The sequence below is a fragment of the Triticum urartu genome, chromosome 2A (genome assembly GCF_056163025.1).
Source record: "Triticum urartu cultivar PI428250 chromosome 2A, HENAU_Tu73, whole genome shotgun sequence".
Taxonomy (NCBI): domain Eukaryota; kingdom Viridiplantae; phylum Streptophyta; class Magnoliopsida; order Poales; family Poaceae; genus Triticum; species Triticum urartu.
The window spans coordinates 201877876-202022054 of NC_141874.1; positions in this window are offsets into that span (position 1 = coordinate 201877876).

Below are 144179 nucleotides of genomic sequence, written 5' to 3' on the forward strand. Positions count from 1 at the left end.
TATGCCGCAAAAGTAAAGTAACATTTTTTAAATGATGGATTGTGATGATTTCATATATGCAAATTCTAAATTTTATAACTAAAAATATAAGAAACTAAAAAACATCGATCATCGTCTAACAATTTGAAATTAATCTAATTCATCTAGCTAGCTAAAACTAACATTTCCAAAATTTCTAACATTTCTATATAACTAACATTTCTATAACATTTGACATTATATATATTATAACTAACATTTCTACATACTATTTGACATTAATCTAATCTAATCAATTAATTCATCTAAAACTTTGTATGAAAAATAGAAAAACAGAAAAAACTAAAAGCTAAAAACAGAAAAATTGTGTGTGTGCGCGTCTAGTGTGTGTGTAGTGTGTGTGTGTGTGTGTGTGCATGTAGTGTGTGTGTGCGCGCGCGCGTGTGTGTGCGCTACGGTCGGCGCTGGCGCCGGCGCCGGTGTGTGCTACGATCGATTGGAGGGAGGAGAGGGGCCGGGGGAGGGGCTCACAGCGCGCGCGGGCAAGGTCGAGGCGACGGCGAGGGCGAGGGCGAGGTCGATCCAAAGGCGACGGCGACGGCGAAGCGAGGGGATCGGCGACCGGGACGGCGACGGGGGTGTCGCGGAGTCGACGGGGACGACGCGACAAGGACGGGGGCGTCGCGGAGTCGACGGGGACGGCGCGACGGGGGCGGCGACGGCGCGGGACGGGGCGGCGGCAGAGAGAAGTGGGAGATGAGAAACTGAAAATTTTCGAAGTGTTTCTTATATAGGGGACACCTTTAGTACAGGTTGGAGCCACCAACCGGTACTAAAGGCCTGTTTTGGCCAGGCCAAGCGGGGGGGGGGGGAGCACCCCCCTTTAGTACCGGTTCCTGGCTCCAACCAGTACTAAAGGCCCCCCCTTTAGTACCGGTTGGTGCCACGACCCGGTACTAAAGGGGGTGCGCTGCCAGGCGAGGGGCGCAGAAGTTTAGTCCCACCTCGCTAGCCGAAGGGCGCTCACACCTGCTTATAAGCCCCGCCGCCGCTGCTGTCTCGAGCTCCTCTCTAAAGCAGGCCTTCTGGGCCTACCTCTGCTACTCTGCCCTGTGGGGCCTATTGGGCTTGCGGGCCTGCATCCTGGCCCAACAACAGGTTGGGTTTCTAGTCGTATGCAGGCCGCTGTGGCCCGGTAGGTGGGCTTTTTTCATTTAGTTTTTTCTTTTTTGCTTTATTTATTTTGTTTTATTTATTTATAGTTGTTTTTTGCTGTATTTAGAGTTTCTTTGTGAATATTTTTGATAGTTTTTAGAAACTTTCAGTTAGTGCCGGTAGTTTTTAAATTTGAATAGTTTAAATTTTGAATTATTTGAAATTTGTGTGAATCACTAGTTTGTGAATAACTTAACTTTAAAAATACATTTTCCAGTGATTCTTTTTTATTATGTTTAATATTAGTGTGTTTTATCATTATATTCAATTTGGTAATGCTTAAGTTATTTAAAAATGAAATGCCTTTGTAACAGATGAGTTTTTGTCCGAAACCCTGATACTTCGAAACAGATTGTCCATTTTGTACACGAAGTGTATCCAGTTTTTGCGGTAACCCTCTCTACTTTTTTGCACATGCTATGTGGGTGAAATTATGATACCATGCCAACTTTCATCCTTTTCTGAGTTCATTTGAAATGCTTTTCAATTTCAGGGTCATTTAGCTGAAAAAATCAATAAATGCATGAAAGAATTTGCTTGCACATAAAATTTCTTCGCGTTTCAAATGCCAAAACACATAACTAGCTACCCTAACTATTACAGAGATTCCCTCCTGGGTGTGAAACACAGAAGAAAGTGATGATAGCTAAGCCGATCACATCCCAGATCTTTGGGTGTGAAACTTTTTCTTCGCGTGTGTCCCTTTGCGTCGTAGCCATGGAAAATCTTCATCATTTAACGGGATGCTCGGGTCAATATTCACTGTGAATGGAGCAATTTCATCAAACTTTTCATAATCTTCTGACTTGTCTGTCTTGTCATCCACTCCCACGATGTTTCTCTTCCCAGAAAGAACTATGTGCCGCTTTGACTCATCGAACGATGCATTCGCTTCCTTATCTTTTCTTTTTCTTGGCTTGGTAGACATGTCCTTCACATAGAAAACCTGTGCCACATCATTGGCTAGGACGAATGGTTCGTCTGCATACGCAAGATTGTTGAGATCCACTGTTGTCATTCCGTACTGCGGGTCTTCCGTTACCCCGCCTCGTGTCATATTGACCCATTTGCACCAAAACAAAGGGACCTTCAAACCACGTCGATAGTCAAGTTCCCATATGTCCTGTATATAACCATAATATGTTTCCTTTCCCGTCTTGGTTTCTGCATCAAAGCGGACACCACTGTTTTGGTTGGTGCTCTTCTTATCTTGGGCGATCGTGTAAAATGTATTACCATTTATCTCGTACCCTTTGAAAGTCATTATATTCGAAGATGGTAACTGGGACAGCAAGTACAGGTCATCTTCAATAGAGGTGTCATGCATGGTACGTGCTTGCAACCAGCTGGCGAAACTCCTGGTTTGTTCACGTGTAATCCAGTCATCAGACCGCTCCGGGTGTTTGGAGCGTAGCAAATTCTTGTGTTCATCCATATACGGAGCCACCAAGGCGGAATTCTGTAGAACTGTGTAGTGTGCTTCAGTGAGAGAATGTCCGTCCATACATATTGTTTGTTCCCCTCCTAGCGTGCCTTTTCCATCCAGTCTGCCCTTATGCCGCGATTCAGGAACACCAATCGGCTTAAGGTCAGGAATAAAGTCAATACAAAACTCAATGACCTCCTCATTTTGACGGCCGTTGGAGATGCTTCCTTCTGGCCCAGCACGGTTATGAACATATTTCTTTAAGACTCCCATGAACCTCTCAAAGGGGAACATATTGTGTAGAAATACAGGACCCAAAACGTTAATCTCTTCGCATAGGTGAACTAGGACGTGCGTCATGATGTTGAAGAAGGATGGTGGGAACACCAACTCGAAACTGACAAGACATTGCACCAAATCATTCTGTAACCTTGGTATGATTTCTGGATCGATTACCTTCTGAGAGATTGCATTGAGAAATGCACATAGCTTCACAATGGCTAATCGAACGTTTTCCGGTAGAAGCCCCCTCAATGCAACCGGAAGCAATTGCGTCATAATCACATGGCAGTCATGAGACTTTAGGTTCTGGAACTTTTTCTCTGCCATGTTTATTATTCCCTTTATATTTGACGAGAAGCCAGACGGTACCTTAATACTGAGCAGGCATTCAAAGAAGATTTCCTTCTCTTCTTTGGTAAGAGCGTAGCTTGCATGACCCTTATGTATGCCGTCTTTTCCGTGCATACGTTGCTGGTCCTCCCGTGCCTCAGGTGTATCTTTTGTCTTCCCATACACGCCCAAGAAGCCAAGCAGGGTCACACAAAGATTCTTCGTCACGTGCATCACGTCGATTGCAGAGCGGACCTCGAGGTCTTTCCAATAGGGCAGGTCCCAAAATATAGATTTCTTCTTCCACATGGGTGCGCGTCCGTCAGCGTCATTCGGAACAGGTTGTCCACCAGGACCCTTTCTAAAGACCACCTTCAAATCCTTGACCATATCATGTACATCAGCACCAGTACGGTGGCGAGGCTTCGTCCGGTGATCTGCCTCACCTTTGAAATGCTTGCCTTTCTTTTTTACGGGATGCCTGCTCGGAAGAAATCGACGATGTCCTAGGTACACATTCTTCTTACAATTAGCCAAATATATACTGTCGGTATCGTCCAAACAGTGCGTGCATGCGCGGTATCCCTTGTTTGTCTGTCCTGAAAGGTTACTGAGAGCAGGCCAATCATTGATGGTCATGAACAACAACGCCTTTAGGTCAAATTCTTCCCCCATGTGCTCATCCCACGCACGTACACCTGTTCCATTCCACAGTTGTAAGAGTTCTTCAACTAATGGCCTTAGGTACACATCAATGTCGTTGCCGGGTTGCTTAGGGCCTTGGATGAGCACTGGCATCATAATGAACTTCCGCTTCATGCACAACCAAGGAGGAAGGTTATACAAACATAGAGTCACAGGCCAGGTGCTATGGTTGCTGCTCTGCTCCCCAAAAGGATTAATGCCATCTGCGCTTAGACCAAACCATACGCTCCTTGCGTCATCTGCAAACTCCTTCCCGTACTTTCTTTCGATTTTTCTCCACTGCGACCCGTCAGCGGGTACTCTCAACTTTCCGTCTTTCTTACGGTCTTCTCTGTGCCATCGCATCGCCTTGGCATGCTCTTTGTTTTGGAACAAACGTTTCAACCGTGGTATTATAGGAGCATACCACATCACCTTGGCAGGAATCTTCTTCCTGGGGCGCCGGCCCTCGACATCACCAGGGTCATCGCGGCAGATCTTATAGCGCAATGCACCACATACTGGGCAAGCGTTCAAATCCTTGTACTCACCGCGGTAGAGGATGCAATCATTAGGGCATGCATGTATCTTCTGCACCTCTAACCCTAGAGGGCAGACAACCTTCTTTGCTTCGTACGTACTCTCGGGCAATTCGTTGTCCTTTGGAAGCATATCCTTTATCATTACCAGCAACTTTCCAAATCCCTTGTCAGATACACCATTCTCTGCCTTCCATTGTAGCAATTCCAGTTTGGTGCCCAGCTTTTTCTTGTCACTACGCAATTCGGGTACAACATTTTTTTGTGATCCTCTAACATGCGCTGCAACTTCTTCTTCTCCAAATCACTTGCGCAGTTTCTCTTTGCATCGGCAATGGCCCCACCTAGATCATCAACGGGCTCATCTGATGCCTCTTCTTCAGCTTCTTCCCGCATTGCCGGCTCAGCTTCTTCCCGCATTACCGGCTCAGCTTCTTCCCCCATTGTTGTATCATCGTATTCAGGGAACCCATGGCCAGGATAGCTGTCGTCGTCCTCTTCTTCTTCATTGTCTTCCATCATAACCCCTCTTTCTCCGTGCTTGGTCCAAACATTATAATGGGGCATGAAACCGGTCTTAAACAGGTGGACGTGAATGGTTCTTGACGTAGAGTAATTGTGACCATTCTTACAGCGAGCACATGGACAAGGCATAAAACCATCCGCCCGCTTGTTTGCCTCAGCCGCAAGCAGAAAAGTACGCACGCCCTCAACGAACTGGGGAGAGCATCGGTCATCGTACATCCATTGCCGGCTCATCTTCATTACACAACACCGAATAGACCAAATTAATACAAGTTCATACATAAAGTTCATACAACACTTAAATGCAACAAACAAATAACTCTCTAGCTAAAGCATTTAAATGCAACAACAAATACGATCAAGATCGCAACTAAGGTAACAATGGATCCAACAGCATAATGATACCAAGCCTCACTATCGATGGCATATTTTCTAATCTTTCTAATCTTCAAGCGCATTTTCTCCATCTTGATCTTGTGATCATCGACGACATCGGCAACATGCAACTCCAATTCCATCTTCTCCCCCTCAATTCTTTTCAATTTTTCTTTCAAGTACTCGTTTTCTCTTTCAACTAAATTTAACCTCTCGGCAATAGGGTCGGTTGGAATTTCAGGTTCAGATACCTCCTAGAAAAAATTTCTATGTCAACTTGATGGGCATAATTTGTCATAAACACGAAATGCAACTAGTTTTAAAAGAGAATATACATACCACATCCGAATCATAACAAGGACTAGGGCCGACGGGGACGGATATCAAAACCATGGCACTATATGTATAACAAACAACGTACGGGTAAGATAATTATACGAGTAACTATATATCCAAATCACACACATCAATTTTTATATAAAATTTCATGAACAAGAGGCTCACCACAAGGTGGTGCCGGCTACGGGACAGTGCGGGCGATCGACGGTGGCTACGATGGAGATTTAGAAGGCACTAAGTAAACCACACCTACATATGCAAACTAAGTGTTATTTTTGACCTCAAATTGCATATAAATCAAATACTAGCACATATATATATCCTCCCAAATTACTAAACTCACAAATTAATCACTATATAAACCAATGCAAGAGCTAATCTAGCAATGAGAGATGAAAGGACAAAGTTGCTAACCTTTGTGATCATTTGAATGGATGAGGGCCTTCAAATCTTGACAAATTTTGGGCAAATTTTGTGATGAACTCGAGAGGAAGAAGGGAAGAACAGAGGAGAGGGCCGGAGAGGGGAAAGGGGGAAGAACAGAGTGCTGGTGGACGAAGGGTTTATATAGGACGACCTTTAGTACCGGTTCGTGGCACGAACCGGTACTAAAGGTGCTGGAGGGGCCCCACTCTGACAACATCCTGCCACCACTCTCATTAGTACCGCTTCGTGGCACGAACTGGTGCTAAAGGTTCGCCACGAATCGGTACTAATGAAAGCGGCCCGGCTAGCCGTTGGAACCGGCACTAATGTATACATTAGTGCCGGCTCAAATACAAACCGGCACTAATGTGCTTCACGATTGACCCTTTTTCTACTAGTGTGTCAACCCTTCTGTTGGCGAATGTAGTAATTTTAATAAAAATCTATGATCATGCAAGATCTAACTAGGAGATACATAGCAACGAGAGGGGGAGAGTGTGTCCACGTACCCTCGTAGACCGAAAGCGGAAGCGTTAGGTTAACGCGATTGATGTAGTCGACCGTCTTCGCGATCCAACCGATCAAGTACCGTACGTACGGCACCTCCGTGTTCAGCACACATTCAGCCCGATGACGTCCCTCGAGCTCTTGATCCAGTTGAGGATGAGGGAGAGTTCCGTCAGCACGACGGCGTGGTGACGGTGATGATGAATTTATCGGTGCAGGGATTCACCTAAGCACTACGATGATATGATTGAGGTGTTGAACTATGGAGGGGGCACCGCACATGGCTAAGAGATTGTCTGTTGTGTTATTGGGGTGCCCCTGGTGTAAGGGCATTTTATCCCTTAGCTGGTTTTGGTGATTGATGACAATACTTTTGCGGACTAATCATGTGCATCGAATATTTCAGATATATATTGACTAGGCACAAGATGATTTGGTTCCCCTCAAAGGCTATGGAAGACGACGTTTCTCTATGTTTCTTTTCGGTGATATTGAGTCGTAGGGAAGCCGTACTATTAAGAGGGGGTCCGCATCGGAAAGGGTGGGTGGATTCTTCACGTACACATCTTTCTTTGTACCTCCTTTTCTTCTAGCCTTTGGAGCATCCTATGTTTTCCTTGCCTATGCAAATTTTGCTCGTGCTTGCTGAACTAGGGCGTGCAATAGTACTGCTCCTCCGAGCGGTAGTACCGCAGGCCCTTGCGGTAGTACCGTCCGCCGGTGTGGTAGTACCGCAAGCACCCACGGTAGTACCGCTTCCTGGCAAGCGGTAGTACTGTGGCCGGAGTCTAGATGTTGTCACCCTCTCCCTAGTGGGTGGCACCCAGCATGGTAGTACCACGCACTGGTCACGGTAGTACCGTGGTATCTGGCTTAGTTCCGCAAGTATGCGGCAGTAAGGGGCGGATGAAAAAAAATTCATCCGCGCCTAGCGCGGTAGTACCGCTGCTGGCTTACGGTACTACCGCGTCGGGTTTTTGCATCGACTCCAACTCTGCGGAAGTTGCCACAGATGTAATATATTATATTTGTGCCTTCCCATCTCTGAACAGTCCCTGCCTTGCGGTAGTACCGCAAGGGGGCGCGGTAGTACCGCGCCAGCAGTACTGCCGCCCTCTGCCTTGGTGCATTTTGGGCTATTCTGGTCTCTGATGCGTGGGCGGTAGTACCGCGGGGCCCTGCGGTAGTACCGCGTGCCCCTGCGGTAGTACCGCGATGCTGGTGCGGTAGTACCGCATTGCACAGGCTGAGTTGGTGGATAACAGTTGGATTTGTTCTTCTACTATATAAGGGGTGTCTTCTTCCTCTAGTTGACCACCTCTTCCACCTCCAAGCTCCATTAATGCTCTAAGCTCCATTTTCGCCCGATCTCTCTCCCTAGCCAATCAAACTTGTTGATTTGCTCGGGATTGGTTGAGAAGGCCCCGATCTACACTTCCACCAAGAGAAATTTGATTCCCCCACCAATCCCTAGCTGATCTTATTACTCTTGGGTGTTTGAGCACCCTAGATGGTTGAGGTCACCACGGAGCCATAGTCATTGTGGTGAAGCTTCATGGTGTTGTTGGGAGCCTCCGATTAAGTTGTGGAGATAGCCCCAACCTTGTTTGTAAAGGTCCGTTCGCCGCCTCCAAGGGCACCAATAGTGGAATCACTACATCTCGCATTGTGTGAGGGCGTGAGGAGAATACGGTGGCCCTAGTGGCTTCTTGAGGAGCATTGTGCCTCCACACCGCTCTAAAGGAGACGTACTTCCCCTCAAAAGGAAGGAACTTCGGTAACACATTCTCGTCTTCACCGGGTCCACTCTTGGTTATCTCTTACCTTTACTTGTGCAAGCTTATTAGTGTTACTTCTCTTGCTTGTTTGTGTGTTCGTTGTTGTTGCATCATATAGGTTGCTCACCTAGTTGCACATCTAGATAACCTACTTTTATGCAAAGTTTAATTTGATAAAGAAAAGCTAAAAATTGTTAGTTGCCTATTCACCCCCCTCTAGTCAACCATATCGATCCTTTCAATTGGTATCAGAGCCTTGTCTCTTTACTAAGGACTTTGCCATCCGAAGAGTATGGTTAACACCATAGACGGTGTGGAGGAGCACTCCGGTGTGAATCCGATCTCGTCTACGGGTGATGGGGGAACCTCGGTCTCCCATGAGGAATTCAATGTAGCCTTGGAGACATTGAAAACCTCAATGACGACCGAGGTTGAAAGCATGTTTACTAAATTCATTGAAGGGCTTAAACTATCCACCGCACCATCGAAAGTGGGTGATCCCACTGATAAGGTGACAGATGCTAACTCCTACAAGGGGGAAGCTAGTAGTGAAAAGGCTCCTTCTTCTAGTGGTAAAAATGGCACCAACATCTTTGCCCATGTGGAACCACCACTTGTTTATGGTGGACCGATTCCTTCCACTCATTTGAATCATGCCGGTCCTCCCCCTAAGATTGTGAAAAATGAGGACTTTGATTCTTGGGTTTATCGCTTTAAGCGTCATTTAAATCATGTGAATACTAATCTTTGAAGAATCATTGAAGAAGGTTTCTATCCGCATGACCCAAGCAACTTCACTCCTCGAGAAGCCACGGATAATCAATTCAATGAGAATGCTCTCTTCATCATCCAAGATGCAATCCCACCCGAAGATCTACCTCATCTTCGGTCATTCGCCTTGGCCAAAGATGCATGGCTTTGTGTTGTCTCTCTCTACCAGGGAAGTGCAAGCATTCAACGCTCAAACTATGAAGTAGTGCAAGATGAAGCCGATGAGTTAGCTACGAAAGAAGATGAAGAACCTCGTGAGCTTTATCGGAGAGTAACCAAACTCGCGGTCTCACTCCGAGATCATGGGAGCAAGGACACGGATGACAATTGGATCAAGACCAAATTCCTCAAGGCAATGATGCCTTACCACAAGGCCATGTCATCCGTTATTCGTCAAAGGCCCGACTTCCACACCTTGACCTCAAGTGAAGTGTTGGATGAGTTTGTGGCTATGAACATCTTGGACAAGACCGCCGACAATGCGGTGCTTCGCTCTCAAAGGGCAAAGAAGCCCAACCTTGCATTGAAGGCCAAGGTTTGTGTTGAAGAAGAAGAGGAGGAAGAAGAGGAAAGCAACCCCGAAGATACAAAGTATGCCTATCATGAACACATGGCACTTGCTTCAAGGCAATTTTGGAGCAAGAAGAACTCAAGGCCAAACTTCAACAAGAACAACTCAAGTGGCACGAAGAGCAAGCAACGTGTGAGGACTTGCTACAATTGTGGAAATGTGAGCCATTTTGTTGCGGAGTGTCCGTATGAGAAGAGGAAAGACAATGGTGGCAAACTCATCCGAAAGGACAAAGCCAAGTCTTTCCCCAACAAGAGCAACTTCACCAAGAAGACCCCTCACAAGGCGTTGGTGGTTCAAGAAGAGTACCATGAGGAGGATGATGATGATGCAGATGGTGAGTCGGTTGCCATGGCCTCCGTTGCCATTGCAAAAACTCCACGAGTGTCTCTCTTCGACTCACCCAATGAGAACATCACCGCCAAGTGCCTCATGGCTAAAGCCACCAACAAGGTAACCCCCAACATCAAAACTACCATCATTAATAATCCTTCCTTGACGGATTGCATTGATGAATATGAGGGATCCAATGTGGAGAAAAATGAGTTTGAGTCCTTTATGGGTAAACTCAAGGGTAAATCCAAGAAGCATTTTGTTGCTCTCTTGGAACAACTTGGTGAAGCCAATGACATGATCGAGGCTCACGAAGATGCTATCTCCAAGATGGAGGGGCATAGTCGTGACTATGCCGATGAGATTTCGGATCTTTCCAATGCTCTTGAGGAAGAGCGTGGTTTTCGTTTGGCTCTTGAGGAGTCACACAACGTTGATCACACTAAGTTAAAGAAAGATTTTGATCATGCTCTTGTTGCCTCTCGTGTGCTAAACTCCGAGAAGGCCAAGCTTGGGGTTGATCTTGCTAGACTCAAAGAGGAGTTTGACCTACTTGACAAGGCTCACAAGGTCTTGAAGGGTGCTCATGCTAGTCTCAAAGAGTCTCATGATCAACTTCAAGTAAAGCTAACCAAGGAGAAAGCCACTTTTCCTCGTATGATGTTAATTGATAATGCAAATGCTACTAACCCATGTTGTGAGCATGTGCATCTTGTTGAGGAGAACGCTAAGCTAAAGGTGCAACTTGAGAAAGGTCTCGTGTCTTGCATACAACGCGAGAAGAATCTCAATGACCTTTTGACCAACCAAAAGGGAGTTGTGGCCAAGGAAGGGATTGGGTACGTGCCCAAGTCCAAGAACAAGAAGAAGAATGACAAGGGCAAACGACCTCCTCCTCTTAAGCAAAATTTTGTGAAGGAGGGAGAGGGTGCTACTAAGGAGAAGGAGAAGAACTCCGTGAGGGGTAGTGATGCCAAGAAGGGCAACGCTTCCATTCCCAACAAAGCCGGCGACTTTAACCCTTCTTATGTATTGTGTCATGCTAGAGATGGGCATGTTTATGCCAAATTTGTTGGTTCTCCTTATGAGTACATTGAATGGTCTATTTGGGTTCCTAAGACCCTTGTTACTAACATCAAAGGACCCATTACAAAATGGGTACCTAAAACCAAGCATTGATCTCTTGTAGGTGTTTGCTTCCGATGGGGGATCATGGTTGCTCGATAGTGGAGCTACTAATCATATGACCGGAAGCAAGGACTTGGTGATGGATGTGCAAAAGATTCTATCCATGCCCACCAACATCGAGTGGGGTGACGCCTCGTCCTCTAAGGTATTGGGACTCGGCAAAGTTTTCATTTCTCATGATCTTATGATCGAGAAGGTCATGCTTGTTGAGTCCCTTGCATACAATTTACTTTCCGTTCGTCAACTAGCACTCATGGGCTTTGCCACTTTATTTGATATTGATACCGTGGCCCTCTTGTGGAGCAAGAGTCTTAAAGTAGCCTTTGTTGGGCATGTCGAGAACGGTCTCTATGTGATTAACTTTTCGGAGCGACCCACTAAGACTACGACATGCCTAATGGCTAAGGTTGACGTGGGATGGCTTTGGCATCGTCGTTTAGCTCACGTTAATATGAGATCTTTGCAAAGTCTTCTCAAGGGGGACCATGTCCGTGGACTAACAAATGTTAGTTTTGCCAAAGATCATGCTTGCAGTGCTTGTATCGAAGGACAGCTACATGAGAAGTCTCACCCTCCCACGACTATCATCTACTCGAAGAGGCCTTTGGAGCTCCTTCATTTGGATCTCTTCGGGCCTCCATCCTTTGATAGTCTTGGCGGTAGAAAGTATTGCTTGGTGATTGTGGATGACTATTCAAGATACACTTGGGTATATTTCTTCAAGAGGAAGAGCGAGACCCAACAAACTGTCATCGACTTTGCAAATGAAGCTCAACGACAAGTCGACAACACAATACAAAGATCTTGACTATAAGAAGTGACAACGGCTCTGAGTTCAAGAACTACACCTTGGATGAGTTTTTGAGTAATGAGGGAATCAAGCATCAATATTCCGCACCTTATACCCCTCAACAAAATGGTGTAGCGGAGAGGAAGAACCAGTCGTTGATTGATGCGGCAAGGACCATGATGGCGGAGTTCAAGTCTCCCTACAACTTTTGGGCCGAAGCCATCAACACCGCATGTCATGCATCTAATCGACTCTACCTCCGCAAAGGCTTGAACAAGACTCCATATGAGATACTCACCGGTAACAAGCCCAACCTCAAGTACTTTCGGGTGTTCGGGTGTAAGTATTTCATTCTCAAGAAAGGTGTCCGTTTGTCTAAAATTGAGGCTATAGCTTATGAGGGCATATTTGTTGGTTATGCTACAAACTCTGTGTGACGCCCCGAGACCGTCGCGCCAGGTGTCTTCCAGTTATTCGTGTTGTTGCCTTGTCATTTGTTTGCATGTTGCATCTTGCCATGTCATCATGTGTGCATCATCATGTTTTCAAACTTGCATTCGTCCGGGTTTCCCCAGTTCCATCCGTTGTCCGTTCTGAGCCAACCACACTTGCACGCGCCCGCGGCATGTCCGTAATAGTATTTTTATAAGTGGCCGAAAAATGTTCTTGGAATGGGATGAAAGTTGGCGTGTGGTGTTGTTATGTTGTCAGTAGACCGCCTGCCAAGTTTCATCGCATTCGGAGTCCGTTTGACGCCCCAACGATTATCTATAGCGGCAATAGTAGCTGGTCTTTCGCCGGACGTTTCGGTCTCTGAAACCGCTGAACGGGTCTCTCTCTATCTATCTCTCTCTCTCTCTCTCTCTCTCTCTTCTCAACCATTGCCTTCTGCACTACCTCTCACCACCAGCTCCAAACCTAACCTCACTCGTCAGCCCCTGGCCCTCCTCGCGCGCGCCCGAAAGCTGTCCCGGACCCGACCCGTACAGTCGTCACCGTTGGGTCCGGATCATCCCCAAACATCTACAAAACGTCTCCGTTTTGTTAATTGGACTTCCTAACATATTTTTTTCTCGACTGCCTGATTACAACAGGAGGGACGAGGTAGCCCCTACCCAAAAATCCATATGCTATATATATATCAGTCAAACCCTAGTTTTTGAGGCTTGTCACATCCATCCTTCCCTTCCGCCGCCACCCGACCTACTCCCCTCTTTCGTGGGATCTCCCTCGATCCAAATTAGCAGCCACCACTTTCCCTTCCTCGATTTTGGCACCGAACCAACCATCCACTCCTCTCGATCCACCTACCACAACGCCTGCCTCCCTCATTTTCCCCATCCAATCACCAGCACCCGATCCCCCTGCCCGAACTCCTCTTCGTGCATGCAGCTCCTCGCTGGAGCAGGCAACCGGACCACAGTCAGGCCTCTCCCTCTTCCCTCTGCTTCCCCTTCCCTCTGCTCTCCATTCCCCTCTCTGACCCCCTGCTTTTCCCCTCTTGTCAATAGGAACAACGACGCCATGGTGCCCGAAGCTCGAGCTCGTCCGACACCATCTAGACCCTTGTCCGGGGACCGGATCCACCTCCCACCGCCGGGAATCGGTTCCCCTCGACCTCGCGCCGCCTCCGGTGGTGGTCCCGCTGTCTGCCGTTGCCGGAAGCGCCAACGCCGCCACCACTCGTCTTCCTGGAAGCCGCTCCCCTGCTTCGCCTTCTCGTCCGAAGCCGAACACGCTTGACGGCCTGCATCGCGCTGTCGTGCCTCCTCCGCCGCCTGGAGCTCTAACCTCCGTCGGAGCTCTGCCGTCCCCGCGCTCCTGCCGCCCCGCCGGATCCGGCAGGTCCTCGTCGCCGCATCCGCGCCTAGCCCGCGCTGACCCCGACCTCCTGCATCACTCGCCCCTGCCTCACGTGCGTGACCTCCCGTGCCAAATCTCCAAGGCCCGCGCCGCCCATCGCCGGAGCGTCGTCCCCGTCCCTGCTGAACCTGCCGCTGACTTCTGCTTCCTCTTCATCGAGCAGGAGCGCTCGTCCCTGAGTCCCATGCTGCCTCTGTTCGAGAGGAGGAGGACGAGGTCGAACGCCCGCGTTGACTGCGCCACGTCCGCAAGTGGACCGCGCCCCTCCTCAAGGCCCAGCGACCGGCCTGCCTCTGCTCCCCCGACTGGGACTCAGCCCGAAGTGAGCAGCCCCCGCCCCTGTTGCTAGTTGGGCCGGCCTCTATTTTGGCCCATTCATGTTTTTTTCCAGATCTACGAATTTCCTAATTATTTCCAGTAAAACAGTTTTGCAGAAAACCCCCCAAGCATCATGCATTTAATAACTGTTGAACCATGCATCGGATTAAAACAAACTTAATATGAAAGTTGCTTAGAATTTTGGGTAGTTTCATAATATGTCTTTTTCATCCATGTCTAAAATGTTTAAAATGCTATTTGTTTAAATTTGCTTAAATAACTTGCTAAAATGTTTTAATTCATAACTATTTAACCGTAACTCGGTTTGTAACAAACTTTATATGTAAATGGGATGGAAAAAGCATAGATTAACATGGTGGCATTGTTTTGCATGTTTAACAACTCTAAAATATTCTTTAGGGCAGAACAGTACCAAACCTTAAAAAAATATGCACATGAGGATTTTCCGGACTTGTTGTTTGTTGTTCCGGCTTCATTTAAACGTGCCTAGATAGGTAGTTTTCATTTGCTTCACCCCTTGCCATGTTAATCAACATTTAATATTGTTGGGTACATAAACGAGATCGAACTAAATAACTTGAATGTGGTGTTCCGTCAATATGCAACTCGTTGCATATTGAGCTCCACTTAATTTGTAGGATTGTTTGTGCACTTTGCCATGCCATGTATCATTAAACCGGACATGCATCATACTTGGTTGTGCATCATGCCATGATTATGTGATGGTTGTTTACTATGTTGTTTGCTTCTTTTCGGGTTACTTCTCGCGTTAGCTTCGGTTTTGTTCCGTAGTTGTGAGGATTTGTTCATCTACGTCCGTTTGTCTTCTTCATGGACTCGTTCTTCTTCCTTGCGGGATCTCAGGCAAGATGACCATACCCTCGAAATCACTTCTATCTTTGCTTGCTAGTTGCTCGCTCTATTGCAATGCCTATGCCGCGATACCTACCACATGCTCTATCATGCCTCCCATATTGCCATGTCAAGTCTCTAACCCACCTTGTCCTAGCAAACCGTTGTTTGGCTATGTTACCGCTTTGCTCAGCCCCTCTTATAGCGTTGCTAGTTGCAGGTGAAGATGGAGTTTGTTCCATGTTGGAACATGGATATGATGGGATATCACAATATCTCTTATTTAATTAATGCATCTATATACTTGGTAAAGGGTGGAAGGCTCGGCCTTATGCCTGGTGTTTTGTTCCACTCTTGCCGCCCTAGTTTCCGTCATACCGGTGTTATGTTCCTTGATTTTGCGTTCCTTACACGGTTGGGTGTTATGGGGACCCCTTGACAGTTCGCTTTGAATAAAACTCCTCCAGCAAGGCCCAACCTTGGTTTTACCATTTGCCTCACCACCACCTACTTTCCCCTTGGGAGTCGCTCTCACGAGGGTCATCTTTATTTTAACCCCCCGGGCCAGTGCTCCTCTGAGTGTTGGTCCAAACTAGAGCCCCTTGCAGCGCCACCTCGGGGAAACTTGAGGGTTGGTTTTAGTTGTACGGATTGCTCATCCGGTGTGCCCTGAGAACGAGATATGTGCAGCTCCTATCGGGATTTGTCGGCACATTCGGGCGGCTTTGCTGGTCTTGTTTTACCATTGTCGAAATGTCTTGTAACCGGGATTCCGAGACTGATCGAGTCTTCCTGGGAGAAGGAATATCCTTCGTTGACCGTGAGAGCTTGTGATGGGCTAAGTTGGGACACCCTTGCAGGGTTTTGAACTTTCCAAAGCCGCGCCCGCGGTTATGGGCAGATGGGAATTTGTTAATGTCCGGTTGTAGAGAACTTGAAACTTAACTTAATTAAAATGCATCAACCGCGTGTGTAGCCGTGATGGTCTCTTCTCGGCGGAGTCCGGGAAGTGAACACGGCATTGGAGTTATGCTTGAACGTAAGTAGTTTCAGGATCACTTCTTGATCACTTCTAGTTCACGACCGTGCTTTGCTCCTCTTCTCGCTCTCATTTGCGTAAGTTAGCCACCATATATCCTAGTGCTTGCTGCAGCTCCACCTCACATACCTTTTTACCTACCCATAAGCTTAAATAGTCTTGATCGCGAGGGTGTGAGATTGCTGAGTCCCCGTGACTCACATATTACTTCCAAAACCAGTTTGCAGGTGCCGATGATACCGTGCAGGTGACTCAACCGAGCTTAAGGAGGAGCTCGGTGAAGATCTTGTTCATCATGTTGTTTCATTTCAGTTGCTCAGTAGTGGAGCCCAGTCGGGTCGGTCGGGGATCTTTTGCATTAGGGGTAGTCTTCTTTTATTTTGGTTCCGTAGTCGGACCTTGATTATATCTGGTTGATGTAATGCTATATTTATGTATTGTGTGAAGTGGCGATTGTAAGCCAACTTTGTACCTCTTTCTTATTCAGTACATGGGATGTGTAAAGATTACCCCTCTTGCGACATGCCTACAATGCGGTTATGCCTCTAAGTCGTGCTCCGACACGTGGGAGATATAGCCGCATCGTGGGTGTTACACTCTCATGCTTACCGTGTTCTCAATAAGTCCACGAGACTTATTGAGGAAACGTGTAACGTAGAGTTTGATGAGAATAACGGCTCCCAAGTGGAGCAAAGTGGTACTTGTGATGTAGGTGATGAAATTCCTCCCAAAGCCATAAGAAGAATGGGTGTTGGTCATATCCTACCCATTGAGGAACCCTTGTGGCCGAAGGAGAAGGACAATGTTCCACTCAAGTGGAACCTTCACCAACCCAAGACCCACACGCTTCCAAAGAACAAAGTGAAGGCCCTCAACCTCAAGAGCAAGACCAAGGGCAAGGTCAATCTCAAGATGGTGTTGTAACATCAAGTGATGCCCAAGGCCAAGTTCTCTTCTCCGAGCAAGTTCAAGATCAAGAACAAGCTCAATACGCCGCTCAAGATGATCAAGTGACCACTCCTCGTCTCACCCCCGAGGAGGAATTGGAGCGTCGTGCCGCCAAGATTGCTTCCAAGCTCTCCACCAAGGATCATCTCATGACAAATGTGCTTGGAAGCTTAAGAAAGGGGGTAAGCACTCGTAGATAATTAGCAAACTATTGTGAACATCTCGCGTTTGTCTCTTGTGTTGAACCCCAAAAGGTCTATGAGGCGCTCGAAGATCCGGATTGGCTCAATGCCATGCATGAAGAACTCAACAACTTCGAGCGCAACAAAGTGTGGAGATTGGTGCCAAGGCCAACGGAGAACCACAATGTCATTGGAACCAAGTGGATATTCAAGAACAAGCAAGATGCTCATGGGATTATCATTCGCATCAAGGCTCGTTTGGTAGCACAAGGCTACTCCCAAGTCGAGGGTATCGACTACGGTGAAACCTTTGCCCCCCTTGCTCGTCTTGAATCCATTCACATGTTGGTTGCATATGCTTCTCATCATAACTTCAAGTTACAACAAATGGATGTGAAGAGTGCTTTCCTTAATGGTCCGATTAATGAATTGGTATATGTCAAGCAACCCCCCGGGTTCGAGGATCCCTACTTTCCTAATCATGTGTGTCAACTCGATAAGGCACTCCATGGCCTTAAACAAGCCCCACGTGCGTGGTATGACCACCTTACCGAGTTGTTACAAGACCGTGGTTTTGAAGTTGGGCTAATCGACCCCACTCTTTTTACTAAGAAGGTCAAAGGGGAGTTGTTTGTGTGCCAATTATATGTTGATGATATCATCTTTGGTTCCCCTAACAAAGCTTTCAATGAGGAATTTGCCGCTCTCATGACCTCAAAGTTCAAGATGTCTTCCATGGGAGAGTTGAAGTTCTTTCTCGGGTTCGAAGTGAAGCAAAGGAGAGAAGGAACCTTCATCAACCAAGCCAAATACACTCAAGACATGCTCAAGAGATTCAAGCTAAGTGATGTCAAGCCGACTTCCACTCCCATTCCCACCAAGTGCCAACTTGACATTGATCCCAATGGTAAAGCGGTGGATCAAAAGGTATATCGCTCCATGATTGGCTCCTTGCTTTACCTTTGTGCATCTAGACCGGATATCATGTTGAGTGTGGGAATTTGTGCACGGTTTCAAGCCGCACCTAAGGAAAGTCACTTTGTGGCGGTCAAGTGAATCTTTCGATATTTGGCTCATACCCCAAACTTTGGCTTATGGTACCCAAGGGGAGCATACTTCAAGCTTGTAGGTTATTCGGACTCGGATTGGGTGGGAGACAAAGTGGATAGGAAGTCCACTTCCGGAGGGTGCTAATTTCTTGGTTGCTCTTTGGTGAGTTGGTCTTCCAAGAAGCAAAGTTGCGTATCTCTCTCGTCCACAAAAGCGGAGTATGTGGCTGCTAGTAGTTGTTGTGCACAACTCTTATGGATGAGGCAAACTTTAAAGGATTACAGTGTCATTTGTGACAAAGTGCCTCTTTGGTGTGACAATGAAAGTGCCATCAAGATTTCTCTCAACCCGGTGCAACACTTCAAGACGAAGCATATTGAGATTCGGTATCACTTCATCCGGGGGCACATTAGGCGAGGGGAGATCGAGCTCAACTACGTCAACACCCATGATAACCTTGCAAATATTTTCACGAAGCCTTTGGATGAAGCAAGATTTCGTGAGTTAAGGCATGAACTAAATATCATTGATTCGGGCAATGTTTCTTGAACCCTTGCACACCCCACCTCACTCAACTTGTTGTCCAATCTAGGTGTAGGCATGGACATAGGGGGAGTGTTGTTCTCTCAATGAACTCTCCCTCCCCCATTATTCATAAAGCGATCAACTCTTTCACATTAGCCATTTTTGATGGTACTTGTGCTTCAAAGACGAGTTTTGGTCATGGGCCCAAGGATAATTCTTCGCGGTGCCATACCAATTGACTCAAACATATGTGGCTCCGGCCACCGCCCTCTCCTTGGAGAGTTTGTGTCTCGTTTTTGGTCTGTGTTGTCTCTTGCTTCTCTTCCTTCGTGTCGAGCTTGTGCTTGTGGTGTCCTGTGTGTTAGCTCATTGGTGTGATCTTTCGCTTGAAGGTTCAGTGCTTCGGTGTTCTCTCGGTTGGTTGAAACTTCTCTTTCTTGAGCTCACGGTACTACCGCGGCCTGCCACGGTACTACCGCGAGGGGAGCGCGTGGTACTTCCGCACCCAGCGCGGCAGAATTTTTTTTCTGTCGCCTGGGGGAGCGGTACTACGGCCTCGGTGCGGTACTTCCGCCCGGGCGGCACTACCGCAATGACGTGCAGTACTACCGCGTGAGGACTGCATGGTACTTCTGCACCCAACGCGGCAGAAATTTTTTACTGCCGCCTGGGGGAGCAGTACTAAAGCCACGGTGCGGTATCCGCCTGGGGCGGTACTACCGCAATGACACTACTACCATGCGGTCGAGGGGGGTGGGGGTTAAACACGGGCAGGGGGAGTTCTAACTCCCCCATACCCATTCGTCTCTCTCCCCACTCCGTCTCTCTCTCTCTCTCTCTCTCTCTCACTCAAGAACGGCGCCAGAGGTCCTCGCTGGATCTCCGTCTCCAGCTGCTCTCCTCCGATTCTAACCGGTGGGATCATTCCCCACCACTCCCTCTTGCCATGGAACAAGGTTTCTCCCCAATCCCTTCCTTTTTCTTGTTTGTCTTGTTGTTTTTAGGTTTTGGGGAGATGCAAGTTGTTAGTGCGATTTAGGCCAAATCTTTGCAAGAGTAGGATATAGGAGAGTGGTTTTGTGTAGTGATGGTACTTGCTATAGTTGTCCCATGATGGATTTGATCGACCATAGTACCGCATGTTGACACAGTTGTGCTCAGATCTCCGTGGCCGTTACGGATCTGCAACCGTGCGGTACTACCGCTCTTCAGGTGCGGTACGACCGCTCGTCCGGTACTACTGCCCTACTAGTGCGGTACTACCGCGTCGCTGCTACTACCGCTCCTTGGAGCGGTACTACTGCACGTGGCGCAACACACGCTACTACCGCTGTCTCAAATCCCTCCTGTGGCACTTCTCACGTGTTATGTCTACTTGTTTCACCCGTTTTGTTGTGGTCTTTGCAATGATCCTTCTCGCGCTTCATGCGTGGTTGTTTTGTGGTGTGTTTAGGTGGTGGCTCAGGTGCTCCGGCTCGCCACTTCAATCCAAGCCGTAACACGGGATCCAAGCGTATGCGCAACTCAGAGGCAACAGAGGGCTCCAATGCCCCCCAACGCAGAACCAAGACCACCGCCACCAAAGAGAAGGAACCCACCATGGGTATGGATGAGATACCGCTTGCTGAGTTCATCGCTCGGAGGAAGATCAATCCATATGGAAACCCTTGTGCCAACTTTCGAGGGAATGAGCTATTCTGGACCAAGCAGCAGAATCTCATCTATCTAGATGTCATCAAGGCCAAGAAAAACACCTATGTGGAGGTGAAGTGGATCAACATGCATCACATGAAGCAAGAGAAGCACCGGGAATACTTTGGTGAGGCTTTAGACCTCGTGGAGCAATTTGGCATTGAGCATATCATCTCATTCCACAAAGACTTTGATCCTGAGATCATTGCTCAGTTCTTTGCCTCAGTGCACTTTCATTCCAATGAGGAAAGGACCATGACTTGGATGACCAATGGTCGGCAGCTGACTGCTACTTGGAAGGAATTCATGACTTTGCTTGGGGTTCCGGATGAGGGGCTCGCCACACCCCAAGGTGTTCGCCCTCATGCCAATTCCGAGTCTGCAAACAAGAACAGGCTTTTGCCCTTCTATGTGGAGAAAAAGCTCTCCAATGGCAAGTCAACTTGGGTACTCAACTCCTTTCTTGACATCATGCACCAGATCTTCCGCAACACTCTCTTCCCACGCATTAGGGACAAGGACAAGGTGCATGCATATCTTGTGGATATGATGCTCCTGTGTGAAGACGCTCGCAACTCTCAGACACTACCACTTGATGTCTCACATATCATGTGGAATGAGCTTCGGTTTGCGGTCTACAACCGCAAGGTCGCCATCTATGGACCTTATCTATTTCAGTTGATCTCAGCAACTTGGGAGCAGCTCTACCCTCAGGATGATTTTGAGGCCCCTAGTTGGATCTGGCATGAGCCCATCAACCTCCGTATCAAGACTCAGTGGGCCAACACTACCTCTCGTGCCGATGCCGCGACTGACATGGACGTGGGTGCAGATGAGCATGAGGAGGAGGCAGCAGACGAGGACAGCTCCAAGGGTTACACCCCTCCCACTTCTGAGCCATCTTGGGCTAAGCGACTGAAGAACAAGATGAAGATGTTGTTCTGTATGCAGGCAAAGGGGCAGTACAAGACCCATGTGGCTTCCAAGGAGACTCGCCGCCGCGACAAGCGGATTTTCAGGACCTTTGGCGAGAACATCTCCAGCGGGTCAGAGGAGGACATCAACCCCGAGGCAGAATGGATCGCCAAGCAGGGTTATCACTGGACCGAGTCTGAGGAAGAGTCCGTCCCAGCTGCCAAGTCTGACGGGGAGCGTGCAAGTGACCACTTAGCTTGAGCCACCACTATTGTTGTAGGTGTCCTCTCTGCCTTTTTGGCGTCTCGATGCCAAAGGGGGAGATAATGTAGGATTTGCGACTTGTGCCGTGTGTGGGTCAGTTGAACTTCGTTTATGTCGTTTGCTTTGGTTTGCTTTGGTTTGTGCTTGTGAGACCTTCTTTCATATGGTGTAAGACATATGCACTCTATCATACCGTAGTGAGCTTATTCTATCTTGTGCTTATTTCATTATGCTCTTTCCTATCTTGCTTAGTTTTAGCCTTATTGCAAGATATGCCATGTCTATAAAATATAGGGGGAGTGTTGATCCTAGTATGTGTGCCGTGCAGTCCAAAGCACTCATCGAGATAGCACACATCTAGGTGGAGCCCATCTATATTTTAGAGACTTGGGGTTTGCCCTTGCTCTTTGCATTATACTCTTGTGCAAATCCGGTGTTGTCATCAATCCACCAAAAAGGGGGAGATTGTAAGGGCATTTTATCCCTTAGTTGGTTTTGGTTATTGATGACAATACTTCTGCGGACTAATCATGTGCATCGAATATTTCAGATATATATTGACTAGGCACAAGATGATTTGGTTCCCCTCGAAGGCTATGGAAGATGGCGTTTCTCTATGTTTCTTTTCGGTGGTATTGAGTCGTAGGGAAGCCGTACTATTAAGAGGGGGTCCGCATCGGAAAGGGTGGGTGGATTCTTCACGTACACATCTTCCTTTGTACCTCCTTTTCTTCTAGCCTTTGGAGCATCCTATGTTTTCCTTGTCTATGCAAATTTTGCTCGTGCTTGCTGAACTAGGGCGTGCGGTAGTACTGCTCCTCCGAGCGATAGTACCACAGGCCCTTGCGGTAGTACCGTTTGCCGGTGCGGTAGTACCGCAAGCGCCCACGGTAGTACCGCTTCCTGGCAAGCGGTAGTACTGTGGCCGGAGTCCAGATGTTGTCACCCTCTCTCTAGTGGGTGGCACCCAGCACGGTAGTACCACGCACTGGGCACGGTAGTACCGTGGTATCTGGCTTAGTTACCGCAAGGGGGCGCAGTAGTACCGCGCCAGCAGTACTGCCGCCCTCTGCCTTAGTGCATTTTGGGCTGTTCTGGTCTCTGCTGCGTGGGTGGTAGTACCGCAGGGCCCTGCGGTAGTACCGCGTGCCCCTGCGGTAGTACTGCACCGCTGGTACGGTAGTACTGCGTTGCGTAGGCTGAGTTGGTGGATAACGGTTGGATTTGTTCTTCTACTATATAAGGGGTGTATTCTTCCTCTAGTTGACCACCTCTTCCACCTCCAAGCTCCATTAATGCTCTAAGCTCCATTTTCGCCCGATCTCTCTCCCTAGCCAATCAAACTTGTTGATTTGCTCGGGATTGGTTGAGAAAGCCCCGATCTACACTTCCACCAAGAGAAATTTGATTCCCCCACCAATCCCTAGTGGATCTTGTTACTCTTGGGTGTTTGAGAACCCTAGACGGTTGAGGTCACCACGGAGCCATAGTCCATTGTGGTGAAGCTTTGTGGTGTTGTTGGGAGCCTCCAATTAAGTTGTGGAGATAGCCCCAACCTTGTTTGTAAAGGTCCGGTCACCGCCTCCAAGGGCACCAATAGTGGAATCACGGCATCTCACATTGTGTGAGGGCGTGAAGAGAATACAGTGGCCCTAGTGGCTTCTTGGGGAGCATTGTGCCTCCACACCGCTCTAATGGAGACGTACTTCCCCTCAAAAGGAAGGAACTTCGGTAACACATCCTCGTCTTCACTGGGTCCACTCTTGGTTATCTCTTACCTTTACTTGTGCAAGCTTATTAGTGTTACTTCTCTTGCTTGCTTGTGTGTTCGTTGTTGTTGCATCATATAGGTTGCTCACCTAGTTGCACATCTAGACAACCTACTTTGATGCAAAGTTTAATTTGGTAAAGAAAAGCTAAAAATTGTTAGTTGCCTATTCACCCCCCTCTAGTCAACCATATCGATCCTTTCACCTAGCCACGTATATAAATGAGGGAGGGAGAAAGGAGGCCGGCCAGGAGGGGCGCGCCATGGGGGGAGTCCTACTTGGACTCCTAGTCCAAGTAGGATTTGCCCCCCCTTTCCTTTCTTCCACCGAAGGGAAATGAAGGAGGGGAGAAGGAGAAGGAAGGAGGGGGCCGCGCCCCCACCCCTTGTCAAATTCGGTTTGGGCATGGGGGGGGGGGCGTGCCACCTCATGGTCCTTCTTCTCTCTCTCCACTAAAGCCCACTAAGGCCCAATACTTCCCCGGGGGGTTCCGATAACCTTCCAGTACTCCAAAAAATACCCGAATCATTTTGGAACCATTCCGGTGTGCGAATATAATCTTCCAATATATCAATCTTTACCTCTCGACCATTTCGAGACTCCTCTTCATGTCTGTGATCTCATCCGGGAGTCTGAAAAAACTTCGGTCATCAAATCACATAACTCATAATACAAATCGTCATCGAACGTTAAGCGTGCGGACCCTACGGGTTCAAGAACTATGTAGACATGACCGAGACATATCTCCGGTCAATAAACAATAACGGAACCTGGATGCTCATATTGGTTCCTACATATTCTACGAAGATCTTTATCGGTCAAACCGCATAACAACATACGTCATTCCCTTTGTCATCGGTATGTTACTTACCCGAAATTCGATTGTCGGTATCATCATACCTAATTCAATCTCATTACCGGCAAGTCTCTTTACTCGTTTCGTAGTGCATCATCCCGTAACTAACTCATTAGTCACATTGCTTGCAAGGCTTATATTGATGTGCATTACCGAGAGGGCCCAGAGATACCTCTCCGATACACGGAGTGACAAATCCTAATCTCGATCTATGCCAACTCAACAAACACCATCGGAGACACCTATAGAGCATCTTTGTAATCACCCAGTTACGTTGTGACGTTTGATAGCACACAAAGTGTTCCTTCGGTATTCGGGAGTTGCATAATCTCATAGTCAGAGCAATATGTATAAGTCATGAAGAAAGCAATAACAACTAAACTAAATGATCATAATGCTAAGCTAACGGATGAGTCTTGTCCATCACATCATTCTCTAATGATGTGATCCCGTTCATCAAATGACAACACATGTCTATGGTCGGGAAACTTAACCATCGTTGATTAACGAGCTAGTCAAGTAGAGGCATACTAGGGACACTCTATTTGTCTATGTATTCACACATGTACTAAGTTTCCGGTTAATACAATTCTAGCATGAATAATAAACATTTATCATGATATAAGGAAATATAAACAACAACTTTATTATTGCCTCTAGGGCATATTTTCTTCAGTCTTCCACTTGCACTAGAGTCAATAATCTAGATTACATAGTAATGATTCTAACACCCATGGAGTCTTGGTGCTGATCATGTTTTGCTCATGAGAGAGGCTTAGTCAACGAGTTTGCAACATTCAGATCCGTATGTATCTTGCAAATCTCTATGTCTCCCTCCTTGACTTGATCGCAGATGGAATTGAAGCGTCTCTTGATGTGTTTGGTTCTCTTGTGAAATCTGGATTCCTTCGCCAAGGCAATTGCTCCAGTATTGTCACAAAAGATTTTCATTGGACCCAATGCACTAGGTATTACACCTAGATCGGATATGAACTCCTTCATCCAGAATCCTTCATTTGCTGCTTCTGAAGCAGCTATGCACTCTGCTTCACACGTAGATCCTGCCACGACGCTCTGCTTGGAACTGCACCAACTGACAGCTCCACCATTCAATAGAAATACGTATCCGGTTTGTGACTTAGAGTCATCCGGATCAGTGTCAAAGCTTGCATCAACGTAACCATTTACGATAAGCTCTTTGTCTCCTCCATAAATGAGAAACATATCCTTAGTCCTTTTCAGGTATTTCAGGACGTTCTTAACCGCTATCCAGTGATCAACTCCTGGATTACTTTGGTACCTCCCTGCTAAACTTATAGCAAGGCACACATCAGGTCTGGTACACAACATTGCATACATGATAGAACCTATGGCTGAGGCATAGGGAATGACTTTCATTTTCTCTCTATCTTCTGCAGTGGTCGGGCATTGAGTCTGACTCAACTTCACACCTTGTAACACAGGCAATAACCCTTTCTTTGACTGATCCATTTTGAACTTCTTCAAAACTTTATCAGGGTATGTGCTTTGTGAAAGTCCAATTGAGCGTCTTGATCTATCTCTATAGATCTTGATGCCCGATATATAAGCAGCTTTACCGAAGTCTTTCATTGAAAAATTCTTATTCAAGTACCCTTTTATACTATCTAGAAATTATGTATTATTTCCAATCAACAATATGTCATCCACATATAATATTAGAAATTCTACAGAGCTCCCACTCACTTTATTGTAAATACAGGCTTCTCCAAATTTATGTATAAAACCATATGCTTTGATCACATTATCAAAGCGTATATTCCAACTCCGAGAGGCTTGCACCAGTCCATAAATGTATCGCTGGAGATTGCACACTTTGTTAGCACCTTTTGGATCGACAAAACCTTCTGGTTGCATCATATACAACTCTTCTTTAAGATATCCATTAAGGAATGCAGTTTTGACATCCATTTGCCAAATTTCATAATCATAAAATGCGGCAATTGCTAACATGATTCGGACAAACTTAAGCATAGGTACGGTGAGAAGGTCTCATCATAGTCAACTCCTTGAACTTGTTGAAAACCTTTCGCAACAAGTCGAGCTTTGTAGATAGTAACATTACCGTCAGCGTCAGTCTTCTTCTTGAAGATCCATTTATTCTCTATCGCTTGCCGATCATCGGGCAAGTCAACCAAAGTCCACACTTTGTTCTCATACATGGATCTCATCTCAGATTTCATGGCCTCAAGCCATTTTGAGGAATCTGGGCTCATCATCGCTTCCTCATAGTTCGTAGGTTCGTCATGATCAAGTAACATGATCTCTAGAACACGATTACCGTACCACTCTGGTGTGGATCGTACTCTGGTTGACCTACGAGGTTCGGTAGTAACTTGATCAGAAGTTTCATGATCATCATCATTAGCTTCCTCACTAATTGGTGTAGGAATCACTGGAACTGATTTCTGTGATGAACTACTTTCCAATTCGGGAGAAGGTACAATTAACTAATCAAGTTCTACTTTCCTCCCACTCACTTCTTTCGAGAGAAACTCCTTCTCTAGAAAGAATCCATTCTTAGCAAAGAATATATTGCCTTCGGATATGTGATAGAAGGTGTACCCAACAGTCTCCTTTGGGTATCCTATGAAGACACATTTCTCCGATATGGGTTCAAGCTTATCAGGTTGAAGCTTTTTCACATAAGCATCGCAACCCCAAACTTTAAGAAACGACAGCTTAGGTTTCTCGCCAAACCACAATTCATATGGTTTCATCTCAACGGATTTAGATGGTGTCATATTTAACGTGAATGCAGCTGTCTCTAAAGCATAACCCCAAAACGATAGCGGTAAATCAGTAAGAGACATCATAGATCGCACCATATCTAATAAAGTGCGGTTACGGCGTTTGGACACACCATTACGCTGTGGTGTTCTAGGTGGCGTGAGTTGCGAAACTATTCCACATTGTTTCAAATGAAGACCAAACTCATAACTCAAATATTCACCTCCACGATTAGATCGTAGAAACTTTATTTTCTTGTTACGATGATTTTCCACTTCACTCTGAAATTCTTTGAACTTTTCAAATGTTTCAGACTTATGTTTCATCAAGTAGATATACCCATATCTGCTCAAATCATCTGTGAAGGTCAGAAAATAACGATACCCGCCGCGAGCCTCAACACTCATCGGACCGCATACATCAGTATGTATTATTTCCAATAAGTCAGTTGCTCACTCCATTGTTCCAGAGAACGGAGTCTTAGTCATCTTGCCCACGAGGCATGGTTCGCAAGCATCAAGTGATTCCAAAAGCCCATCAACATGAAGTTTCTTCATGCGCTTTACACCAATATGACCTAAACAGCAGTGCCACAAATAAGTTGCACTATCATTATTAACTTTGCATCTTTTGGCTTCAATATTATGAATATGTGTATCACTACAATCGAGATTCAACAAGAATAGACCAGTCACCAAGGGTGCATGACCATAAAAGATATTACTCATATAAATAGAACAACCATTATTCTCAGATTTAAATGAATAATCGTCTCGCATTAAACAAGATCCAGATATAATGTTCATGCTCAATGCTAGCACCAAATAACAATTATTTAGGTCTAAAACTAATCCCGATGATAGATGTAGAGGCAGCGTGCCGATGGCGATCACATCGACTTTGGAACCATTTCCCACGCGCATTGTCACCTCATCCTTAGCCAATCTTCGTTTAATCCATAGCCCCTGTTCCGAGTTGCAAATATGAGCAACAGAACCAGTATCAAATACCCAGGCGCTACTACAAGCATTAGTAAGGTACACATCAATAACATGTATGTCAAATATACCTTTCACTTTGCCATCCTTCTTATCCGCCAAATACTTGGGGCAGTTCCGCTTCGAGTGACCAGTCCCTTTGTAGTAGAAGCACTCAGTCTTAGGCTTAGGTCCAAACTTGGGCTTCTTCCCTTGAGCAGCAACTGGCTTGTTGTTCTTCTTGAAGTTCCCCTTCTTCCCTTTGCCCTTTTTCTTGAAACTAGTGGTCTTGTTCACCATCAACACTTGATGTTCCTTCTTGATTTCTACCTCTGCAGCCTTTAGCATTGCGAAGAGCTCGGGGATTGTCTTTTCCATCCCTTGCATATTATAGTTCATCACGAAGCCTTTATAGGTTGGTGGCAGTGATTGAAGAACTCTGTCAATGACACTATCATCAGGAAGATTAACTCCCAGCTGAGTCAAGTGGTTGTGGTACCCAGACATTCTGAGTATGTGTTCACTGACAGAACTATTCTCCTCCATTTTGCAGCTGTAGAACTTGTTAGAGACTTCATATCTCTCAACTCAGGCATTTGCTTGAAATATTAACTTCAACTCCTGGAACATCTCATATGCTCCATGACGTTCAAAACGTCTTTGAAGTCCCGATTCTAAGCCATAAAGCATGGCACACTAAACTATCGAGTAGTCATCAGCTTTGCTCTGCCAGACTTTCATAACGTCCGGAGTTGCTCCTGCAGCAGGTCTTGCACCTAGCAGTGCTTCTAGGACGTAATTCTTCTGTGCAGCAATGAGGATAATCCTGAAGTTACGGACCTAGTCCGTGTAATTGCTACCATCATCTTTCAACTTAGCTTTCTCTAGGAACGTATTAAAATTCAAGGGAACGGTAGCACGGGCCGTTGATCTACAACAACATAGACATGCAAATACTATCAGGTACTAAGTTCATAATAAATTGAAGTTCAATTAATCATATTACTTAAGAACTCCCACTTAGATAGACATCTCTCTAGTCATCTAAATGATCACGTTATCCATATCAAATAAACCATGTCCGATCATCATGTGAGATGGAGTAGTTTTCAATGGTGAACATCTCTATGTTGATCATATCTACTATATGCACGTTCGACCTTTCGGTCTTAAGTGTTCCGAGGCCATATCTGCATATGCTAGGCTCATCAAGTTTAACCCGAGTATTCTGCATGTGCAAAACTGGCTTGCACCCTTTGTATGTGAATGTAGAGATTATCACACCCGACCATCACATGGTGTCTCGGCATGATGAACTGTAGCAACGGTGCATACTCAGGGAGAACACTTATACCTTGAAATTTAGTGAGAGATCATCTTATAATGCTACCGCCGTACTAAGCAAAATAAGGTGCATAAAGGATAAACATCACATGCAATCAAAATATGTGACATGATATGGCCATCATCATCTTGTGCCTTTGATCTCCCTCTCCAAAGCACCGTCATGATCTCCATCATCACCGGCTTGACACCTTGATCTCCATCATAGCATCGTTGTCGTCTCGCCAACATTGCTTATACGACTATCGCTACCGCTTACTGATAAAGTAAAGCAATTACATGGCGATTGCATTTCATACAATAAAGCGACAACCATAAGGCCCCTGCCAGTTGCCGACAACCTTTACAAAACATGATCATCTCATACAACAATTTATATCTTATCACGTCTTGACCATATCATATCACAACATGCCGTGCAAAACAAGTTAGACGTCCTCTACTTTTTTGTTGCAAGTTTTACGTGGCTGCTACGGCTTCTAGCAAGAACCGTTCTTACCTACGCATCAAAACCACAATGATTTTTCGTCAAGTGTGTTGTTTTAACCTTCTATAAGGACTGGCCATAGTCAAACTCGATTCAACTAAAGTTGGAGAAACAGACACCCGCTAGCCACCTGTGTGCGAAGCACGTCGGTAGAACCAGTCTCATGAACACGGTCATGTAATGTTGGTCCGGGCCGCTTCATCCAACAATACCGCCGAATCAAAGTAACACGTTGGTGGTAAGCAGTATGACTATTATCGCCCACAACTCTTTGTGTTCTACTCGTGCATATAACATCTACGCATAGACCTGGCTCGGATGCCACTTTTGGGGAATGTAGTATTTCAAAAAAATTCCTACGATCATGCAAGATCTAACTAGGAGATGCATAGCAATGAGAGGGGGAGAGTGTGTCCACGTACCCTCGTGGACCGAAAGCGGAAGCGTTAGGTTAACGCGGTTGATGTAGTCGAACGTCTTCACAATCGAACCGATCAAGTACCGAACGTACGGCACCTCCGTGTTCAGCCCACGTTCAGCACAATGACGTCCCTCAAGCTCTTGATCCAATTGAGTACGAGGGAGAGTTTCGTCAGCAGGACGGTCTGGCGTCGATGATGATGAAGTTACTGACGTAGGGCTTCACCTAAGAACTACGATGATATGACCGAGGTGTTGAACTGTGGAGGGGGCACCGCACACGGCTAAGAGATTGTCTGTTGCGTTATTGGGGTGCCCCTGGCCACATATATGTAACGCCCTCGATGTGGCTATATCTCCCACATGTCGAAGCACGACTTAGAGGCATAACCGCATTGAAAGCAATGTCGCAAGTGAGGTAATCTTCACACAACCCATGTAATACATAAGGGAAAAAGATACATGGTTGGCTTACAATCGCCACTTCACACAATTACATGAATAAAGCATTACATCAATCAGATACAATCAAGGTCCAACTATGGAACCCAAAATAAAAGAAGATTACCCCAAATGCTACACAGATCCCCGATCGTCCCGACTGGGCTCCACTACTGATCAACTAGCACGAAAACAACACAAAGGACAAGATCTTCATCGAGCTCCTCCTTGAGCTTGGTTGCATCACCTGCTCGGTTCAACGGCACCTGCAAGCTGGTTTTGGAAGTATCTGTGAGTCACGGGGACTCAGCAATCTCACACCCTCGCGATCAAGACTATTTAAGCTTATGGGTAAGGTAAATGTATGATGTGGAGCTGCAGCAAGCGACTAGCATATATGGTGGCTAACCTATTCGCAAAAAAAAGCGAGAAGAGAAGGCAAAGCACGATCGAGAAACTATGATCAAGAAGTGATCCTAGAACAACCTACGTCAAGCATAACTCCAACACCGTGTTCACTTCCCGGACTCCGCCGGAAAGTGACCATCACGGTTACACACGCGGTTGATGTATTTTAATTAAGGTCAACTTCAGGTTTTCTACAACCGGACGTTAACAAATTCCCATCTGCCCATAACCGCGGGCACGGCTTTCGAAAGTTCAAATCCCTGCAAGGGTGTCCCAACTTAGCCCATAACAAGCTCTCACGGTCAACGAAGGATATTCCTTCTAGCGGGAAGACCCGATCAGACTCAGAATCCCGGTTACAAGACATTTCGACAAGGTAAAACTAAACTAGCAACACCACCCGAATGTGCCGACAAATCTCGATAGGAGTTGCACATATCTCTTTCTCAGGGCACACTCAGATTGTCTTAGGTACGAGTAGGCCAGCCCAGAGTTGCCCCTGGTGGCCACCGGCAGCTGACAGGTTGGACCAACACTCAGAGGAGCACTGGCCCAGGGGGTTAAAATAAAGATGACCCTTGAGTCCACGAAACCCAAGGGAAAACGAGGCTAGGTGGCGAATGGTAAAACCAAAGTTGGGCATTACTGGAAGAGTTTTATTCAAGGCGAACTGTCAAGGGGTTCCCATTATTACCCAACCGCGTAAGGAATGCAAAATCCGGGAACATAACACCGATATGACGAAAACTAGGGCGGCAAGAGTGGAACAAAACACTAGGCAAAAGGCTGAGCCTTCCACCCTTTACCAAGTATATAGATGCATTAATTAAATAAGAGATATTGTGATATCCCAACAAGTAAACATGTTCCAGCAAGGAACAACATCTCCATGTTCCAACAAGGAACAAACTTCAATCTTCACCTGCAACTAACAACGCTATAAGAGGGGCTGAGCAAAGCGGTAACATAACCAGACAACGGTTTGCTAGGACAAGGTGGGTTAGAGGCTTGGTTCAACAATATGGGAGGCATGATAAGCAAGTGGCAGGTATCGCAGCATAGGCATAGCAAAAGAGCGAGCAACTAGCAAGCAAAGATAGAAGTGATTTCGAGGGTATGGTCATCTTGCCTGAAATCCCGCAAGGAAGAACGAGTCCATGAAGAAGACAAACAGACGTAGATGAACGGGTCCTCACAAACGCGACGTTATCAGAACTAACCCGAAGAAGCAACACCAGAAAGAAGCAAACAACATAGTAAACAACCATCACATCAACATGGCATGATGCACAACCAAGTATGATGCATGTTCGGTTTAAAGAAGCATGGCATGGCAAAGGGCACAAACAAAACTACAAGTTAAGTGGAGCTCAATATGCAACGGGTTGTGTTGGGAATATTACTACTGGGCGTAAACCGGCCTATCTGGGCCGGGTTAACTTCATCAGTAGTTAATTATGTTAAAGCCCAAGAAGGCAGATGAGAGCTCAAGGCCCATGGTTGGTTTAAGGCCTGTAGCCGTAAACCGGCGTTGGTATGTAACTTGTATTGTAAGTTAGGAATAAGTAGAGACCAAACCGGACACATCTATGAGCCGGTATTGGGAATCTGTGAACCGACGGGCGTCACCCGTGTATATAAGGGGATGACCCGGCGGCGGTTCAGAGGACAGACAACAACTCGAGACATAGGCGAAGCTTGTTTGCTCCCTAGTCATCGAAACCCCATCAATTCCATCACAACTAGACGTAGGCTTTTACCTTCATCGAAGGGGCTGAACTAGTATAAACTCTCTTGCGTCCTTGTGTCCGCTTTAACCCCTTCAAGCTAACCCGTCGCGATGGCTCCACGACTAAGTCCTTTCTCTAGGACATCTGCCATGACAATTCCACGACAGATGGCGCCCACCGTGGGGCTATCGCATGATGGTTTCCAGTTCTTGGAGGGCCGCTTTGAAGGACTCGAGGGCTACGCTGTAGGCTGGATGACTAAGAGTCGTCGCGGCAAGCTCTACATCGACGATGCAGGCTGGGGCCCCGAGGCCGGCTCAATTGAGTACGGGTACCGGGTCCCCTTTGGTAGCATTCATGTTTTCATTGGCAAGATCGGTGAACCGGGCCCTGAGCCGGACATCTGCACCGACCTCGTCGAAACGGCTCAGCGTGCGCAATCCGCCCGGGTTAAACCGGCCATGAAGCGTGCCTTTGTGGAAGTCATCCATGGAGGAAGTTATGAGGATGGATTGGAGTTTCGCGGGGCGACTGTCGTTGGTTCCAGTGATGAATCTTCGACCGGAGAAACCGAATCTCTTTATCAGCTACAAGATGGCCGGATTGGGAGCTTGAAAGTGCAACTATCCCTAGGTGGTTTTGGTAATTCATAACAACATATAGCTCATTGAGCTAATGCTATTCCAAGATGATTATTTCAGGAAAGCTCAATGATTGGCATGGCATGGATGTGAAAGTGGAACCCTCAAAATGCTAATGACAAAGGATTGGCTCAAGCTCAAAAGCTCAAGACTCTTCATTTTATATTTTAGTGATCCAAGATCACATTGAGTCTTTAGGAAAAGCCAATACTATTAAGGAGGGATGAGGTGTTGCTTAATGAGCTTCTTGCTTCATGTGCTTAGTGATATGCTCCAAAACCCTCAACTACTTTCCATATCCACATATGACCTAAACCCTAAGCCAAACTCGGTCCTACCGATTCTTCCTATCCGGCGCCACCGAGTTTCACTTGTCATTAGCCACTGCCAAACCCTAGCAATTCGGTCCTACCGATAAGGATCTCGGTCTCACCGAGATGGGGTTGCAAACTCTCTGTTTCCCTTTCGTAACTTTTTGGTCTTACCAAAAGAGCGAATCGGTCCCACCGAGATTGCAATGTAAACTCGGTGTTTCCCCTTTGTAACTTTTCAGTCTCACCGAGTTCCACTCGGTCTCACCGAAAGAGCAAATCGGTCCCACCGAGTTTGCCTGACCAACTCTCTGGTTAGCTAATTACCAAATTCGGTCTCACCGAGTTTGTGTAATCGGTCTCACTGAGATTACGTTATGCCCAAACCCTAACTGAATCGGTCCTACCGAGTTGCATGTCAGTCCCACCGAAATTCCTAACGGTCACTAGGTTTACTACTTCGGTCAGACCGAGTTTTCTGATTCGGTCCCACCGAGATTGGAAAACTGTGTAACGGTTGGATTTTGTGTGGAGGCTATATATACCCCTCCACCTTCTTCTCATTCGAAGTGAGAACCATCAGAACACACACACCATTCCAACTCATATGTTCTGAGAGAGAACCACCTACTCATGTGTTGAGACCAAGACATTCCATTCCTGCCATATGAATCTTGATCTCTAGCCTTCCCAAGTTGCTTTCCACTCAAATCTTCTTTCCACCAAATCCAAATCCTATGAGAGAGAGTTGAGTGTTGGGGAGACTATCATTTGAAGCACAAGAGCAAGGAGTTCATTACCTACACACCATTTGTTACTTCTTGGAGAGTGGTGTCTCCTAGATTGGCTAGGTGTCACTTGGGAGCCTCCGACAAGATTGTGGAGTTGAACCAAGGAGTTTGTAAGGGCAAGGAGATCGCCTACTTCGTGAAGATCTACCGCTAGTGAGGCAAGTCCTTCGTGGGCGATGGCAATGGTGGGATAGACAAGGTTGCTTCTTCGTGGACCCTTTGTGGGTGGTTGCTTCTTCGTGGACCCTTCGTGGGTGGAGCCCTGTGTGGACTCGCGCAACCGTTACCCTTGGGTGGAGCCCTGTGTGGACTCGCGCAACCGTTACCCTTCGTGGGTTGAAGTCTCCATCAATGTGGATGTAGGATAGCACCACCTATCCGAACCACGGGAAAAACATCCGTGTCTCCAATTACGTTTGAAATCTCCAAACCCTTCCCTTTACATTCTTGCAAGTTGCATGCTTTACTTTCCGCTGCCTATATACTCTTTGCATGCTTGCTTGAATTATGTGATGATTGCTTGACTTGTCCTAAATTAGCTAAAATCTGCCAAGAACTAAAATTGGGAAAAGGTTAAGTTTTTATTTGGTCAAGTAGTCTAATCACCCCCCTCTAGACATACTTTCGATCCTACAAGTGGTATCAGAGCCTTGGTCTCCATTTGCTTGATCTCCATAGCTTTTGGTGGTCATAGCCTTGGTTTCACAACCTAGGAGAGTATGGCGTCTAGCGAGGGAAATTATCACCGTAGAGGTCCTTACTTTGATGGTACTAATTTTGCTAGTTGGAAGCATAAAATGAAAATGCATATTCTTGGACAGAACCCCGCTGTTTGGGCTATTGTGTGTGTTGGTTTGCAAGGTGACTTCTTTGACGGGAAAGAACCAAACCGTGAAGCTACCGCGGATGAGTTGAAGATGTTGCAATACAATGCTCAAGCTTGTGATATTCTCTTCAACGGATTGTGCCCCGAAGAATTCAACAAAATCAGCCGCCTTGAGAATGCAAAGGAAATTTGGGACACTTTGATTGATATGCACGGAAGTACCGACTCCGTCAAGGAATCCAAGTTGGATGTGCTTCAAAGCCAACTTGACAAGTTCAAGATGAAGGATGGTGAAGGTGTCGCTGAAATGTACTCTAGGCTTGCTCTCATCACAAATGAGATTGCCGGCTTAGGAAGTGAAGAGATGACCGATAGATTCATCATCAAGAAGATCCTAAGAGCCTTGGATGGAAAATATGATACCGTGTGCACATTGATCCAAATGATGCCCAATTACAAAGATCTCAAGCCAACGGAGGTGATTGGAAGAATTGTTGCTCATGAGATGTCACTTAAGGATAAAGAGGAACTTCACAACAAATCAAGTGGTGCCTATAAAGCCTCATGTGAAGCCCCTACATCATCAAGTGAGAGACAAGACTTCAATGAAGAATTGAGCTTAATGGTGAAGAACTTCAACAAGTTCTACAAGAGTAGAAGCAAAGATAGAAGCTCCAAGTCAAGGTCCTACAATGACAAAAGATCTTCTAGTAGAGAGCGAAACTGTTACAATTGTGGAAGACCCGGACACTATTCCAATGAGTGTACGGCTCCCTACAAGAGAAGAGAAGATTCTCCAAAAAGAAGAAGCAAAGGATCACCACCAAGGGAAAGAAGGAGTAGAGATGATCGTTATGAACGAAGATACTCATGGAGAAGCAAGGATTCAGAAAGGAAGGAAAAATCATCAAGGAGCTACACAAGACGAAGACATCAAGCTCATGTTGGTGAATGGGTATCCGGCTCCGACAGCCACTCCGAGAGAAGTTATCACTCCGACTCCGAAGATACTCAAGATGAAGGTGTTGCCGGTCTAGCACTTGTGTCAACCAACTCCTACGACATATTTGACTCACCAAATGAAGGAATTGGAAGATGCTTCATGGACAAAGGTCCTAAGGTAACACACCCCGAGTATGTTGATTTCAATAGTGATGAAGATGACTTGTTAGGTGATGATTTGCTTGGTGACAACTCTAGTGATGAATACTATGATGAAAGACCAATTAATCATGCTAATCAAGATAAAACGAATGACAATGATAAGGAGAAGATTGAGGCTCTAACTAAAGAACTAAAAACTCTTAAGTTAGCTCATGACACTATCTTCGAAGATCATCGAGAACTTTTAAGAGCTCATGAGAAACTACGCTTTGAAAAGCTCAATCTTGAGCAAGAGCATGAGTTCTTAAAGGCAATCAATGATGATCTCCGCAAGAAAAGTTCTTCTTACATTGCCAAGCGTTTACTCTTATCCACTTACATGCCTCAAGTCAAGTCTAGTAACAAGAAAGATTCTTCCTCTAGTAGTAACAATGATCATGCTAAATCCAATATTGTTGCTTCTAGTAGTTCTCTTGATTCCACTAATGATTCTCTTAGCCAAGTTACACTTGAGCAAGAAAATAGCTTATTGAAGGGAATTATAGAGAAAGGAGTGTACAAAAGCCTTGCCGAGAGTAAGCAATTCGAGGAAATTGTGCGCAAGCAAGGAATGCACCGGAAGAATCAAGGTGTTGGTTTTGAACGAAACTTCTATGCCAATGGAGTTGAATGGGAAGAAGATCAATACCCCAAGACAAAGTTTGTCCCTCAACAAGAGAAGTATACTTCTTTCAAGGGGACACAAGCTCAAGATGATCTTCCACCACAAGACTACGAGCAAAAAGGCAAGGACAAGCTTCAAGAGGAAATTGATGCATTTGAAGAAGCTCCCAAGACCTTAGTCAAGTGGATTCCCAAGACTACTTCAAGTTCCACTTCATCAAGTACAACTACAACTCCAAGGATTCCCATCAAGATGATGTGGATCCAAAAGAAGAAGAACTAGAGAGTTCTTGAGGGTGACTCCGCCAACATACTTCACTCTTATCATTTTGGCAAGAACAAGTGCAATCAACTTCCACATATTGCACTAGTTCAAGGAGTCACAAACCCTCTTGTTGGTAAGACAAGGGACAAGGTAACCTAAAAGTTTTCATGGACATCATCTTTTGTGTGCATCACTCTATGTCTATGGGTATCCTTGTTTGTTCCTTGTGGGACTAACCCATGTAGGTATTGAAAGTGCAATTCACTCATATGGATAGCTCCAAGAGATCTACATCAACATTGAGCATCCACATCTTCAATATCTACATGAAGTCATCATCGACAAAACCCAAGGTCAGTTCATCCCTCTTAGGGGGGATATCACATCTAGGGGGAGCTTTACTCTAAGACTTGAGCTAAAGCAACTCTAAAGATGTGAACACAACAATGCCTTATGTAAAAGTGGTAACCCCACTTGAGCTTAAACGATGAGTATGACCTATGATCAAGTGTTCTCACTTGACTCCTAAGTCAATATACTCATATATAGATGACCTAGTCATTGCAAATTGCTTGATAGATGCTAGAATTGGTTGTGCATGCCTTGCCACATATTTCATTTGCCATCTTATTGTGTGAGCATGCTGGTTGCATAATTTACTCATTCGAGGACATCCACTTGTTGTTTTGATTGTTTGGTTTTATCTTCTTTTGCCAAGTGGATGGACAAGAATGCCTAAGAACCTCCTCTAGCTATCTATGCTTTTCTCATCTCAAACTCTATTCATGCTGCATCACAAAATTTGATCAAGTCAGATTCGAACCACTCTGTGTGAGGAGCGCTCGGAGTCCCCGATTCGTCATAGACTTAAACTTCCAAAACCTCTTTATGATTCTCGGTCTGACCGATACTCCACTTTCGGTCCTACCGAGATCATTAAGTTGATCTAGGTTTTCGATCTTGGTGCAACTGATTTGAACCTTTCGGTCACACCGAGTTTCAGTAACTGCACGCAGTTATGAATCTCGGTGCCACCGAGTTGTTCCACTCGGTCACACCGACAGGGTCGGGCTATATATAGTCACGGGCAAAATTTGGAAATTTCTCCGAACCCCTTCGCCCGCGCGATAGCCTGCTCTGCCCTCGAGGTCTCCGGATCGTCTTCTCACCGCCAGCAGCTTCCAGTCGCTGGTCTCCATCGCCGTCAACGGGAATTCTGCCCCGCCGTTGCCGCCGTAGCAAGTCCCCGCCGAACTAGGGTATGGACTTGATCTTTGTGCTATTCCTCAATCTGATTCCTAGCACATTGTGATCATATTGTTTCTAGCCACGTTTGATAAACTTCTATCCAGTTAAAACGCTCATAGATTAGGTTTGATTCGAAAATTCTAGGTTTAGGTTTCCGCCGAAACTATCTCTGACCCACCGAGTTGAAAAACTCGGTCCCACCGATTTGGCTTATGCCATTGCACAAGTGAGACTCGGTCTGACTGAGAATTACTTATCGGTGTGACCGATTTTTGAACTCAGTGAAACCCTAGCAGTCTCGGTGCCACCGAACTGTGACTCAGTCCTACCGAGTTCACTAGTTTAGGTTCCAAAACTGCTTCGGTATCACCGAGTTTGAAAATCGGTAGATCCGAGATGATTTCAGTGGGAAACTAAAACTAAGTTTTTGGATCATTCTTTTTGCAAAAATCTCTGCATTTTGTGATGCTCATCCACTCTATCTCCTCTATAATCTATTCATAGGGTCAGCAGTCAGTTTGCAGCATGTCAGAACAGAGTGATAGCCAGAATCTGTCAGAGCAGCAAGTGGTGATGAGTGAGGGCACTAGTCCCTCCAGTTCATCTGATGAAGGCAGCAGGAGCACTCCTAGCAATTTGCCAAAGGCTGCCACGAGACAAAGGAAGAAGAAAACTTCAGACTCTGAAGATGAGGACTATGTGGCAGAGGAAGAGGCCACTTCCAAGAGAATTGAACCAGCTCAAGGCACTAAGCCAGGTATGAAAATCAAAAGGCCAGCAGGCAGGCAGCCCATGTCAAAGGCAAGAGCCTCAACTGAGAAGCCCACTCCCCAAGAGCCAGTTGCTGCAGAAGGCAAGAAAAGGAAGGAGAGGGTGAAGAAGACTGTGGCTAGAGTACTTGGCAAAGCTTCCATCATGGAAGAGGAAGAAGAAGAAGAGGCAGCTGCACCAGTGCCCAAGGCACCCAAGCTAATGGGAGATGCCATAAAATCAGGGGGAGCTGCTTCCAAGGCCAAGCCAGCTCCAAAGCCAAAGCCCAAGAGGAACACACGGAGCATTCCTGCAGCTGAGAAGAACAAGGCCCCAGTGCCTGAGACTGTTGCTTAGGATGAGGAAGAAAATGTCCTAAGGAAGCTAAAGCCCAAGATCCCAGACCACAACGATGCTCATCCTGTGGCTGAGGATATGAAGCTCAGGAGAGACTCAAGGCTCAGGAAGTGGAGAGAAGCAGACCCATATGCTTCAAGGAGAAGGACTGCCGTGGACTACAGGTTTCACACCAAGGAGCAGCAGGATTTTTATGAGACAGTGCTGCTAGATAAGAAGCCCATTGTCTGTGATATGCGATGGGTTGATTGGACATACATCAAGGACAATGAGGAGCACTATCCTGGAGTGCAAGACAGCTTCATAGCTTGTGGAGTAGCTGACTTTGTTGGGCAGAAGCTCACAAAGTGGAACGAGGAACTTATCATGCAGTTCTACTCCACGGCACACTTTTATCCAGATGGGAGGATCACATGGATGTCTGAGGGTACAAGGTACCAATCTACAGTGGCTGAGTGGGCACAGATCATTAATGCCCCAGAGGAGCAAGATGAGGACTTGGATATCTATGCCAAGAAGAAGATGGACCATAACTCCATGTCCAACATGTACAAGGAGATTCCCAATGAAGCTCTTGACACCTTCAAGTTTGGCTCTGTGCATTACCTTCTGTCAGGGCTCCCGACGATCAATTGGATACTAAGGCACACCTTATTGCCTAAGTCTGGAGATCACAAGATGATCAAAGGCCATGCTATCAACTTGCTGCATGCGTTTGATGTGCCTCAGAAGTTTAAGGTGATGAGCCTCATAGTGGAAACAATTAAGAGGACTGCAGCAGATCAGAAGAGGAGCTGTGGATATGCCCCTCAGATTCAGGAGCTCATCAACTCCAAGATGGGCACGGGCGTATATTTGTTGGATAAGGAACACCTGCTCATCCGTCCAGATTTCGAGGACAATGAAGTTGTTATGACTGAGAACGAGCCATCATCTGCTCAAGCATTTGCAAAGAAGGAGAAGGCGAGGAAGGAGAAAGCTGCCAAGATGCCTACTCAAGAGGAGGCATCTGAGTACTTCTTGAAGACCAAACAAGAGCAGCTTGGTTACTTGATTGCATCCACGCTGAGGATTGAGCAAAGTCTGGCCACCCTCACTAAGAATCAGCAGAGCCTAGAGAGGATTATGGAATAGAAGTTCTATGACTTGGATGTCAAAGTAACAGAAGTTCAGTCTGCAGTGGAGCAGCTCCAGGAGGACATGAATGAGAGGAGAGGCAGGACCATGACTCATGCCTTTTCTAGAGTGCCACGAGCTCCGAGGTCGTCTGCACTGCCAATTGCTGACTCAAGAGCCACCACTTTAGCACCAGCTACAGCCTCAGCTCCAGCACCTACTTCAGCTCCAACTCCAGCGACTACTTCAACATCTACAGAAGCCTTCGTCCTTGGAGTGATCCGGACTCCACCACCACCTGAAGATCAAGCCTGAGCGTCGATCTAGTGCTATGCATTTTCTAGGAACTTTTTGGTAACTTGTTGCCAAAGGGGGAGAAGATGTATAGATCATAGGCTTCGAGAGAGAGAGTGTTGCTTTTCTCTCTTGCTTTATTTGGTGGTTTTCGAACTTTTCTGCTTTTGAGTGCTTGATACTACGTCATTATTTGTGAGACATTGATGATCATGTGCTTGATCATAAGCTACACTTAATGCTTGCTTAATGCCATTATCCTATCTATCTTGTGTGATCATTCATTATTTTTGGTGATGAGTGCATGTATTTCATTCTTATCATTTTGAGCGCTCCACCAAGATGTATGTGACATGGAAGAGTAACCCATGACTCTAACTCTTTGTGCATTTGCAGTCCAAAGCAAATTTTAAATATGCACAAATTTAGGGGGAACTCTTACTTATCACATACTTCTCAAAGCGACGATATATTTCATGCTTATTATCATTTGTCGAAGCTTTGATCTATATGTTGTCATCAATTACCAAAAAAGGGGAGATTGAAAGTGCAACTATCCCTAGGTGGTTTTGGTAATTCATAACAACATATAGCTCATTGAGCTAATGCTATTCCAAGATGATTATTTCAGGAAAGCTCAATGATTGGCATGGCATGGATGTGAAAGTGGAACCCTCAAAATGCTAAGGACAAAGGATTGGATCAAGCTCAAAAGCTCAAGACTCTTCATTTTATATTTTAGTGATCCAAGATCACATTGAGTCTTTAGGAAAAGCCAATACTATTAAGGAGGGATGAGGTGTTGCTTAATGAGCCTCTTGCTTCATGTGCTTAGTGATATGCTCCAAAACTCTCAACTACTTTCCCATATCCACATATGACCTAAACCCTAAGCCAAACTCGGTCCTACCGATTCTTCCTATCCGGCGCCACCGAGTTTCACTTGTCATTAGCCACTGCCAAACCCTAGCAATTCGGTCCTACCGATAAGGATCTCGGTCTCACCGAGATGGGGTTGCAAACTCTCTGTTTCCCTTTCGTAACTTTTCGGTCTTACCGAAAGAGCGAATCGGTCCCACCGAGATTGCAATGTAAACTCAGTGTTTCCCCTTTGTAACTTTTCGGTCTCACCGAGTTCCACTCGGTCTCATCGAAAGAGCAAATCGGTCCCACCGAGTTTGCCTGACCAACTCTCTGGTTAGCTAATTACCAAATTCGGTCTCACCGAGTTTGTGTAATCGGTCTCACCGAGATTACGTTATGCCCAAACCCTAACCGAATCGGTCCTACCGAGTTGCATGTCAGTCCCACCGAAATTCCTAACGGTCACTAGGTTTACTACTTCGGTCAGACCGAGTTTTCTGATTCGGTCCCTCCAAGATTGGAAAACTGTGTAATGGTTGGATTTTTTGTGGAGGCTATATATACCCCTCCACCTTCTTCTCATTCGAAGTGAGAGCCATCAGAACACACACACCATTCCAACTCATATGTTCTGAGAGAGAACCACCTACTCATGTGTTGAGACCAAGACATTCCATTCCTACCATATGAATCTTGATCTCTAGCCTTCCCAAGTTGCTTTCCACTCAAATCTTCTTTCCACCAAATCCAAATCCTATGAGAGAGAGTTGAGTGTTGGGGAGACTATCATTTGAAGCACAAGAGCAAGGAGTTCATTACCTACACACCATTTGTTACTTCTTGGAGAGTGGTGTCTCCTAGATTGGCTAGGTGTCACTTGGGAGCCTCCGACAAGATTGTGGAGTTGAACCAAGGAGTTTGTAAGGGCAAGGAGATCGCCTACTTCGTGAAGATCTACCGCTAGTGAGGCAAGTCCTTCGTGGGCGATGGCAATGGTGGGATAGACAAGGTTGCTTCTTCGTGGACCCTTTGTGGGTGGTTGCTTCTTCGTGGACCCTTCGTGGGTGGAGCCCTGTGTGGACTCGCGCAACCATTACCCTTGGGTGGAGCCCTGTGTGGACTTGCGCAACCGTTACCCTTCGTGGGTTGAAGTCTCCATCAACGTGGATGTAGGATAGCACCACCTATCCGAACCACGGGAAAAACATCCGTGTCTCCAATTGCGTTTGAAATCTCCAAACCCTTCCCTTTACATTCTTGCAAGTTGCATGCTTTACTTTCCGCTGCCTATATACTCTTTGCATGCTTGCTTGAATTATGTGATGATTGCTTGACTTGTCCTAAATTAGCTAAAATCTGCCAAGAACTAAAATTGGGAAAATGTTAAGTTTTTATTTGGTCAAGTAGTCTAATCACCCCCCTCTAGACATACTTTCGATCCTACAGAGCTGTTCCGATGGCGACAGTATTCCGGACCCCTCTGATCTGCCCAACCGGGTTGGAATATTCATGACCAGAACACAAGCAGCGCTTCATTCTTCGACAGCCGCGACAACGATCTCCGGTTCAGCAGCGGCGACGGCTGCCGGGGCAGGAGGCCCTGTGCGCCCGCTGGCTCAGGTTCTATCAGAACTATTTGATGCGTTGGCTGTGCTTATGGCGGAAGTTAATCCGCCAGATCAGGACGTTCACAACACGGAGATTGCAAAGGTAAAGGAACAGATCACCCAGGCCAAGGCGGATCTGGCGGCTGAGGACACCAGGATGGCCGCAGAGCGGGCCGCTTTAGACGCACAGGCCTACAGGCTTATGTTGGACCAGAGCGCGTCGCATGAAGTCATGAGGAGGAAGCACCGATCCCGCTTACCTCCGGTTTTCGAGGCCAGAGACCTTTTCAACACTCCAGGACCAAGAGCCGGCAATCCACTGGGGGGAACCGGGCAGAAGCCCCTGGGACCGGTGCACCGGTTCAGCCTCGTCAGATGGACCCACCTCGTCAAAATACCGTCATACCTCAGGATGCTTTAACACCTCGTCACTACTCTAACCCAATGGACAATCTTGTTGCCGCTGCTGCATGGCTGGAGGCCATTCCAATTAAAGGTGACTTGCCGCAGGCAGTAGAGACGCGACGGGTCAAGGAACTTCTGAGGACAGCTTTGGCCCAACAGGAAGCGTACTCATACAGCCGCGACCGGATCCACTCGACCCCCCATCCAAGCCGGAGTTATAGCAGACATATGGATGAACCAGGAGTGTCGAGTAATGAACGACGTGGAGCACCCCGTGGCAACAACCCGACGGGTGGTGCTGATGACGCTCAGGAAGTGGTGAACTGGGCCCGAGCGTGCAGGGAGGCCGAGTTAGCCGCACAGTATCAGGCTTGGCAGCTCACGCCGGTTCGTCCAACCATCTCGATCGAACCTAGTGTTACTTCTAGTTCTTTGGGGGTGCCTTGCCTTATCCTTGCTTTACGCAACGTGCGCCTGCCCAAGGATTTCAAAGGCCCACGCAAGGTACCAAATTACACGACGGATCAACCTCCAGAGACATGGGTGGAGAGCTATGAGATGGCCATGGAGATGCTTGATGTGGATGACACGGCGTGTGCGAAATACTTCACCATGATGCTTGAAGGAACGGCCCGTACTTGGTTAAAAAGCTTGCCAGCTAATTCTATCAGTTCATGGGCCCAATTACGAGCCCGGTTTATCAGCAATTTCAAGGATACCTGTAAACAGTCTATGTCGATAGTGGACTTAGCTGCATGCGTCTAGGAGGAAGGAGAATCAACGACTCATTGGGTGCGCCGGGTTTCACAAGTGTTGCACTCCTCAGATCGCATCAACGCTGACACCACAGTATTAACCCTAGAAGGCAACTGCCGGTTTGGGCCTCTGAAGTTGAAATTGGGACGGATGAAGCGTCATTGCACCGACATGGGGACCCTCATGGCCGCTTTGGTGAAATATGCTGATTCTGATAGTACCAAGGATCCCGAATCTGATGATGACAAGACAGGGAAAGGGAAGAAGAACAACAGCTCCAAAGGTCAGCAGCATCATTGGGTAGGCAATGGCGGAGGAGGCAAGCGTAAAGCGGATGGTAACATGGACTTTGTGGCTAATACCAACACACAGGACAATGGCCAGCGATGCAAGGGTAGGCCGAAAAATCGTAATGGAGCACCCAACCCTAACCCAAACCGCCTAAACTATCTGCTAAGCCAGCCCTGTCCAAGACATGGGACGAAGGAGGAGCCAGCAAACCACCTTTGGAAGGATTGCTTTATTATGCAGGAGTTCAAGAATTCTAATAATTTCCGGTATGATCACGAATCTGGCGGTGGCTCAGGGTCCGGGCCGGGTTATGGTGGAGGAAGTTCCGGTTTAGGATTTAATGGTAATCCGGGCAGACATAATAGTCAAAATAGTCAGAACAACCAGGGTGCTTACAACCAACAGCAGCAACAGTCAGGTTACCAGAGCAACCCAAAGCAGTTGAGTAGTGGGCAGTACCATGTCTTTACCACTAGCTTGGACAAGCGAGATCGGAAGGTTCAGAGGCGGGCAGTCAACTCTGTTGAACCGGCCATACCCCGTTATCTACGTTGGTCTGAACAGCCAATCATATGGAGCAGAGAGGATCACCCACCCCAGGTCAATAATCCGGGTCAGTTGGCTCTGGTGGTGGCGCCTTAGGTGGGAGGTTATAAGTTCACCAAGGTGCTCATGGATGGAGGGAGCAGCATTAACATCCTGTACTATGAGACCTTCCGTCGTATGGGACTAACAGATAAGAATCTCAAACCATCTAATACAGTATTCCACGGTGTAGTGCCTGGCAGATCAGCATATCCCGTTGGTAAGATAGCTCTGGAAGTGGCCTTTGGGGATGATCATGATTCCAGGTCGGAGACATTGACGTTTGAAGTGGTGAAAATCCAAAGTCCATATCATGCCCTGTTTGGGCGACCGGCATATGCCAAGTTTATGGCTCGGCCCTATTATGTGTACTTGCAGCTCAAGATGCCGGGTCACAAGGGGACAATAACGGTTCACGGAAGCCGCAAAATCGCTTTGGAATGCGAGGAAGGAGATGCGGCTTATGCAGAGTCGGTTTGTGCCACCGAGGAGTTGAAGTACTATAAAGACAATGTTGATCCGGCGGACATGACTCTGTTGAAGAAGCCAACTACGGAGCATGATCCGGCCCTGAAGTTCAAATCGGCAGCAGAAACTAAGCTTGTTGACTTCGTACCTGGCAATTCGTCCAAGCAGTTCAGCATCAGTGCCAACTTGGATCCGAAATAGGAAAGCGCGCTCATCGAGTTCATCCGTGAGAATCGGGACATTTTTGCATGGAAGCCCTCCGACATGCCAGGTGTACGGAGGCAACTCGCTGAGCACACACTTAATGTGGATCATAAATATAAACCGGTGAAACAGTTCCTCCGCCGGTTTAACGAAGAAAGGCGCAAGGCGATTGGAGAAGAGGTAGCCAGGCTCTTAGCAGCTGGCTTTATTGTTGAAGCTTTTCACCCCGAGTGGCTTGCCAATCCGGTGCTGGTCCTCAAGAAAAACGGCACCTGGCGCATGTGTGTGGATTACACAGATCTTAATAAAGCTTGTCCAGCGGATCCTTTTGCCCTCCCTCGTATTGATCAAATTATTGATGCTACGGCGGGTTGTGAGCGTTTAAGTTTTTTGGATGCGTATTCTGGCTATCATCAGATCAAAATGGCAGTTAAGGACCAGGAGAAGACATCATTTATAACTCCCTTTGGAGCCTTCTGCTATGTGTCTATGCCCTTCGGGCTCAAGAGTGCCCAGGCAACTTACCAACGGTGTGTACAAAATTGTCTTCACAAGCAGATTGGCCGTAATGTACATGCTTACGTGGATGATATCGTAGTTAAATCTAGGGAGAAGGAGACTCTGATTGATGATTTGAAGGAAACCTTTGATAACCTGAGAACATACAAGATGATGCTTAACCCGGACAAGTGTGTCTTTGGTGTACCGGCGGGCAAGCTATTGGGTTTTCTAGTGTCCAACAGGGGAATTGAGGCTAATCCGGAGAAGATCACGGCTATCACCTCCCTGGCTAAACCGAAGTGTATCAACGATGTTCAATGCCTGGCAGGCCGGATTGCTGCGCTAAGCCGGTTTATCAATCGCCTGGGTGAGAAGGCAATCCCTTTGTATCAGATGTTGAAAAATACGAATCAGTTTGTCTGGAGTTCTGCTGCTGATGAAGCATTTGAGGACTTAAAGCGGCAATTGGCCAATCCGCCTGTGCTCGCCGCTCCCGTTGACAAGGAGCCGTTACTGCTATATGTTGCTGCTAATGTTCGGGCGGTCAACGTAGCTATTGTGGTGGAGCGAAAGGAGGCATGTAAGGAGCATCCGGTTCAACGTCCGGTCTATTATATCAGCGAGGTGCTCGTTGAGTCCAAGAAAAGGTATCCGCATTGGCAGAAGCTGGTGTATGGAGTTTTTATGGCAAGCCGGAAGCTTAAACAATATTTCCAAGGGCACTCAATTACGGTGGTCAGTTCTGCTCCTTTGGGAGATATCATCCAGAACCGGGAAGCAACTGGCCGAATTGCAAAGTGGGCCATAGAGCTGGGGCCGTACGGTTTGAAGTATGTGCCTCGGACAGCGGTTAAGTCTCAAGCACTTGTTGATTTCATCAATGATTGGACGGAAATGCAAGCACCTAAAGAAAAGCCGGATCATACGTATTGGACCATCCATTTTGACGGATCCAGGTAGTTGGAAGGCTCGGGGGCTGGAGTCGTATTAACTTCCCCATGAGGTGATAGGTTTTGTTATGTTCTCCATTTAATGTTCCCTTGTACTAACAATGCAGCTGAGTATGAAGCCTTGCTCCTTGGTCTCCGAATGGCTAAGGAGATGAATCTAAGTCGAGTTAAGTGCTTCGGTGACTCGGACCTTGTGGCTCAGCAAGTGTCTGGCACTTGGGACTCCAAGGACCCACTCATGGCAGCATATCGTCGTGAGGTGGATACTGTCGCGGGTTATTTCAAAGGCTATCAGGTGGACCACGTGGACCGGCGGAAAAATGAAGCGGCAGACGCTTTAAGCCGGCTGGGCTCTCAGCGTAAACCGGTCCCACCCAATGTTTTTCTGGATGTGCTGCACAACCCGTCGGTCAAGATCCCTGGTGAAGAGGATTTCGCTATTCCGGATCCGGAGGCTCAATTGGTGGCGGTTCTTCATGTTATTCCAGATTGGACGCTTCCTTACCTGGTGTACAAGAACCGGGGTGAGTTGCCAGAGGATGAGATTCTAGCCCGACAGATAATCCAGCGATCCAAGTCCATGGCTATCATCAACGGCGAGTTGCATCATTGCAGTATATCAGGAGCTTTTCAACGCTGCATGTCTCTTGAAGAAGGCCGTGAAATTTTGCGTGAGATCCACGAAGGATATTGTGGTCACCACGCCGGTTCAAAGTCTCTGGTGGCTAAGGCGTTTCGCCATGGTTTTTATTGGTTAACTACTCATGCTGATGCGGAGGATCTGGTCAGACGATGTGATGGTTGCCAAAGGTTTTCAAGGCGTGCTCATGTACCGGCTCAAGAATTGAGAATGATTCCAATTACTTGGCCGTTTGCGACTTGGGGGCTGGATATGGTTGGGCCTTTCAAAAGGTCCAAAGATAAGAAGACCCACCTCCTGGTGGCGGTTGACAAGTTTACAAAGTGGGTGGAGGCAGAACCTGTTAGCAAGTGTGATGCGGCCACGGCGGTTCAGTTCATCAAAAAGGTGATTTTCCGGTTTGGCTTTCCGCACAGTATTATCAACCAAGATCTTGGCGCCAAGATCTTCGACGTACTGCATGAAGGTGCGGCTCGTGAATTGTGCACCGTTGTCGGTGATTATCCTGTTAGGGATCCCGAAGCGGCAAACAATCGACCTGAAGAACTTGACTGCTGACTGTGCTGTCACCTTCCTCACTGGTTCCACTTCCGGCCACTTTGTGAACTTGTCGATTGCAACGTACAAGTACTCAAAGCCCCCGATTGCTCGGGGAAAGGGGCCGAGGATATCGAGCCCCCAGACCGAAAATGGCCAGGATAAAGGGATCGTCTGGAGAGCTTGAGCTGGTTGGTGTATCTGCTTGGAATGGAACTGGCACGCTTCACACTTGGTTACTTGTGCAGTTGCATCCTGGAGGGCTGTCGGCCAAAAGAAACCTTGCCGAAATGCTTTGCCGACAAGTGCTCTTGCGCCAATGTGGTGTCCACATATGCCTCCATGTATCTCTGCCAACAGCTTTTGTCCGTCTTCCCGGTGAATACACTTCAATTTCACACCGTTGAGTCTTCTTCTGTACAGTGTCTTGTCGACAAACTGGTACATACTTGACTGCCGGGCTACTCTTTCCGCTTCTTCTTGCTCTTCGGGAAGTTCTCCTGTCTGAAGGAAACGGACAATCTGCTGCGCCCATGCTGGAGCTTGTGGCTCGACAACAAGGACTAAGGGCAAATCTGCTGCTGCGGGAACATCCGCTTCTACGGCGAGAACCTGCGGCTCTGCCGGAGCTTGACGTTCCCCGGCAAGCTTGCCGGAGCAAAACTTGTCGGGAGCTTCTGCTTCAACGGAACAAACCCTAGGGCTTGCCGGAGCATATTGCTCCTCAGCATTCTTGGTGTTGATCTTGGGGACCTTCTTGGTGGCGGCTTCGGGAAGCTCTGCTAGAAAATAGTCACCAGAAATCAACTTCCTCTTCTTGCTCTGTCCAGTTGATGGCGTTACGGACGGTTGAGTCAGCTTGAGCACAAAGATCCCTGGTTCCACAGGTAACTTAAGTGCGGCGCACTTTGACAGGCCATCGGCAATGGCGTTCTGAGCTCTTGGAACATGCTCCATCTGTAGGCCGTCAAAGTGCTCTTCTAGCTTTCTCACTTCGTCAACGTAGGCTTCCATCAACGGACTTTGATAGCTCTTGTTCACTTGGCGGACGACAAGCTGTGAGTCACCCCTGACAATGAGCTTCTTAATCCCAAGGTCTGCCGCAATCCTGAGACCGGCAAGCAAGCCTTCATACTCTGCAGTATTGTTTGTTGCTTGCTCCTTGGGAAAGTGCATCTGGACTACGTACTTGAGGTGCTCTCCGGTGGGTGCGACAAGCAGCACGCCAGCGCCGGCGCCTTGCAGCGAAAAGGCACCATCAAAGTACATCAACCACTCTTTGCTTGCTTCCTTGATGGGGATGCTCGTTTCTGGAATTTCTTCATCTGGTGTTGGTGTCCATTCTGCTATGAATTCTGCCAATGCTCTACTTTGGATAGTTGAAGTACTCTCAAACTTGAGGCCAAAGCTTGACAGCTCCAGTGCCCACTCAACAATCCTGCCTGTCGCTTCTGGATTCTGTAGTATCCTCTTCAGCGGAAAGCGAGTGACAACTGTGACCTCATGTGCTTGGAAGTAATGGCGCAGCTTTCTCGAGGCCATGAGAAGGCCGAAAAGCAATTTCTGCACGCCAGAGTACCTTGACCTAGCCCCCTGCAGAAGGGAACTGACAAAGTAAACTGGGCGCTGCACCATTCTCTTCTGTATCTCCTCGCGCGCCTGCGCAGACCCATCCTTGTCGGGACCAGAGCTTGTCGGGGAAGCCCCCTGCTTGTCGCTGGATGTGCCTGCCGTGGTTGTTGGCTTGTCATTTGCCTCCCTCTCCGCTACTAACGCAGCACTAACCACTTGATTGGTTGCTGCTATATACAGCAGCAACTTCTCTTGTGGTTTAGGTGTGACAAGTATCGGAGGAGAGTACAGGTATCTCTTCAAGTCTTGCAGCGCATCCTCCGCTTCCGGAGTCCATTTCATTGGACCTGCCTTTTTCAATAATTTGAAAAATGGCAGGGCGCGCTCAGCAGACGTAGAGATAAACCTGCTGAGAGCAGCCACGCAACCGGCAAGTCTTTGTACATCCTTGACGCGCTTTGGTGCTTCAATCTGCTCAATGGCCTTGATCTTGTCGGGATTGGCTTCAATTCCCCGCTGAGACACGAAGAACCCGAGAAGGTTGCCGGAGGGGACTCCAAACACACACTTCTCGGGGTTGAGCTTGAGGCTGATCTTGCGCAGATTTGCAAAGGTCTCGTCTAAATCTTGGATCAGAGTTGCCTTGTCCTTGCTCTTGACCACTATATCGTCCATGTAGGCTTCCACATTCCTGTGTATTTGTGGCTCAAGAGCGACATGGACTACTCTTGCAAATGTTGAAGCAGCATTTTTTAAACCGAAAGGCATCCGTATGAAACAGTACGTGCCACATGGAGTAATAAATGCGGTCTTCTCTTCATCCTCTTCTGCCACGAAGATCTGATGGTATCCTGAGTATGCGTCAAGAAATGAAAGCAAATCACATCCGGCTGTGGAGTCAACAATCCGGTCAATGCGCAGCAAAGGAAATGGGTCTTTGGGACAAGCTTTGTTAACATCGGTAAAATCGATACAAAGTCTCCATTTCCCGTTCGCCTTGCGCACGACTACAGGATTGGCCAACCACGTAGGGTGGAGCACTCCTCTGACAAGGCCTGCTGCTTCCAACTTCTTGATCTCTTCTGCAATGAATTCTTGGCGCTCCACTGCTTGCTTCCTGACCTTCTGCTTGACGGGCCGCGCATGAGGACAAACGGCAAGGTGATGCTCAATTACTTTCCTGGGAACACCGGGGATGTCATACGGTTGCCACGCAAACACGTCGACATTCGCCCGCAGGAAAGCAATGAGCACGCTTTCCTATTTGGGGTCGAGAGTGGCACTGATGGTGAAGGTACCACCAGTGCCGTCCTCCTTGGCGGACACCTTCTTCGTCTCTGGCGGAGCCGCCATTGTCTTCTTACACTTGCCGGTGGAGCTCGATGGTGCTTCCTCGACGGCAGCGCAGCACTCCGAAGAGGTGCGCTTGCCGGAGTGGGCATCAGAACTCTTGCCGGACTTGGTCTTCTTCTTCCCCCCGGGAGCTTCAACGGCAAGTGACTTGCGGTCTGTTGCGGCTGCCGCTTCCCGGTAGATCTTGTCGGCGTAGATAAGAGCATCCTTCTTGTCGCCGGGGACAGAGATGACGCTTATCGGGCCTGGCATCTTCAGCATGTTGTATGCGTAGTGAGAGGCTGCCATGAACTTGGCGAGTGCTGGACGGCCAAGTATCCCATTGTAAGGCAATGGAATATCGGCAACGTCAAAAGTGACCCTCTCAGTCCTGAAGTTCAGCTCGCTGCCAAATGTTACTGGCAATGTGACCTTCCCCTTCAGCTTGCTCCTTCCCGGGTTAATTCCTTGGAATGTGCCGGTCTCTTCAAGCTCGCTGTCAGGGATCTGAAGTTTCTGGAGTACAGCGGAGGAGATCAGGTTCAAGCCGGCCCTGCCGTCAACTAACATCTTAGTGACCTTGAGGTTGCGGATAGTTGGTGAAACCAACATCGGCAAGCACCCGACCACAGTTGTGCGGTCAGGGTGGTCCTCAATATCAAAGATGATAGGCGTGCTGGACCATTTCAGAAGCTTGCGTGACTCGACAGGTGGTTCTGCCGCATTGACTTCCCGCACCCACTGCTTGAGTTGGCGGTGCGAAGTATGCAGAGAAGCACCGCCGTCAACGCACAAGACCTCTGTGGCTTTCTGGAACTCCTGTTCGCTGGTCTCAACATCATCCATGTCTTCGTCGTCGTCGTCTTCATCCTTGTCGCGGCCGCGGGGAGGTCTGTCTCCTTGCCGCTGCTTGGCCTTGCCGCCGCGTCCTCCTCGGCCGGCGCGCTTCTTGCCAGATTCTCCAGCGCCTTCTTGGGCCCTCTCCTTGTATCGTCGCTCGTACTCAGCCTTTTGTTGCTGGACAAGCTGCTCGACCTTCTTGCAGCTCTGGAGGTCATGGCCCTTGGTGCGGTGAATCTTGCAGTACTGCTTGTCGGTGCCGTCCTGCTTGTCAGCGACCGCCACAGCCTGGCAGTTGGTGAATGCGGCAATCTCCTTGCCGGAGCTACCAACTTTGGCTTTCTTGGCGCCACCTTCGTTGCCGGACTGCTCAACGACTAGCACATCTTTGCCTTTCTTCTTCCTGTTCCGCCGCCGGTTTTTCTTTGCCGGGGCAGCATCCTCACTGTCAGATCCTCCTGCTCCTATATTCTCTCCGGGGAGTTTCCTTCCTTCTTCAGCACGTGGACACTTGTCGGCCAGGGCATACAGCTCATTGACGTCTCTAATCTTGCACATCGCCATCTCCTCCCGCATCCTGCGGTTACGCACATGGAACGCGCTGATGACCGCGGCAGGGTGGACATCTGGGATGTTGTGCTGTACACGGCTGAATCTCTGAATGTACTTGCGCAGGGGCTCTCCTTCCTTCTGGGCGAGCAGATGAAGGTCACTCTCTTGGCCATGAGGTTTGTGGCCGCCTGTAAAGGCGCCGACAAACTGATGGCACAGGTCTGCCCAGGAGGATATGGAGTTGTCCGGCAAGTGCATGAGCCAGGACCTGACGTTGGGTTTGAGCACCAGCGGGAAGTAGTTGACAAGGATCTTGTCGTCCCGTCCCCCTGCAGCATGCACCGCGATGGTGTAGATGCTGAGGAACTCCGATGGATGCGACTTGCCGTCGTACTTCTCTGGTACGTCTGGCTTGAAATTCTTCATGCTGGGCCACTGGACTTGCCGCAGCTCACGAGTGAACGCAGGGCAACCTACCGCGTACGACAAGTCGCCTGGTTCCCCTGGCGCATGCATGTCGACAGAGGGGCCAGCGCACTGGTCTGATTGACGTCGCGCTTCTCTTCGACGCTCGATGCGAGTACGAGCGTCTTCTTGCTGTCGTTCGTGAAGAACTTGGCGCTGATCGCGACGAGCTCGTGGATCTGATGACGCGGTGGAGTCGCTGTCGAGGTGGATCCGGTGAGTCGGCGATCTTGGCCTTCGGGGCGGAGAGTGCACAGTAGTTGCACCCCCACCGGTCTTGTCATCACCGGCTCGTGCCTGGCTGACTTGCCGCGGCTGCGACGTGCTCGGCTGCCGCTGAGTGCCGCCGTTGGCGAAACTGATGAGATTCTGAATGGTGGCCCTCCAGTCGTCGATCTTGTCTGCTGTTGGAGGGTAGTCTAGGAGCAGTTGAGCTCGCGCCAAAGCTTCTGCTGCAGTGGCGGGTGGTGGTGGCGAACGGTGTGAGGAGCGGGATATGCTCGGACTTCTAACTATGTTAGAAGGAGCAGTATCCCGTCCAGGCGACCGCGCCTCGCTCATGCCAGCATGTTGGTGTGCATGCTGGTCTGGAGCACTCCGAGACCCACCAGCTCGATCTTGGTCCAGCAAACGCATGGTACCGTGAGTACCATGACGCTGCCGGTCCCGCACCTCCTGAGGTGGGCGCGGTGCATGTACGGACGCCGAGGTCTTGGAGTGCGCCCGGTCGTTGTGGGAGCCGGCTACGCCGCCGATGTGTGGCGCAGCCTTGTCCTTGGACCTGGCAGCACCGTGAGCCCCCTCGTCGACGCCCGTTCTTCCGCCGGCGCCCGCCCCGTCAGCCGTTTGCTCCGGTGGTAGCGGGGCGGACGGAGCAGCCGCCTCCGGAGCCTTCTTCTTCGGCAGCATGTCGATGAAGATGATGGAGATCTAGCTCGTGTGAACGCCGGATCTGGTTCACACAACCTCGACGCCCCTACCTAGCGCGCCAAAGATGTCGGGGGGCTAATCCACGAACACCTATGGGACCGGCGGACCGAGTCCCTTTCGGTTCGGCGGGGGCGGAGGTCGTGCAAAGAGCGGATCGAGGCGAAACACACGAGCAGTTTACCCAGGTTCGGGCTGCATGGATGCGTAAAACCCTACTCCTGCTTTGTGGTTTGTATTGAGTTCTTGCTCGGGAGCGCCGAGTGCTACCGTACACACCAGCAGCTAACGAGACCGAGCGTGAGTGTTCTGCTTTTCCGAACCCCCCTCTACGTTGCGCATTGGCCTCCTTTTATATGCTCAAGGGGTCACCGACAGGTGGCAACGGAGACGAAGGGTAAAAATGAAAAAGGTGATGCGGTAGGTACAGCTACCTGCTACAGTGTATCATACCTAACCCTGACGGCAGGGGACAAGGGCCTTAAATGCCCGTCTGCGTCACCTAAACAGTGTAAAAGGGACCGTCAGGGACGCCACCGCTCGCCACGATGGCAATCTTGTCAGCGCCGCTTGCCACCGCTCGCCGCTGGCTGCACAGCCGCCCGCCACGCACGCCTGGAAGGGTCCCAGAGCGACACGTTGGTGGATGTGCTGGAGCGCGGGCACAGAGTGGTGGCTTGCCGCGGCAAGCGCCTTGCCGCGGTCGTTGTCTTGTCGCGTCCGGGAGCTTGTCGCTCACCGGGCCTTGTCGCGACGTGTGGCGCGCCGCGGCAAGTTCCTTGAGATGCCTTGGGTGGCCTTCCCGGCAAGCTCCTCTTGCCGGGGTCTTGAGGTGCCTTGGTTGGCCTTCCCGGCAAGCTCCTCTTGCCGGGGTCTTGACTTGGATACTTTGCTCTTGAATGGCTCCAAAGGAACCACGGAGGACCTTGGCGGTCACCCGGCAAGCCTTGCCGCGGGATGCTGCGACTGCCCGTATACAAGTTCGGGATACTAGGGTACCCCTACTCTAGTACACCGACATCCTGCGGCAGTTTTTTGCTCCAAAATGGATCATCGCCCTGATTATGAAGACACTGATATTAAAAACAATGACCAGACATATCAATAACAGATTCAGCAAAGAGAAAAATCAAAGTCTTACAGCTGGCGGTTTGTTGGTGGCACAGAAAGGAAGCAGGCCGGTTCTAGCGCAAACGTGTTCTGATTCATTCAGTATCTTATGCATAGCCTCTGTGATTTCTTCACCGGAGAGCTGGAGTTTTGAATGTCGCAGTGGGTCATCAACACTGTCAGTATACTCGCACATCAAACCAGAGCGCTGACTAAGGGGCAGTATGCTCCATGATATCCAACAGCGAGCAAGATCAACCCCTGTTAAACCGTTGGCCATAAAGGCTCTGAGCTTTGATAGCTGAGGAGCATATTTACTTCTCTCCTGTGCAGTCAATCTTTGTGGAAAAGGGTGTGTGTTGCTGAGCCACTCCGGTCGAAAGCCAGGCAAGGGATTCTCACCAGCAGGGGAGGTGTCTTTGCAGTAGAACCATGTCTGATTCCATTCTTTGGGGTGGCTATGCAGTTTGGCGTGAGGGTATGTGACCTCTTTCCTTTTCTGAATCGCCACGCCACCCAACTCCATATTGGAGCCGTCAGTAAACTCAGTACGACGGTTTAGATGGAAAAGGTCTCTGAACAATTCCACTGTGGGCTCCTCTTGAAAGAACGCTTCACAGAGCACTTGGAAGTGACACATATTTGTAACAGAGTTGGGGCCAGTATCTTGTGGATGGAGCTGGAAATCGGCTAAAACATCCCGGTAAAATTTAGAACCGGGCGGTTTAAAGCCCCGGGCTAAGTGATCTACGAAAACAACAACCTCTCCTTCTCGAGGTGTGGGAGGGCATTCTTTGCCAGGAGCCCTCCAATGGATGGTATCTTTGCTGCCTAAAGCGACAATCAGGACTAAATCGTCCAGTCCAGCCTCTGTGACGCGAGAAGGAACCCAATTGCACTCATACACTTGCTTGGCCATGATGGAATCTACAAGGTAGAAGATCCCGGTTCAAAAATGCATTGATTAAAGTGCACTGGTATGTACAATGTTAAACCGGAGACAGCTCTATCTAAACCGGAGTTTTATGAAGCAACAGCAGCAGGCGGTTCAACAAGGGGACTAATGGTATATACCGGTCTGGCAATTTTTCTATAAAGTTAAACCGCCGGATCTAAGCATTGAAACAGTTGAGATTGCAGATAGATAAGTGTACAGAAACAGATTTCACAAGATTTCTCTACAGCAATGGATCTGAAGCAAGTTCAGAAAAGAAGGAAAATATTCAAGGTTCAAAAAAGAACAGTATCGAATCAATGGGCAGAGATACAGGCAGAGCTACGGTCTTGAGGCATATGAGTAAAGGCGGATGCTAAGAACTACCGCTACACAGAGCATAGGTTCACAGGTTCATCTAGGATCTATCATATGATTACGAAGCAGACGATGAACTCTGAAGAACTTGGAAACCCTAGAACGGATCTACGGAGGAAAAGGTGAAGAACTCACCGGAGCCGAGGAAGAAACAGAAGGTCGCCACGATGCTCTGGTACAGTCAGGGTGACGCAGCGGCCAAGGTTGGAGCAGAGGTCGTCGACGGCGGCGGAGCTCCGAAGCTGGACGACGCGAGGAAGACGAAGCAGAAGGGCATGAAGGGGAAAAAGAAATGACCCTTCGGTCCTATTTATAAGGCAAGGGACAGGAGTCAGGCGCGAAAATAAAGGAACCGTGGGTTTGGAAATGAAGTTGTCGCCTTAATTGTCGGAGACCTATTAAACAAAAAACAAAAAGGGGGTATCATGGATAAGGTTCTTTACAACAGGTGATGTCACGCCGGTTTACAACAACCAGAGAAGATGACATCACGGCGGTTCAACAAATTACAAGAAGATGTTGAAGGTGAAGATTTTTGCTAAGGATTGACATGAACCTGTTCAAATCAATCTGGGGCCTAATGTTGGGGATATTACTACTGGGCGTAAACCGGCCTATCTGGGCCGGGTTAACTTCATCAGTAGTTTATTATGTTAAAGCCCAAGAAGGCAGATGAGAGCTCAAGGCCCATGGTCGGTTTAAGTCCTGTAGCCGTAAACCGGCGTTGGTATGTAACTTGTATTGTAAGTTAGGAATAAGTAGAGACCAAACCGGACACATCTATGAGCCGGTATTGGGAATCTGTGAACCGACGGGCGTCACCCGTGTATATAAGGGGACGACCCGGCGGCGGTTCAGAGGACAGACAACAACTCGAGACATAGGCGAAGCTTGTTTGCTTCGTAGTCATCGAAACCCCATCAATTCCATCACAACTAGACGTAGGCTTTTACCTTCATCGAAGGGGCTGAACTAGTATAAACTCTCTTGCGTCCTTGTGTCTGCTTTAACCCCTTCAAGCTAACCCGTCGTGATGGCTCCACGACTAAGTCCTTTCTCTAGGACATCTGCCGTGACAATTCCACGACAGGTTGCATATTGACGGAACACCACATCAATTATTTGGTTCTCTCTCGTTTAGGTACCCAACAATATTAAATGTTGTTAAACATGGCAAGAGGTGAGGCATAACAAAACTACACCATTTAAACAATTTAAATGAGGCCGGATATAACAAATAACGAATCCGGTAAATCCCCATATGCCTTAGCAATTAATGCAAACAACAGTTTTAAACATTTTAATTGTTGTTATCATGATGCGGATGACATGTGCAAGTTTTATGTAATATTTATGAAAAAGTTGATAAGAGCATTTTATGAAGCATTTGTCACCGTGGTAGAAAGAAAGGGGTGCCACGACGACGAAACAGAAATGGTGCCATGGCAACATTCCGGTTCCGGTAACTCGATTGAGATGCCGGTGAAAAGAAAGTGTGACGGGAGCGAGTCACGCAAGGATGGTGGGGTGATCCCGGATACCAGGTTCCCACGGGTCGACGGTATGGCAAACGAGGGGAGACGTGTAATGACAACTCGGACACGGCGCACACGCGGACATCACATACAACATGCATTTGTCCACGGTGGTTGGTCCGGCAGTTATACCTTCCAAGGGTGCATTTCGAGGCGGAATGAGTCGGTGCAAAGTAGAGGAAGTAGACGTTCTCGCGACGGTAGAGGAAGTAGTGGTACACGTCTCGGAGAAGGACTTGACGCATTCGATGTTTCCGAGGGCGACAGTAGGGGAACTTGGCGTTAGTGCTACACGGGTCTTCGGTGACGGTCGATGGACATGGAAAACGTAGAGGTACTATGCTTTGGTCGTCGTGGTACTTAACGATAGTAGTGGTACAAGGGTTGTAGCCAGCCTTGTCGGTTCATCGTGTAGTCGTAAACGTTCCGTAGATGTTCATGTCGTCGAAACCGTTCGGATCTTGGAGCGATGGTAGTTGTTCACTTGGCGGTCTCGACGGATTCGAAAGGGTACTTGGCGGTCTGTCGTGGTACTTGGCGATGTTCCCTGTTCAATGGTCATTGGACTTGGCGTCCCAGCCCGTAGTCGTTCGGTCATCGTGGAAGAGCTTGACGCTCACGGGGTCTCGGTCTCGACAAGAGAAGGCAGCGGGGCAACGTCCTTGACGGACGCAGCTTGTGCAGGGGAACCATGGCGAGGCCGAAGGTGGGGTCTCGAGCAGGAGGTGTCCACACTTGGAGCAGAGGAGGTGGTCGACGTCGTGCACGAGGCGAGGTCGATGAAGGTCGTAGGTTGAGGGTGCTGCAGGCGGGAGCGGTTGAAGATGGTGGGGGAGCCACACAGCTCGACGGAAGCAGGGGCAGCGGAGCTCGCGCATCGGGCGGTGACACTGGACGAGGAGGAGGCTTGGCAGCCGTTCTGGAGCAGGGAAGCAGAGGGGGCGACTGGCATCGGTGAGATGGTGCAGGGCAGGTCGGGTCGCCGGCGCGGGCGCCATGGCCGGAGGCGACGTGGCTCCGGTGGCACGGTGTCTGGCAGGGCCCCGTCGGCAGCCTCCGGCGAAGGAGCCGAATGGTGGTGGGGCGACGGCGGCACTGGAGGGACGGGGGAAGGGAGCGAGGCGGCATAGTGGGGGGTGCTGGCGCAGGAGCTCCTCTCCCTGTGCGAAGCATGTGGCGGCGCTAGGAGAACGAGAGGGGGAGGGTTGTGGGAATCGTGCAGGAGAGACGAGGGAGATGGGAATCGGACTGTGTGCGTTGCACTCTCCTGGCGGCTAGGGTTAGAGAAAAGGGGTGCGGCTGGCCTTGGTGGTCTACGCTGGAAGAATGGGCCGGCCTGGGAAAGGATGGCCTCGGGTGGGCCGGCGTGAGAGGTTGGGAGGCCCAGGAGGCCGGCGGCGCAAACTCTCTCTCCCTCCTTTATTAACTTCTATTTGTTGCAAAAACAAAAATAGAGAGAAAAGTACAGAGGGTTAGGTGATGAAGTAGGGATGGAGGAACATATTTCTGGAAAACATGAAATATGTCCGATTTAATCAAATTAGTTTGGGAATTTTTACAGACTATAAATTTAAACATGTTCGAATTTAATTCAAACTTGCATGAATTTATAACCTAACCAAACTGAAGCCAAATGGGCTTAAATTTTATAGGATGACCCTACATAATAAATATGATTTATGGGCAAAAGATGAACATTTATTTGAGCAAATCTATTTGCAACTCAAATAAATAGAGAAAAGGAAAAAAAGGAAGTGGCATAGGGATTTGAAACTTGGGTGAAACCAAGTTGGAAGTGAGCATGGGGTTGATGGAAGGATCAAGAGAAGAACAGAAGTTGCAGTGCACACGAGCAACTAAATTAAACAAACACAACAATGGTATGGAGAAGATGCATGATGCAAAATAAAACAAACATCACAAGCGAGCAAGCACGCATGAATATGATGGATGCAAAAGCACATGGCAACATACATGAAGATGGAATGCCAAGGTGAAAATAAAAGATAACACAAGCATGATGATGCAACAATTTAAGATAACACACGGCGACAAGGAGAAACATGGACGGCGTCTGGAGCATCGGTCTTGGGGCGTTACAACACTCCACCACTATGAGAGGATCTCGTCCCGAGATCTAGAATGGCAACGGAGGGAAAACGGAAGAGAAAGAGAAGAGGTAAGACTAAGTTGCTTCTTTGACCAATGAGTGAAAACAAAGAACCTTAAAAATGTTAAGCCATATCGAGAAAAGAATACAACAGAGATAAATGAAGTTTAAAGCACTCCGGTAGGGAAGAGGAACAAGGAATTACAAATTCGGACAACACTTCGGTTGAAAAGAGATGAAAGACTTGATAAAATGAAAGAGCTTGAGCAAAGGGGCACAACACTCCGGTTAAAAGGATAAGCATGAAAAGGACAAGAAGAAGGTTTGAAGAGAGCAGCAACACAATTCCTCCAGGAGGGAGAGAAATAGAAGATAGATGATTAAAATAAAAGAATGGAGAAGAAAATGCCAACTTCTGCCACAAAAGAGTTTGAAAAGGCATCTTTAGGAGAAGGGTCGAATGGAGTTGTTGGAACATCAACAATGAAAGGAATACGCTTGATATGGTCTTATGGAATACATCTCAAATTATGAGGTGACAACCAGCCACTCACGGGAAGAAGAATTGGATTGATATGAACAAGGAGACGAGAAAACTATTTCACCGGGAGAATAAAAGAAGAACTTGGGTCACTTATGAGCACCATAGATAGCAACAATCCTTAGGGAAGGCTTTTGGTGAAAAATAACCCAAAATACATCCAACGAAGAGGTTGATGGATTTAAAATATCTCATACTTGATAACTTGTGAATCATGAAAACATGAACTCAAATTATCAAGAATGACATAATACCACCCCCAATGATATGGAAGAAAGAATTGCACTCCGAGTTGCAAAATGAAGAATGCTTGAGCTCCTTAAAAGAATCTCGATGAAAACTTTGAGAAGGAATTAAATCCTTGATGAACCATCATGTAGAACCTTCATGAAGAACTCCGGTAATAAAAGAATGATCCAAAATAATTGAATGATGAAAAGAATAAGATTGAAGCCTTGCAATGATTTAGATAGAGATCTCCGTGATAATATAATTGAAAGAGGTTGGAACTCCGGGAAAAAGAGAAGATGAAACAATTGAAGCCGAGAATTTGATGAGCATCCGGAATAAGGAACTGAATATACTCGATGAAACAAGAATAAGAATTACATTATGCGTATCCTTCACCAATTAAATTGATGACGAGCAAACGGATTTGGCATAGTACTTATTCTCGAAAAAAAGATTAGAATAGATATAGCACAACTTGAGAATGTCTTCGATGATCCCCCGGTAGGATGACATAACGGATGAATTGATACAAAAATAAAGGAAGCGAAATCTTGAACGAACCACCATAAGAATTGAAAAAGAGTGAAGTAAAGGGATGAATCACCGGGTAAGAATTGTGAAATGAATGACGATACTTGAGACAATCTAGATACATGAGAACGAAGGGATCATGATTGATTAGAGATCACTTGAACGATGCACCGGTAAGATTGGAGAATGATGACTGAAAGCTGAGAATGAATAAATCTGAGATGATGGACTCCGGAGGAAGGAAAAGAATTTTCGCGATCAAAACAATTATGAGAGGATGGCCTTGAACTAGAACCACGAATCTCTGAGAGAACGGATAAGATATGGAGGTAAAACTCTTCTTCGGTCTTCAAATCTCCGAGAATGACGACGAGAAACACCACCATGAATTATTTAGAAACTCCGGAAGAATCAAAACGAAGAGGTTGAGCCAATGATGAAAAGAATTTGACAGATCTTGGAGAAGTACATCTGACTGATGAAAATTCATTCTTACGTCAAACTTTGAAAAGAATTTGGGAGTAACTCCGGGAAAAATTAGAAGAGCCAGGTAAGATCCTGGGAGAAGACCTGTGGGTTAGGGCCCACTGAAAAGAAACACCGTTGAAATGATTACTTGAAAAAGGAGAATGCACCGGTTGAATTAAATGGTTTGAATAAGATAACATTCTCGAAAGATCTTGAACGTATTGAGAAGGAAACGAATCATCCAAGATATTTTCAGCACTCCGGAACAACAGAATAACGCGAGGTGAATGATAAAGAGGTGCACCGGTAAGAAAAGGTATTTGAAACGAGGAAAAAGGATATGATCCACAAAGCTTGACTTGGTTCCACCGGAGAAGAAAAAGAATGAATAATGGTGAACTAGAAGCTCCGTTAGAATCTTCATGAGAAACACCGGATAAGAATGGAGAGACTTCCATCGATAAAATGGATACTTGAATAAGAAATCTGAGTCCTTGAAGAAAAAGGGTGGGTGGGTGGGAAAAACACAAAAGCAACTTGGAGACGGATGAAACAAACACCGTTGAGAAGAACTAATACTTGATCTTGCGGATGTTGAAATGATCGGATCCACTTGAAGAGAAGCACACCCGTGAAAAGGATTGACATGACAAACTCGATGATCGAGAAGGATTAGTATTCACATAGGAATATGAGAACACCGTTTAGGAAAGGTATGGAATCACACTTGACATTGAAGCAACTCGAATACCACAACTCAAACAAAACAAAGGTTTGGCTTGCGAAATAAGCCGAACAAACTTATGATAGAGATTTCGTCTGAAGTTTTCGTGGTGGGGCCTACACGGGCTCGATCGTACAGCACCATCATGTACAAGGCAGTGCACATGACATACGAAGCGTCCCCGAGTCGGCATAGCCAAGGACTCTTTAAGACACAACGAGACCACTGTAAAACCAACCGTGAATAGGCGGACCACTAGACGTCGAACCCCAATTTCGTATCATACATCTGTCGGAAAGATATCCTAAGAGCTACTTGAATTCCCACTTATAAACTCCCAAAATTTTCCGGTTATGCAATCAGGTGTTGGGGATACAGGGGAAGCATAATATCTCACCCAAAACTAGCAAATCCTACATCCAGCTATATCCATCCTTCAACACATAACCAAGAAACTTTCGGAAATCATCTACCTCAACCTTCGAAAAGCATCCGTTATACGAGTTATGGCAATACCCCCGAACTCCCGCCCCAGTACTGGGTGGCGTCGAGGTTATCTCACCAACAACTGCATAAAAGAGATTTTCGATGTCGGCGAACTAAGCTCAGGTATTCCAGAACTGCAACAATAAAATTGTGACGACAACACCTCGGAGCTCAACTCCCCGGGACACTGCCACAACCCCTAAAGACAGGAGGCACCAAGAACAATGTTCTCGTCACAACACCATCGAAACGATTCCAAGATACCCGCGTGATCCTAAATTTTTTTTTAGTGAAATTTGAGAAGAGAATAGTCAAAACTCTACGTCAGGATGCCTTACCAGAGCGATGAAGGGACTGGGGAGTAAAAAGAATTCCTAAACTCTCCGATATATAATTCCTAAATGACTCAAAACATTTTTTCTAGACTCAATAACGGCTGCTAATAATGATCAAACAATGGGGGCTCCTAAGGTCGGGGAAGGCTCTGATTACCAACTTGTAACACCCTCGATGCGGCTATATCTCCCATGTGTCGAAGCATGACTTAGAGGCATAACCGCATTGAAAGCAATGTCGCAAGTGAGGTAATCTTCACACAACCCATGTAATACATAAGGGAAAAAGATACATGGTTGGCTTACAATCGCCACTTCACACAATTACATGAATAAAGCATTACATCAATCAGATACAATCAAGGTCCGACTACGGAACCCAAAATAAAAGAAGATTACCCCAAATGCTACACAGATCCCCGATCGTCCCGACTGGGCTCCACTACTGATCAACTAGCACGAAAACAACACAAAGGACAAGATCTTCATCGAGCTCCTCCTTGAGCTTGGTTGCGTCACCTGCTCGGTTCAACGGCACCTGCAAGCTGGTTTTGGAAGTATCTGTGAGTCACGGGGACTCAGCAATCTCACACCCTCGCGATCAAGACTATTTAAGCTTATGGGTAAGGTAAATGTATGATGTGGAGCTGCAGCAAGCGACTAGCATATATGGTGGCTAACCTATTCGCAAAAGAGAGCGAGAAGAGAAGGCAAAGCACGATCGAGAAACTATGATCAAGAAGTGATCCTAGAACAACCTACGTCAAGCATAACTCCAACACCGTGTTCACTTCCCGGACTCCGCCGGAAAGAGACCATCACGATTACACACGCGGTTGATGTATTTTAATTAAGGTCAACTTCAGGTTTTCTACAACCGGACGTTAACAAATTCCCATCTGCCCATAACCGCGGGCACGGCTTTCGAAAGTTCAAATCCCTACAGGGGTGTCCCAACTTAGCCCATAACAAGCTCTCACGGTCAACGAAGGATATTCCTTCTAGCGGGAAGACCCGATCAGACTCGGAATCCCGGTTACAAGACATTTCGACAAGGTAAAACTAAACCAACAACACCGCCCGAATGTGCTGACAAATCCCAATAGGAGCTGCACATATCTCTTTCTCAGGGCACACTCAGATTGTCTTAGGTACGGGTAGGCCAGCCCAGAGTTGCCCCTGGTGGCCACCGACAGCTGACAGGTTGGACCAACACTCAGAGGAGCACTGGCCCGGGGGGTTAAAATAAAGATGACCCTTGAGTCCACGAAACCCAAGGGAAAAAGAGGTTAGGTGGCGAATGGTAAAACCAAAGTTGGGCATTGCTGGAAGAGTTTTATTCAAGGCGAACTATCAAGGGGTTCCCATTATTACCCAACCGCGTAAGGAACGCAAAATCCTGGAACATAACACCGATATGACGAAAACTAGGGCGGCAAGAGTGGAACAAAACACTAGGCAAAAGACCGAGCCTTCCAACCTTTACCAAGTATATAGATGCATTAATTAAATAAGAGATATTGTGATATCCCAACAAGTAAACATGTTCCAGCAAGGAACAACATCTCCATGTTCCAACAAGGAACAAACTTCAATCTTCACCTGCAACTAACAACGCTATAAGAGGGGCTGAGCAAAGCGGTAACATAGCCAAACAACGGTTTGCTAGGACAAGGTGGGTTAGAGGCTTGGTTCAACAATATGGGAGGCATTATAAGCAAGTGGTAGGTATCGCAGCATAGGCATAGCAAAAGAGCGAGCAACTAGCAAGCAAAGATAGAAGTGATTTCGAGGGTATGGTCATCTTGCCTGAAATCCCGCAAGGAAGAACGAGTCCATGAAGAAGACAAACAGACGTAGACGAACGGGTCCTCACAAACGCGACGTTATCGGAACTAACCCGAAGAAGCAACACCGGAAAGAAGCAAACAACATAGTAAACAACCATCACATCAACATGGCATGATGCACAACCAAGTATGATGCATGTCCGGTTTAAAGAAGCATGGCATGGCAAAGGGCACAAACAAAATTACAAGTTAAGTGGAGCTCAATATGCAACGGGTTGCATATTGACGGAACACCACATCAATTATTTGGTTCTCTCTCGTTTAGGTACCCAACAATATTAAATGTTGTTAAACATGGCAAGAGGTGAGGCATAACAAAACTACACCATCTAAACAATTTAAATGGGGCCGGATATAACAAATAATGAATCCGGTAAATCCCCATATGCCTTAGTAATTAATGCAAACAACAGTTTTAAACATTTTCATTGTTGTTATCATGATGCGGATGACATGTGCAAGTTTTATGCAATATATATGAAAAAGTTGATAAGAGCATTTTATGAAGCATTTGTCACCGTGGTAGAAAGAAAGGGGTGCCACGACGACGAAACAGAAATGGTGCCATGGCAACATTCCGGTTCCGGTAACTCGATTGAGATGCCGGTGAAAAGAAAGTGTGACGGGAGCGAGTCACGCAAGGATGGTGGGGTGATCCCGGATACCAGGTTCCCACGGGTCGACGGTATGGCAAACGAGGGGAGACGTGTAATGACAACTCGGACACAGTGCAAACGCGGACATCACATACAACATGCATTTGTCCACGGTGGTTGGTCCGGCAGTTATACCTTCCAAGGGTGCATTTCGAGGCGGAATGAGTCGGTGCAAAGTAGAGGAAGTAGACGTTCTCGCGACGGTAGAGGAAGTAGTGGTACACGTCTCGGAGAAGGACTTGACGCATTCGATGTTTCCGAGGGCGACGGTAGAGGAACTTGGCGTTAGTGCTAGACGGGTCTTCGGTGACGGTCGATGGACATGGCAAACGTAGAGGTACTATGCTTCGGTCGTCGTGGTACTTGACGATAGTAGTGGTACAAGGGTTGTAGCCGGCCTTGTCGGTTCACCGTGTAGTCGTAAACGTTCCGTAGATGTTCATGTCGTCGAAACCGTTCGGATCTTGGAGCGATGGTAGTCGTTCACTTGGCGGTCTCGACGGATTCAAAAGGGTACTTGGCGGTCTGTCGTGGTACTTGGCGATGTTCCCTGTTCAATGGTCGTTGGACTTGGCGTCCCAGCCCGTAGTCGTTCGGGCATCGTGGAAGAGCTTGACGCTCACGGGGTCTCGGTCTCGACAAGAGAAGGCAGCGGGGCAACGTCCTTGACTGACGCAGCTTGTGCAGGGGAACCATGGCGAGGCCGAAGGTGGGGTCTCGAGCAGGAGGTGTCCACACCTGGAGCAGAGGAGGTGGTCGACGTCGTGCACGAGGCGAGGTCGATGAAGGTCGCAGGTTGAGGGTGCTGTAGGCGGGAGCGGCTGAAGATGGTGGGGGAGCCACACAGCTCGACGGAAGCAGGGGCAGCGGAGCTCGCACATCGGGCGGTGACACTGGACGAGGAGGAGGCTTGGCAGCCGTTCTGGAGCAGGGAAGCAGAGGGGGCGACTGGCGTCGGTGAGATGGTGCAGGGCAGGTCGGGTCGCCGGCGCGGGCGCCATGGCCGGAGGCGACGTGGCTCCGGTGGCACAGTGTTTGGCAGGGCCCCTTCGGCAGCATCCGACGAAGGAGCCGAATGGTGGTGGGGCGACGGCGGCACTGGAGGGACGGGGGAAGGGAGCAAGGCGGCAAAGTGGGGGGTGCTGGCGCAGGAGCTCCTCTCCCTGTGCGAAGCATGTGGCGGCGCTAGGAGAACGAGAGGGGGAGGGTCGTGGGAATCGTGCAGGAGAGACGAGGGAGATGGGGATCGGACTATGTGCGTTGCACTCTCCTGGCGGCTAGGGTTAGAGAAAAGGGGTGCGGCTGGCCTTGGTGGTCTACGCTGGAAGAATGGGCCGGCTTGGGAAAGGATGGCCTCGGGTGGGCCGGCATGAGAGGTTGGGAGGCCCAGGAGGCCGGCGGCGCAAACTCTCTCTCCCTCCCTTATTAACTTCTATTTGTTGCAAAAACAGAAATAGAGAGAAAAGTACAGAGGGTTAGGTGATGAAGTAGGGATGGAGGAACATATTTCTAGAAAACATGAAATATGTCCGATTTAATCAAATTAGTTTGGGAATTTTTACAGACTATAAATTTAAACATGTTCGAATTTAATTCAAACTTGCATGAATTTATAACCTAACCAAACTGAAGCCAAATGGGCTTAAATTTTATAGGATGACCCTACATAATAAATATGATTTATGGGCAAAAGATGAACATTTATTTGAGCAAATCTATTTGCAACTCAAATAAATAGAGAAAAGGAAAAAAGGAAGTGGCATAGGGATTTGAAACTTGGGTGAAACCAAGTTGGAAGTGAGCATGGGGTTGATGGAAGGATCAAGAGAAGAACAGAAGTTGCAGTGCACACGAGGAACTAAATTAAACAAACACAACAATGGTATGGAAAAGATGCATGATGCAAAATAAAACAAACATCACAAGCGAGCAAGCACGCATGAACATGATGGATGCAAAAGCACATGGCAACATACATGAAGATGGAATGCCAAGGTGAAAATAAAAGATAACACAAGCATGATGATGCAACAATTTAAGATAACACACGGCGACAAGGAGAAACATGGACGGCGTCTGGAGCATCGGTCTTGGGGCGTTACAATATATAAAGGAGGGAGGGAGAAAGGAGGCCGGCCAGGAGGGGCGCGCCATGGGGGAGTCCTACTTGGACTCCCCCATGGCGCGCGTCCTAGTAGGATTCGCCCCCCTCCTTTTCCTTTCTTCCACCAGAGGGAAAGGAAGGAGGGGAGAAGGAGAAGGAAGGAGGGGGCTATGCCCCCACCCCTTGTCCAATTCGGTTTGAGCAGGGGAGGCGTGCTCCACCTCATGGCCATTCTTCTCTCTCTCCACTAAATCCCAGTAAGGCCCAATACTTCCCCGGGGGGTTCCGGTATCCTCCCAGTAGTCCAAAAAATACCCGAATCACTTCAGAACCATTCCTATGTCTGAATATAATATTCCAATATATCAATCTTTACCTCTCGACCATTTCGAGACTCCTCGTCATGTCCGTGATCTCATTCGGGACTCCGAACAAACTTCGTTCATCAAATCACATAAATCATAATACAAATCGTCATCGAACGTTAAGCGTGCGGGCCCTGCGGGTTCGAGAACTATGTAGACATGACCAAGACATATCTCTGGTCAACAACCACTAGCGGAACCTGGATGCTCATATTGTCGCCTACAAATTCTACAAAGACCTTTATCGGTCAAACCGCATAACAACATACGTCATTCCCTTTGTCATCGGTATGTTACTTGCCCGAGATTCGATCGTCAGTATCATCATACCTAGTTCAATCTCGTTACTGCAAGTCTCTTTACTCGTTCTGTAATGCATCATCCCGTAACTAACTCATTAGTCATGTTGCTTGCAAGTCCTATAGTGATGTGCATTACCGAGAGGGCCCAGAGATACCTCTCCGATACACGGAGTTACAAATCCTAATCTCGATCTATGCCAACTCAACAAACACCACCGGAGACACCTGTAGAGCATCTTTATAATCACCCAGTTATGTTGTGACTTTTTATAGCACACAAAGTGTTCCTCCGGTATTCGGGAGTTGCATAATCTCATAGTCAGAGGAATATGTATAAGTCATGCAGAAAGCAATAGCAACAAAACTAAATGATCATAATGCTAAGCTAACGGATGGGTCTTGTCCATCACATCATTCTCTAATGATGTGATCCCATTCATCAAATGACAACACAATTCTATGGTTAGGAAACTTAACCATCTTTGATTAACGAGCTAGTCTGGTAGAGGCTTACTAGGGACATGGTGTTTTGTCTATGTATCCACACATGTATCAAGTTTCTAGTTAATACAATTCTAGCCTGAATAATAAACATTTATCATGATATAAGGAAATATAAAATAACAACTTAATTATTGCCTCTAGGGCATATTTCCTTCACCTTCATGTTACGAAAATGCTCAGTGACTACAATGTTGCGCGTATGTTGTTGCAATCTATGGTTGCGGACGCCTCCAAGCATGGCTTGCCGCCAAGCTCGAGCACTGATAACCCACAAGTGTAGGGTATCACAACAGTTTTTGAGGGTAGAGTATTCAACCCAAATTTATAGATTCGACACAAGGGGAGCCAAATAATATTTGAAGGTATTAGCAGCTAAGTTGTCAATTCAACCACACCTGGATTATCTGTAGCAAGTAATCAATAGCAAAGTAATATGATAGTTTTGATAATAGTAGCAGTAGCAATGGTAACGGTAACAGTGATAGCAGTAGTTTTGTAGCAAGTGTAACAGTGATGATAGCAACAGTAACTTAGCAAGAACAATATAGGATAAATTCGTTGGCATTGGATTGGTGACTTGTTGGATGATATTCATCATGAGACAGTTATAACCTAGGGCGATTCGGCACTAGCGCTAGTTCATCGATATAATGTAGGCATGTATTCCGTAAATAGTCATACATGCTTGTGAAAAGAACTTGCATGACATCTTTTGTCCTACCCTCCCGTGGCAGCGGGGTCCTATTGGAAACTAAGGGATATTAAGGCCTCCTTTTAATAGAGAACCGGAACAAAGCATTGGCACACGGTGAATACATGAACTCCTCAAACTACGGTCATCACCGGGAGTGGGCCCGGCTATTGTCACTGCGGAGTTGCCAGATCATAACACGTAGTAGGTGACTATAACTTGCAAGATCGGATCTAGAACATGGATATAATGGTGATAAAATAAACGGTTCATATCTGAAATCATGGCACCCGGGCCCAAAGTGACAAGCATTAAGCATGGCAAAGTCATGGCAACATCAATCTAAGAACATAGTGGATACTAGGGATCAAGCCCTAACAAAACTAACTTGATTACATGATGAATCTCATCCAACTCCTCACTGACCAATGAGCCTACGAAGGAATTACTCACTCCCGGTGGGGAGCATCATGGAATTGGCGATGGAGAAGGGTTGGTGATGACGAAGAACAAAGATCCCCCTCTCCGGAGCCCCAAACGGACTCCAGATCTGCCCTCCCGGGGAAGAACAAGGCTTGGCGGCGGCTCCATCTTGTGGATCGCGATAATTATTTCTCCCTGATTTTTTCTGGAAAAATAAGATTTTATAGCGTCGGTTTCAGGCTCTGCGGGGCCACCAGGTGGGGACAACCCACCTGGGCGCGCCAGGAGAAGGGGCGCACCCTGGTGGGTTGTGCCCACGCAGGTGCCCCTCTCCGGTAGGTCTTGTCTCCAGAAATTCTTATATATCATATAAAAATTCATCACAAAGTTTCGTTCTATTCCGAGAACTTTTATTTCTACACAAAAACAACACCACGGTAGTTCTGCTGAAAACAGCGTCAGTCCGGGGTTAGTTTCATTCAAATCATGCAAATTAGAGTCCAAAACAATAGGAAAAGCGTTAGGAAAAGTAGATACGTTGGAGACGTATCAACTCCCCCAAGCTTAAATCTTTGCATAAATAAGGTTAAACAACACCCAAATTTTCAGCCAACATTATAACTAACCATGCTGACAATAACTCTTAAAGATTATATTAACTCATATCAATGACACAATCAGCTAGCGAGCAATAATAAGACATCTCAAACTGCAACACCTTGTCAAAACAACCATGATATAATATGACAATAGTGGTATCTCGCTAGCCCTTTCTGAGACCGCAAAACATAAATGCAGAGCACCTCCAAAGTGCAAGCAACGACTAAACATTGTAATTCATGGTAGAAAAGATCCAGTCATGATGCACCCAACATTAGCTACACACAATGCATAAGTCATGACAGCTGTGCTCTCAGGTTCTAGCACTTGTTTTAGAAGGTGATGACACAACATAAAAGTAAATAGATAGTCCCTTCACAGAGGGAAGCAGATTTGCAGAGGTGCCAGAGCTCAAGTTTTTTAAAACAGAGATAAATGATATTTTGAGACATGCACCCTTCTCATTTACTTCACGACTATTAGTTATCAATATCTCTCATGCTAAACAAGGTAGTGGCAGTTCCCAAGCGATAAAAAGTAAAGGTTTTGACTCCATTGGGAGTTTTTGTTTGATTATTCGAGCGATTAACTCTTTTTGTATTTTGCAGTTTGGGACTGGGCATCCCTATTACCGCCCTTTTCTCGTGCGATGGCGAGTGAATAAACACTCGACCTGAGAACAACCCGCTTAGCATGGAAGATACCGACTACCTCTTGTCATTCCATGAACGATCCCGGCACACAAAAAGGATATTTTTTAGAAGTTTTTAGAGGTGGCACATGCAAATTTACTTAGGACGGCATGGTAATACCGCATATAGGTAGGTATGGTGGACTCATCTGGAATAACTCTGGGTTCAAGGTTTTTGATGTACAAGCAGAATCCCCACTTAGTACAGGCGAAGGCTAGCAATTAGATTGAGAAGCGGCCAGCTAGAGAGCAACAACGATCATGATCATGCATTATGCATAAGTAACATTGGACACTAGCATGACTAGGATATGAACACCATGAACATAAAATATCATAGAGGCTATGTTGGTTTTGATTCAACTACATGCATGAACATGTGCCAAGTCAAGCCACTCGAACATTCAGAGGAGGATACCATATCATCATACTACATCACAATCATTTTAATGCAATGTTGATATCCAAGATAAATCATTATCCACTCCCACCTACTTATTCATGGCATGAGAAACTATAATCTCTAATTTTCATTGCAAACATGTTTAATCATAAAGGGCTGAATCATGGATACTAGGTTAAACATATTTACACAAAAAGAACAAGTCGAGTTCATACCAGTTTCTCTCTGCCATGACCAGTTCATCGAATATCGTCATTATTGCCTTTCACTTGCATGACCGAACGATGTGAAAACAATAATAGTGCAAGAGTGCCATGGACTAAGCTGGAATCTGCAAAACATTTTATTCAACAGGAGAAGACAAGGTAAAATGGGCTCTTTATTAGTTCAACAATTATTCATATGGGAGCCACTCAACATTTTCATCATGGTCTTCTCCTTGGTACAACTCGAATAAAAGGAAAATAAATTCAGAGAAACACACTGAAATATTTTTGGAGTTTTTGGTTTTCTTGAACAAGAAATTAAAAGGGAAAAGCAAAAACGAGAAAACTATTTACACAGGAAAGCTCCCAACAAGCAAAATAAGAACAAGGAAATATTTTTGGGTTTTCTTTTTAATACTACAGCTAAGCATGCATGGAAAATAAACTAACTACAACTATTTTTTTGGGTTTTTCTAAAGTTTTTCAAACACACAAGAAGAAAGCAAAAAAATAAAATTTAAACATGGATGATACAATGAAAAAGTGTGAACACCAACAAGATGAATAAGCGGACATGAATATAATGTCGGTGAGAAACACGTACTGCCCCAAGCTTAGGCTTTTGGCCTAACTTGGTAGTCGATCAGTAGTCTGGATAGTAGTTGGGGTACTGAGGAGCGGCCATCCACTGATCCCACTGCGGAGGCTCCTCCTCTGCCTCTATAGCAGCTTGAGCATTTCGGTAGGTGATGATGTCCGCGAGCATGATCTTATATCCACTCCTGGCAACAGAATCAAACAAAGCGGGAGCAGGCAAAGGAATAATATCACAAGTTTCAATGCTAAAAACCAGGTTATAAGGAATAGGAATATCAGGATAATCTTGTGCAAGAAAACGATGGTGTTCCATGGTTGCACGGTCTAGATAAACCTTGGTCAGAGGGTAATCATGAGGGAGTATCCCAACATTAAAGTAAGCCGCCAAGTGAGTATCATAAATCCCACCATGGATTTTACCCTGAGATTTATTAAGATGGAGGCGACGAGCCATAATAGCTCCCAAGCTATAAGTGTTGTCGCCCTCTAGTGCACGACGCAAGACAACAAGGTCTGGTGAGCTGAGCGCTCCCACCTTCTCCCTAGCAAGCAAGTGATGACCCACAAGTATAGGGGATCTATCGTAGTCCTTTCGATAAGTAAGAGTGTCGAACCCAACAAGGATCAGAAGGAAACGATAAGCAGTTTTCAACAAGGTAATCTCTGCAAGTACTAAAATAAGTGGTAACAGATAGTTTTGTGATAGGATAAATTGTAACGAGCAACAAGTAACAAAAGTAAATAAAGTGCAGCAAGGTGGCCCAATCCTTTTGTAGAAAAGGATAAGCCGGAACAAACTCTTATAATAGGAAAAGCGCTCCCGAGGACACATGGGAATATCGTCAAGCTAGTTTTCATCACGTTCATTTGATTCACATTCGATACTTTAATAATTTAATATGTGGGTGGACCAGTGCTTGGGTGCTATTCTTACTTGAACAAGCATCCCACTTATGATTAACCTCTATTGCAAGCATCCGCAACTACAACAAAAGTATTAAGGTAAACCTAACCATAGCATGAAACATATGGATCCAAATCAGCCCCTTACGAAGCAACGCATAAACTAGGGTTTAAGCTTCTATCACTCTAGCAACTCATCATCTACTTATTACTTCCCAATGCCTTCCTCTAGGCCCAAATAATGGTGAAGTGTTATGTAGTCGGCGTTCACATAACACCACTAGAGGCTAGACAACATACATCTTATCAAAATATCAAACGAATACCAAATTCACATGACTACTCATAGCAAGACTTCTCCCTTGTCCTCAGGAACGAACGTAATTACTCACAAAGCATATTCATGTTCATAATCAGAGGGGTAATAATATGCATATAGGATCTGAACATATGATCTTCCACCAATTAAACCAACTAGCATCAACTACAAGGAGTAATCAACAATACTAGCAACCTACTAGCACCAATCCCGGACTTTGAGACAAGAATTGGATACAAGAGATGAACTAGGGTTTGGAGATGAGATGGTGCTGGTGAAGATGTTGATGGAGATTGCCCTCTCCCGATGAGAGGAGCGTTGGTGATGACGATGGTGATGATTTCCCCCTCCGGGAGGGAAGTATCCCCGGCAGAATAGCTCTGCCGGAGCTCTAGATTGGATCCGCCAAGGTTCTGCCTCGTGGCGGCGGAGTCTCGTCCCGAAAAGTTCCTCCCTATTTTTTTCTCATCGAAAGACCTCATGTAGGAGAAGATGGGCATCGAAGAGCCACCAGGGACCCACGAGGTAGGGGGCGCGCCCTAGGGGGGGGGCGCCGACCCTCGTGAGCAGGGTGTGGGCCCCCTGGCCTTCATCTTTGGCGTGGATTTTTCTTTATTTCTTTTAAGACGTTCTGTGGAGTTTCAGGACTTTTGGAGTTGCGCAGAATAGGTCTCTAATATTTTCTCCTTATCCAGACCAGAATTCCAGCTGACGACATTCTCCCTCTTTATGTAAACCTTGTAAAATAAGAGAGAATAGCCATAAGTATTGTGACATAAAGTGAAATAACAGTCCATAATGCAATAAATATCGATATAAAAGCATGATGCAAAATGGACGTATCAACTCTCCCAAGCTTAGACCTCGCTTGTCCTCAAGCGAAAAGCCGATAACAATAAATATGTCCTCATGTTTAGAGGTAGAGGCGTCGATAAAAATAAAATACGGACATGAAGGCATCATGATTATTCTTATAACAACAACATATATAGATTTTGTCATATGATCACTTATGTTCAAGTGATGATCTATTCACAATGCAAAAGTATAAATCATAAACTTTATTGGGCTCCAACAAACTATAAGCTCAGTCACTGAAGCAATTGCAATTTATCATAACATCGGAAAGAGTCTATGTCAGAGCTAAAAAGCAAGTCCACATACTCAACTATCATTTAGTGCTCCATAATTGCTGACACTCACGCAATACTTGTGGTTACAGAGTTTTAATCAGACACAGAGAAAGATAGGGGCTTATAGTTTTGCCCCACAACCTTTTACCTCAAGGGTAATGTCAACAATAATGGTTCATGCTCCCCTACGTCCAATTAGATATATATATATATATATATATATATATATATATATCATGTTCTTTCCAACATGCTGAGCTTGCCAAAGGATAAAATGAAAAAGGAAAGGTGAAGATCACCGTGAGTCTTGCATAAGGTAGAAGATAATAATAAAGGATAGGCCCTTCGCAGAGGGAAGCAGAGGTTGCCATGCGCTTTTATGGTTGGATATATAAAATCTCAATGCGAAAGAACGTCACTTTATATTGCCACTTGTGATATGAACCTTTATTATGCAGTCCGTCGCTTTTATTACTTCCACATCACAAGATCTTATAAAGCTTATTTCTCCCACACCAATCAATCATACATATTTAGAGCAATTTTTATTGCTTTGCACCGATGACAACTTACTTGAAGGATCTTACTCAATCCATAGGTAGATATGGTGGACTCTCATGGCAAAACTGGTTTAGGGATATTTGGAAGCACAAGTAGTATTTCTACCTGGTGCTGAGAATTTGGCTAGCATGAGGGGGAAAGGCAAGCTCAACAAGTTAGAGGAACCATGACAACATACTTTATCTCAGATATAAGAAAGACATAACTCATTACGTTGTCTTCCTTGTCCAACATCATCTCTTTAGCATGTCATATTTTAATGAGTGCTCCCAATCATAAAAGATGTCAATGATAATATATCTATATGTGAAAACATATCTTTCCTTATTACTTCCTATTAATTGCAACAATGACCAAAGCTATGTCTGCCAATTCCCAACAACTTTTAATCATCATACTCTTTCTATGTGAAGTCATTACTCTCAATAAGATCAATATGAACTTTCTGTTTCTTTTTATTCTTTTTCTCTTTTCTTTTATTCACCCAAGATCATGGCAAAATAATCAAGCCCTTGACTCAACACTAATCTTTATTATATATAACTCACGGACTCGATTACATAGAGAGATCATAAAGCAAAACTCAAAACTAGATCATGCCATAAACTTTATTCTACTAGATCAAGATACTACTAATAGGATCGAACTAAGAAAAACGGTAAAGGTAGGAGTTGTGATGGTGATACGATACCGGGGCACCTCCCCCAATCTTGGCAGTTGCCAAGGGGAGTGCCCATACCCATGTGATTATGTCTCCTTGGTTGGTGAAGAAGGTGGCGGTGACGGATAATCGCACATCGAGCGTAAGAGGTCCTCCAGCTTGCGAATAATGCCCTTGAGTGCAATAATATGCTCCTTCAACAAAATATTTTCTTGCGTGAGATACTTGTTTTGAACACGAGCTAACTCAATCATCTTGAAAGCTTCGATCTCAGTTGGGGTAAGAAGGTTATGATCAATTTGAAGGGTGTCTTTTGCCGCTGGAGCTTGATCCTCCGTGGCCTTATTGATCCTTTCATCCTTGTTGACCCTCGTGGGTTCTTCCCTCTTTAGATCTATCTTCATTAGCCAAGCATCGTTGTCACCATTTTTGGAGGAGGGAGACGACATGATGCTTAGACTGGAAAACCCTGACAGAAAACAGCTCGAAACAAGAACAGATGAGGTTTGCGTGATACGGGAGTCAAAACCTTCGGGAGAATATATAATGAATTTTTACCGACCAAAATACATATTGTGCAATAAAACGGGGTCCAGAAGGCACACGAGGTGCTCACGAGGTAGGGGGGCGCGCCCAGGGGGTAGGGTGCGCCCACCACCCTCGTGGGGCCCTCGTGTCCTTCCCGGACTGATACTTAGTTTTCTATTTTTCTAAATATTCCAAAACGGAGAAATATTGCCTTAAAAATTGTTTTGGAGTCGGTTTACTTACCGTACCACATACCTATTCCTTTTCGGAGTCTGAAACGTTCCGGAAAGTGTCCCTTATGTATTCCTTCGGGGTTATGGTTTCAATAATATTGGTTTCAACATTTATGGGATTACCTGAGATATAATGTTTAATTCTTTGACCATTTACCACCTTCGGATTTGTGCCCTCGAAGTTGTTGATTTTTATGGCACCGGAACGATAGACCTCTTCGATAACATAGGGGCCTTCCCATTTAGAGAGAAGTTTTCCTGCAAAAAATCTTAAACGAGAGTTGTATAGCAATACATAATCACCCACATTAAACTCATGCTTTTGTATCCTTTTGTCATGCCATCTTTTAACTTTTTCTTTAAACAACTTGGCATTTTCATAAGCTTGGGTTCTCCATTCATCAAGTGAGCTAATATCAAATAATCTCTTCTCACCGGCAAGTTTAAAATCATAGTTGAGTTCTTTAATAGCCCAGTATGCCTTATGTTCTAGTTCGAGAGGTAAGTGAGATGCTTTTCCATAAACCATTTTATACAGAGACATACCCATAGGATTTTTATATGCAGTTCTATAAGCCCATAATGCATCATCAAGTTTCTTAGACCAATTCTTTCTAGACCTATTAACAGTCTGTTGCAAAATTAATTTGAGCTCTCTATTGCTCAACTCTACTTGACCACTAGACTGTGGGTGATAAGGGGATGCAATTCTATGATTAACATCATATTTAGCAAGCATTTTACGGAAAGCACCATGAATAAAGTGTGAACCGCCATCGGTCATTAAATATCTAGGGACTCCAAACCTCGGGAAAATAACTTCTTTAAGCATTTTAATAGAAGTGTTATGATCAGCACTACTAGTTGGAATAGCTTCTACCCACTTAGTAACATAATCAACAGCAACTAGAATATGTGTGTATCCATTAGAGGCAGGGAAAGGTCCCATATAATCAAAGCCCCGAACATCAAATGGTTCAATAACAAGTGAATAATTCATAGGCATTTCTTGACGTCTACTAATATTACCAATTCTTTGACATTCATCACAAGACAAGACAAACTTACGGGCATCCTTGAAGAGAGTAGGCCAATAAAAACCAGATTGCAATACCTTATGTGCAGTTCTATCTCCAGCGTGGTGTCCTCCATAAGACTTGGAATGACACTTGCGTAGGATCTGTTCCTGTTCATGCTCAGGTACACAACACCTAATAACACCATCTACTCCTTTATAAAGACGTGGGTCATCCCAAAAGTAATGTCTCAAGTCATAGAAAAACTTTTTCTTTTGCTGGTATGTGAAACTAGGTGGTATAAACTTAGCAACAATATAATTAGCATAATCAGCATACCATGGAGTAATACGAGAAGTACTTATAACATTTAATTGTTCATTAGGAAAGTCATCATTAATAGGTAGTGGGTCATCAAGAATATTTTCTAACCTAGATAAGTTGTCTGCAATGGGGTTCTCAGCTCCCTTTCTATCAACAATATTCAAATCAAATTCTTGTAGCAAGAGAACCCATCTAATTAGTCTAGGTTTAGCATCTTTCTTTTCCATAAGATATTTAATAGCAGCATGATCAGTGTGAATAGTTACTTTAGAACCAACAATATAAGATCTGAACTTATCACAAGCAAATACAACTGCTAAAAGCTCTTTTTCAGTAGTAGCATAATTTCTTTGAGCATTGTCTAGAGTCTTACTAGCATAATGAATAACATTTAATTTCTTATCAACTCTTTGACCTAGAACAACACCTACAACATAATCACTAGCATCACACATAATTTCAAAGGGTAAATTCCAATCAGGTGGCTGAACAATAGGTGCAGAGACTAATGCTTTCTTAAGTATTTCAAATGCTTCTACACAATCATCATCAAAGACAAATGGTATATCTTTTTGCAATAAATTAGTCAGAGGTCGAGAAATTTTTGAGAAGTCCTTAATGAACCTCCTATAAAAACCGGCATAACCAAGGAAACTTCTTATACCTTTGATGTCCTTGGGACATGGAATCTTTTCAATAGCATCAACCTTGGCTTTATCAACCTCAATACCTCTTTCAGAAACTTTGTGCCCCAAGACAATACCTTCATTAACCATAAAGTGGCACTTTCCCAATTCAAGACAAGATTAGTTTCTTCACATCTCTGCAAAACTCGATCAAGATTGCTCAAGCAATCATCAAAAGAGGAACCATAGATGGAAAAGTCGTCCATGAAAACCTCACAAATCTTTTCACAAAAGTCAGAGAATATAGCCATCATGCATCTTTGAAAGGTAGCAGGTGCATTACATAAACCAAAAGGCATACGTCTATAAGCAAAAGTACCAAAAGGGCAAGTAAAAGTAGTCTTTGATTGATCTTTAGCCGACACAGGTATTTGAGAGAAACCAGAATAACCATCTAGAAAGCAATAGTGTGTATGTTTGCATAATCTTTCTAGCATTTGATCAATAAAAGGTAAGGGGTAATGATCTTTCTTAGTAGCTTTATTTAATTTGCGGAAATCAATTACCATCCTATAACCTGTGATAATTCTTTGTGGAATCAATTCATCTTTATCATTAGGAATAATAGTAATACCTCCCTTCTTAGGGACACAATGGACAGGACTTACCCACTCACTATCATCAACGGGGTAGATTATACCTGCCTCCAGAAGCTTTAGTATTTCTTTTCTTACCACTTCTTTCATTTTAGGATTCAGACGTCGTTGAGGATCACGAACTGGTTTGGCATCTGCTTCCAAATTTATTTTATGTTGGCATAGAGTGGGACTAATGCCCTTAAGATCATCAAGAGTATATCCAATAGCAGGATGATGCTTCTTCAGAGTTTTCAATAATCTTTCTTCTTCATGCTCTGAAAGGTTAGCACTAATAATAACAGGATATATCTTCTTTTCATCAAGATAAGCATATTTAAGATTATCAGGTAAAGGTTTAAGCTCAAACACGGGATCACCCTTGGGTGGAGGAGGATCCCCTAGGATTTCAATAGGCAAGTTGTGATGCAGAATAGGTTCCTGTTTAAAGAATAATTCATCTATTTCCCTTCTTTCATTCATGAACATATCATTTTCATGGTCTAGCAAATAGTGTTCTAAAGGATCACTAGGAGGTACGACAATAGAAGCAAGACCAATGATTTCATCCTTACTAGGTAATTCTTCCTCATGATGTTGTTTACTAAATTTAGAGAAATTAAACTCATGAACCATATAATCCAAACCAACAGTAATAATATTCTTAGTGTAGTCTATGGTAGCATTGACAGTATTTAAGAAGGGTCTACCAAATATAATGGGACAAAAGCTATCTTGTGGGGAAGTAAGAACAAGAAAATCAGCAGGATATTTAGTTTTGCCACACAAGACTTCAACATCTCTAACAATTCCAATTGGTGAAATAGTATCTCTATTAGCAAGTTTAATAGTAACATCAATATCTTCTAACTCAACAGGTGCAATTTCATTCTTAATTTCTTTGTATAAGTCATGAGGTATAACACTAGCACTAGCACCCATATCACATAAGCCATGATAACAGTGATCTCCTATTTTAACAGAAATAACAGGCATGCCTACCACAGGTCTATGTTTATCCTTATCACAAGGTTTAGCAATTCTAGCAGTTTCACCTTCGAACTGAATAACATGCCCATCAATATTATCAGACAAGAGATCTTTAACAATAGCAATATTAGGTTCTACTTTAACTTGCTCAGGAGGTGTATAAGTTCCAATATTGCTTTTATGAACAACAGTTGAAGCTTTAGCATGACCCTTTATTCTAACAGGGAAAGGTGGTTTCTCAATATAAGAAGTAGGAACAATATGATCATTATAAGTGACAGTCTTTTCTTCAACTTTAATAGGTGCAGCTACTTTTACTTCTATGGGAGGATGATATTTAAACCACTTCTCCTTAGTGAGATCAACATAAGTAGCAAAAGATTCACAGAAAGAAGCTACTATCTCAGAGTCAAGTCCATATTTAGTGCTAAACTTACGGAAAATAATTGTATCCATAAAATATTTAACACAATCAAACTTAGGTGTCATACCTGACTCCTTACCTTCGTCGAGGTCCCAATCTTCAGAGTTGTGTTTAATTCTATCCAATAAATTCCATCTGAATTCAATAGTCTTCATCATAAAAGAGCCAGCACAAGAAGTATCGAGCATGGTGCGATTGTTTTCAGAAAGCCGAGCATAAAAACTTTGCATAACTATTTCTCTCGGGAGCTCATGATTGGGGCATGAATATAACATTGATTTAAGCCTCCCCCAAGCTTGAGCGATGCTTTCTCCTTCGCGAGGCCAGAAATTATATATATAATTGCGATCACGATGAACAAGATGCATAGGGTAATACTTTTGATGAAATTCCAGCTTCAATCTTTTATAGTCCCATGATCTCATATCATCACATTGCCTATACCATACCAATGCGTCTCCCTTCAAAGATAAATGGAAGACCTTCTTCTTAGCAACATCATCAGGTATAACTGCAAGCTTAAATAATCCACAAACTTCATCCACATATATTAAGTGCTCATCAGGATGCTTTGTTCCATCTCCTGTAAAAGGATTAGCTAGCAGTTTTTCCATCATAGCCGCAGGAAATTCAAAAGGAGTTTCATTTTCAATAGGTTCAGTAGGTTGAGGAGCAACTCTTTGCTCTACTGGACAGGTGAAGATACCCCGAACAAGCCCCTCAGAGTATTACTTTCCATAGTAACAAGTGACAGTAAATTTCAGCACACTATATAAAAGTTTCCTTACCAAATTCCACCTACCAAAGGCGCTACACTCCCAGGCAACGGCGCCAGAAAAGAGTCTTGATGACCCACAAGTATAGGGGATCTATCGTAGTCCTTTCGATAAGTAACAGTGTTGAACCCAACGAGGAGCAGAAGGAAATGATAAGCGGTTTTCAGCAAGGTAATCTCTGCAAGTACTGAAATAAGTGGTAACAGATAGTTTTGTGATAGGATAAATTGTAATGAGCAAAAAGTAACAAAAGTAAATAAAGTGCAGCAAGGTGGCCCAATCCTTTTGTAGCAAAGGACAAGCCGGAACAAACTCTTATAATAGGAAAAGCGCTCCCGAGGACACATGGGAATATCGTCAAGCTAGTTTTCATCACGTTCATATGATTCGCATTCGATACTTTGATAATTTGATATGTGGGTGGACCGGTGCTTGGGTGTTGTTCTGACTTGAACAAGCATCCCACTTACGATTAACCTCTAGTGCAAGAATCCGCAACTACAACAAAAGTATTAAGGTAAACCTAACCATAGCATGAAACATATGGATCCAAATCAGCCCCTTACGAAGCAACGCATAAACTAGGGTTTAAGCTTCTGTCACTCTAGCAACCCATCATCTACTTATTACTTCCCAATGCCTTCCTCTAGGCCCAAATAATGGTGAAGTGTTATGTAGTCGACGTTCACATAACACCACTAGAGGCTAGACAACATACATCTTATCAAAATATCAAACGAATACCAAATTCACATGACTACTCATAGCAAGACTTCTCCCTTGTCCTCAGGAACGAACGTAATTACTCACAAAGCATATTCATGTTCATAATTAGAGGGGTAATAATATGCATATAGGATCTGAACATATGATCTTCCACCAATTAAACCAACTAGCATCAACTACAAGGAGTAATCAAACAATACTAGCAACCTACTAGCACCAATCCCGGACTTTGAGACAAGAATTGGATACAAGAGATGAACTAGGGTTTGGAGATGAGATGGTGCTGGTGAAGATGTTGATGGAGATTGCCCTCTCCCGATGAGAGGAGCGTTGGTGATGACGATGGTGATGATTTCCCCCTCCGGGAGGGAAGTATCCCTGGCAGAACAGCTCTGCCGGAGCTCTAGATTGGATCCGCCAAGGTTCTGCCTCGTGGCGGCGGAGTCTCGTTCCGAAAAGTTCCTCCCTATTTTTTTCTCATCGAAAGACCTCATGTAGGAGAAGATGGGCATCGAAGAGCCACTAGGGAGCCCACGAGGTAGGGGCGTGCCCTAGGGGGGGGGCACCCTCGTGAGCAGGATGTGGGCCCCCTGGCCTTCATCTTTGGCGTGGATTTTTCTTTATTTCTTTTAAGACGTTCCGTGGAGTTTTAGGACTTTTGGAGTTGCGCAGAATAGGTCTCTAATATTTGCTCCTTATCCAGACCGGAATTCCAGCTGCCAGCATTCTTCCACTTTATGTAAACCTTGTAAAATAAGAGAGAATAGCCATAAGTATTGTGATATAAAGTGAAATAACAGTCCATAATGCAATAAATATCGATATAAAAGCATGATGCGAAATGGACATATCAGCAAGCATTTTGCAATGAAAAGTGCAAAGTAATGAACAGTAGGAAAATGCAAGCCAGCGGCAGTGGTGGCTGACACCCCTCTCTCATCTCCCACTGTCAAAGAGCGATAAAAGGCCTCAAACCCAGCTGGCCTAGGCTCGGCTAAGCTCCCATCAAAAGGGATCATGCATATGTTGCAAAATTCAGTAAGTGGTATCTGATGGTTTTCAACATATAAATCAAAGCTAACTTCAGGAGGATTATTCCTAGGCAAGAAAGTAAAGCTCTGAACAAAAATGTTTGTGAGGATTTGGTGTTGTTCACACTCTTCTGCAATGAAGTCGGTGAGGCCGACATTCGTAGCATATTGCATGAACTCCTGAGGGATTCCAGCCTCTTCCAGGAACGGGATGTGCGACCATTTACACGGTCGTACCTCCGCCAACCTCCAAGGATGGAGATCACTATTAGATGACTCCCCAATAACACCCTTGGAGTTCTTCTTGGAGCCAAACTTCCTAAAGATATTCATGATTTTCCTATGAACAAAATTCTGAAACTTATTAGCCCACAAAAAAATTTCAACAAAACTTCACAAAAATGATACCAACTACTCATAGGGATACATAGAGGCCATAGCAAGCATTCAAACTACTTAGAACACTAAGAATTCAACATGCAAACACATCTATAGCAGCACCAAGAGTAGCTAACTATTCAAAATATAAACCACTAAAACAAAAACTAATTGGACAAACGGAGGAGTCACATACCAAGCAACAATCCCCCGAAACAGTTTCAGAAACGGAGCTTCGAGCAAAGAGATCGAAATCCGCAGGTTTGAGGGCAAGAACACAAGAGAGAGAGAGCAATGGAGATTTTTTTGGAGGTAGGTGATGATGTGGTATGAAGAGATAAGTGAGGGGCCCACGTCGGGACTACAACCCACCAGGGCGCGCCTGGGGGTCCTGGCGCGCCCAGGTGGGTTGTGCCCACCTGGTGCACCTCCGTCTGATGTTTATTGCACCAAAAATTCTTGTATATTCAGAAAAAATCGTATTAAATTTTCAGGGCATTCTGAGAACTTTTATTTTTGGGTCATTTTTTATTGCACGGGAAAAATCAGAAAATAGAAAAAACATGGCATTTTATTTTATTTAACTAACAAAAACAGAGAATAAAAAGTAGGGATAGATAGTAGTGCTTACTAAATTCATCAACTTCATACCGTTCAAAAATGATCCATTAATAAGGTTGATTGTAGCGACCAGACCTCAAACAGTCTGATCTCTGTGCTCTGGTGTCATCCCTGGATCAGAAATGCTGACACCACACAGTACTCGGAGGATTTATAGCCGAGTAGCAATCACACACTTATTACATCGAGTGTCTCAAAAGAGAACTTATTACAATAAATATGGCTTAAGGCCATCTAATAACGATAACATCGGAAGGCTTGGAAGATAAGTGAGTCCATCAACTCCAACGACATCACTGAGTATAGAACCACGACCTAAAAACTCCTTAATCGTCGTCTGAAAAGTCTGCAACATTAACGTTGCAGCCCGAAACGGGTGAGCACATGGAATATGCTGGCAAGGTTACACATAGAGAGTAATGGAATGAACAGCTATACTATATGCATATTTGGCTGGTGGAAAGCTCTATGGTTACAGTTTTGCGTAAAGCCAATTTTTCCCTACTTCAAAGGAATAAAATTTAATTACTATCATGGTGGTTGTTAAACATTGAGAATGGTTGACAGCATTCTCAATCCCAATTAAGCATCATCATTAAACATAACCCAACAAAATTTAATTTAGAGTAACATGTTGAGATTCACATGAAAATCCAGGTACTAGATACTCAAGATGTCCATAACCGGGGACACGACTAACCATGATTAGTTTGTTACACTCTGCAGAGGTTTGCGCACTTTTCCCCACAAGACTCGATCGCCTCCGTTTATTTTCTCGCACTACATGGTGTTTGAGAAGGCGGATGACCGAGGCATAGTCTTTCAGAAGCGCTAGCACCTTACGATCGGGTAGACCGTACCACCTACATCCCCTACATCTGCTAGTCTACCACTGTAAGAGTTCGCACGACTTAGTCAGCTATGCTAGAGCCCATAATAGCTTGTGGCTGCACACGGAAGTTTCTAGTATGAATAGCCTTATGATCCCTTTGAGCCTGGGTGGCGGTCCAAAAGAAAACAGGCAAGTCCTGGAATACCCAGGTGCCTCAATCCACCCAGATGTGTGTTTAAGTTGCCACCTTAGATAAACCATTAATTAACAATCTCACATCTGTCATGGATATCACTCACCCAATCCACGTCTACTAGCATAGCATGGCATAATAAGCAAACGTAGAAGTAACTCCCAAAGGTTTGATAATAAACAGGTAATAGGTACTACCTCATCTACTTCCCATCCCACAATTTAATTAGATCCTAATCATGCAATGTGTGTGGATTGATCTAATGCAATAAAACTGGGTAGTATAAAAGGTATGATCAAAGTGTTACTTGCCTTGCTGATGATCCGGGAAACCTAACGATTCGAAGTAACAGGCGGCGCACTCCGGGTACTCTATCGCAAACAAACAAACAAGCATACAATAAGTACTCATCTAATGCACAGGTAAAACTCAAATAAGAGATCTAACCAGAAGGTTCAACTTAAGAACTCCGGTTGGCAAAAAGAATCAAATCGAACGAAGCAACGAAAGTCAAACGGCGAAAGAAAACAACTTCATTCTAGTAATCTGGATCTAGGGCAAGTTTTATAGTAGCAAAATCTTGTTTAAGTTGGTTAGACGGATAGAGGGTTTCAAGACGAAACTCTAGGCGCTTGAATCGCCTGATTCCGATAAACGAGCGAAAAGTTATACTAAAACGAAAATCGGATCAGGAATCGCGATCAGAAAAAAATCGCGGATTTAATCCGAGAAAAGAAAATGACGAACGGATTAACGAACGAACGTTCGTTATCCAGATCTAAACGATGAACGTGTTCGTTTAAACAAACAAACGAGCGAACGCTCGCTATTTAACCTAAACCGAAAAAACCGATCTAAAAAAACGGGTGGCACGGACTACGAGGCGGCGGCGAACCTCGGCGGGCGTGCAGCGGGCGGCGGCTCCGGCGGGCGGCGCGGCAGGGCGGCGGCGTGCAGGCGGCGGCGGCGGCTGCGGGTGCGGGGCTAGGGCAGGGCGCTAGGGCGGGGCGCTGGGCTAGGGTCCCCCCCCCCGGGGTGGGCCGGCTTATAAAGCCCCTACGGGCCGGGAGTCCTAGTCGGACACGGCCCGTAGGTCGGTTCCCTTTTTTTTTAAATAGTCACGCTCGGAAGAAAAATAAAAAGAAATACTAAACGGACTCCAAAAATCCCGAAATAAATTTTCCCGGGCTTCTAAAATCAAGCCCGACAAAGTGAACATTTATTTGGGCCCTAAATGCAATTTTGAAAAATGCACATTTTTCCTAAATTCAAATAAAACACCGAAAAACTCCGAAATAAAATCTTATTTGATTTTATTATTAAATCCTCAATATTTCTCTATTTTGGGAAAGTCATTTTATACCCTCTCTCATATTTTTGTAATAGAAATAATTGATGATAAAATAAATAAAATCAAATGATCCTATTCTCAAAATTTGAGAAAACTCAAATATGAAAATAACGAAATCCCCAACTCTCTCCGTGGGTCCTTGAGTTGCATAGAATTTTCTAGGATCAACCAAAATGCAAAATAAAATATGATATGCAATGATGATCTAATGTATAACATTCCAAATTGAAAATTTGGGATGTTATAAACCTACCCCCTTAAGATGAATCTCGCCCTCGAGATTCGGGTTGGCTAGAAAATAGGTGAGGGTGGTCTTTGAGCAAATCTTCCTCTCGTTCCCAGGTGGCTTCATCCTCTAAGTGGTGGCTCCACTGAACTTTGCAAAACTTGATAACTTTGCTGCGGGTAACTCAGCTGGCAAACTCGAGGATCTTAACTGGTTTCTCCTCGTAGGTCAAATCGTTATCCAACTGAATAGTTTCCAAAGGCACTGTGTCTCTCAATGGTATGTCAGTCATCTCCGCGTGACACTTCTTCAACTGAGAAACGTGGAACACATCATGTACTCCTGACAATCCTTCAGGCAATTCCAACTTGTAGGCCACTTCTCCCATACGCTCCAAAACTCGATATGGTCCTACAAATTGTGGCGCTAACTTCCCTTTAACTCCAAAACGCTTTGTTCCCCGAAGTGGAGATACTCGAAGCTAAGCTCTATCTCCGACTTCGTAAACTGTCTCCTTGCGTTTAGAATCTGCATAACTTTTCTGTCTGGACTGGGCTACCTTGAGCCTATCGTGAATCAATTTCACCTTCTGTTCAGACTCTTTAATCAAGTCAGGTCCAAACAACTGGTGGTCTCCAACTTCGTCCCACGACAGCGGTGTCCTGCACCTCCTTCCGTACAAAGCTTCGAAAGGGGCCATCTTCAAACTGGTTTGGTAACTATTGTTGTAAGAGAACTCGGCATATGGCAGATTGTCGTCCCAACTAGATCCATAATCTAGCGCACAAGCTCTCAGCATATCCTTCAAAATCTGATTGACTCTCTTGGTCTGTCCATCTATCTGTGGATGAAACGCTGTACTGAATTCTAGACTGGTACCCAAAGTTTCGTGCAACTGCTTCCAGAACTTTGAGGTAAACTGGGTTCCTCTATCTGATACGATACTCCTTGGAACTCCATGCAGACATACAATCCTGGTCATGTATATCTTTGCCAACTTAGCACTGGTGTAAGTGGTGTTTACTGGGATGAAATGAGCTACTTTCGTCAATCGATCAACTACAACCCAAATTGAGTCATAGCCTGAACGAGTCCTGGGCAAAACCGTGATAAAATCCATGCCTAGCTTATCCCACTTCCATTCGGGTATCGGCAATGGTTGTAACAGTCCTGCTGGCTTCTGATGCTCCGCCTTTACTCTCTGGCATACATCACAAACTGCTACATACTCCGCTATATCTTTCTTCATTCCGGTCCACCAAAAAATATCCTTCAAATCCAAATACATCTTGGTATGTCCTGGGTGAATCGAATACGGTGAATCGTGTGCCTCTTGCAAAATCAACTTCCTGATCTCCGGGTTATTGGGCACATAAACACGGTCTTCAAACCATAGGGTATCGTGCTCATCCTCACGAAATCCTTTAGCTTTTCCTTTGCTCAGTTTCTCCTTTATAGTGGCAATCTCTTTGTCAGTCTTCTGAGCTTCCCTGATTCTATCCATCAAAGTTAACTGAATCTCCAATGCTGCTACATAGCCTCTCGGAACTATTTCCAAACATAGTTCACGAAGATTTTCTGCTAACTCCTTGGGTATTTCTCCCGTCATTAACGTATTGACATGGCTCTTACGGCTTAATGCGTCAGCTACTACATTAGCCTTTCCGGGATGATAATGTAATTTCATATCATAATCTTTGATAAGCTCCAACCATCTCCTTTGTCTGAGATTCAACTCCTTCTGTGTGAAAATGTACTTCAAACTCTTATGATCCGTGTACACCTCACAATGGTTTCCAATGAGGAAATGTCTCCATGTTTTCAAAGCATGCACTACGGCTGCTAACTCCAAATCATGCGTAGCATAATTCAACTCATGGGGCTTCAGTTGTCTTGAGGCATATGAAACAATTCTCCCTTCCTACATAAGCACTGCTCCAAGTCCTCGACGTGAAGCGTCGTAGTACACCTCATAATCTTTGGCCTGGTCTGGAAAAATCAACACTGGTGAGGTAACCAAGCATTTCTTCAACTCCTGAAAACTAGCCTCACACTCCGCTGTCCATATGAACTTGGTATCTTTCTTTAACAACTCAGTCATAGGCTTCACAATCTTTGAGAAATTCTCAATAAATCTCCGGTAGTATCCCGCGAGTCCAAGAAAACTCCGGATCTCTCCAACTGTTGTTGGGGCTTCCCACTTGGTCACGGTTTCAACTTTAGCAGGATCTACTGCTATACCTTCTCCGGATATAACGTGTCCAAGGAATCCTACTTCTTTCAACCAAAACTCACATTTGCTGAACTTGGCATATAATTGGTGTTCTCTGAGCTTTCCAAGTACCAAACGCAAATGCTCCTTATGCTCCTCTTCATTCTTCGAATAAACCAGGATATCATCAATGAACACTACGACGAACTTATCCAAAAACTCCATAAACACTTTGTTCATCATGTTCATAAAGTAGGCAGGCGCGTTAGTCAGACCAAATGACATAACGGTATACTCATACAGCCCATACCTGGTGGTAAATGCTGTCTTCGGAATATCCTATTCTCGAATCTTCAACTGGTGGTATCCTGATCGCAGATCGATCTTGGAAAATACCTTAGCTCCTTGCAATCGATCAAACAGATCATTGATCATTGGTAGTGGGTACTTGTTCTTGATCGTTACTTTGTTCAATCCTCGATAATCAACAACCATCCTTAACGATCCATCCTTCTTCTCCACTAGAAGTACTGGCGATCCCCAAGGTGAAGAACTTGGGCGAATATATCCCTTATCCAGTAACTCCTTAATCTACTTCTTAATTTCCACCAAATCCTTTATTGGCATCCTATAAGGTCTCTTTGATATTGGCCTAGTGCCGGGCAATAGCTCAATCAAGAACTCAATATCTCTATCCGGTGGCATGCCTGACAACTCTTCTGGAAATACATCAGGGAAATCCCTTACCACTGGTACTTCCTCCTGCACAACTCCTGTTAGGCAATTTACTTGGGTCCTCTTTGGCACATGCCGGGATACATACTTGATCCTTCTCCCTTCTGGTGTGGTAAGCAAAATTGACTTACTAGCACACTCAATATTCCCTTCATACTTTGATAACCAATCCATGCCTAATATCACATCCAATCCTTGAGATTCCAATACTATTAGGTCTGAGGGAAAAACATAGTTACCAATCCTTAATGGTAACCGATCACACCATAGACTAGCCACATACTCTGCTCCGGGCGAGGTTACTAACATGGGTGACCTAAGGGCTTGGGTTGGTAGGTTATACTTATCCACAAATCCCCTTGAGATGTATGAATGCGATGCACCAGTATCAAAAAGAACAAGTGCAGTAATTGACTTAACCAAAAACTTACCTATTACTGCATCGGGCTGAGCTTCAACCTCCTCCACGCTAATGTGGTTCACCTGTCCCCTGTTGAAAGGGTTCGGCTTCTTCCCAGAACTTCCATTGCCATTTTGGCCTCCAGGACATTCATTGGCATAATGTCCGGTCTTCGAACACTTATAGCAAGTGACTTGGCTCAAGTCCTTTTCTTGGCTGGGGTTGAGGGGTTGGTGCAGTTCTGGCCGTTGCTTCCTCCATTGCCATTACCATTCTTGGTGCCATTGTGATTGTGCGAGCTACCTCCTCCATGGGTATGCTGAAAATGTCCTCCCGGTCTAGGGGTAAAACGTGGCTTCTGCTGAGCTCCTGAATTGTACTTTCCTTGTCCATACTTCCTCTTGCGATTCTCAGTTTGCTGCTGCTTCCCTTCAATCATAAGAGCACGATCTACCAACTCCTGGTAGTTATTGAAGGTGGCTACCATCAACTGCATGCTCAATTCATTATTCAGTCCTTCCAGAAACTTCTCTTGCTTAGCTGCATCTGTAGCGACGTCATCTGGGGCATAACGTGCTAACTTACTAAATTCCTCCACATACTGGCCAACTGTCTTTCCTCCTTGGCGCAAGTTGCAAAACACACGCTTCTTCATGGCCATAGCTCCTGCTGAAACATGGGCAGTACGGAAAGCCTGCTGAAACTGGTCCCATGTGACAGTGTCTACTGGGAAAGTGGCTGTGAAATTCTCCCACCATGATGCTGTGGGTCCTTCTAACTGATGTGCGGCAAACTTCACCTTCTCCGCATCTGTGCATCCTGCTGTGGTCAACTCCCTAGCTGTCTTGCGGAGCCAATCATCTGCTACTATCGGCTCGGTGCTACTGGAAAACACCGGCGGATTCAGCCTAAGAAAACGGGCTAAGTGGTCAACAGGTGGTGGTGGTGGTGGGTTGTTGTTGTTGTTCCCCTGATTCTGATTCTAGACTAGCAACTGCATCAATGTGTTCTGCTGCTGGATCAACTGGGTGAGCTCCGGTGGGAAAGCAAAACCGGGGTCACGTCTCGGAGGCATCTGAGGGTTTAGAAAAGATGAGATATAAGAATAGAGAGGGTCTAAAGAGAAAACACTACCCATATGCACATGAGGCAAAAGCAAACAATTCACTTCAATCAATCAAACAAGGGCATACAATCGATCTAACTATCGCAAAAGTACCCGGGCTACTATATTTACATGGTGGACTACTACTACTGATGAGGTGGTCTATTAGAAATATTCTACGGTCGTTGACTCCATAATATCTACTCCTTCTTCATCAACATAGTCATCATCGCTACTATCTGCTTCCGAGTTGGTGCCGTCGATGATGATGTAGTCTTCCGGGCTAATCTCCTTGGGTTCTTCGTCTTCATCTATGGGTGTCGGGCCTCCCATAAATATTCCAATCTTCTTGATCAGGTCGTCATTCTTCTCCACCAATACTTCAATTTCCTCTTCATAATCTTCACATGTAGCCTTGAGTTCTTCCTCCAGTTCCTTGATTCTAGTCTTAGCCTTCTTCAGATCTATCATGTCGGCGCACATCTGGTTCTCCTGTCAGCGAATGTGCTGATTTAACTCCTGGATAAAGACTGCAATTGATCTATCCTTCCTGGTGCTGATCATCTCCCAGTGTTCATCTCGGCGCCCACAAATCTGGTAGATAGTATCCTTGAGATCCTTGCGGTAGACTTCTCCAATGCATCCCATGGCAACGTGAGCTGCCATGCTCTTTCATAGACTCCAAGTTGGTGCATCAAAAGAAAACTCTATGGGCTCAGTGACTGGCATGAACGTTCTTCCTGGAACTTGAACTTGAATCATCCAGCGCTCTTCTTCAGGTAAAGTGGTGTTGTAGGTTCCCGTGAAGCTTGGTACTCCTATGTTCAGGTATCTAGTGACTTCCTTCAAGTGACGTCCAAAGGGTGTATCTTCATCCAGTTGTGTGAACTTGTTCCTTGCATCCGCCATCCTAAAGAGTAGAAAAGATGAGAAGTCAGAAGAGAAGAGAGTGATCTAGGTCTGTAGCTTAGTGGTCGTGTCCTACAGTCAACGTGTGCTCTGATACCATCTCTGTAGCGACCAGACCTCAAAAAGTCTGATCTCTGTGCTCTGGTGTCATCCCTGGATCAGAAATGCTGACACCACACAGTACTCGAAGGATTTATAGCAGAGTAGAAATCACACACTTATTACATCGAGTGTCTCAAAAGAGAACTTATTACAATAAATATGGCTTAAGGCCATCTAATAACGATAACAGCGGAAGGCTTGGAAGATAAGTGAGTCCATCAACTCCAACGGCATCACTGAGTATAGAACCACGACCTAAAAACTCCTTAATCGTCGTCTAAAAAGTCTGCAACATTAACATTGCAGCCCGAAACGGGTGAGCACATGGAATATGCTGGCAAGGTAACACATAGAGAGTAATGGAATGAACAGCTATACTATATGCATATTTGGCTGGTGGAAAGCTCTATGGTTACAGTTTTGCGTAAAGCCAATTTTTCCCTACTTCAAAGGAATAAAATTTAATTACTATCATGGTGGTTGTTAAACATTGAGAATGGTTGACAGCATTCTCAATCCCAATTAAGCATCATCATTAAACATAACCCAACAAAATTTAATTTAGAGTAACATGTTGAGATTCACATGAAAATCCAGGTACTAGATACTCAAGATGTCCATAACCGAGGACACGGCTAACCATGATTAGTTTGTTACACTCTGCAGAGGTTTGCGCACTTTTCCCCACAAGACTCGATCGCCTCCGTTTGTTTTCTCGCACTACATGGTGTTTGAGAAGACGGATGACCGAGACATAGTCTTTCAGAAGCACTAGCACCTTACGATCGGGTAGACCGTACCACCTACATCCCCTGCATCTGCTAGTCTACCACTGTAAGAGTTCGCACGACTTAGTCAGCTATGCTAGAGCCCATAATAGCTTGTGGCTGCACACGGAAGTTTCTAGTATGAATAGTCTTATGATCCCTTTGAGCTTGGGTGGCGGTCCAAAAGAAAACAGGCAAGTCCTAGAATACCCAGGTGCCTCAATCCACCCATATGTGTGTTTAAGTTGCCACCTTAGATAAACCATTAATTAACAATCTCACATCTATCATGGATATCACTCACCCAATCCACGTCTACTAACATAGCATGGCATAATAAGCAAACGTAGAAGTAACTCCCAAAGGTTTGATAATAAACAGGTAATAGGTACTACCTCATCTACTTCCCATCCCACAATTTAATTAGATCCTAATCATGCAATGTGTGTGGATTGATCTAATGCAATAAAACTGGGTAGTATAAAAGGTATGATCAAAGTGTTACTTGCCTTGCTGATGATCCGGGAAACCTAACGATTCGAAGTAACAGGCGGCGCACTCCGGGTACTCTATCGCAAACAAACAAACAAGCATACAATAAGTACTCATCTAATGCACAGGTAAAACTCAAATAAGAGATCTAACCAGAAGGTTCAACTTAAGAACTCCGGTTGGCAAAAAGAATCAAATCGAACGAAGCAACGAAAGTCAAACGGCGAAAGAAAACAACTTCGTTCTAGTAATCTGGATCTAGGGCAAGTTTTACAGTAGCAAAATCTTGTTTAAGTTGGTTAAACGGATAGAGGGTTTCGAGACGAAACTCTAGGTGCTTGAATCGCCTGATTCCGATAAACGAGTGAAAAGTTATACTAAAACGAAAATCGGATCAGGAATCACGATCAGAAAAATCGCAGATTTAATTCGAGAAAAGAAAATGACAAACGGATTAACGAACGAACGTTCGTTATCCAGATCTAAATGATGAACGTGTTCGTTTAAACGAACAAACGAGCGAACGCTCGCTATTTAACCTAAACCGAAAAAACCGATCTAAAAAAAACGGGCGGCGCGGACTACGAGGCGGCGGCGAACCTCGGCGGGCGTGCAGCGGGCGGCGGCTCCGGCGGGCGGCGCGGCGGGGCGGCGGCGGCGCGCAGGCGGCGGCGGCGGCTGCGGGTGCGGGGCTGGGGCAGGGCGCTAGGGCGGGGCGCTGGGCTAGGGTCCCCCCCGGGGTGGGCCGGCTTATAAAGCCGCTACGGGCCGGGAGTCCTAGTCGGACATGGCCCGTAGGTCGGTTCCCTTTTTTTTAAATAGTTACGCTCGGAAGAAAAATAAAAAGAAATACTAAACGGACTCCAAAAATCCCAAAATAAATTTTCCCGGGCTTCTAAAATCAAGCCCGACAAAGTGAACATTTATTTGGGCCCTAAATGCAATTTTGAAAAACGCACATTTTTCCTAAATTCAAATAAAACTCCGAAAAACTCCGAAATAAAATCTTATTTGATTTTATTATTAAATCCTCAATATTTCTCTATTTTGGGAAAGTCATTTTATTCCCTCTCTCATATTTTTGTAATAGAAATAATTGATGATAAAATAAATAAAATCAAATGATCCTATTCTCAAAATTTGAGAAAACTCAAATGTGAAAATAACGAAATCCCCAACTCTCTCCGTGGGTCCTTGAGTTGCGTAGAATTTTCTAGGATCAACCAAAATGCAAAATAAAATATGATATGCAATGATGATCTAATGTATAACATTCCAAATTGAAAATTTGGGATGTTACATTGATCAAGTCTTATTAACAACCACTTTCGATTAGCATGAAATCGAAGAACTTTCGTAAATCACTAAGTTACCTCAATGGGGATATGCATGTAGCCAACAATAAGCATTTCATATTTCTTTTTGACAATAGGTAGAGGTATTTGAAAACTTTCAATAGTGATTGTCAGAGATCTTTCAATAACATTAATACCATTCACTTGGAATTGTTTCTTCGGAAAGTGCACCGTGTGCTCATTACCATTGATATGAAAAGTGATCTTGCTTTTATTGCAATCAATAACAGCCCCTGCAGTATTCGAGAAGGGTCTACCAAGGATAGCTGACATGTTGTCATCCTCGGGCATCTCAAGTATAACAAAGTTAGTCAAAATAGTAACATTAGCAACAACAATGGGCACATCCTCGCAGATACTGATAGGTATGGCAGTTGATTTGTCAGCCATTTGCAAAGATATTTCAGTAGGTGTGAGTTTATTCAAATCAAGTCTTTATTTTTCTCTTATTTGTGATGATGTCTTTCATATACTTTGCATAAGGTGGCATTTTCAAGATATCAGTCAAGCGAGTATGCAAAAAGACTAGCCTCAGCATTTCAGCAAAGCGTTCAAATTCTTCTTCATCATTCTTTTTAGTTGACTTAGGTGGAAAAGGCATAGGTTTTTTAACCCACGGTTCTCTTTATTTACTGTGTTTTATAGCAATGAAGTCTCTTTCATCATACCTTTTGTTCTTAGTTTGTGGGTCATCAAGATCAACAGGTGGTTCTATCACAACATCATTGTCTGGTTCTTTATTAATTGGTTGAGAGTCTTCATGAACTTCAACATTATCTTTTTCATTATCACTAGGTGAGTGTTCATTACGAGACTGAGTTTCAACATCGGAGATAGAAACTTCATTATCATTATCAGGAGGTTTCTCTATTTTAGGTTCACTAGGAGCATGCAAAGTCCTATCATTTTTCTTCTTCTTTTTCTTTTTAGAAGAACTAGGTGCACTAGTGTTGGCTCTTTGTGAATCTTGTTCAATTCTTTTTGGGTGTCCCTTAGGATAGAGTGGTTCCTAAGTCATTTTACCTCCTCTAGTTGCAACTCTAACAACAAAGTCATGTATATTATTATTCATTTCATCAAGCAACTCTCTTTGAGATTTAGCAACTTGTTCTAACTGAGTTTGAACCATAGAAGCATGCTTTCCAACACCTCTAACATCATTTGATATTCTAAATAACAAGTCACTCAAGTGAGCAATCGTATCAGAATTGTATTTCAATTGTTTCATAACATTTGCATTAAAGTGATCTTGTTTTCTAATATAGTTTTCAAACTCATAAAGCTATTGACTAGGATGCATATTGTGAGGATTATCATTATCATTGAACTTCATAAGAGAATTTACCTCTAGCACCTTAGGCAGCGGTGGTGTATTAAGCCCATGTATTTATTCAATAGGAGGTAAATTTTTAACATCCTCAGCTTTAATACCTTTTTCCTTCATAGATTTCTTTGCCTCTTGCATATCTTCAGGACTGAGATATAATATACCCCTCTTCTTCGGAGTGGGTTTAGGCGGTGATTCAGGAATAGTCCAATCATCATATTTTTTCAATATATTATTCAATAATTCTTCAGCTTGACCAATAGTTCGTTCCTTGAAAACACAACCAGCACAACTATCTAGGAAATCCCTAGAAGCATCGGTTAGTCCATTATAGAAGATATCAAGTATTTCATTTTTCTTAAGAGGATGATCAGGCAAAGCATTAAGTAATTCGCAAAGCCTCCACCAAGCTTGTGGGAGACTCTCTTCTTTAATTTGCACAAAGTTAAATATTTCCTGTAAGGAAACTTGTTTCTTATGAGCAGGAAAATATTTTTCAGAGAAGTGATAAATCATATCCTGGGGACTATGCACACAACCAGGAGCAAGAGTATTGTACCAAGCTTTAGCATCACCCTTTAATGAGAAAGGAAATAATTTGAGAATAAAGTAATAGCGAGTTTTCTCATCATGAGTAAAAAGGGTGGCTATGTCATTCAACTTAGTAAGATGTGCCACAACAGTTTCAGTTTCAAAACCATGGAAATGATCAGATTCAACCAAAGTAATTAACATTGGGTCGACAGAGAATTCATAATCCTTATCATCAATAAAGATAGGTGAAGTAGCAAACTTAGGATCACATTTCATTCTAGCATTCAGAGAGTTTTCTTTATACTTGCATAATAATTTCTCTAGATCATCTCTATCTCTGCAAGCAAGAATATCTCTAGTTGTTTCTTCACTCATAACATAACCTCCCGGTACCTTAGGCAGTTCATATCTAGGAAGGCTAGTTCTAGTAGGTGTTTCAGGAGATTCAGTTTCAAGCTCATCCTCAGATTCAACAACATCATGTTGTATAACTCTAGCAATTTGTTTATCAAGAAATTCAGCAAGTGGCACATCATCATTAAGCAAGGTACTAACATCATCATAAGCATTATCCATAGCAGAGGTAGCATCATCAATAACTTGCGACATATCAGAATTTATAGCATGTGGTGGTGTTGTAAGTTTACTTATGACAGAAGGTGAATCTAAAGTAGAACTAGATGGCAGTTCCTTACCTCCCCTCGTCATTGAGGGAAATATCTTAGTCTTAGCATCCTTCAGATTCTTCATAGTGATAATATGATAATAATCCCAATTGACTCAACAAATATAGTTATGCTCCTCGGCAACAGCGCCAGAAAAAGGTCTTGATAACCCACAAGTATAGGGGATCGCAACAATTTTCGAGGGTAGAGTATTCAACCCAAACTTATAGATTCGACACAAGGGGAGCCAAAGAATATTTGAAGGTATTAGCAGCTGAGTTGTCAATTCAACCACACCTAGAGATTAATTATCTGCAGCAAGTAATCAGTAGCAAAGTAATATGATAGTTTTGATAATAGTAGCATTAGCAATGGTAACGGTAACAGTGATAGTAGTAGTTTTGTAGCAAGTGTAACAGTGATGATAGCAATAGTAACTTAGCAAGAACAATATAGGATAAATTCGTACGCATTGGATCGGTGACTTGTTGGATGATATTCATCATGAGGCAGTTATAACTGCTACGTCTTGAGCTTGTGTTGGTTTTCCCCGAAGAGGAAGGGATGATGCAGCAGAGTAGCGTAAGTATTTCCCTCAGTTTTTGAGAACCAAGGTATCAATCCAGTAGGAGCCCACGCTCAAGTCCCTCGTACCTGCACAAAGCGATAGCTACCCGCAACCAACGTGATTAGGGGTTGTCAAGCCCTTCACGGTCACTTACGAGAGTGAGATCTGATAGATAGAATATTTTTGGTATTTTTGATATAAAGATGCAAAGTAAAAAAAGTAAAAGGAAAGTAAATAGCAAAACAATATAAAAGTGAAGGAGATTGATATGATGAGAATAGACCCCGGGGCCATAGGTTTCACTAGTGGCTTCTCTCGAGAGCATAAGTTTTCTACGGTGGGTGAACAAATTACTGTTGAGCAATTGACAGAATTGAGCATAGTTATGAGAATATCTAGGCATGATCATTTATATAGGCATCACGTCCATGACAAGTAGATCGAAACGATTCTGCATCTACTACTATTACTCCACTCATCGACCGCTATCCAGCATGCATCTAGAGTATTAAGTGAAAAACAGAGTAACGCTTTAAGCAAGATGACATGATGTAGAGAGATAAATTCATGCAATATGAAATAAACCCCATCTTGTTATCCTCAATGGCAACGATACAATACGTGTCTTGCTGCCCCTTCCGTCACTGGGAAAGAACACCGCAAGATCGAACCCAAAGCTAAGCACTTCTCCCATGGCAAGAACTACCAATCTAGTTGGCCAAACCAAACGGATAATTCGAAGAGACTTGTAAAGATAACCAATCATACATAAAAGAATTCAGAGAAGATTCAAATATTGTTCATAGATAGACTTGATCATAAACCCACAATTCATCGGTCTCAACAAACACACCGCAAAAGAAGAAGATTACATCGAATAGATCTCCACGAGAGAGGGGGAGAACATTGTATTGAGATCCAAAAAGAGAGAAGAAGCCATCTAGCTACTAACTATGGACCCGAAGGTCTGAGGTAAACTACTCACACTTCATCGGAGAGGCTATGATGATGTAGAAGCCCTCCGTGATGACGGCCCTCTCTGGCAGAGCTCCGGAACAGGCCCCAAGATGGGATCTCGTGGATACAGAAAGTTGCGGCGGTGGAATTAGGTTTTGGCTCCTGTTCTAATCATTTGGGGGTACGTGGGTATATATAGGAGGAAGGAGTACGTCGGTGGAGCACCGAGGGTCCCATGAGGCAGGGGGCGCGCCCTAGGGGGGGCCTACCCTTGTGAGCACCTCTTTGCTTTCTTGCAGTAGGGTCCAAGTCTCCTGGATCACGTTCGGTAAGAAAATCACGTTCCCGAAGATTTTATTCCGTTTGGACTCCGTTTGATATTCCGTTTCTTCGAAACACTGAAATAGGCAAAAACAGCAATTCTGGGCTGGGCCTCCGGTTAATAGGTTAGTCCCAAAAATAATATAAAAGTGGAAAATAAAGTCCAATATAGTCCAAAACAGTAGATAATATAGCATGGAGCAATCAAAAATTATAGAGACGTTGGAGACGTGTCAGGCATCCCCAAGCTTAATTCCTGCTCGTCCTCGAGTAGGTAAATGATAAAAAGAGAATTTTTGATGCGGAGTGCTACTTGGCATAATTTCAATGCAAAATTTCTTAATTGTGGTATGGATATTCAGATTAGAAAGATTCAAGACAAAAGTTCATATTGACATAAAGAACAATAACACTTCAAGCATACTAATAAAGTAATTATGTCTTCTCAAAATAACATGGCCAAAGAAAGTTATCCCTACAAAATCATATAGTCTGGCTATGCTCTATCTTCACCACACAAAGTATTCAAATCATGCACAACCCCGATGACAAGCCAAGCAATTGTTTCATACTCTAACTTTTTCAATCTTCATGCAATACATGAGCGTGAGCCATGGACATAGCACTATGTGGAATAGAAGGGTGGTTGTGGAGAAGACAAAAAGAGGGGAAGATAGTCTCACATCAACTAGGCGTATCAACGGGCTATGGAGATGCCCATCAATAGATATCAATGTGAGTGAGTAGGGATTGCCATGCAACGGATGCACTAGAGCTATAAGTATATGAAAGCTCATCAAAAGAAACTAAGTGGGTGTGCATCCAACTCGCTTGCTCATGAAGACCTAGGGCAATTTGAGGAAGCCCATCATTGGAATATACAAGCCAAGTTCTATAATGAAAAATTCCCACTAGTATATGAAAGTGACATAACGAGAGACTCTCTATCATGAAGATCATGGTGCTACTTTGAAGCACAAGTGTGGTAAAAGGATAGTAACATTGTCCCTTCTCTCCTTTTCTCTCATTTATTGTTAGTTTTTATTTTTTTATTTGGGCCTTTTCTCTTTTTTTATGGCCTCTTTTTTTCGTCCGGAGTCTCATCCCGACTTATGGGGGAATCATAGTCTCCATCATCCTTTCCTCACTTGGGACAATGCTCTAGAAAATGATGATCATCACACTTTTATTTTTTTACAACTCAACAATTACAATTCTATACTTAGGACAAATATGACTCTATATGAATGCCTCCGGCGGTGTACCGGGATATGCAATGAATCAAGAGCGACATGTATGAACGAATTATGAATGGTGGCTTTGCCAAAAATACGATGTCAACTACATGATCATGCTAGCTATATGACAATGATGGAGCGTGTCATAATAAACGGAACGGTGGAAAGTTGCATGGAAATATATCTCGGAATGGCTATGGAAATGCCATGATAGGTAGGTATGGTGGCTGTTTTGAGGAAGGTAATGGTGGGTGTATGATACCGGCAAAAGTTGCACGGTATTAGAGAGGCTAGCAATGGTGGAAGTGTTGGGGAACGTAGTAATTTCAAAAAAATTCCTACGCACATGCAAGATCATGGTGATGCATAGCAACGAGAGGGGAGAGTGTTGTCTACGTACCCTCATAGACCGGAAGCGGAAGCGTTAGCACAACGCGGTTGATGTAGTCGTACGTCTTCACGGCCCGACCGATCAAGCACCGAAACTACGACACCTCCGAGTTCTAGCACACGTTCAGCTCGATGACGATCCCCGGACTCCGATCCAGCAAAGTGTCGGGGATGAGTTCCATCAGCACGACGGCGTGGTGACGATCTTGATGTTTTACCGTCGCAGGGCTTCGCCTAAGCACCGCTACAATATTATCGAGGACTATGGTGGAGGGGGGCACCGCACACGGCTAAGAGATCAATGATCAACTGTTGTGTCTCTGGGGTGCCCCCCTGCCCCCGTATATAAAGGAGTGGAGGAGGGGGTCGGCCAAGGAGGGTGGCGCGACCTAGGGGGTAGTCCAACTCCCACCGGGAGTAGGACTCCCCTTTTTTCCTATTAGGAGTGGGAGAGGGAAGGAAGAGGAAAGAGGGAGGAAGGAAAGGGGGGGGGGCGGCCCCCCTCCCAATTAGGATTGGGCTTGGGGGGGCGCCCCCTCCCTTGCTCGTTTCCCCTCCTTTCCACTAAGGCCCAATAAGGCCCATATACCTCCGGGGGGGGGGGGGGGGTTCCGATAACCTCCCGGTGATCCGGTATTGTCCCAATCTCACCCGGAACCTTTCCGGTGTCCAAATATAGTCGTCCAATATATCGATCTTTATGTCTCGGCCATTTTGAGACTCCTCGTCAAGTCCGTGATCACATCCGGGACTCCGAAAAACCTTCGGTACATCAAAATATATAAACTCATAATGAAACTGTCATCGTAACGTTAAGCATGCGGACCCTACGGGTTCGAGAACAATGTAGACATGACCGAGACATGTCTCCAGTCAATAACCAATAGCGGAACATGGATGCTCATATTGGCTCCTACATATTCTACGAAGATCTTTATCGGTCAGACTGCATAACAACATACGTTTGTTCCCTTTGTCATCGGTATGTTACTTGCCCAAGATTCGATCATCGATATCTGAATACCTAGTTCAATCTCTTTACCGACAAGTCTCTTTACTCGTTCTGTAATACATCATCTTGCAACTAACTTATTAGTTGCATTACTTGCAAGGCTTAAGTGATGTGCATTACCGAGAGGGCCCAGAGATACCTCTCCGACAATCGGAGTGACAAATCCTAATCTCGAAATATGCCAACCCAACATGTACCTTTGGAGACACCTGTAGAGCTCCTTTATAATCACCCAGTTACATTGTGACGTTTGGTAGCACACAAAGTGTTCCTCCGGTAAACGGGAGTTGCATAATCTCATAGTCATAGGAACATGTATAAGTCATGAAGAAAGCAATAGCAACATACTAAATGATCGGGTGCTAAGCTAATGGAATGGGTCATGTCAATCATATCATTCTCCTAATGATGTGATCCCGTTAATCAAATGACAACTCATGTCTATGGTTAGGAAACTTAACCATCTTCGATTAACGAGCTAGTCAAGTAGAGGCATACTAGTGACACTTTGTTTGTCTATGTATTCACACAAGTATTACGTTTCCGGTTAATACAATTCTAGCATGAATAGTAAACATTTATCATGATATAAGGAAATAAATAATAACTTTATTATTGCCTCTAGGGCATATTTCCTTCAGTCTCCCACTTGCACTAGAGTCAATAATCTAGATTACACAGTAATGATTCTAACACCCATGGAGCCTTGGTGCTGATCATGTTTTGCTCGTGGAAGAGGCCTAGTCAATGGGTCTGCTACATTCAGATCCGTATATCCTGCAAATCTCTATGTCTCCCACCTGGACTAGATCCCGGATGGAATTGAAGCGTCTCTTGATGTGCTTGGTTCTCTTGTGAAATCTGGATTCCTTTGCCAAGGCAATTGCACCAGTATTGTCACAAAAGATTTTCGTTGGACCCGATGCACTAGGTATCACACCTAGATCAGATATGAACTCCTTCATCCAGACTCCTTCGTTTGCTGCTTCCGAAGCAGCTATGTACTCCGCTTCGCATGTAGATCCCACCATGATGCTTTGTTTAGAACTGCACCAACTGACAGCTCCACCGTTTAATGTAAATACATATCCGGTTTGCGATTTAGAATCGTCCGGATCAGTGTCAAAGCTTGCATCAACGTAACCATTTATTATGAGCTCTTTGTCATCTCCATATATGAGAAACATATCCTTAGTCCTTTTCAGGTATTTCAGGATGTTCTTGACCGCTGTCCAGTGATCCACTCCTGGATTACTTTGGTACCTCCCTGCTAGACTTATAGCAAGGCACACATCAGGTCTGGTACACAACATTGCATACATGATAGAGCCTATGGCTGAAGCATAGGGAACATCTTTCATTTTCTCTCTATCTTCTGCAGTGGTCGGGCATTGAGTCTTACTCAACTTCACACCTTGTAACACAAGCAAGAATCCTTTCTTTGCTTCATCCATTTTGAACTTCTTCAAAACTTTGTCAAGGTATGTGCTTTGTGAAAGTCCAATTAAGCGTCTTGATCTATCTCTATAGATCTTAGTGCCCAATATGTAAGCAGCTTCACCGAGGTCTTTCATCGAAAAACTCTTATTCAATTATCCCTTTATGCTATCCAGAAATTCTATATCATTTCCGATTAGCAATATGTCATCCACATATAACATCAGAAATGCTACAGAACTCCCACTCACTTTCTTGTAAATACAGGCTTCTCCAAAAGTATGTATAAAACCAAATGCTTTGATCACATTATCAAAGCGTTTATTCCAACTCCGAGATGCTTGCACCAGTCCATAAATGGATCGCTGGAGCTTGCATACTTTGTTAGCTCCCTTTGGATCGACAAAACCTTCCGGCTGCATCATATACAACTCTTCTTCCAGAAATCCATTTAGGAATGCAGTTTTGACATCCATCTGCCAAATTTCATAATCATAAAATGCGGCAATTGCTAACATGATTCGGATAGACTTAAGCATCGCTACAGGTGAGAAGGTCTCATCGTAGTCAATCCCTTGAACTTGTCGAAAACCTTTTGCGACAAGTCGAGATTTGTAGACAATAACATTACCGTCAGCGTCAGTCTTCTTCTTGAAGATCCATTTATTCTCAATTGCTTGCCGATCATTGGGCAAGTCAACCAAAGTCCACACTTTGTTCTCATACATGGATCCCATCTCAGATTTCATGGCTTCAAGCCATTTTGCGGAATCTGGGCTCACCATCGCTTCTTCATAGTTCGTAGGTTCATCATGATCTAGTAGCATGACTTCCAAAACAGGATTACCGTACCACTCTGGTGCGGATCTTACTCTGGTTGATCTACGAGGTTCAGTAGTAACTTGTTCTGAAGTTCCATGATCATCATCATTAGCTTCCTCACTAATTGGTGTAGGTGTCACAGAAACCGGTTTCTGTGATGTACTACTTTCCAATAAGGAGCAGGTACAGTTACCTCATCAAGTTCTACTTTCCTCCCACTCACTTCTTTCGAGAGAAACTCCCTCTCTAGAAAGGATCCATTCTTAGCAACAAATGTCTTGCCTTCGGATCTGTGATAGAAGGTGTACCCAACAGTCTCCTTCGGGTATCCTATGAAGACACATTTCTCCGATTTGGGTTCGAGCTTATCAGGTTGAAGCTTTTTCACATAAGCATCGCAGCCCCAAACTTTCAGAAATGACAACTTTGGTTTCTTGCCAAACCATAGTTCATAAGGCATCGTCTCAACGGATTTTGATGGTGCCCTATTTAACGTGAATGCGGCCGTCTCTAAAGCATAACCCCAAAACGATAGCGGTAAATCTGTAAGAGACATCATAGATCGCACCATGTAACATCCCAAATTTTCAATTTGGAATGTTATACATTAGATCATCAATGCATATCATATATTATTTTCTTTTGGTTTTGATCCTAGAAATCCTAAGCAACTCAAGGACCCACGGAGAGAGTTGGGGATTTCATTATTTTCATATTTGAGTTTTCTCAAAAATTGAGAATAGGATCATTTGATTTTATTTATTTTATCATCAATTATTTCTATTACAAAATTATGAGAGAGGGAATAAAATGACTTTCCCAAAATAAAGAAATATTGAGGATTTAATAAAGATATCAACTAAGATTTTATTTCGGAGTTTTTCGATATTTTATTTGAATTTAGGAAAAATATGCGTTTTTCAAAATTGCATTTAGGCCCCAAATAAATGCTCACTTTGTCTGGCTTGATTTTAGAAGACGGGGAAAATTTATTTCGGGATTTTTGGAGTCCGTTTAGTATTTCTTTTTATTTTTCTTCTGCGTGTAATTATTTAAAAAAAATCGCACCGACCTACGGGCCGTGTCCGACCGGGACTCCGGCCCGCGTAGGCTTTATAAGCCGGGGGGGAGAGCCCAGCCGAAGCCAGCCCAGCCCCGCGCCCCGAACCCTAGCGCCCGCGCCCGACCCCCCCTCCCCCCTTGCCGCCGCGGCCGCCAGCGCCGCCAGCGCCGCCGCCTGCCGTCGCCGGAGCCGCCGTGCCGCCGCCTCGCCGACCCGCCGCCCGAGATTTGCCTCGTAATCCATGCTGCCGGTTTTTTTTAAAACCGATCGGTTTTTCGTCGGTTTTTTTAGGTTCCATTTTTTTATTAGATCAGTTTTATTTTCGGTTGCCTGTTTTCTTTTGGACCGCCACCTAGGCTCAAAGGGATCATGAGACTATTCATGCTAGAAACTTCCGTGTGCAGCCACAAGCTATTATGGGCTCTAGCATAGTTGACTAAGTCGTGCGAACTCTTACAGTGGTAGACTAGCAGATGTAGGGGATGTAGGTGGTACGGTCTACCCGATCGTAAGGTGCTAGCACTTCTGAAAGACTATGTCTCGGTCATCCGTCTTCTCAAACACCATGTAGTGCGAGAAACCAAACGGAGGCGATCGAGTCTTGTGGGGAAAAGTGCGCAAACCTCTGCAGAGTGTATAAATTAATCATGGTTAGTTGTGTCCCCAGTTATGGACATCTTGAGTATCTAGTACTTGGATTATCATGTGAATCTCTACATGTTACTCTAAATTAATTTTGTTGGGTTTTTGTTAATGATGATGCTTAATTGGGATTGAGGATGCTGTCAACCATTCTCAGTGTTTAACAACCACCATGATAGTTAAATAAATTTATTCCTTTGCAGTAGGGAAAAAATGGCTTTTTGCAAAAACTGTAACCATAGAGCTTTCCACCAGCCAAATATGCATATAGAATAGCTGTTTCATTCCTTTACTCTCTATGTGTTACATTGCCAGCATATTCCATGAGCTGACCAGTTTTCGGGCTGCAACGTTAATGTTGCAGACTTTTCAGACGATGATTAAGGAGTTTTAGGTCGTGGTTCTATACTCAGTGATGCCGTTGGAGTTGATGGACTCACTTATCTTCCAAGCCTTCCGCTGTTATCGTTATTAGATGGCCTTAAGGCATATTTATTGTAATTAGTTCTCTATTGAGACACTCGATGTAATAAGTGTGTGATTGCTACTTTGTTATAAATCCTTCAAGTACTGTGTGGTGTCAGCATTACTGATCCAGGGATGACACCGGAGCACAGAGATTGGACCGTTTGAGGTCTGGTCGCTACAGAGATGGTATCAGAGCACATGCTGACTGTAGGACACGACCACTAAGCTAAAGACCTAGATCACTATCTACTCTCTTCTCTTCTGACTCCTCATCTTTTCTACTCTTTTAGGATGGCGGATGCAAGGAACAAGTTCACGCAACCGGATGAAGATACACCCTTTGGACGTCACTTGAAGGAAGTCACTAGATACCTGAACATAGGAGTACAAGCTTCACCGGAACCTACAATGTCACTTTACCTGAAGAAGAGCGCTGGGTGATTCAAGTTCAAGTTCCAGGAAGGACGTTCATGCCTGTCACTGAGTCCATAGAGTTTTCTTTTGATGCACCAACTTGGAGTCTAGGAAAGAGCATGGCAGCTCACATCGCCATGGGACGCATTGGAGAAGTCTACTGCAATGATCTCAAGGATACTATCTACCAGATTTGTGGATGCCGAGATGAGCACTGGGAGATGATCAGCACCAGGAAGGATAGATCAATTGCAGCTTTTATCCAGGAGTTAAACCAGCACATTCGATGTCAGGAGAACCAGATGTGCACCGACATGATAGACCTGAAGAAGGCAAGGACAAGAATTAAGGAACTGGAGGAAGAACTCAAAGCTACACGTGAAGATTATGAAGAAGAAATTGAAGTATTAGTGGACAAGAATGCCGACCTAGCAATGAAGATCGGGATATTTATGGGAGGCCCTACACCAGTAGATGAAGATGAAGAACCCAAGGAGATTCGCCCGGAAGACTACATCATCATCGACGACACGGACTCGGATCCAGATGATAGCGATGATGACTATGTTGATGAAGCCGGAGCAGATATCATGGAGTCTGCAACCGAAGAATATTTCTAGTAGACCACCTCATCAGTAGTAGTAGTCCACCATGTAAATATTATAGTCCGAGCACTTTTGCGATAGTTAGATCGATTGTATGCCCTTGTTTGATTGAATGAATGAAGTGAATTGTTTGCTTTTGCCTCATGTGCATATGGGTAGTGTTTTCTCTTTAGACCCCCTCTATTCTTAAATCTCATCTTTTCTAAACCCTCAGATGCCTCTGAGACGTGACCCCGGATTTACCTTTCCACCGGAGCTCACTCAGTTGATCCAGCAGCAGAACACATTGATGCAGTTGCTAGTCTAGAATCAGAATCAGGGGAACAACAACAACAACAACCCACCACCACCACCACCTGTTGACCACTTAGCCCGTTTTCTTAGGCTGAATCCGCCGGTGTTTTCCAGTAGCACCGAGCCGATAGTAGCAGATGATTGGCTCCGCAAGACAGCTAGGGAGTTGACCACAGCAGGATGCACAGATGCGGAGAAGGTGAAGTTTGCCGCACATCAGTTAGAAGGACCCGCAGCATCATGGTGGGAGAATTTCACAGCCACTTTCCCTGTCGACACTGTCACATGGGACCAGTTTCAGCAGGCTTTTCGAACTGCCCATGTTTCAGCAGGAGCTATGGCCTTGAAGAAGTGAGAGTTTCGCAACTTGCGCCAAGGAGGACGGACAGTTGGCCAGTATGTGGAGGACTTTAGTAAATTAGCACGTTATGCCCCAGATGATGTTGCTACGGATGCAGCTAAGCAGGAGAAGTTTCTGGAAGGACTGAATGATGAGTTGAGTATGCAGTTGATGGTAGCAACCTTCAACAACTACCAGGAGTTGGTAGATCGTGCTCTTATGATTGAAGGGAAGCAGCAACAAATTGAAAATCGCAAGAGGAAGTATGCACAAGGAAAGTACAATTTAGGAGCTCAGCAGAAGCCACGATTTACCCCTAGACCGGGAGGACATTTTCAGCATACCCATGGAGGAGGTAGCTCGCACAATCACAATGGCCCCAGAAATGGTAATGGAGGAATCAATGGCCAGAACCGCACCAACCCATCAACCCCAGCCAAGAAAGACCTGAGCCAAGTCACTTGCTTTAAGTGCCAGAAGACCGGACATTATGCCAATGAATGTCCTGAATCACAGAATGCAAATGGCAATGGAAGCTCTGGGAAGAAGCCGAACCCTTTCAACAGGGGACAAGTGAACCACGTTAGAGTGGAGGAGGTTGAAGAACAGCCGGATGCAGTAATCGGTAAGTTTTTGGTTAAGTCATTTACTGCACTCGTTCTTTTCGATACTGGTGCATCGCATTCATACATATCCAGGGGATTTGTGGATAATTATAAACTGTCAACCCAAGCCCTTAGGTCACCCATGTTAGTAACCTTGCCTGGAGCAGAATATATGGCTAGTCTATGGTGTGATCGGTTACCATTAAGGATTGGTAACTATGTTTTTCCCTCAGACCTAATAGTATTGGAATCCCAAGGATTGGATGTGATATTAGGCATGGATTGGTTATCAAAGTATGAAGGGAATATTGAATGTGTTAGTAAGTCAATTTTGCTTACCACCTCAGAAGGGACAAGGATCAAGTATGTATCCCGACATGTGCCAAAGAGGACTCAAGTAAATTGCTTAATAGGAGTTGTGCAGGAGGAAGTACCAGTGGTAAAGGAATTCCCTGATGTATTTCCAAAGGAGTTGCCGGGCATGCCACCGGATAGAGATCTTGAGTTTTTGATTGAGCTATTGCCAGGCACAGGGCCAATATCGAAGAGACCATACAGGATGCCTACAAAGGATTTGGTGGAAATTAAGAAGCAAATTAAGGAGTTACTGGATAAAGGTTATATTCGCCCAAGTTCTTCACCTTGGGGATCGCCAGTACTTCTAGTGGAGAAGAAGGATGGATCGTTAAGGATGGTTATCGATTATCGAGGACTGAATGAAGTAACAATCAAGAACAAGTACCCACTCCCGATGATCAATGATTTGTTTGATCTATTGCAAGGAGCTAAGGTATTTTCCAAGATCGATCTGCGATCAGGATACCACCAGTTGAAGATTCGGGAACAGGATATACCCAAGACGGCTTTTACCACCAGGTATGGGCTATACGAGTATACCGTTATGTCATTTGGTCTGACTAACGCACCTGCATATTTTATGAACATGATGAAAAAAGTGTTTATGGAGTTCTTGGATAAGTTCGTCGTAGTGTTCATTGATGATATCCTGGTTTACTCAAAGAATGAAGAGGAACATAAGGAACATTTGCGTTTGGTTCTTGGAAAGCTCAGGGAACATCAACTATATGCCAAGTTTAGCAAATGTGAGTTTTGGCTGAAGGAAGTAGGATTCCTCGGACACGTTGTATCCGGAGAAGGAATAGCAGTTGACCCCACAAAGGTTATCACTGTGACCAATTGGGATGCACCAACAACAGTTGGAGAGATCCGGAGTTTTCTTGGACTCACAGGTTACTACCGGAGATTTATTGAGAATTTCTCAAAGATTGCGAAGCCTATGATGGAGTTGTTGAAGAAGGATACCAAGTTCATATGGACGGAGGAATGTGAGGCTAGTTTCCAGGAGTTGAAGAAACGTTTGTTTACTTCACCAGTGTTGATTCTGCCAGACCAGACCAAGGATTATGAGGTGTATTGCGACACTTCACGTCGAGGACTTGGAGCAGTGCTTATGCAGGAAGGGAGAGTTGTTTCATATGACTCACGACAGCTTAAGCCTCATGAGTTGAATTATGCTACGCGTGATTTGGAGTTAGCAACCGTAGTGCATGCACTGAAGACTTGGAGACATTTTCTGATTGGAAACCATTGCGAGGTGTATACGGATCATAAGAGTTTGAAGTATATTTTCACACAGAAGGAGTTGAATCTCAGACAAAGGAGATGGTTGGAGCTCATCAAGGATTATGATATGAAATTGCATTATCACCCCGGAAAGGCTAATGTAGTAGCCGACGCATTAAGCCGTAAGAGTCATGTCAACACCCTAATGACGGGAGAATTACCAAGGGAGTTAGTCGAAAATCTTCGAGAGTTATGTTTAGAAATAGTCCCGAGAGGCTATGTAGTAGCATTGGAGATTCAGTCTACATTGATGGATAAAATCAGAGAAGCCCAAAGGACTGACAAGGAGATTGCTTCTATTAAGGAGAAACTTAGCAAGGGAAAGGCTAAGGGATTTCGTGAGGACGAGCACGATACCTTATGGTTTGAAGACCGTGTCTATGTACCAAATGATCCGGAGATTAGAAAGCTAATTCTGCAAGAGGCCCATGATTCACCATATTCGATTCACCCAGGAAATACCAAGATGTATTTGGATTTGAAGGATATTTTCTGGTGGACCGGAATGAAGAAGGATATTGTGGAGTACTTAGCAGTTTGTGATGTATGTCAGAGAGTGAAGGTAGAGCATCAGAAGCCAGCAGGATTGCTACAACCATTGCCGATACCCGAATGGAAGTGGGATAAGCTAGGCATGGATTTTATTACAGGATTGCCCAGAACACGTTCAGCCTATGACTCGATATGGGTTGTAGTCGATCGTTTGACAAAGGTAGCTCATTTCATTCCAGTGAAGACTACCTATACCAGTGCAAAGTTGGCAAAGATATACATGACCAGGATCGTATGTCTGCATGGAGTTCCAAGGAGTATCGTATCAGATAGAGGAACCCAGTTTACCTCAAAGTTCTGGAAGCAGTTGCACGAAACTTTGGGAACCAGGCTAGAATTCAATACAGCTTTTCATCCACAGACAGATGGACAGACCGAGAGAGTCAATCAGATTTTGGAGGATATGCTGAGAGCTTGTGCGCTAGATTACGGATCTAGTTGGGACGACAATTTGCCATATGTAGAGTTCTCTTACAACAACAGTTATCAAGCCAGTTTGAAGATGGCCCCTTCCGAAGCCTTGTATGGAAGGAGGTGCAGGACACCGTTGTCGTGGGATGAAGTTGGAGACAGCCAGTTGTTTGGACCTGACTTGATTAAGGAGTCTGAACAGAAGGTGAAATTGATTCGCGATAGGCTCAAGATAGCCCAGTCCAGACAGAAGAGTTATGCAGATTCTAAACGCAAGGAGATAGTTTACGAAGTTGGAGATAGAGCTTATCTTCGAGTATCACCACTTCGGGGAACAAAGCGCTTTGGTGTTAAAGGAAAGTTAGCGCCACGATTTGTAGGACCATACCGAGTATTGGAACGTATGGGGGTAGTGGCCTACAAGTTGGAATTGCCCGAAGGGTTGTCAGGAGTTCATGATGTGTTCCATGTTTCTTAGTTGAAGAAGTGCCACGCGGAGATGGCTGACATACCTTTGAGAGACACAGTGCCCTTGGAAGCAATCCAGTTGGATAACAATTTGACCTATGAGAAGAAACCAATTAAGATTCTCGAGTTTGCCAGCCGAGTCACTCGCAGCAAGGTTATCAAGTTTTGTAAGGTTCAGTGGAGCCACCACACGGAGGACGAAGCCACCTGGGAATGAGAGGAAGATTTGCTCAAGGACCACCCTCACCTATTTTCTAGCCAACCTGAATCTCAAGGGCGAGATTCATCTTATGGGGGGTAGGTTTGTAACATCCCAAATTTTCAATTTGGAATGTTATACATTAGATCATCAATGCATATCATATATTATTTGCTTTTGGTTTTGATCCTAGAAATCCTAAGCAACTCAAGGACCCACGGAGAGAGTTGGGGATTTCATTATTTTCATATTTGAGTTTTCTCAAAAATTGAGAATAAGATCATTTGATTTTATTTATTTTATCATCAATTATTTCTATTACAAAATTATGAGAGAGGGAATAAAATGACTTTCCGAAAATAAAGAAATATTGAGGATTTAATAAAGAAATCAAATAAGATTTTATTTCGGAGTTTTTCGATATTTTATTTGAATTTAGGAAACATATGCAATTTTCAAAATTGCATTTAGGCCCCAAATAAATGTTCACTTTGTCCGGCTTGATTTTAGAAGTCGGGGAAAATTTATTTCGGGATTTTTGGAGTCCGTTTAGTATTTCTTTTTATTTTTCTTCTACACGTAATTATTTTAAAAAAATCGCACCAACCTAGGGGTCGTGTCCGACCAGGACTCCGGCCCTCGTAGGCTTTATAAGCCGGGGGGGAGAGCCCAGCCGATGATAGCCCAACCCCATGCCCCCGAACCCTAGCGCCCGCGCCCGACCCCGCCGCCGCCAGCGCCGCACGCCGCCGCCAGCGCCGCACGCCGCCGCCGCCTGCTGTCGCCGGAGCCGCCGCGCCGCCGCCTCGCAGACCCGCCGCCCGAGGTTCACCTCGTAATCCGCGTCGCCGTTTTTTTAAAACCGATCGGTTTTCCGTCGGTTTTTCGTCGGTTTTTTTAGGTTCCGTTTTTTATTAGATCAGTTTTATTTTCGGTTTAGTCTAAATAACGAGCGTTCGCCCGTTCGTTCGTTTTAGCGAACGTATTCGTCGTTTAGATCCGGTTAACGAACGTTCGTTCATTAATCCGTTCGTCGTTTTTCTTTTTCTCGGATTTTCCGCGATTATTTTCTGATCGTGATTTCTGATCCGATTTTCGTTTTAGTATAATTTTTCGCTCGTTTATCGGAATTGGGCGATTCAAGCGCCTGGAGTTTCGTCTCGAAACCCTCTATCCGTTTAACCAACTTAAACAAGTTTTTGCCACTGTGAAATTGCCCTATATCCAGATTAGTAGAACGAAGTTGTTTTCTTTTGCCGTTTGACTTTCGTTGCTTCGTTCGATTTGATTCTTTTTGCAAACCGGAGTTCTTAAGTTGAACTTTCTGGTTAGTTCTCTTATTTGGCTTTTACCTGTGCATTAGATGAGTACTTATTGTATTCTTGTTTGTTTGTCTGCGATAGAATACCCGGAGTGCGCCGCCTATTACTTCGAATCTCTAGGTTTCACGGATCATCAGCAAGGCAAGTAAGACTTTGATCATACCTCCTACTACCCAGTTTTATTGCATTAGACCAATCCTTACACATTTCATGATTAGGATCTAATTAAATCGTGGGTTTGGGGAGTAGTTGAGGTAGTACCTATTACCTGTTTATTATCAAACCTTTGGGAGTTACTTCTACGTTTGCTTACCATTGCTATGCTATGCTAGTAGACGTGGATTGGGTGAGTGATATCCATGACAGATGTGAGTTTGTTAACTAATGGTTTATCTAAGGTGGCAACTTAAACACACATCTGGGTGGATTGAGGTACCTGGGTATTCCAGGATTGCCTGTTTTCTTTTGGACCGCCACCCAGGCTCAAAGGGATCATGAGACTATTCATGCTAGAAACTTCCGTGTGCAGCCACAAGCTATTATGGGCTATAGCATAGTTGACCAAGTTGTGCGAACTCTTACAGTGGTAGACTAGCAGATGTAGGGGATGTAGGTGGTACGGTCTACCCGATCGTAAGGTGCTAGCACTTCTGAAAGACTATGTCTCGGTCATCCGTCTTCTCAAACACCATGTAGTGCGAGAAACCAAACGGAGGCGATCGAGTCTTGTGGGGAAAAGTGCGCAAACCTCTGCAGAATGTATAAACTAATCATGGTTAGCCGTGTCCCCGGTTATGGACATCTTGAGTATCTAGTACTTGGATTATCATGTGAATCTCAACATGTTACTCTAAATTAATTTTGTTGGGTTTTTGTTAATGGTGATGCTTAATTGGGATTGAGTATGCTGTCAACCATTCTCAATGTTTAACAACCACCATGATAGTTAAATAAATGTATTCCTTTGCAGTAGGGAAAAATTGGCTTTTCGCAAAAACTGAAACCATAGAGCTTTCCACCAGCCAAATATGCATAGAATATCTGTTTCATTCCTTTACTCTCTATGTGTTACATTGCCAGCATATTCCATGTGCTGACCCATTTTTGGGCTGCAACGTTAATGTTGCAGACTTTTCAGACGATGATTAAGGAGTTTTAGGTCGTGGTTCTATACTCAGTGATGCCGTTGGAGTTGATGGACTCACTTATCTTCCAAGCCTTCCGATGTTATCGTTATTAGATGGCCTTAAGCCATATTTATTGTAATTAGTTCTCTATTGAGACACTCGATGTAATAAGTGTGTGATTGCTACTCTGTTATAAATCCTTCAAGTACTGTGTGGTGTCAGCATTACTGATCCAGGGATGACACCGGAGCACAGAGATTGGTCCGTTTGAGGTGTGGTCGCTACACACCATATCAAGTAAAGTACGATTACGACGTTCGGACACACCATTACGCTGTGGTGTTCCGGGTGGCGTGAGTTGTGAAACTATTCCGCATTGTTTCAAATGTAAACCAAACTCGTAACTCAAATATTCTCCTCCACGATCGGATCATAGAAACTTTATTTTCTTGTTACGATGATTTTCAACTTCACTCTGAAATTCTTTGAACTTTTCAAATGTTTCGGACTTATGTTTCATTAAGTCGATATACCCATATCTGCTTAAATCATCTTTGAAGGTGAGAAAATAACGATATCCTCCACGAGCTTCAACATTCATTGGATCACATACATCTGTATGTATGATTTCCAACAAATCTGTTACTCTCTCCATAGTACCGGAGAACGGCGTTTTAGTCATCTTGCCCATGAGGCACGGTTCGCAAGTACCAAGTGATTCATAATCAAGTGGTTCCAAAAGTCCATCAGTATGGAGTTTCTTCATGCGCTTTACACCGATATGACCTAAACGGCAGTGCCACAAATAAGTTGCACTATCATTATCAACTCTGCATCTTTTGGCTTCAACATTATGAATATGTGTATCACTACTATCGAGATTCATCAAAAATAGACCAGTCTTCAAGGGTGCATGACCATAAAAGATATTACTCATATAAATAGAACAACCATTATTCTCTGATTTAAATGAATAACCGTCTCGCATCAAACAAGATCCAGATATAATGTTCATGCTCAACGCTGGCACCAAATAACAATTATTTAGGTCTAATACTAATCCCGATGGTAGATGTAGAGGTAGCGTGCCGACCGCGATTACATCGACTTTGGAACCATTTCCCACGCGCATCATCACCTCGTCCTTCGCCGGTGTTCGCTTAATCCGTAGTCCCTGTTTCGAGTTGCAAATATTAGCAACAGAACCAGTATCAAATACCCAGGTGCTACTGCGAGCTCTAGTAAGGTTCACATCAATAACATGTATATCACATATACCTTTGTTCACCTTGCCATCCTTCTTATCCGCCAAATACTTGGGGCAGTTCCGCTTCCAGTGACCAGTCTGCTTGCAGTAGAAGCACTCAGTTTCAGGCTTAGGTCCGGACTTGGGTTTCTTCTCTTGAGCAGCAACTTGCTTGCTGTTCTTCTTGAAGTTCCCCTTCTTCTTCCCCTTGCCCTTTTTCTTGAAACTAGTGGTCTTGTTTACCATCAACACTTGATGCTCCTTCTTGTTTTTTACCTCCGCAGCTTTTAGCATTGCGAAGAGCTCGGGAATTGTCTTATCCATCCCTTGCATATTATAGTTCATCACAAAGCTCTTGTAGCTAGGTGGAAGTGATTGGAGAATTCTGTCAATGACGCAATCATCCGGAAGATTAACTCCCAGTTGAATTAAATGATTATTATACCCAGACATTTTGAGTATATGCTCACTGACATAACTGTTCTCCTCCATCTTGCAGCTATAGAACTTATTGGAGACTTCATATCTCTCAATCCGGGCATTTGCTTGAAATATTAGCTTCAACTCCTGGAACATCTCATATGCTCCATGACGTTCAAAACGTCGTTGAAGTCCCGATTCTAAGCCGTAAAGCATGGCACACTGAACTATCGAGTAGTCATCAGCTTTGCTCTGCCAGACGTTCATAACATCTGGTGTTGCTCCAGCAACAGGCCTGGCACCCAGCGGTGCTTCCAGGACGTAATTCTTCTATGCAGCAATGAGGATAATCCTCAAGTTACGGACCCAGTCCGTATAATTGCTACCATCATCTTTCAACTTCGCTTTCTCAAGGAACGCATTAAAATTCAAAGGAACAATAGCACGGGCCACATCTATCTACAATCAAACATAAACAAGCAAGATACTATTAGGTACTAAGTTCATGATAAATTTAAGTTCAATTAATCATATTACTTAAGAACTCCCACTTAGAAAGACACCCCTCTAATCTTCTAAGTGATCACGTGATCCAAATCAACTAAACCATAACCGATCATCACGTGAAATGGAGTAGTTTTCAATGGTGAACATCACTATGTTGATCATATCTACTATATGATTCACGCTCGACCTTTCGGTCTCAGTGTTCCGAGGCCATATCTGCATATGCTAGGCTCGTCAAGTTTAACCTGAGTATTCTGCATGTGCAAAACTGGCTTGCACCCGTTGTATATGGACGTAGAGCTTATCACACCCGATCATCACGTGGTGTCTGGGCACGATGAACTTTGGCAACGGTGCATACTCAGGGAGAACACTTTTATCTTGAAATTTAGTGAGAGATCATCTTATAATGCTACCGTCAATCAAAGCAAGATAAGATGCATAAAAGATAAACATCACATGCAATCAATATAAGTGATATGATATGGCCATCATCATCTTGTTCTTGTGATCTCCATCTCCGAAGCATCGTCATGATCACCATCATCACCGGCGCGACACCTTGATCTCCATCGTAGCATCGTTGTCGTCTCACCAATCTTATGCTTCCACGACTATCGCTGCCGCTTAGTGATAAAGTAAAGCATTACAACGCGATTGCATTGCATACAATAAAGCAACAACCATATGGCTCCTGCCAGTTGGCGATAACTCGGTTACAAAACATGATCATCTCATACAATAAAATTTAGCATCATGTATTGACCATATCACATCACAACATGCCCTGCAAAAACAAGTTAGACGTCCTCTACTTTGTTGTTGCAAGTTTTACGTGGCTGCTACGGGCTTAGCAAGAACCGTTCTTACCTACGCATTAAACCCACAATGATAGTTTGTCAAGTTGGTGCTGTTTTAACCTTCGCAAGGACCGGGCGTAGCCACACTCGGTTCAACTAAAGTTGGAGAAACTGACACCCGCCAGCCACCTATGTGCAAAGCACGTCGGTAGAACTAGTCTCGTGTAAGCGTACGCGTAATGTCGGTCCGGGCCGCTTCATCCAACAATACCGCCGAACCAAAGTATGACATGCTGGTAAGAAGTATGACTTATATTGCCCACAAATCACTTGTGTTCTACTCATGCATATAACATCAACGCATAAAACCTAGGCTCTGATGCCACTGTTGGGGAACATAGTAATTTCAAAAAATTTCCTACGCACATGCAAGATCATGGTGATGCATAGCAACGAGAGGGGAGAGTGTTGTCTACATACCCTCGTAGACCGGAAGCGGAAGCGTTAGCACAACGCGGTTGATGTAGTCGTACGTCTTCACGGCCCGACCGATCAAGCACCGAAACTACGACACCTCCGAGTTCTAGAACACGTTCAGCTCGATGACGATCCCCGGACTCCGATCCAGCAAAGTGTCGGGGATGAGTTCCGTCAGCACGACGGTGTGGTGACGATCTTGATGTTTTACCGTCGCAGGGCTTCGCCTAAGCACCGCTACAATATTATCGAGGACTATGATGGAGGGGGGCACCGCACATGGCTAAGAGATCAATGATCAACTGTTGTGTCTCTGGGGTGCCCCTGCCCCCGTATATAAAGGAGTGGAGGAGGGGGCCGGCCAAGGAGGGTGGCGCGCCCTAGGGGGAGTCCAACTCCCACCGGGAGTAGGACTCCCCTTTTTCCTATTAGGAGTGGGAGAGGGAAGGAAGAGGAAGGAGGGAGGAAGGAAAGGGGGGGCCGGCCCCCCTCCCAATTCGGATTGGGCTTGGGGGGGGCGCCCTCCCTTGCTCCTTTCCCCTCCTTTCCACTAAGGCCCAATAAGGCCCATATACCTCCCGGGGGGTTCCGATAACCTCCCGGCGATCCGGTATTGTCCCAATCTCACCCGGAACCTTTCCGGTGTCCAAATATAGTCGTCCAATATATTGATCTTTATGTCTCGACCATTTCGAGACTCCTCGTCAAGTCCGTGATCACATCCGGGACTCTGAACAACCTCCGGTACATCAAAATATATAAACTCATAATGAAACTGTCATCGTAACATTAAGCGTGCGGACCCTACGGGTTCGAGAACAATGTAGACATGACCGAGACATGTCTCCGGTTAATAACCAATAGCGGAACCTGGATGCTCATATTGGTTCCTACATATTCTACGAAGATCTTTATCGGTCAGACTGCATAACAACATACGTTTGTTCCCTTTGTCATCGGTATGCTACTTGCCTGAGATTCGATCGTCGGTATCTCAATACCTAGTTCAATCTTGTTACTGGCAAGTCTCTTTACTCGTTCTGTAATACATCATCTTGAAACTAACTTATTAGTTGCATTGCTTGCAAGGCTTAAGTGATGTGCATTACCGAGAGGGCCCAGAGATACCTCTCCGACAATCGGAGTGACAAATCCTAATCTCGAAATACGCCAACCCAACATGTACCTTTGGAGACACCTGTAGAGCACCTTTATAATCACCTAGTTATGTTGTGATGTTTGGTAGCACACAAAGTGTTCCTCCGGTAAACGGGAGTTGCATAATCTCATAGTCATAGTGAGGGAGTCCTAGATTAGGGGGTGTTCGGGTAGCCGGACTATACCTTCAGCCGGACTCCAGGACTATGAAGATACAAGATTGAAGACCTTGTCCCGTGTCCGGATGGGACTTTCCTTGGCATGGAAGGCAAGCTTGGCGATGCGGATATTCAAGATCTCCTACCATTGTAACCGACTCTGTGTAACCCTAACCCTATCCGGTGTCTATATAAACCGGAGGGTTGTAGTCCGTAGGCAATCAACTCCATACACAACAACCATACCATGGGCTAGCTTCCAGGGTTTAGCCTCCTTGATCTCGTGGTAGATCTACTCTTGTACTACCCATATCATCAATATTAATCAAGCAGGAGTACGGTATTACCTCCATCGAGAGGGCCCGAACCTGGGTAAAAAACATCGTGTCCCTTGTCTCCTGTTACCATCCGGCCTAGACGCACAGTTCGGGACCCCCTACCCGAGATCCGCCGGTTTTGACACCGACATTGGTGCTTTCATTGAGAGTTCCTCTGTGTCGTCGCCTTTAGGCCCGATGGCTCCTTTGGTCATCAACAACGATACGGTCCAGGGTGAGACTTTTCTCCCCGGATAGATCTTCGTCTTCGGCGGCTTTGCTCTGCGGGCCAATTCGCTCGGCCACCTGGAGCAGATTGAAAGCTACGGCCCTGGCCATCAAGTCAGGTTTGGAAGCTTAAGCTACATGGCTGACATCCGCGGGGACTTGATCTTCGACGGGCTCGAGCCATGGCCAAGCGCGCCGCACTATCTCGAGGGGCATGATCTAGCTCTGCCCCCGGACAGTGTCCTAGAGGCCGCACACGCATCGGTTCCGACCCCTAATGCGGAGCCTATTGCGCCAATTGAGGATGAGCGGTTGGACGTCACCTCGGGGGCTGCGATCCCGAAAGCGATCGAGCCGAACGCTAGCCCCGCACTTTGCACGACCCGGGACTCCGAGGATCCGGACTCCTCCCCGGACTCCGAACCCCCCGCGCCCCCGCCAATCGAATCCGATTGGGCGCCGATAATGGAGTTCACCGCCGCAGACATCTTTCAGCACTCGCCTTGTGGCGATATCCTGAACTCTCTCAAGTCTCTCTCCTTATCAGGAGAGCCCTGGCCGAACTACGGTCAGCGAGGATGGGATACGGACGATGAAGAAATTCAAAGCCCACCCACCACCCACTTGGTAGCCACTGTCGACAATTTAAACGACGTGCTCAACTTCGACTCTGGAGACATCGACAGCATGGATGACGATGCAGGAGAAACCGACGAACCAACGCCCATAGGGCATTGGACAGCCACCTCATCTCACGATGTGTACATGGTGGATACCCCTAAAGGAAGCGACAACGAGGAAAAAGGGGATGGGATGGGAGATCGACCCCCCGAAAAGCAATCAAAGCGTCGGCGTAAACGCCGACCCAAGCCCCGCCTCGACAAAAACCCAGCCATAGAGCAGGACGAGCCGGTAGACGACGAGCAGGCCTTAGGGCAACCGTCCGAACAGGGAAACACGGATAGAGAAACCGAACATCCCTCCTCCGGCGAAAACGGCATTCCGGACGACCTCACGCCGAATAAACCTATGGAGGAGAAGAATCTCCACGAGAGGCTCGTTGCAACTGCACGCAGCCTAAAAAAGCAGAAGCGGAAGCTAAAAACAGCGGAAGATGCACTCCAGATTAGATGGAGCAAAGTAATCAATACCACAGATAAGTACGGCGACAGTCGCCGCACTAAAAGCTATCCGAAAAGAAAGCTACTGCCTGAATTCGACGAAGAGGCCCTAGAGCCCTCGCATTCAAAAAATGAAAAAGCCACACGGTCGGATAGACAACCCCATAAAGTGGCAAGCGGCGCTGCACCTAAATCGGCATGCGACCCACTTAAGGATCCGCATCATGGCCCAGTCAGGTCCATTTATGGGCCAAGAAAGCAAGCTCTCGTAAGCAACGCTATGAAGCCATCATCAGAATTCGGCATACCCAAATACAGGGGCGCCGCACACCCCCTATGTTTCACCGATGAGGTCCTGGACTATGAATTCCCAGAGGGATTCAAACCCGTAAACATAGAGGCATATGATGGAACAACAGACCCTGGAGTTTGGATCGAGGATTATATCCTCCACATACACATGGCTAGAGGAGATGATCTCCACGCCATAAAATATCTACCCCTTAAGCTTAAAGGGCCAGCCCGGCATTGGCTTAAAAGCCTTCCCGAAAACACAATTGGAAGCTGGGAAGAGCTCGAGGATGCTTTCCGAGCAAACTTTCAAGGGACCTATGTCCGCCCTCCGGATGTAGACGATCTTAGTCACATAACTCAACAACCCAGAGAATCAGCTCGGCAGTTCTGGAATAGATTCCTCACTAAAAAGAATCAGATAGTCGACTGTCCGGACGCCAAAGCCTTAGCAGCTTTCAGGCATAACGTCCGAGACGAATGGCTCGCCAGACACCTCGTCCAAGAAAAGCCAAGAACAATGGCCGCACTAACAAGCCTCATGACCCGCTTTTGTGCAGGGGAGGACAACTGGTTGGCAAGGTGCAGCCCCAGCGACCCAAGTACATCCGAAACTAGGGATGGAAATGGAAAACCGCGACGCAACAAGGACCGTCGCTGGACTAAGGACAAAAGTCCGAAGAGCACGGCAGTCAATGCCGGATTCAAAGGCTCATGACAAAATCAGGAAAAATCGCCCCCCTAGGATAACAGGGACGATCCATCCAACCTAAATAAAATCCTGGACAGGATATGTCAGATACATAGTACTCCCGGGAAGCCTGCTAACCATACCCACAGAGACTGTTGGGTTTTCAAACAATCCGGCAGACTCAATGCCGAACACAAGGGGCTCGACACACCAAGCAAAGACGAGGACGAACCCCAAAAGCAGAGCACCAGGAAACAAAAGAACTTCCCACAAGAAGTAAAAATAGTGAACTCACTTCACATAACAAAACGTGCGGCGCCCGTAAAGGTATGCACCACACGGCCCATCCCCAAAGGGTCCTGCCACTGGTTGTCAAAACCGATCATCTTCGATTAGCTAGATTATTCTAGGAATATCAAGAATGTAGGCTGGACTGCCTTGATACTCGATCCAATAATTGGCGGACTCCAGTTTTCAAATGTCCTTATGGACGGCGGCAGTGGACTAAACCTGATATATCAGGATACAATCCAGCACATGGGGATAAACCCAGCAAGAATCCGCCACAGCAAAACCTCCTTTCAAGGGGTAATACCTGGTCCGGACACCCATTGTATGGGTTTTCTCTGGCTCGAAGTCATATTCGGCTCTGCCGATAACCTCCGCCGCGAAAAGCTGACCTTCCATATCGTCCCGTTCTCAAGTCGCTATCAAGCACTACTGGGACGCGAAGCTTTCGCTCGCTTTAACGCAATACCGCATTATGCATCTCTTACGCTTAAGATGCCCGGTCCACGAGGCATCATCTCTTTGAAGGGGAAGCACTAAAGTGCACCTCCCCAAGTGGAGGACTGTGCGGCCGCTTTGACAGCCCCACAGCAAAATGGCCTCACCGGCCAAAAAACTTCGAAATAGGTCATTCAAGACCACGAACGCGGATAGACGAGTTCGGTGCAAAATCATCATTGATGCAGGCCTAGAAGCCATATACCCCCGCACTAGGGGCTCCACGCATATACAATAAGAGACAATAAAACTCAATCTTATATATCTTACTTTATACTTTGCTTATTTCAAACTTTTTCGGCACAACCCGTTTTCAACTCAGTTCCTCTCTTTTACAGATGAACGTCGTGCGGCGCCCATCCAGGATACGGCACAACGGAGACACAGGCGCAGACGTGCAGTAGGGACCCGTCCTAAAGGATTCTTTTTAGATTAAGACCCTGCGTAAACCTTTTTTTACTGTCTCTTGTTGCTACACATCCCCTGGTTTTTTCTTTCTGATATAACCAAGGAGGAGGCTGGCGTCTTGGCATGTGGCCACGTCAGAATTTTTGCACGTACCTGGACACTAGGGGCTTTTTTAATAAAGAGTGTTATTTTGCCCGCACTCATAAAGACCGAACACCTTAGGGAGTGTTCGGCGTCGCGAGTTTTGGCATTATATGCATCAGCTCCGAATCATGTCTTTGGTCAAATGTTGGGTTGCCCGGCTCCTGAGTTCGGCTACCTTACGTTCCGCTCTATCGGCTAAGGTAGCACCAGGAGAACTACTGCGATTGTGCCCTGGTTCGGCCGGGCGAGCACCTTAGTAGAGAAAGCCGAAAACTGACTGTCATGATGTAGCATGAGACTGGTCAGCCACTCGATGACCTGTCGGAATCTATCGGATTCCTCCGCTTTAACGAAGGGCCGCTTCCCGGTCAGGCACATACGCGCCCCGAAGTCAGACGAGTGCAGTTGCCACCAAGGAGCTACCTAAATAGTCTCATTGTCAAACTCCTATGGCTAAGTGAAAGTGTTAAAGCATTATAGTCCGGTTGCCTGGCCCACTGTGCTATCACCTCCTTTGTAGGACCAAGACGTTGGGTTAAGTGTGAAAATGCGTCTTCTGCGAGCACCCCCGCACTATGTGCATGGGGGCTGAAGCCAACGACTGCCATCTTTCAGATTCTATATATATATATATATATATATATATATATATATATATCTTAAAGCGGCCGCACAGGAGGTGTTCCCAATACTTGGAGGCACAAGTATAAAAAAGGCCACTACAGTTTATCAAAATATTACTTTATAATTACATATGCTATCATAGCATAGCATCTTTCGGGCACTGCGTCTCTATTACACGAGCGCCTTTAAGAACTTCCTGAAAATAGTGCTCGGAGGGTACTCGGCTTTTGTCCGAATCTCGGGACGCAACAACGGTGGTCTCCATCTCTGCCCAGTATGTCTTAACACGGGCAAGAGCCATCCTAGCGCCCTCTATGCATGCTGACCTCTTCATTGCATTTATACGCGGCACCGCATCAAGGAATTGCTGCACCAAGCTGAAATAACTCTTCGGCTCCGATCTCCCCGGGCACAGGTGACCCATGACGTACTTCATGGCGAGTCCGGACAATCTATTCAGTTCGGCCCATTGAGCCAGGCGATCGTCCACTGCCAGTGGACGCTCTGGATTGTGGAACTGTGACCAGAAAAGCTTTTCCACTTCGCGATCTTTTAGATCTCGAAAGTGTTCAGTCGCATCAGCAGCACTTGCTGCCAAATCCAGATAGGTGTCCTCCACACTCCACATCCGGTCCAACAGAGCAAACTTCGGATCACAAAACTTCCTCCGCAGCATAAAGGGCTTTCCAGCCGCAATCTGTTCGGCCTGAGGCAGCTCCTCCTTCGCAGCTCTCATCGCAGAGCGAGCGTCCTTGGCATCGGCAATGGCCTTCTCTAAGTCCGTCTGTCTCTCCCGGTCTTCTTTCTCAAGAAGTTTGCAACGGTCTACAGTGCTCTTTAACTTCTCGGCCATCTCGGCCATCTATTCTTTGCTTCGGCAGTGAGCAGCCTGTTCGGCTCTCAGCTCTTCAAGGGCCTTCTCGGCAGCCGCATCGCTTTTTCTAGCTTGCTCCTTAGCTCGGGCAAGTTCTGCCCTAAGATTCTCCATGGCGGCCGTACCATCTGCGTCAAGCACACACATTGTAAGACACTGGCATGAAGCTCCTCTTACCTGATGCCGCCCGAAGAATTACATACCTTGAGCCTCATCAAGCCGCTTGTTGACAAGCGCGATGTCGGCATCTGCCATGTCCAGTTGCCGCTTTAGTTCGGCCCCATCATCAGTTCGGCTTGATTCCGGACACCTCGCCACCTACATTCAAAGGCGATATCTTAGACCTGGGATTATGATCCTCTGCGTGCCTTCATTTCTTGACAACGCGCAGAGTCTCAGGGGCTACTATCTACACAGGGCGCATCTTACTTATGCGCAACTGAAAAGAGTGTACATTATCTAATGTACCTCAAAACCCGTCAGTAAACTTTTGACGGCCTCATGCAATCCGCTTTCTACGGATGAAATCCTTTCAATCACCGTGCCCATCAATGCACGGTGCTCCTCTGAGATAGAAGCTCGCCCTAGCAGAATCTTTAGCTCCTCCGGCCGAGCACCAGACGGTGCCAGACTTGTCCTATGGCCTCTTTCGAAGGCCAGATGCGGAGAGCCTTGGGGGGCCACATAGCTATCTTCCGCCCCTGCCGGATTCAGAGAAACCCTCCACGATGACACCTCAGGGTCGCCCACCTCGCTAGGCGGTACGGCAGGGGGAGGCGTCCCGCTCTCCATCATCTCCGGAAGAAGATCCCCCGAAGACGAGCTCTGCTGAGAAGGGCTGAGGTCCGAGCTACAAGGTAAAATTTCGGTTAATCTTCTCAGATATAAATCAAGGATTTCTTTCATCCCTCAAAAGGAAAACCTCTCTCTACTTACGGCTCGCTGGAGGGCTGATCCCTTTGAGGGCGTAGTTCGACCGAGGAACTCCCCGGCGTCGGATCCTCTGACGAGGATTTTCTCCCCCGCTTCGGGGCCATGGTCTCCGGGTCGTCAGAGGCGGCCCTCTTCTTCCCCTTGGGAGAGGAATTGTCGGTTCCTCCCTTCAGAGCAGCCTCCTTCGAGGAGGCCATAGTTCCCTTGTCCTTCCCCTTACTTCCCTCCAAAGGCATTATCTTCAACATCCTGACAAGCACGGGATCCGGCCTAGTTTCGGGAAGGGGAGCCGGACACCTGATCAGCTTTGCCTTCGCTATCCACTCCTGTTTAAAAGGACAACTCTTTTAGGGGCAAGTTTATGACGATTATATGGGTAGTAGGTCCGGGCACAAGGTTACCTACTTGGGTATCCGGGCGATTGCAGCTTAGGCCTGCGTCCTCGGTCAAATCCGGACACATCATTTGTGATCCGAAGAACCGTTTATACATCTCCACGGGCGTTGCGCCCATAAAATGCTGGAGAGCTCGTGGTCCCTCCGGATTAAACTCCCACAGACGAAGGGAGCGACGTTTGCTGGGCAGTGTTCGGCGAATCAGCATGACCTGCGTCACCTTGACCAGGTTGAGATCTCTTTCTAAGAGATCCCTGATGCGGCCTTGCAACAAGGGCACGTCTTTGGATAACCCCCAATCTAATCCTTTGTTGACCCATGATGCTAGCCGTGATGGGGGACCCGAGCGAAAGGAAGGAGGCGCGGCCCACTTAGCGCTCCTGGGAGCGGTGATATAGAACCATTCTCGTTGCCACAAGCCGAGCTCCTCTTGAAAGGAGCCCTCGGGCCATGGAGCATCAGCATTCTTACTTATGACAGCGCCTCCGCACTCTGCGTGCCGTCCCTCGATCATCTTCGGCTCCACTCCAAAAGTCTTGAGCCATAATCCGAAGTGAGGAGTAACATGGAGGAACGCTTCGCACAAAATGATGAATGAGGAAATGTGGAGGATGGACTCCGGAGCTAAGTCATGAAATTTCAGCCCGTAATAAAACAGCAGCCCCCTCACGAAGGGATCCATCGGGAAGCCTAACCCCCGAAGGAAGTGAGACATGAACACTATGCTCTCACCGGGCTGGGGACTGGGAATAGCCTGCCTTTGAGCAGGCAGCCTATGCGAAATTTCGGCGGTCAAGAACTTAGCCTCTCTCAACTTTAGCACGTCCTCCTCCGTGACGGAGGAGGGCATCCATCGGCCTTGAAGGTCGGAACCGGACATTATCGAAGGTCCGAAGCGCCTGGAATCTGGAGCCTAGGGTGTTGGAACTCGAGGCGACGGGCGAACTCATTTGAGATTGGAAAAAAGGAGTAAGGCCTTGGTCTCTTTATAAGAGGTTGAATACCAGGAGCCCTCCCCGTAACCGTTTGGGACTCGCCTTTAATCGAGAAAACATGCTAACGGGCACGATTGGGTTACCCACGTCCGTATTGATGAGAATCCCGTAAAAGGGGGGCACACGATCTCTGCTTTAACAAGACGTGCCAAGAAAACCGCCTCGCAAAACACGCTGAGGTGGAAAATTGAAAACGATTCGAGTAAAGGACTTAGCTGTAGTGTGATGACACACTACGGAATACGTCAGCAGATTTGATTTGTGTCAATATTATTCTCTCTATGGCAATATGTGGAAGCTTATTTTGCAGAGCCGGACACTACTCTTGGTGTTTACAATCTTCTATGAAGGACTTGGAGGAGGAACCCGCCTTGCAATGCCGAAGACAATTTGCGCGCCGGACTCGTCGTAATTGAAGCCTGGTTCAGGGGCTACTGAGGGAGTCCTGGATTAGGGGGTGTTCAGGTAGCCGGACTATACCTTCAGCCGGACTCCAGGACTATGAAGATACAAGATTGAAGACCTCGTCCCGTGTCCGGATGGGACTTTCCTTGGCGTGGAAGGCAAGCTTGGTGATGCGGATATTCAAGATCTCCTACCATTGTAACCGACTCTGTGTAACCCTAACCCTATCCGGTGTCTATATAAACCGGAGGGTTGTAGTCCGTAGGCAATCAACTCCATACACAACAATCATACCATAGGCTAGCTTCTAGGGTTTAGCCTCCTTGATCTCGTGGTAGATCTACTCTTGTACTACCCATATCATCAATATTAATCAAGCAGGAGTAGGGTATTACCTCCATCAAGAGGGCCCGAACCTGGGTAAAAAACATCGTGTCCCTTGTCTCCTGTTACCATCCGGCCTAGACGCACAGTTCGGGACCTCCTACCCGAGATCCGCCGGTTTTGACACCGACATTGGTGCTTTCATTGAGAGTTCCTCTGTGTCGTCACCTTTAGGCCCGATGGCTCCTTTGATCATCAACAACGATACGGTCCAGGGTGAGACTTTTCTCCCCAGACAGATCTTCGTCTTCGACGGCTTCGCTCTGCGGGCCAATTCGCTAGGCCACCTGGAGCAGATCGAAAGCTACGCCCCTGGCCATCAAGTCAGGTTTGGAAGCTTAAACTACACGGCTGACATCCGCGGGGACTTGATCTTCGACGGGCTCGAGCCATGGCCAAGCGCGCCGCACTATCTCGAGGGGCATGATCTAGCTCTGCCCCCGGACAGTGTCCTAGAGGCCGCACACGCATCGGTTCCGACCCCTAACGCGGAGCCTATTGCGCCAATTGAGGATGAGCGGTTGGACGTCACCTCGGGGGCTGCGATCCCGAAAGCGATCGAGCCGAACGCTAGCCCCGCACTTTGCACGACCCATGACTCCGAGGATCCGGACTCCTCCCCGGACTCCGAACCCCCCGCGCCCCCGCCAATCGAATCCGATTGGGTGCCGATAATGGAGTTCACCGCCGCGGACATCTTTCAGCACTCGCCTTGTGGCGATATCCTGAACTCTCTCAAGTCTCTCTCCTTATCAGGAGAGCCCTGGCCGAACTACGGTCAGCGAGGATGGGATACGGACGATGAAGAAATTCAAAGCCCACCCACCACCCACTTGGTAGCCACTGTCGACAATTTAAATGACGTGCTCAACTTCGACTCCGGAGACATCGACAGCATGGATGACGATGCAGGAGATACCGACGAACCAACGCCCATAGGGCATTGGACAGCCACCTCATCTCACGATGTGTACATGGTGGATACCCCTAAAGGAAGCGACAACGAGGAAAAAGGGGATGGGACGGGAGATCGACCCCCCAAAAAGCAATCAAAGCGTCGGCGTAAACGCCGACCCAAGCCCCGCCTCAACAAAAACCCAGCCATAGAGGGCCCGAACCTGGGTAAAAAACATCGTGTCCCTTGTCTCCTGTTACCATCTGGCTTAGACGCACAGTTCGGGACCCCCTACCCGAGATCCGCCGGTTTTGACACCGACACATAGGAACATGTATAAGTCATGAAGAAAGCAATAGCAACATACTAAACGATCGGGTGCTAAGCTAATGGAATGGGTCATGTCAATCATATCATTCTCCTAATGATGTGATCCCGTTAATCAAATGACAACCCATGTCTATGGTTAGGAAACTTAACCATCTTCGATTAACAAGCTAGTCAAGTAGAGGCATACTAGTGACACTTTGTTTGTCTATGTATTCACACAAGTATTACGTTTCCGGTTAATACAATTCTAGCATGAATAATAAACATTTATCATGATATAAGGAAATAAACAATAACTTTATTATTGCCTCTAGGGCATATTTCCTTCAGGAAGGATGGGAAAAAGTGCATATAATCCATGGACTCAACATTAGTCATAAAGAACTCATATACTTATTGCAAAAATCTAGAAGTTATCAAAGCAAAGTATTACGTGCATGCTCCTAGGGGGATAGATTGTTAGTAAAAGACCATCGCTCGTCCCCGACCGCCACTCATAAGGAAGACAATCAATAAATAAATTATGCTCCGACTTCATCACATAACGGTTCACCATACGTGCATGCTACGGGAATCACAAACTTTAACACAAGTATTCTTTAAATTCACAACTACTAAACTAGCATAACTCTAATATTATCACCTCCATATCTCAAAACAATTATCATGCTTCAATCTTCTCTTAGTATTCAACGCACTCAAAAGAAAATTTCACATATCTTGAACACCAAGCATATTTATATTAAGCAAAGTACCATGCTATTAAGACTCTCAAAATAATTTAAGTGAAGCATGAGAGATCAATAGTTTCTTTAAAACAAACCACCACTGTGCTCTAAAAGATCTAAGCGAAGCACATAGAGCAAAATTATAACGCTCAAAAGATATAAGTGAAGCACATAGAGCAAAACTACATAGCTCAAAAGATATAAGTGAAGCACATAGAGTATTCTATCAAAATTTAATTCATAGATGACTCTCTCAAAAGGTGTGTACAGCAAGGATGATTGTGGCATACTAACAAACAAAGACAGAAATAATACAAGACGCTCCAAGCAAAACACATATCATGTTGGTGAATAAAAAATATAGCTCCAAGTAAATTACCGATGGAAGTGGACGAAAGAGGGGATGCCTTCCGGGGCATCCCCAAGCTTTGACTTTCTAGTGTCCTTCGATTATCTTGGGTGTTCCATGGGCATCCCCAAGCTTAGGCTCTTGCCACTCCTTGTTCCATAATCCATCAAAAGAACTCACCCAAAACTTGAAAACTTCACAACACAAAACTCAAAATAGAAAACTCGTGAGCTCCGTTAGCGAAAGAAAACAAACGACCACTTCAAGTTACTGTAATGAACTCAATCTTTACTTGTATTGGTGTTAAACCTACTGTATTCCAACTTCTCTATGGATTATAAACTATTTTACTAGCCATAGATTCATCAAAATAAGCAAACAACACACGAAAAAACAGAATTTGTCAAAAACAGAACAGTCTGTAGTAATCTGTAGCTAGCGCAAGATCTGGAACCCCAAAAATTCTAAAATAAATTGCTGGACGTGAGGAATTTATCTATTAATCATCTGCAAAAAGAATTAACTAAATAGCACTCTTCAAATAAAAATGACAGCAGTTCTCGTGAGCGCTAAAGTTTCTGTTTTTTACAGCAAGTTCAATAAGACTTTCCCCAAGTCTTCCCAACGGTTCTACTTGGCACAAACACTAATTAAACACAAAAAACACAACCAAAACAGAGGCTAAATAATTTATTTATTAAATAACAGGAAGGATAAATATTGGGTTGTCTCCCAACAAGCGCTTTTTTTTAAATCCTTAAAGCTAGGCATTGATAATTTTAATGATGCTCACAAGAAAGACAAGAATTGAAGCACAAAAGGAGCATCATAAAGCATGTGACAAACACATCTAAGTCTAACATACTTCCTATGCATAGGCATCTTAAAGGCAAACAAATTATCATAGCAAGCAAAAACTAGCATATGCAAGGAAGCGGAAAGAAATAATAGCAATCTCAAAATAACGAGAGGTAATTTAGTAACATGAAAATTTCTACCACCATATTTTCCTCTCTCGTAATAATTATATGTAGGATCATAAGCAAATTCAACAAAATAGCTATCACAAAAAATATTTTCAACACGATCCACATGCATGCAAAGTTGACACTCTTTCAAAATAGTGGGATCTAAAGTTGACACTCTTCCAAACCCACTTTCAATAATATTGCAAACACTATTATCAATCCTATATTCATCATGGGGTTTAAATAGATTTTCAAGATCATAAGAAGAATCACCCCAATCATAATCATTGCAACAAGTAGTAGACATAGCAAAACTAGCATCCCCAAGCTTAGGGTTTTGCATCTTATTAGCACAATTGACACCAAGAGAATTTATAATAAAATCATTGCAATCATGCTTTTTATTCAAAGATCTATCATGAGTCACTTCATAAAGCACTTCATCACGATTTTCAGATTTACGAATTTCAGGCAAAAGCTTATAAAGATAATCTAGTGCATCCAAATCACTAGGAATTGGTTCATCATAATTGGATCCCTTAAAAAGATTGGCAAGCGGATGTGGATCCATAGATCTTAAGTTCTCTGTTTAGTAATAAATAAACAACTATTCCAACCATACGAGCAAACAAGAAACGGGCAAAAGAGGCAATTAGAGAGGGAGGATAGAGAGAGAGAGGGCGAATAAAACGGCAAGGGTGAATTGGGGGGAGAGGAAAACGAGAGGCAAATGGCAAATAATGTAATGTGAGAGATAGGGATTGTGATGGGTACTTGGTATACTGACTTTTTGCGTAGACTCCCCGGCAACGGCGCTAGGAATCCTTCTTGCTACGTCTTGAGCTTGCGTTGGTTTTCCCCGAAGAGGAAGGGATGATGCAGCAGAGTAGCGTAAGTATTTCCCTCAGTTTTTGAGAACCAAGGTATCAATCCAGTAAGAGCCCACGCTCAAGTCCCTCGTACCTGCACAAAGCGATAGCTACCCGCAACCAACGCGATTAGGGGTTGTCAAACCCTTCACGGTCACTTACGAGAGTGAGATCTGATAGATAGAATATTTTTGGTATTTTTGATATAAAGATGCAAAGTAAAAAGTAAAAGCAAAGTAAATAGCAAAACAATATAAAAGTGATGGAGATTGATATGATGAGAATAGACCCAGGGGCCATAGGTTTCACTAGTGGCTTCTCTCGAGAGCATAAGTTTTCTACGGTGGGTGAACAAATTACTGTTGAGCAATTGACAGAATTGAGCATAGTTATGAGAATATCTAGGCATGATCATGTATATAGGCATCACGTCCGTGACAAGTAGATCGAAACGATTCTGCATCTACTACTATTACTCCACTCATCCACCGCTATCCAGCATGCATCTAGAGTATTAAGTGAAAAACAGAGTAACGCTTTAAGCAAGATGACACGATGTAGAGAGATAAATTCATGCAATATGAAATAAACCCCATCTTGTTATCCTCGATGGCAACGATACAATACGTGTTTTGCTGCCCCTTCTGTCACTGGGAAAGAACACCGCAAGATCGAACCCAAAGCTAAGCACTTCTCCCATGGCAAGAACTACCAATCTAGTTGGCCAAACCAAACGGATAATTCGAAGAGACTTGCAAAGATAACCAATCATACATAAAAGAATTCAGAGAAGATTCAAATATTGTTCATAGATAGACTTGATCATAAACCCACAATTCATCGGTCTCAACAAACACACCGCAAAAGAAGAAGATTACATCGAATAGATCTCCACGAGAGAGGGGGAGAACATTGTATTGAGATCCAAAAAGAGAGAAGAAGCCATCTAGCTACTAACTATGGACCCGGAGGTCTGAGGTAAACTACTCACACTTCATCGGAGAGGCTATGATGATGTAGAAGCCCTCCGTGATGACGGCCCTCTCCGGCGGAGCTCCGGAACAGGCCCCAAGATGAGATCTCGTGGATACAGAAAGTTGCGGTGGTGGAATTAGGTTTTGGCTCCTGTTCTGATCGTTTGGGGGTACGTGGGTATATATAGGAGGAAGGAGTACGTCGGTGGAGCACCGAGGGTCCCACGAGGCAGGGGGCGCGCCCTAGGGGGGGGGCGCCCCTACCCTCGTGAGCACCTCTTTCCTTCCTTGCAGTAGGGTCCAAGTGTCCTGGATCACGTTCGGTGATAAAATCACGTTCCCGAAGATTTTATTCCGTTTGGACTCCGTTTGATATTCCGTTTCTTCGAAACACCGAAATAGGCAAAAAAACAGCAATTCTGGGCTGGGCCTCCGGTTAATAGGTTAGTCCCAAAAATAATATAAAAGTGGAAAATAAAGCCCAATATAGTCCAAAACAGTAGATAATATAGCATGGAGCAATCAAAAATTATAGATACGTTGGAGACGTATCAATAACCTAGGGCGATTAGGCACTAGCTCCAGTTCATCGATATAATGTAGGCATGTATTCTGTAAATAGTCATACGTGCTTATGGAAAGAACTTGCATGACATCTTTTGTCCTACCCTCCCGTGGCAGCGGGGTCCTATTGGAAACTAAGGGATATTAAGGCCTCCTTTTAATAGAGAACTAGAACAAAGCATTAGCACACGGTGAATACATGAACTCCTCAAACTACGGTCATCACCAGGAGTGGGCCCGACTATTGTCACTCCGGGGTTGCCGGATCATATCACGTAGTAGGTGACTATAACTTGCAAGATCGGATCTAGAACATGGATATAATGGTGATAACATAAATGGTTCAGATCTGAAATCATGGCACCTAGGCCCAAAGTGACAAGCATTAAGCATGGAAAATTCATAGCACCATCAATCTAAGAATATAGTGGAAACTAGGGATCAAGCCCTAACAAAACTAACTTGATTACATGATGAATCTCATCCAACTCCTCACCGACCAGCGAGCCTACGAAGGAATTACTCACTCCCGATGGGGAGCATCATGGAATTGGCGATGGAGAAGGGTTGGTGATGAGGAAGAACGAAGATCCCCCTCTCCGGAGCCCTAAACGGACTCCAGATCTACCCTCCCGAGGAAGAACAGGGCTTGGCGGCAGCTCCGTCTCATGGATCACAATAATTCTTTCTGCCTGATTTTTTTCTGGAAAAATAGGATTTTATAGCATCGGTTTCAGGGTCTGTGGGGCCACCAGGTGGGGACAACCCACCTGGGCGCGCGATGTGACACCCGGATAATTAGACTACAGTAATTCCCTGCTAATGATGCCATGTCACCTCGGTTACTGTTGATAAACTCGCGTCATTTCAAAACCCAGTTCAAATTTCAAATTTTAAAGTAAAACCAAACCATAAAAGTTTTCAAACAATAAACCAAAAATGTTCGGGTTGTGGCAAATATTCCATACTAAATATTTGTGAAGAAAACCACACTTCTGTAAAGTATATAAGTGCACTATATTAAGTAAAATAGTAGCAAAAACGATTATTTAAATACCTTTTATGATTAATAAAATGTCAAACTAAGTTATTTGGGGTCTAGACTTTTTGTGGCTATGGGCTAAGTTGAAATTCAAATTTTGATACTAAGTGTATATTTACTAAAATAAAATGCAACTAAAATAAAATAGGAAGGGATAAATAAAAAGAAAAGAAATAAAACAAAGCAAAACAAAAAAAGGACCCCCCCACGCGCTGGGCCTTAGCCCAGCTGTCCATCCGACCAGACCGGCCAGCCTTGGCCTATATGGCCCCCTCACCCCGTGACCTAACCGACCCCCTCCCCCACGATCCCCACAATCCCCCCTGCCTGGTTCTGCATCGCGCCCCAGCGCGCCCGGACCCGGCCGCCTCGTCCCAGCGTCCCATCGCCGGCGTCGCCCGTCTCCGCCGTCGCCGGCGTCGCCCGTCTCCGCCGTCGCCTCTCCGTCTCCTCCCCACGCCGGACCTCCTCGACCTCCTCCCCGACGGCCTCCCCAAGCCACGTTGCGCCCCATCGCCGCTCGCCGTCTCTGGTGCCACCTCGCCGATGCCGCCCCACTGCCTCTTCCTCACTGGTCCTCCCCGAGCACCGCTACCCGAACCCCTACCGCCTGCGGTGAGGCCCCCGGCCTCCTCTCTCACTCGCGCCTGACCGCCCGCCGCCTCCCGCTGCTCGCTCACCGTGGCCGAAGCCCCTCGCGCGCGCGCCCGCGCGGGGATGGGCTCGCAGCTGCCCACTGCTGCCGTTACCGCCCGTGGCCACTCCGACCATTGCCTTGGACCACGCGCCCCGCATGCTTGCTCGCCTCTGTCTCCTGCCGCCGTCCTCGCTTCTGGTCGCGCCCTCTCCGGCACCGCCTCCCGCTATGCCCGCGACCCTCCCCCTCACCTCGCTCCCACACCCGCCTGCGCGCACCCCCTTTGTTGCAGCTGCTCTGCTTCTGCTGCGCAACCGGCTATCGCGCCCCGGGCAGCCCCCGACAGCGCCCCCACCCCTACTCCTCGCACCACTGCACTGCCCCGTGCCCCGCCATTCCTGCACGCAGCCGTAGCCCCTCACGCGCGCCCCTGCGCCACCACCTCCAGCCTCGCCGCGTCACCCTGCTCCGGCCCGCCTCCCATGCTCGTCGGGCCGACGACTCAGGCCGGCCGCGCCCCCCTCGCCGCGCCGCTCCGGCGCCCTACTGTTGGCCTGGGCGGGCGCCCGCTCATGGTCGCGCCTGCACGCCCGTTCGCCCGTTAGCCCCTTGGCCCAATGACATGTGGGGCCAAGCCCAGAACGATTTAAAATAAATAATAATTAATTAATTAATTAATTAATTAAAGAATTAATTAATTTTGATTAATTAAACTAAACATCTAATTAACTTAATTAATCATGATTAATAAACCTAATTAATTAACTAACCTAATTAATTTGTTAACTAAACTACTTAACTAGGTTAATTAGTAGTCAGTCAATGACAGGTGGGACCCACCTGTTAGGTTGACCAGGTCAACGGTCAACGTTGACTGCTGACGTCATGCTGACGTCAGCATGCACTGTTCTTGATAATGTTGAATTTAAATAATTAAATAAATCCTAAAAATGATTTAAATCTTTTAAAATTAATGTAAAATAAACCGTAGCTCGGATGGAAAAACTTTGTACATGAAAGTTGCTCAGAACGACGAGACAAATCCGGATACGCAGCCCGTTCGTCCGCCACGCATCCCTAGCATAGCGAACACGCAACTTTCCCCCTCCGATTCATCTGTCCAAAAATGCGAAACACCGGGGATAATTTCCCGGATGTTTCCCCCCTTCCCCGGTACCACCTCGTACCGCGTTAGGGCACGCCTAGCACTGCTACTTGTCATGTCATGCATCGCTATGCATCTGTTTGCTTAATATTTGTTGTTTCTTCCCCCTCTTCTCTGGCTAGACACCGAGACCGACGCCGCTGCTACCCAGTACGACTATAGTGTTGACGACCCTTCTCTCTTATCAGAGCAACCAGGCAAGCCTCCCCCCTTGATCCCCAGATATCGCCTACTCTTCTCTCTACTTCTTGCATTAGAGTAGTGTAGCTTGTTACTGCTTTCCGTAATCCTATTCTGATGCATAGCATGTCATTGTTGCTACAACTATTGATACCTTACCTGCAATCCTAAATGCTTAGTATAGGATGCTAGTTTACCATCAGTGGCCCTACATTCTTGTCCGTCTGCCATGCTATACTATCGGGCCGTGATCACTCGGGAGGTGGTCATGGGTATATAATTATATACATAATATATGATACTTGTGGTGACTAAAGACGGGTCGGCTCGAAGAGTACCCGCGAGTGATTCACGGATTGGGTCCGAAAGGACGTTTGTCCCGACGGCCCTCTGAGTGGATCTTTGTGGCGGAGCGACAGGGTAGGTTGAGACCACCTAGGAGAGAGGTGGGCCTGGCCCTGGTCGGCATCCGTGGTTATTTCAAAATAACACGCTTAACGAAATCTTGGTATTTGGTCTGAGTCTGGCTGCTGGCCTATACGCACTAACCAACTACGTAGGAACAGTTATGGGCACTCGACGTCGTGGTATCAGCCGAAGCCTTCGTGACGTCAGCGACTGAGCGGCGCATGCCGCATTGGACCGTAAGCCTGCTCTTGTATTAAGGGGGCTAGGTCTGCTTCCGGCCGCCCTCGCAACGTGCAGGTGTGCAATGGGCGATGGGCCCAGACCCCTGCACCATAGGATTTAGACCAGCGTGCTGACCTCTCTGTTGTGCCTAGGTAGGGCTGCGACGTGTTGATCTCCCGAGGCCGGGCAAGACCCAGGAAAGTGTGTCCGGACAAAGGGGATCGAGCGTGTTGGGAAATGTGGTGCACCCTTGCAGGGAAGTTAATCTATTCGAATAGTCGTGATCTTCGGTAACAGGACGACTTGGAGTTGTACCTTGACCTTATGACAACTAGAACCGGATACTTAATAAAGCACACCCTTCCAAGTGCCAGATACAACCCGGTGGTCGCTCTTTAACAGGGCGACGAGGAGAGGATCCCCGGGTAGGATTATGCTACACGATGCTACTTGGTGAACTTACCTTCTACTCTCTTCTACATGCTGTAAGATGGAGGTGGCCAGAAGCGTAGTCTTCGAAAGGACTAGCTATCCCCCTCTTATTCCGACATTCTGCAGTTCAGTCCACATATGATACCCCTTTTCCATTTGATACCAATGCATACATATGTAGTGTAGCTCCTTGCTTGCGAGTACTTTGGATGAGTACTCATGGTTGCTTTATTCCCCCTTTTCCCCCTTCCTATACCCGATTGCTGCGACCAGACGATGGAGTCCAGGAGCCAGACGCCACCGTTGACGACGACTCCTACTACTCTGGAGGTGCCTGCTACTACGTGCAGCCCGTTGGCGACGACCACGAGTAGTTTAGGAGGATCCCAGGCAGGAGGCATGCGCCTCTTTCGATATGTATCCCAGTTTGTGCTAGCCTTCTTAAGGCAAACTTGTTTAACTTATGTCTGTACTCAGATATTGTGGCTTCCGCTGACTCGTCTATGATCGAGCTCTTGTATTCGAGCCCTCGAGGCCCCTGGCTTGTAATATGATGCTTGTATGACTTATTTTATTTATAGAGTTGTGTTGTGATATCTTCCCGTGAGTCCCTGATCTTGATCGTACACGTTTGCGTGTATGATTAGTGTACGATTGAATCGGGGGCGTCACACACGAGGAGAGGGGGTGCGCCCTGGTGGGTTGTGCCCACCCAGGTGCCCCTCTTTGGTAGGTCTTGGCTCCAAAAATTCTTATATATCATATAAAAATTCCTCGCAAAGTTTCGTTCCAATCCAAGAACTCTTATTTCCGCATAAAAACAACACCATGGTAGTTCTGCTGAAAACATCATCAGTCCGGGGTTAGTTTCATTCAATTCATGCAAATTAGAGTCCAAAACAATAGGAAAAGTGTTAGGAAAAGTAGATACGTTGGAGACGTATCAAGCGCAGAGAGGCAAAGGCTGAGGGATGGACGTAGCCACGCGAAGCGTGTGGGATGCCTGCGCGCAACGCCACTTCCTTCGTGGTGTGCGCTCTCGTGCGCTACCGGTGACCGGTAGGGATTTCATAATTGAAGAATTGGGCTGGGAGGTGCCCAGTTCGTGGTCTCGTGTGTATGATGATGGTGTGCTTGAATTTGACAATTGGGCTTGGAGAGTGAATATTGGGGTACTAGGCCAAGATGGAATACAAGGGGGAAGAACCGTAAGTTGAATTACTCCTTATCCATCCGCAAAAAAAGAATTACTCCTTATGGGCCGAATGCTTGAGGTGGCCTTTGTTTGGGTTGCAGCTAATTCTTAGATTCTAGGTACCAGAAAATCCGAATCTAAAACAAACATACAGATTTTGAACGTAGCTTTGGAGAATCGCTTCCGGAAAAACAACTAGCGTACCCGTCCAGCTAGAAGCTGCGATTTCGGTGATTCTAGCGATTCCCGAGCTACCACTTATCCCCTTAGCAGGATACCCAATGTTCGGCCAGTTAGTACACAAAAAATGCCCTTCCACCCCCATTGACCGAACCCAACTGGAAACCAGTGCCTTCCTCATTCGCTTCCTCCCTGTTTCTTTTCGAGCGCATGCATGAGCCCACGAGAGAGAATGGGGAACTAGGGTTTCGGTCGATGCGACCTTCGCCAGCCTCGTGCACACGACGACGGGCTGATCCGGGCATCTCCCCCCACATACTCCGCCCATGAGGTCCGCCACACCGCCGTCCCGTAGCTTCGCCTAAGCCGTGCCACCCCTGACCTTCGCCTCCCCTGCCGCTCCTAATCTCGACCTGCACCGCTCGACCGAGCTCTTCCTGCACCATATCGGAGGCTCGGCTACACCGCATTGCAGGTTAACCTTGGCCCCGTCTCCACACCCGACCTAAAGTTTAGCTCCAGCGGCGACACCCACAAGGTCACCTCATTTGTGTATTCGAGAGTGTTGCAAACATTTCTCAACACTTCTGATTTTTCTAAAGCAGGGCAAACAAACAGGCTGGTTCAGATTCTCAGAATCTGCAGCTGCAGCTAATTCTCAAAATCCAAGCCAAAGCAGATTTTCAAGAATTCATAGCTCAAACAAAGGAGGCCTGCTTTGTAACTTTCTCTATATATGCCTTATTTTGACAAAAATAATGGGTATTCAACTTGTTGAACTGTGACATATCTGTATTTATTACCGATTGATTCTCATATCATCTCTAGTCTTGTATAGGTTAACTCCTAGAGATATTGTAAGGTTAGTTGGCTTGTCACGCAAGACATCACCTCTGGCTCTGATGAATACAATTGAGTTGCATCCTATAGTCTTCCACATGGTATCAGTTTTCTACTGATCTCCCTCGCTTCCGCCCTAGGCCGCCGCCACGTCTCACACCGCCGCCGCCTCCTCTTTCCCTGCCGCCGCCGCTTCCTCCCAAGCCGTTGCCGTTGCACCCAAACCCTAATCCCTCCCACACCGTCGCCACCGCTTACCTCCTCAAGCCGCCGCCTCAAAACCCTAATCCTCCCACACCGCCGCCGCTGCTTCCCTCCTAAGCCGACGCCACTGCACCTCCAACCCTCCCTGCCGCCGCTGCTTTTCTCCAAGCCGCCGCCGCACCCATCTCTCACCATGGTGGGATCCTCCTCCTCCCTCGACAGATCCACCACCGTCCTCGCTTTCACCTTTGATCTCCTCAATGAACTCCACATCAAGGACCACGTTCCCGTCGTTCTCGAGCTTGACTCCCCCTCCTACAATTCCTGGCGCACCTACTTTGTGCTTCTTTTCCGCTCCTACCACCTCATTGATCATGTTGATGGGAGAATCGACATCCGTGACATAAAAGGCGACGATGAGTGGCTGGTCGTCGATGCTTGCATCATCAAGTGGTTGTTCCTCACGATCTCGCGAGGGCTCTTCGACATGGTGAACTGCCGCGACCCATCCGTGCACGTCATCTGGACGCGGCTTTGCGACCTCTTCCTCGACAATTAGCTCCAGTGCCGCGTGTTCCTCCAAGGGGAGTTTTTCACTATGCAGCAAAACGATTTCATGATCGATGAGTACTGCACCAAGCTGAAGGTTCTCTCCGATGAGCTTCGTGACGTCAGCATGGTGGTCGATGACTCGGTCCTCCTCACCAACCTCCACCCCGACCTTGGCCAGTCCGCCGCCAACCTCTCCCTCACCACGCCCTCCTTTGTGAAGGCCGTAACTTACCTGTGGATGGAGGAGAAACACCTTCATCATGCGGCTCGGCAGGTGCCTCACGTTGCGCTCCATGTCGTCACCATCGGGGCCCCCGCTGCCCCCCAGCAGCCTCCTCACGCGCCGGCTCCACCGCCGCCACCCGCCCCTGACCGTGGACGCCAGAAGAGACGGGGGGGTAATGGGCAGGCCCGCAACTCAGGCTCCCAGCCCCGCCAGGCCGTAGCGCTCGCCCCTGCCTTGGCTCACGGGGTGCAACCCCTGGACCGGGGTGGTTCATGCCTACACCATGCCCCTCCCACGGGCACCCGCTCCGGGCCTCCTTGGCCCTTTCCTGGCCACTCACCAGGCCCTCTTGGCCGCACCGGGTGGCTCCGTCACAGGCGGCTCTTCGGCGTACAGCGGGCCTGGGGCACCCTATGGTGTCGCCCCTGCCGGCTTCTCCTACGACCCAACCCTCCTAGCCGTTCTCCACGCCGCCCCTTCCCCAAGAAACTACACCGGCGGCGGGGACTGGTACATGGACACGGGTGCCGCTGCTCATATGGCGTCGCACCCCGGTATCCTCTCTCATGCCTCTCCATACCCCTTCTTCTCTCGCATCATTGTCGGTGATGGCTCTACACTTCCCATCGCCCACCACAACGCGTCTTCCCCCCTCCCATCATCATCATTACATCTTGACAATGTTCTTCTGTCTCTGTCCTTAGTTAAAAATTTATGTTCCATTCGTACTCTTACTCATGAACACCCTGTTACGGTTGAGTTTGACAACATAGTTTTTCTGTTAAGGATGCTCACTCCCAGACGGTTATGCACCGATGTGATTCCCCTAGCGACCTCTATCCATGCGGCCCAATGACGAGCAGCGGTCCCGTCGCCCTTCATGCTGACGTTTCCCTCTAGCATGCTCGTCTTGGTCATCCTGGCACCGACGTTCTTCATAAAGTTTTGCAGACTTTTCCGTTTTCATGTAATAAATCAGAGGCACACACTTGTCATGCATGCCGCGTAGGAAAACATGTTCGTTTGCCATTTTCTTCTTCATCATCAATTGCCACTTTTCCTTTTGATGTTATTCACTGTGATGTTTGGACATCTCCTATGCCCAGCAATTCGGGTTTATCATATTACCTCGTGATTTTGGATGATTTTTCTCACTTCACTTGGACTTTTCTGTTACGCCGCAAATCCGACGTCGCCTCGACTCTTCATGCTTTCTACGCTTATGTTCCCACCCATTTTCATCGCACCATTGCCCATCTCCAAACGGACAACGGAGAAGAATTTGACAACCTCGCTATTCGCACTCTTTTATCAACTCATGGCACCATTTTTCGCCTCACATGTCCATACACATCACAGCAAAATGGTCATGCTGAACGTGTTCTTCGCACGCTCAATGAGAGTGTTCGCTCTTTGCTTTTCCATGCACACATGCCTGCCCAGTTTTGGCCCGATGCTCTTGCCACAGCTACACTTCTTCTCAACATCCGTCCTTGTAAACCCCGGTGGAACTACACACCTCATCATCTCCTATTCAGGTCACCTCCATCATATGATGATCTTCATGTTTTCGGTTGCCTTTGTTATCCTAACATCACAGCCACGACGCCACATAAATTGGTGCCTCGTTCCCTTGCTTGTGTATTTCTTGGGTACCAAACCAACACCAAAGGCCTCCGCTGCTACAACCCGGAGTCCCATCATGTGATCGTGTCCCGACACGTTTATTTTGATGAGGTTGTTTTTCCTTTTCAGTAGGCAACGACGCGTTCCTCGCCGTCTCCGGATGCCCCTCCTCGACGGGTTCGCGGAGCCCTTGCGCTCCCTCCGCCATGTCGCTTGGGCGCGACTGCGACCCTGTCTGACTCTTCGTCCTCGGTCGCGGCCCCGCCGCCCTTGGTGTCTCCCTCGCTGGCTCAGGAGGATCCGGCCTCCCGGGCCTCGCCGGTCTCTCACCTCTCGGCTCAGGAGGAGCCGGCCTCCCCAGGTCCGGTGGTGCTCCCGGCCTCGCCCCCAGCCGGGCCCTCGGGGGTCTCGTCCCCGACCACGACATCGCTCTCGGCTGGGTCTTCGCTGGCCTCGCTGACCCCCTAGTTGGCTCAGAAGGAGCCGGCCCTCTCGGCCCCGTCGGCGCCTTCGTCGCCACCCATGGCCGGGCCCTCCGGTGCCTCTTCGGCCGCACCGTCGGCCTCGCCATCCGCGCCCTCTACTCCGATGCCCATGGCCTCGATTGCGTCTTTATCATCATCTGAGCCGCCGGTTGTGGCTCCTCGCCGTGGTCCACGCCCGCCTCCCCCGCCGCC